Below are 143,244 nucleotides of genomic sequence, written 5' to 3' on the forward strand. Positions count from 1 at the left end.
TGACTAAATACTTTTTTCCCCCACTGTACATATGAGATGAGTAATGTAGGGTATGTAAACATTATTAAAGTTAAAGAGTTAAGTCCATTTATTAAAGTGGCCAGAGATTTGAGTCTGTATGTTGGCAGCAGCCTCTCTATGTTAGTGATGGCTGTTTAACAGTCTGACGGCCTTGAGATAGAAGCTGTATTTCAGTCTCTCGGTCCCAGCTTTGATGCACCTGTACTGACCTTGCCTTCTGGATGATAGCGGGGTGAACAGTCAGTGGCCCGGGTGGTTGTTGTCCTTGATGATATTTTTGGCCTTCCTGTGACATCGGGTGGAGTAAGTGTCCTGAAGGGCAAGTAGTTTGCCCCCGGTGATGCGTTGTGCAGACCGCACTACACTCTGGAGAGCCTTGTGGTTGAAGGCGGTGCAAACGTTTGTGAGTGTTTTACGTGACAAATTTCTTCAGCCTCCTGAGGTTGAAGAGAAGCTGTTGCGCCTTCTTCACCACGCTGTCTGTGTAGGTGGACCATTTCAGTTTTTCTGTGATGAGTATGCCGAAGAACTTAAAACTTTCCACCTTCTCCACTACTGTCCCGTCAATGTGGATTGGGGGGTGCTCCCTCTGCTGTTTCCTGAAGTCCACGATCATCTCCTTTGTTTTGTAGACATTGATTGAGAGGTCATGCCATGCCATTTTTGGGTGAACAGGGAGTACAGGAGAGGGCTGAGAACGTACCCTTGTGGGGCCCCAGTGTTGAGGATCAGCGGGGTGGAGACATTGCTTCCTACCTTCGCCACCTGGGGGCGGCCCATCAGAAAGTCCAGGACCCAGTTGCACAGGGCGGGGTCGAGACCAAGGAGCTTGGAGGGTACTATGGTTACGAACTTGGAGGGTACTATGGTGTTAAATGCTGAGCTGTAGTCAATGAACATCATTCTTACATAGGTATTCCTCTCATTCAGATTGGATAGGGCAGTGTGCAGTGTGATGGCGATTGCATCATCAGTGAACCTATTGGAGCTGTTAGCAAATTGGAGTGGGTCTATCAGGTAGGGTGGAGGTGATATGATGCTTGGCTAGTCTCTCAAAGCACTTCATGATGACACAAGTGAGTGCAATGGCGTGATTGTCATTTAGTTCAGTTACCTAAGCTGTCTTGGGAACAAGAACAATGGTGGCCATCTTGAAGCATATGGGCACAGGGATTGATTGAATATGTCCATAAACACACCAGCCAGCTGGTCTGCTTATGCTCTGGGGACGTGGCTAGGGATGCTGTCTGGGCCAGCAGCCTTGAGAGGGTTAACACGTTTAAATGTTTTACTCACGTTAGCCATGGAGAAGGAGAGCCCACAGGCTTATGTAGCGGGCCACGTCAGTGGAACTGTATTGTCCTCAATGCGAGCAAAGAAGTTGTTTAAATTGTCTGGGAGCAAGACGTCGATGTCCGCGACGGGGCTGGTTTTCTTTTTGTAATCCGTGATTGACTGTAGACCCTGTCACATACGTCTCGTGTTTGAGACGACTCTACTGTATTTTGTCTCTATACTGACGCTTTGCTTGTTTGATTGCCTTGCGGAGGGAAGAGCTGCACTGTTTGTATTTGGTCATGTTTCCAGTCACCTTGCCATGATTAAAAGCGGTGGTCTTCGCTTTCAGTTTTTGCACGAATGCTGCCATCAATCCACGGTTTCTGGTTAGGAAAGGTTTTAATAGTCACAGTGGGTACCACATCTCCGATGCACTTCGTAATAAACTTGCTCACCGAGTCAGCGTATACATCAATGTTATTGTCTGAGGCTATCCAGAACATATCACAGTCCACGTGATCAAAGCAATCTTGAAGAGTGGATTCACGATTGGTCAGACCAGCGTTGGATAGACCTGAGCACGGGCATTTCCTGTTTTAGTTTCTGTCTATAGGCTGGGACAACAAAATGGAGTCATGGTCAGATTTGCCAAAGGCAGAGCGGGGGAAAGCTTTGTATGCATCGCGGATGTTAGAGTAGCCATGATCCAGAATGCTACCAGCTCGTGTCGCGCATTCGATATGCTGATAGAATTTAGGAAGTCTTGTTCTCAGGTTAGCTTTGTTAAAATCCCCAGCTACAATAAATGCAGTCTCAGGATGTATGGTTTCCAGTTTACATAGAATCCAGTGAAGTTCTTTCAGAGCCGACGAGGTATCTACTTGGGGGGGATATACACGCCTGTGACTATAATCAAAGAGAATTCTCTTGGAAGATAACGCGGTCGGCATTTGATTGTAAGGAATTCTGGTACAGGTGAACAAAAGGACTTGAGTTCCTGTATGTTGTTGTGATTACATCATGAGTCGTTAATCATAAGGCATACACCCCTGCCCTTCTTTTTACCAGAGAGATATTTGTTTCTGTCAGTGCGATGCATGAAGAAACCAGGTGGCTGTACCGAATCTGACAACATAACCCGAGTGAGCCATATTTTCGTGAAACAGAGAACGTTACAATCTCTGATGTCTCTCTGGAAGGCAACTCGTGCTCTAATTTTGTCCACCTTGTTATCTAGAGATTGGACATTGGTGAGTAATATGCTCGGATCCGGTGGATGGTGTGCTTGCCTTCTGAGTCTGACCAGTAGGCTGCTCCGTCTACCTCTCCTGCAGCGACTGCATTGTTTTGGGGCGGCCTCTGGGATAAGATCCCATGTTCAGGGTGGAGGTTCGAACAAAGGATCCGCTTCGGGAAAGACGTATTCCTGGACGTAATGTTGGTAAGTTGGTAAGCTTTTATATCCAATTGTTCTTCCTGGCTGTATGTAATAACAGTTGAGATTTTCTGGGCTAACAATGTAAGAAATAATACATTAAAAAAACGAATAACTGCATAGTTTCCTAAGGACCTGAAGCGAGGCTACCATCTCTTTCGCCAACATCTTGCTACATTATAAGGTGTATAATGTGCGTGTTTGCGCGTGAGTGTGTGTGTGTGTGTGTGTGTGTGTGAGTGCGTACTTACACGTTGAAGAGGTTGAGTCCGATGCGGTAGAGTCGTTTGCGGTGTGTGTCAGTGGAGAGTGTGGGGGATCGGCAGGAGGCAGGGTTCTGGCATTGGTCTCTGGGCAGAGAGAGGACCAGGGCCTGGAGGGCCTCAGTGGTGGGGTCCCTGACTGACTGGGACCCTGGCTGGGATTGGGGGTGATGGGCCTGGGGGTATGTGGAATACTGGTGGTACTGGGGATAGGAGGACTGAGTGGTATACTGGTTAGACTGGGCCGAGGTGGAGGTAGAGGTGGAACTGAGTATCTCTGAGCCACTCTGCCCCCCCAACTCTCTCCCCTGCCCTGTCATAGTTGACTCCATCCTCAACCCTCCTCCCTTCAACAATTCCTCACTGGGAGGGGGGGCAGGGAACTCTTTCTCACCCCCCAGCTGGGAGGTTGTTGTTTCTCTCCCTACCCCTCCACCCCCCTCTCCCCCTCCCCCTTCCATTGAGGCTTGCCTGCTTCCTCCCGCCCCTGCCCCTGTGTTGCCGTGGGTAGTGGTGGTAGTGGAGGTGGTAGTTGTGGAGACAGTGTAGTTGTTGGTGTCGATGTGAACGGTGACATCTCTGAAGGCCATGAGCAGGGAGCTGGCACTGCGAGGCATGCAGGCACTCTGACCAGCCGCCCGAAACACCTCGGGGTCCATCAACAGCCCCCCTGTCCCCCCCTCAACCCCCTCCGACAGGCTCCACCCACGCAGGGCCTCGTCTATCGAATGGGCCAGCGAGCGTACCTGGAATAAGAATCATAATACTAGTTATAGGAAGACCTTAAAGCTGTATTATGGTGAAACACTAGGCTCACTGTAACGGCAAACTATTATGATGCTAGGCTATGCTAGTGTTACATAAAGCCCACCTGCTCTGAGAAGCAGTCCTCCAGCTGTGTGAGCGAGGGGCCAGGGCCCGTGGCAGGGGAGGCTGAGGGCGGCAGGGAGGTGGAGCGTGAGGGGGGTGGTGGGGGTGTTTTGGGGCGCAATGGTGGGCCCCCACTCTCTAACAGGAAGCTGTGTCGCTGGGTGGGGTTCTGGCCCCGGCTGGGGTTGGGCCGGCGCAGGGAAATGCGGCGTGGCAACTTGCTCTCTGACAAAGAGTTCCGGATCTTCTGGAAATTCTTACTGAGCTGGTACTGACGGAACGCTGTCTGAATACGACACGCAGCGCGCCGCGACGCCAGGTGACCACCGTACCTCAGCTCCAACTCCTCTATCTACAGACAGAGGGGGGAGAGAAGAGAGAGTAGAGAGAAAAATATTGTTGGCAAGCTTTTTGGGGGGAAATATTGTAGTCTTAACAGAACAATGCTAAAAGCCTCCGGTTGTTAAACTGGATGTTTCTCCAAATATAAAAGGAAAGTGGGACAATCTCTCCTCTCTGAAAACAGTACAACACCCTCTCACCAAACTCCAATACCTTTCTACCAGATACACCTATCACTACATCACTGTGTCTCAAACAGAAAGCAAACAGAAGACAAGTAATCCCCTTTTACTTCCTCTGAGGCTCAGATAAAGGGGGGGAGTGGAAGAGTGGGAAGGAGAAACAGAGAAGAAGGGGGAGAGGGAGAATAAGGACAGAGAGAGAAAGACACACACACAGCGTGGTCCATTTGGCACTTCTCTGTGCAATATAAAGACATATCCTGCAGTCAGCAGGAGCTATTAGCTGTTACCATGACAACCCATCATCCCCCATGTTCCTGTTACCCGTGAGATGGAAGGGCTGGTGTCCTCTCTTTCTTACTTTCTTCTCTCTCTGTCTGACTCTCTCTTTCACTCTCATCAAGAGTACAGCATCACATACACACAGAAACACAAACCCAGTTAATCACAACCCACCTGTATGCCTCTGCACACACACACACACACACACACACACACACACACACACACACACACACACACACACACACACACACACACACACACACACACACACACCTGTTTGGTCTTGTTCTCCAGGGCAAGTTCATAGTCGCTGGGTCCTTCTCTACGAGCCACACCTACTGACCCCTCTCCTTCCTGTCTGCTGGAGGAAGTCCCGCCCTCCAGACCCAACAGCTGCCCATCACTATGGAAACAACAACACTCACCTTCAACGCCTGGGATAACGTGTGTATGTGTGTATGTACTGTATGTGTGTGTGTGTTTTAACCTACTTGCTAAGTCTACCAGTTGTTATATAAGCCAGCTCTAAAACCACAGCTACTGTATAAAAGCAAAGACTGGTAATGTTTAAATAATGACTACATCACTAATGTTCCTCTCTGGTTCTACTATTCAGTTAACACTGCCTGTGCGTGTGTGTGTGTGTGTGTGTGTGTGTGTGTGTACGTGTCTCTCTCTTTCTCTATCTCCGTATGTGTGTGTGTGTATACTGTACGTGTCTCTTTCTTTCTCTATCTCCGTATGTGTGTGTGTGTGTACTGTACGTGTCTCTCTCTTTCTCTATCTCCGTATGTGTGTGTGTTTGTGTGTGTGTGTTTGCACGTGCTGGAGGCTACCTTTTATTAACACTCTATTAAAAACACCACCATACCCTCGCTGCAGTCTGCAAGCACAGGACTATTAAAGAACCAGTGCACTAGTTTTGTGAAAAAAATATTTTTAACAAAAATATACAGTATATATATATATATATTGTTTCATTCTTTTTTATTATTATTATTTTTCAGGGGGTGCTATGCGCTCCAGAGAACGAGTTTCCACTACTCCAGAGTCTAATGCTTGGCATTGCGAGCGGTGATCTTAGGCTGACGTTGCTTCCAGAAGCAGTTTGGATCTCAGTAGTGAGTGTTGCAACCGAGGACAGGCGATTTTAATGCACTATACGTGCTTCAGCACTCGGCCGTCCTGTTCTGTGAGCTCTACCACTTCGTGGCTGAGCTGTTGTTGCTCCTAGACGTTTCCACTTCACAATAACAGCACTTATAGTTGACCAGGGCAGCTCTAGCAGGGCAGAAATTTGACAAACTGACTTGTTGGAAAGGTGGCATCCTATGACGGTGCCACGTTGAAAGTCACTAAGCTTCTCAGTAAGGCCATTGTACTGCCAATGTTTGTCTATGGAGAATACATGGCTGTGTGTTCAATTTTATACACCTGTCAGTAACTGGTGTGGCTGAAATAGCCGAATCCACTAGTTTGTATATATAGTGTATATACAGTGCATTTGGGAAGTATTCAGACCCCTTCCCCTTTTCCACATTTTGTTACGTTACAGTCTTATTCTAAAATTGATTTTTTTTTTTTCCTCATCAATCTACGCACAATACCCCCCTAATGATGAAGCGAAAACAGTTTGTTAAGAAATTATTATTATTGATTTTTTTAACTACCTTATATGCAGTACATAAGTTTTCAGACCCTTTACTATGAGACTCGAAATTGAGCTTCGGTGCATCCTGTTTCCATGGATCATCATTGAGATGTTTCTACAACTGTGGTAAATTGTGTGGTAAATTCTATTTATTGGACATGACTTGGAATTGCACACACGTAAGGTCCCACAATTGACAGTGCATGTCAGAGCAAAAACTAAGCAAAAACCATGAGGTTGAAGGAATTGTCCGTAGAGCTCCGAGACAGGATTGTGTCAAGGCACAGATCTGGGGAAGGGTACCAAAAAATGTCTGCAGCATTGAAGGTCCCCAAGAATACAGTGGCCTCCATCATTCTTAAATGGAAGAAGTTTGGATCCACATAGGCTCTTTCTAGAGCTGGCCGCCTGGCCAAACTGAGCAATCGGGGGAGAAGGGCCTTGGTCAGGGAGGTGACCAAGAATCCAATGGTCACTCTGGCAGAGCTCCAGAGTTCCTCTGTAGAGATGGAAGAACCTTCCAGAAGGAAAACCATCTCTGCAGCACTCTACCAATCAGGCCTTTATGGTAGAGTGGCCAGACGGAAGACACTCCTCAGTAAAGGGCAAATATGACAGTCCGCTTGGAGTTTGTCAAAAGGCACCTAAAGGACTCTCAGACCATGGGAAACATGATTCTCTGGTGTGATGAAACCAAGATTGAACTCTTTGGCCTGAATGCCCAGCGTCACATCTGGAGGAAACCTGGCACCATCCCTACGGTGAAGCATGGTGATGGCATCATCTTTCCGTGGGGATATTGTTCAGTGGCGTGGACTGGGAGACTAGTCAGGGTTGAGGGAAAGATGAACGGAGAGATTCTTGATGAAAACCTACTCCAGAGCGCTCAAGACTGAGGTCAAAGGTTTTACCTTCCAACAGGACAACAACCCTAAGCACACAGCCAAGGCAACACAGAAGTGGCTTTGGGAAGTCTCTGAATGTCATTGAGTGGCCCAGCCAGAGCCCGGACTTGAACCCGATCGAACATCTCTGGAGATACCTGAAAATAGCTGAACAGCGACGCTCCCCATCCAACCTGACAGAGCTTGAGAGGATCTGCAGAGAAGAATTGGAGAAACTTTGCAAATACAGGTGTGCCAAGCTTTTAGCACCATACCCAAGAAGACTCAAGGCTGTAATCGCTGCCAAAGGTGCTTCAACAAAGTACTGAGTAAAGGGTTTGAATACCAACATTTCAAAAAAAAAAAACGTTTTTGCTTTGTCACTATGGGGTATTGTGAGTAGACTGATGAGGGGAAAAAACAATGTTATCAATTTTAGAATAAGGCTGTAACAAAATGTGGAAAAAGTCAAGGGGTCTGAATACTTTCCGAATGCACTGTATATAAACCCTGTTGCCGTTCATTTTGCTCAAACCGGACACCCTATTAGTTCTCTGAGATACATTGGGATAGAAAGGGTTAAGATGTCATGCAGGGGAGGGGACATTGGGAGGAAACTACTTCAAAGGAAATCTTTCTGGATCCACAGGGTCAACACACTGTCCCATATCTTGGCCTGAATGAGGAGTTTGATTTGAAACCTTTTCTATAGTTCTATGTCCAAACTGCTGTTTTTACCTGAAGGGAATATTGTTGTCACGCCCTGATCTGTTTCACCATTCTTTGTGATTGTCTCCACCCACCTCCAGGTGTAACCTGTTTTCCCCATTAGTCCCTAGGTATTTATTCCGTTGTTCCCTGTTTGTCTGTTGCCAGTTTGTCTTGTCTTGTCAAGTCAACCCGTGTGTTTTTCCATGCTCCTGCTTTTTCTTGTTTCTCTTTTGCTAGTCCTCCTGGTTTTGACCCTTGCCAGCCTTGACTCTGAACCCGCCTGCCTGGCCATACTGCCTGCCCTGACCTCGAGTCTGCCTGCCACTCTGTACCTCCTGGACTCTGACCTTGTTTATGATCTTTTGCCTGTCCACGACCATTCTATTGCCTGCCCCTTTGGATTATAATAAATATCAGACTCGAACCATCTGCCTCCCGTGTCTGCATCTGGGTCTCGCCCTGTGCCCTTATAATTGTGTATATACAGTACCAGTCAAAAGTTTGGACACACCGACTGATTCAAGGGTTTTTGTTTATTTTTACTATTTTCTACACTGTAGAATAATAGTGGAGACATCAAAACTATGAAAAAACACATATGGAATCATGTAGTAACCAAAAAAGTGTTAAACAAATGAAAATATATTTGATATTTGATATTCTTCAAAGTAGCCACCCTTTGCCTTGATGACAGCTTTGCACACTCTTGGCATTCTCTCAACCAGCTTAATGAGGAATGTTTTCTCACATATTCTGAGCACTTGTTGGCTGCTTTTCCTTCACTCTGCGGTCCAACACATCCCAAACCATCTCAGTTGGGTTTAGGTTGGGTGATTGTTGAGGCCAGGTCATCTGATGCAGCACTCCATCACTCTCCTTCTCGGTCAAATAGCCCTTACACAGCCTGGAGGTGTGTTTTTTGGTCATTGTCCTGTTGAAAAATAAATGTCCCACTAAGGGCAAACCAGATGGGATGGCGTATCGCTGCAGAATGCTGTGGTAGCCATGCTAGTTAAGTGTGCCTTGAATTGTAAATAAATCACTAACGGTGTCATTAGCAAAGCACCCCCACACCATCACACCTCCTCCTCCATGTTTCACGATGGGAATAATTTTGCACGCCCAATTTTTCAGTTTTTGATTTGTTAAAAAAGTTTGAAATATCCAATAAATGTCGTTCCACTTCATGATTGTGTCCCACTTGTTGTTGATTCTTCACAAAAAAATACAGTTTTATATCTTTATGTTTGAAGCCTGAAATGTGGCAAAAGGTCGCAAAGTTCAAGGGGGCTGAATACTTTCGCAAGGCACTGTATTTCGGGCTGCAATTTCTGAGGCAGGTAACTCTACTGAACTTATCCTCTGCAGCAGAGGTAACTCTTGTGGCGGTCCTCACGAGAGCCAGTTTCATCATACTGCTTGATGGTTTTTGTGACTGCACTTGAAGAAACTTTCAAAGTTCTTGAGATTTTCTTCATGTCTTAAAGTAATGATGAACTGTCATTCTCTTTGCTTATTTGAGCTGTTCCTGCCATAATACTTCTACCAAGTAGGGCTATCTTCCATATACCCCTCCCCTCACAACACAACTGATTGGCTCAAAAGCATTAAGAAGGAAATTAATTCCACAAATTAACTTTTAACAAGGCACACCTGTTAATTGAAATGCATTCCAGGTGACTACCTAATGAAGCTGGTTGAGGGAATGCCAAGAATGTGCAAAGCTGTCATCAAGGCAATGGGTGGCTACTTTGAAGAATCTCAAATATAAAATATATTTAGATTTGTTTAACACTTGTTTGGTTACTACATAATTCCATGTGTTATTTCATAGTTTTGATGTCTTCACTATTCACTACTTCACTACTATTCTACAATGTATAAAATAATAAAAATAAAGAAAAACCCTTGAGTGACTAGGTGTGTCCAAACCTTTGACTGGCACTGTATATAATTGTAAACATGTATCACATTCCTCATGTATGGTTCTATATTTTGATTGATTTAATGTTGATTCTGTGAACCTATATTGTTTTTTGACCTCCTGTTTCAGGATGTGAAGTCACTGAGCACTGCCCCAATATATAGGACCTTTCACCCACACCTGGAATATGAATGTCTGAAGAAGACCTATCCCACTGGGTACACACTGGTTGAACCAACATTGTTTCCACGTCATTTCAATTAAATTACGTTGACCCAGTGTCGAATAGACGTTGAATTGACGTACGTGCCCTGTGGGAAGGGTCGAAATACACACACACACACACACACACACACACACACACACTGGTTTCTCCGCCTCCTCTAATGTCACGGTGAAGGAGAAATGAACATCTGTCATCTCACATCACCATACAGACACCCACAGTCAGAGGACACACACACCTTTACAAACATACACAAACTCACTCACACATGAACATGAATATAACATGCAACCACAAGGCCAATACAGTCAGCTGTGGAATGATCAGTACATATTGAGCTATCTCTAAAGGTTATGTCTGCCTCTACACCTTTACCTCTATTTACCAACAGGCCCTTACACATCCTGAACTGTGGGTGAATACTTTGTGAATACTGTTTAGACTAACTTCCACTCAGAGAAACTCCCCTGTCTATCTGGACTTACAGGGGACACACACATGTGAACATGCTAAAACACACACACACACACACGCACACACACTTTGTACAGTCACAGTACAGTATGTGAGACTTATTTATACGGGTCACCATGTTAATGGGTGACGTCTTTGTAGGTATACTGTACATGTGTACATGTGTGTATGTGGATTTGAAACACTGTCTCTACTCCCACCTCAAAGACATCGAAGACATCACCTGTACATAGCCCACCTATAATTTAGCCCAAACAACTACCTCTTTCCCTACTGTATTTATTTTATTTTATTTATTTATTTTGCTCCTTTGCACCCCATTATTTTTATTTCTACTTTGCACATTCTTCCACTGCAAATCTACCATTCCAGTGTTTTACTTGCTATATTGTATTTACTTTGCCACCATGGCCTTTTTTTGCCTTCGTATACACATCGTATATAGACTTGTTTCTACTGTATTATTGACTGTATGTTTGTTTTACTCCATGTGTAACTCTGTGTCGTTGTATGTGTCGGACTGCTTAGCTTTATCTTGGCCAGGTCACAATTGTAAATGAGAACTTGTTCTCAACTAGCCTACCTGGTTAAATAAAGGTGAAATAAATAAAACATCATATGTAATGACAACATTGCCCTGCTCCCTCCAACCTCCTGAGGGCTACAGAGCTTTAGGTTGAATCAGTCACTGGTAGCACTTTCACTAGCACACACACACAGACATGTCCATGCACACACACACACACACACACACACACACACACACACACACACACACACACACACACACACACACAGACACGTCCACACACACACACACACACAGACACGTCCATGCACACACACACACACAGACACGTCCATGCACACACACAAACACAGACACGTCCATGCACACACACACACACAGACACGTCCATGCACACACACACACACAGACACGTCCACACACACACACACACACACAGACAGACATGTCCACACACACACACACACACACACACACAACACACACACACACACACACACACACACACACACACACACACACACACACACACACACACACACACACACACACACACACACACACACACACACAGACATGTCCATGCACACACACACACACACACACACACACACACACACACACACACACACACACACAGACACGTCCATGCACACACACAGACACAGACATGTCCATGCACACACACAGACACAGACATGTCCATGCACACACACAGACACAGACATGTCCATGCACACACACACACATACAGACATGTCCATGCACACACACACACACACACAGAGAGAGAACAGACATGTCCACACAATGACACACCCACACACACACACACACACATGTCCATGCACACACACACACACACACACACACACACACACACACACACACACACACACACAGACATGACCATGCACACACACATAGACACAGACATGTCCATGCACACACACACAGACATTTCCATGTACATGAACACACACACAGACATCTCCATGTACACACACACAGACATGTCCATGCACACACACACAGACATGTACACACACACACATGTCCATGCACACATTCACACACACACAAACATGACCATGCACACACACATAGACACAGACATGTCCATGCACACACACACAGACATTTCCATGTACACACACACAGACATCTCCATGTACACACACACACACACACACACACACACACACACACACACACACACACACACACACACACTGAAGGGAGTTCCATGGGGGCAAAATGACAGAGCCATTAGATAGCCCTGCTGAGAGAATCAGTAATGGCACTGCAGGATAGACTGGAGAGAGGGAAGATCAAAGGAGAGAGACACACACAGACAGACAGAGAAGGATAGAGAGAAAGCAAGAGAGAGAAAGCAAGAGAGGGAGAAAAAGAGAGCTAGAGAGAAAAAGAGAGAGAGAGTGAGAGTAAGAGTGAGAGAGAGAGTGAGTGAGAGAAAGAGAGAGAGAGTGAGAGAGAGAGAGAGAGAGAGAGAGAGAGAGAGAGAGAGAGAGAGAAAGAAAGAAAGAGTGAGAGATGTGAGAGAGAGAGAGAGAGAGAAAGAAAGAGTGAGAGATGTGAGAGAGAGAGAGAGAGAGAGAGATGTGAGAAAGAGCGAGAGGACAAGAGGGGGCAGATGGAAGGAAAAAATATATGGAAAAACAGACAGTCACAGAGGAAGAGGCAGAGAGAAAAACTATCTAGATGGAGTGTTTTCAGAGTGTGGAAGCAACAACCTTACCTGGAGGAGCCAGTGAGAGCAGCCTCTGGAGCCTCTGGAGCAGGACAACAGAACTGATGTAGTATTGTCTGACTCCTGTAGAGGGATAGAGGACAAAGAGAGGAGAGAGGGCAGAGGAGATAGGAGTGAGGGGAAAGGGGGAAAAGGAGGGGTATAGTGTGACTGTTTCTTTACTCTAAAACAGCCGAGTTGGCTCAAAACCAAATTCTCTCAACACACACACACACACGCACACACACACAAACCTTAAAACAACAGAAACAGAATTCAGCTATCGGACATATTTAACAAATACAGACAGATGGTTTTTCTCTCTCTCTCTCTCTCTCTCTCTCTCTCTCTCTGTCTCACACAAATACACATGCACACACACACATACACACACACACATTTGCAGTGTTTGCTTGTTGCCATGCCAAACATTGTCATAACAATGTCATGATATATGGCTTGAGAAAGATAGTCAGAAGAGTTAACTAGACCCAAGTCATCAGTGATGTGTTTTGGGGTCTGGGGTGTTTCAAGTCTCTCAACATTAGATTAGTTGTTGTGGTGATGTATGGAAACCTGAGCTGCCTCCCGAAGTTGACCTTCAACTGCCAGCCTTCTGCTGTCACGAGGAGACCAGTGTCCTGGCAAATGACTTGGGCTTTTCCCGAGCTCTGACAAATGTAATGTCCTGCTTTGAAGCATGCAAGCGTTTTTCATGAACTGTTTTAGGAAGAGTTCAATCCCAGCTGCTTACAAAAAAAACTTATAGGACCAGCAGGGACCTGGTAACAGTGGAATTCTCTGTCTGTCTCTATTAGCCATAGCAAGGTCACCTCTCTGTCTGTACAACACTAACACAAACACACATCTCAGCCATTACATCTCTAATACAGAGAGCAGATTAATATTTTAACATGACACATCTCCCTCTGCTCTCTCTCCTTCTCTCTGCTCTCTCACTCCATCTCTCTCTCTAACCTAGTCCCATTGCCCTAGCCTAGACTCTCATACGCATTATTAACAATCTAGGAGCGAGGGGTCAGAACACACAGTTACTCTTTTTCTCATGTCTCTCTCTCTCTTTCCCTCTTTCCCTCTTTCCCTCTCTCTCTCTCTCTCTATCTTCCCCTCTCTCTCTCTCTCTCTCTCTCTCTCTCTCTCCAGAGAGTAGGTGATTACAGTTCGCTCCATGGGCTAAGTGGGCCAGATACGTGTGGATCAGCTGGAGGAAGGAGGGGGAGAAATAGGGAGAGGAATGATACTCTCATCAATAGGCAGACCCATGTGCAGTCCCCCCAACACACACAGACACAGACACAGCCTATTTCAGCATGTACAGTATGTTATACAGTCTGCCGATCCCCCCGCAAAAAAAAGAGTGACAAAAAAATGACAGTTTGTGCACTGCGTAATGTGAGAAGAATATTGCCAGTCTTATGGATAGACGTAGTTGTTGAAGGGAGAGAGAAATATAAATATCTATATAAATAGATATTTTCTACTGTAGTTCCTGAATATCCTGTATGTCATAGCCTCTAGGTTTCCAAAGACAGACAGCTCTAATATCAGTAGGAGTCCACAGGTCCAGCCTGATGGAACTGTGGTTTTTCCTCACAGCCAAGCATCATCAATCTTGCATTTTATTCCTCTCTTCTCCCCTCCTCTGTTCCCTCTTTACTCTGTTCTTGTCCCCAGAGGGGGGGGGGCATCACACACACACACACGGATACATATTGAGACATACAGTACACTCCCACACACACACACAAGGGGTTTTGTTCAAATTGATACAGAACCATGGAGAGGGCTGCTACAGCTAGAACAGTAGAGCTGGCTGCATTTATTCTTAACAATTACAGTACAGCAGTTGTAGAGTTGTATTCAATCCAACTAGGCCTACGGTCTCATATTTAAAACTGACCCCTCAATCAGGTTTCAAAGCAGTGTTTCTTTGCCAAGAGTGCAGCATGCATTTGAGCCATATCCCTCCAAACAAACACACACACACACGCACACATGCACACATACACATGCACACACACACACCACACACACACACAGCTGTTTGTTATATAATCTCCCATGTTTTGGTCTATTTTGGCAAATAATCCGCTTCTGTAAATTCTCCACGTCACTCTCATGATGATCCTACCGTTGTAACAGCCAACTTCAGAGGGCTGGCAGGCTTATATTTTACAAACTGGACATTTTCGAGTTGCCACACACTTTATTTTGTTTGCGTTGATAAAGGCTATAGTAAACAGACTCACTCTGATTGCCTGGCGAGAGCCAGCGAGCGACAGAAAGTGGTAGGAGTGAGGGGAGCTAGGGGAACCAGGGGAACCAGTGTGTGGCAGCCCATGCTGGTCCTGCTGTCCTCCCCCTCGCCCAGGATGGCCTCGCCTTGCAAAGGGCTCAGTGACTGTGGCTGGGAATGGGCCGGTACCAGCTGCATGTCCTCCGGATTGGCGGGCTGAGGAGAGGACTTTTCTGGCTCAGCAGGATGAACCTCAGGCATGGGCTGGGCGGGCAGAGAACTGGTGTCTTGTGGGTACGGATGTTGATGCGGAGGATGATGACAATGAAGGCTCGGGTTGTGGTCTGGGTGATGATGGTGAGGTTGTACACCTCTTGCTTCACGCAGATTCCTGTTCTCCCCAAGCAGCTCATCCACGCGTAGGTCCAGTTCGTCAATGCGCAGGCGTTGTGTTTGGATGAGGCTCTGTTGGTTCTGAACAATAGTGGTCAGTTCTCTAAGGTACAGAACCGCCTGAACTGGGTTCTCTAGCAGGCTGGTCCCCTGCACAGCCATGACCATAGAGAGAGAAAGAGATAAGAGAAAGAAAAGGAGAAAGAGAAAGAGAGAGAGATGATCAAGGGTAGAGGAGAGGTAGCCTAAATTCCTTCTTCCTGCTAGAATAGATGAATGAGATGAGAGGTCTTCCTCCTCTCTTCTCCTTTGCTTTTTATTCTTCCATTAGTCTCTCCTTTTGTTTTACTCTTCTCTTCTGTTTTTAATCCTCTGTTATGTTTCTGAGATGATCGGTAGCGAAGAGACAGATAAATAGGCTACTCCGTTTCAAAATGGAAAGAGAGAGAGAGAGAGAGAGAGGGAGAGAGACATAGAAAAATAGATAATGATCTGATGTAAATATTCCTGTCTTCCCGTGATAAGAGATTCTCTCTCCTCTCTCCCTCGCAGACACTGATACAGCTCTGCTGACTGCTGCTGATGATGGAAGGATCCAGATGTGACCGGAGGAGGGGCGCAAGGCGAGTTGGGCAAGGGTGTGTGGCGTCATCACACATGAATGCACACACGCAAGCGCACACACAAGCCTAGTGTGTTTAACACTCTCCTCTCTGTATATCTGTAGTTATTTACTGTAGGCTTATTTCTGAATTATGTAACACATGCTCTGTCTGCGCACCATAGCCCATCACACACACAAGTACTCACGCACACACACAAACACACACTACCGCTCCGTAGCAATCACATCTGTAGCCATGAAATGCTTTGGAAGGCTGGTCATGGCTCTCATCAACACCATCATCCCAGAAACCCTGGACCCTCTCCAATTCGCATACTGCCCCAACAGATCCACCGATGACGCAATCTCTATTGCACTCCACACTGCCTTTTCCCACCTGGACAAAAGGAACACCTACGTGAGAATGCTGTTCATTGACTACAGCTCAGCGTTCAACACCATAGTGCCCTCAAAGCTCATCAGTAAACTAAGGACCCTTGGACTGAACACCTCCTTCTGCAACTGGATCCTGGACTTCCTGACGGCCCGCCCCAGGTGTTGAGGTGAGGCAACAACACATCCACCACGCTGACCATCAACACACGGGCCCCTCAAGGCTGCGAGCTCAGTCCCCTCCTGTACTCCCTGTTCACCCATGAATGCGTGACTACGCACGATTCCAACATCACCAATAAGTTTGCTGACAACACGACAGTGGTAGGCCTGATCATTGACGACAATGAGACAGTCTATGGAGAGGTCAGAGACCTGGCAGTGTGGTGCAAGGATAACAACCTCTCCCTCAACGTGGGCAAGAAAGGAGATTATCGTGGACTAGACTATAGGAAATGGAGGGCCAAACACACCCCCATTCACATGGACGAGGTTGTAGTGGAGCGGGTTGAGAGCTTCAAGTTCCTAGTCTCCACATCACTAGGGACCTATCATGGTCCAAACAGTATATCACTAGGGCCGAACTCCCTGCCATCCAGGACGTCAATACCAGGCGGTGTCAGATTGTCAAAGACTCCAGCCACCAAAGTAATAGACTGTTTGTTCTCTCTGCTACCTGTTTGTTCTCTCTGCTACCAGAGCGCCAAGTCTGGGACCCAAATGCACCTGAACAGCTTCTACCCAGAAGCTATCAGACTGCTAAACAGTTCATCAAATGGTTACCTGGACTATTTACATTGACCCCTTTATTATTTATTTATCTTCATTGTTTTGCACTGACTCCCTTACACTGGCTCTATGCACACTCATTAGACTCTACCCACACACATACTACACTAACACACACACACACTCCATATGCTCACACACACAAAACACACACCCACATGCATATTGACGCCACACACACAAACACTCAAACACTGACACACTTTCACACTGCACATATGACTGCACATACGCTGTTGCTACTCTGTTTGTTATATATCTTCCTTTCCTAGTCGCTTTTACCCCTACCCACATGTACATACTGTATTACCTCAATTACCTCAACTACCTCGTACCCCTGCACAATGGCTCGGTACTAGTACTCCTTCTATATAGTCTCATTATCATTTTTATTGTGTTACTATTTCCTTTTTTTTTAGCAAATATTTGTCTTGCTTTTTAACTCTACATTGTTGGGAGTGGGCTCGTATGTAAGCAATTCACTGTAAAGTTTACGCCTGTTGTATTCGGCGCATGTGACCAATAGAATTAGATTTGATTTGACACACACGCACACGCACACACACACAGACACACACACACACACACACACAGACACACACACACACACACACACACACACACACACACATACACACACACACACACACATACACACACACACACAGAGAGAGAGCTCTGTAGAAATCTGGTGGTCGACACCAGAACTACACTGGACTTTGTGCAAACTGGAAACCACATATCCTGAGGTCACATTTATTGTAGCTGGGGACTTAATTAAAGGAAATCTGAGGAAAACGCTCCAGAAATTCTATCAACACATGGCCTTTGCTACTCACGGCGAGAGTGTTCTTGGTCATCGCTATTCTCCATTCAGAGACGGCTACAATGCCCTCTCCCCACCCTTCCTTCTGGAAATCTGACCACGCCTCTATCCTGCTCCCCCTTATTGGCAGAAACTTAGGCAGGAAGAACCCGTGGTAAGGACTGTTCAACATAGGTCTGACCAATCTGAATCTATGCTTCAAGATTGTTTTGATCAGGCGGACTGGGATATGTTCCAGGTCGCCTCTGGGAATATTATCGAAGTATACACTGACTCGGTGACTGGGTTCATCAGTCCACTGGGTTCATTCTGGGTTCATACTGTGACGATTAGAAACCGTGGATTGATGGCAGCATTCGTGCAAAACTGAAAACGAGGACCATCACATTTAACCACGGCAAAGTGGCTAGGAACATGAACATGTACAATCAGACCAACTATGACCTCCGCAAGGCAATCAAAGTGGAAAAACTTTAGCATAGAGACAACGTGGAGTCACAATTCAACGGCTCAGACATGAGATGCGTGTGACAGGGACTACAGACTATCACAGATTATAAAGGGAAAGTCAGCCACATCGTGGACACCGACACCTCGTTTCTGGACAAGCTAAAAACCTTTGCCTGCTTCAAGGAAAACAACATTGGGCCACCGATGTGGGCCCCACCACTCACAAGGACGGTGTGCTCCCGATCTCTGTGGACGATGTGAGTAAAACATTTAAGCATGTTAACCCTCGCTAGGCTACTGACCCAGACTGCATCCCAAGCCGCGTCCTCAGAGCATGCGCAGACCAGCTGGCTGGAGTGTTTACCTACATATTCAATCTCTCACTATCCCAGTCTGTTGTCCCCACTTGCTTCAAAATGTCCACTATTGTTCCTGTACACAAGAAAGTGAAGGTAACTGAACTAAATTACTATCGCCCCGTAGGAGTTTAATTCTGTAATCATATGTGCTTTGAGAGGCTAGTTAAGGACCATTTCACCTCCATCTTACCTGACACCCTAGACCCACTACAATATGGATTGCGCCCCAACAGATCCACAGATTATGCAATCGCCATTGCACTGCACATTGCCCTATCCCACCTTTACAAGAGAAATACCTATGTAAGAATGCTGTTCAGCCTTCATCACCATAGTACCCTCCAAGCTCATCATTAAGCTCAGGACCCTGGGTCTGAACCTCTCCCTGTACAAAAGGGTCCTGGACTTGCTGAAGGGCCGACCTCAAGTGGTGAAGGTAGGCAACAACACCTCAGCCACGCTGATCCTCAAAATGGGGGCCCCACAGGGGTGCATGCTCAGTCCCTGTTCACCCATGACTGCGTGGCCATGCATGTCTCCAATCATCAAGTTTGCTGACGACACAACATTGTTAGGCCTGATTAACAACAATTACGAGACAGCCTACAGGAAGGAGGTGAGTTCCATGGCGGAATGGTCCCAGGAAAAAAACCTCTCCCTCAACAACAACAAAATGAAGAAGATGATCGTGAACTACAGCAGACAGCACAGTGCACACCCATATCCACATCAACGAGACGGCAGCGGAGAGGGTCAAAAGCTTCAAGTTTCTCTGCGTGCAAATCACTGATGACCTGAAACGCTCCCTTTACACAGACAGTAGGGTGAAGAAGGTGCAACAGTGCTTCTTCAACATCAGGAGGTTGAAGAAATATGTCTTGGCCCCTAAGACCCTCACCGACTTCTACAGATGCACCATTGAGAACATCCTGTCGGGCTGTATCACCGCCTGGTACAGCAATTGCACCGTCTGCAACCGCAAGGCTTTCCAGAGGATGGTGCAGTCAGCCCAACACATCATCGGGGGCCCACTGCCTGCCCTCCAGGACATCTACAGTGTCAAAGGAAGGCCAAGAAGTTCATGAAAGACCCCAGCCTGTTCACCTGCTACAATCTAGATGGTGGAGAAAGTACATGTGCATCAATGCTGGGACCGAGAGACTGATAAACCGATTCTATCTCCAGACCATCAGACTGTTAAACAGTCACCACTAGCCAGCCTCTGCCCTGAACATCAGACACTGTCACCAGCTGGCTACCATCCGGTACTCTACCCTAAACTTTAGAGACCGTTGCACTATGTACATAGAGTCATTGAACAATGGTCCCTTTAATAATGTTTACATATTGTTTTACTCACTTTATATGTATATACTGTATTCTAGTCATGGCTGCATTCGGAAAGTAATTCAGAACCCTTGACTTTTTCCACATTTTTTTATGTTATAGCCTTATTCTAAAATTAATTATTTGAATTGTTTTCCTCACCAATCTACACATAGTACTGCGTAATGACAAAGCAAAAACAGGTTTTTAGAAAATTTAGTAAAAGTATTACAAATAAAAAACTGAAATATCACATTTACATAAGTATTCAGAGCCCTGGTGCCAGGTTTCCACCAGATGTGACACTGGGCATTCAAGCCAAAGAGTTCAATCTTGGTTTCATCAGACCAGAGATTCTTGTTTCTCATGGTCTGAGACTCCTTTAGGTGCCTTTTGGCAAACTCCAAGCGGGTTGTAATGTGCCTTTTACTGAGGAGTGGCTTCCGTCTAGCCACTCTACCTTAAAGGCCTGATTGTTGGAGTGCTGCAGAGATGGCTGTCCTTCTGGAAGGTTCTCCCATCTCCACAGAGGAACTCTGGAGCTCTGTCAAAAAGGGTTCTTGGTCACCTCCCTGAACAAGGCCCTTCGCCCTCGATTGCTCAGTTTGGCCCGGGTGGCCAGCTCTACAAAGAATCTTGGTGGATTCAAACTTCTTCCATTTAAGAATGATGGAGGCCACTGTGTTCTTGTGGACCTTCAATGCTGCAGAAATGTTTTGGTACCCTTCCCCAGATCTGTCTTAACAAAATCCTGTCTCTGAGCTCTATGGACAATTGTTTCGACCTTGTGGCTTGGTTTTTGCTCTGACATGCACTGTACAACTGTTGGACCTTATATAGACAGGTGTGTTCCTTTCTAAATCATATCCAATTAATATAATTTAGCACAGCTGGACTCCAATCAAGTTGTAGAAACATCTCAAGGATGATCAATGGAAACAGGATGCACTTGAGCTCAATTTCGAGTCTCATATTAAAGGGTCTGAATACTTATGTAAATAAGGTATTTCTGTTTTTGCTTTGTCATTAGGGGGGTATTGTGTGTCGATTGATAAGGAAATTTAAAAAAAATCAATTTTAGAACAAGGCTGTAACATAACAAAATGTGGAAAAAGTCAAGGGGTCTGAATACTTTCTGAATGCACTGTAACTACTGCTATACACACCATTCACATACTGTCCATACTGTCTATACACACCATTCACATACTGTCCATACTGACCATACACACCATTCACATACTGTCCATACTGACTATACACACCATTCACATACTGTCCATACTGTCTATACACACCATTCACATACTGTCCATACTGTCGATACACACCATTCACATACTGTCCATACAGTCGACACACACCATTCACATACTGTCCATACTGTCTATACACACCATTCACATACTGTCCATACTGTCTATACACACCATTCACATACTGTCCATACTGTCTATACACACCATTCACATACTGTCCATACACACCATTCACATACTGTTCATACTGTCTATACACACCATTCACATACTGTCCATACTGTCTATACACACCATTCACATACTGTCCATACTGTCTATACACACCATTCACATACTGTCCATACTGTCTATACACATCATTCACATACTGTACATATACACTATTTATATTCCGGACTCAGGTCCGGAAGCTAATTTCCTGCAATTCTATCCATTTTGCAATGGAGTTTTGTACGGTGTATTTCTATACAATATATACTTGTGTATTCTCGAAATAGTTCCTTATAATGTTACTCATTCTAATGTTGCATTTTACACACTATTTTTATACACTATTTATACACACCACATATTTATTTATTTAGTGGATTCTTGACATAGCTCACTCTAATATATCTACTGCTGTACATATCATTCCTAGTCTATCTTGTGTAAATTCTGCCGGTGTAGATACGGTGTAGATACGTATAGATTGCATTTGGATTACTGTTACAGTGCTATTTGGGTTGTTCATTTGATTTGTTTGTGTACCTGTTTGACATTTTATTGACTGTTAGGAGCTCGCTGCATCTACTGTAACATCTACTAAACTGCGTACTTGACTAATAAACTTTGATTTGATTTGTGTGGTGGTTGTCTCAGTCTGCAGCTGTGTCTGTCTCTAGGTCATCATTGGTAGGCCTAATGGTTCACATAGGTCATCTGGACAAAATTGTCAAATAAAGGCTGAATGAAATCAAACTGGTGTTTTGATTCTGCGCTGTGTTGTTGCTATCGTAACCCATTACTGACTGTTGCCATGGTGATCCCCTACTGACTGTGCTGTTGCCAAAGGGCTGCTTGCTTACTGTCATCTACGTGTGTGTTTGACCGGTCTCCTATCCTGTTGGTAATGATAAATTATAATACTATTTGTTGTGTGTGTGTGTGTGTGTGTGTGTGTGTGTGTGTGTGTGTGTGTGTGTGTGTGTGTGTGTGTGTGTGTGTGTGTGTGTGTGTGTGTATACACATTTTACAATACTTGTGAGTACCAGAAGTCCTCACAAGAATAGAAGAATAGCAAACCAACTAAAATGCAGAGAACTGAGGACATTTTGCCGGTCCTCACTTGTAAAAAGGCTATTTTAGGCTTAGGGTTCAAATTAGGGTTAAGGTTAGAATTAGGGTTATTGTTAAGGTTAGAGGTTAGTGGTTAGGTTTAGGGTTAGGAATTAGGCTTATTATGCTTACATTTAGGGTTAGGGGTTAGGGTTAAGGTTAAGGTTATGGTTAGGATTGGGGTAAGAGTTAGGTTTAAGGTTAAGGTTTATTGTTGGGGTAGGGGAAGATAGGGGTATGGGAAGGTAGAATTTTGAATGGGAATCCAAAAAGTCTCGACATGTATAGTAAGACATAGTTTGTGTGTGTGTGTGTGTGTGTGTGTGTTGTGTGTGTGTGTGTGTGTGTGTGTGTGTGTGTTTGCGTGCATGTGTGCGTGCATGCGTGAGTGTGAGAGAGAGAGAGACAATATAACAGATGGTTTCCATGGTGCAGCAGTAGACAAGATGATGATATAACACACACACATACATACATACACACACACACACATGCCTATTCCCACACACAGTGATAGATGGATAGATCTCACATCCCATGTAGTAGATATGGCATGACTTGAACCTGTGACCTTGATTCTCTCAGTCCAATCTTAGCCATTACACCAAGAGGTTTGAACCTCTGGATGCTACATCAGTAATAGATAAAGTCAAACATCTGGGAACTTGTGCACAGGGATTAGAATTCTCAGCAACGAGCCATGGAGTAGTTGTGCTTATTCAAATCATTTAAATTAGAGCTTTTTCCGTCCTTCATTCCTTGACTGGGATCAGTGAATGTAGAACACAAAAACAATATGGTATAAGACATCTATGTTATATGTTATCTTAAATAATGTATGTGGCATGAAACATTAATATATATTTCTCTGGCACAGCCTCAATGTCTGTATTGTGAGTGAACTGTCCCTTTAAGGAACAGAACCTGTCACGCGGTATGACCATGCGGAAGTAGACAGTCTGACAGACAGAGTCGTCGTGTTTTAGCGGAAAGTAATAAACAACCAACTATTAGATAGATACCTGCGGCCGTGTACACACTACACGCTGTCAATGGTCAGGTAAGACCAATGAAACATATATTTACTTAATTATACTGTCGATAGTAAGATAGCTCAATGAGTAACGTTATTTGACTCCAGCTGAGAGTGTGCCAATCTCCCGAGCTGTCTGGGTCCACAACCCGGAGAGAGAGGGCTGTTGCCTGGGAGATGATGACTCCAGCACATCAGTGGCTGGGGCCACCGAGAGCTGGATGTAAAATGTTTACATGATCTCGCTGCACGGAAGATACACTAGCTTTATAGCTAGCTAGCTAACTGGACAGTACACAATGCTAACTTTGTTATATGGGACATCATTATAAGTATGAGTTGCTAAGGCTGTCACTTCCCAGGTTATTTATCTGTGTATGAGGTGACAGGTCCAGGAAGGACCAGAGCTGTCACGTCAGCTAAGGTTAAATGGTTAAATGGTAAACCCCATCACATGACAGTCAGCTGAGTCTGGGAGAAAGAATGAGAGAGACAGATGAAAGAGAGGTCACAAGCACCTGTAGGTGAAAAGTCAGAAAGGTTAGTTAGCTACTTACAGCATTCTGCTTTCAGAGTTCCGTTTGCAAGATCCCTTTGTCCCTCGGCAACCCCCTTTCTTTCTTTCACTCACTGTCTTTCTCCCTCTCTCTCTCTCTGTGTGTGTAGGATGAGTGTGAAGCAGTGTCTAGAGGGTCAGGTGTACTCTGTGCCTCTGATACAGTCAGACCTGAGGAGGGAGGAGGCTGTTCACCAGATAGCAGACACCCTGCTCTACCTAGAGACTATCTCTACTGACATCTTTACCAGGTACATACACACACAGACAGACAGACAGTCAGACAGACAGACAGTCAGACAGACAGACAGACAGTCAGACAGACAGACAGACAGACAGACAGACAGACACACTCCTCTATCTGTGTCTAAGTCATCCTAAAATAGCATGTTCTACATATGATGCCTGTTAGCTAAGATGCTCTTGGTTTATACATGACACACATTTAACTACTTTATCATCAGAACACACACACTCACATACTGTGACTTTCCCCTGGTGTGTGTAGAGTGTCTGAGAGTGTAGAGCGGAACCGCTGTCAGCTGCAGAGTGTGACAGATCGAATCAGGCTAGCCCAGGCCCGTGTCAACAAGATCAAAGGTAGCAAGAAGGCCACCAAGGTAACACACACTTCACACAGAGTTGTGACACATGTTCCCCTTCTAATCACTGTTCCCAATACATGCAGGTCTCTGAGAGTACAATACTTGAGTACTATGAGATTTAGATTTGTGTTTGTGTGTGTTGTGTGTGTGTGTGTGTGTGTGTGTGTGTGTGTGTGTGTAGGTGTTCTCCAGTGCTAAGTATCCAGCTCCAGAGCGTCTCCAGGATTACTCCTCCATCTTCAGTGGAGCCACAGACCCTGCCTCCCAGACACGCCCCCGATACCGCATACAGGCCAAACTACGACCCCTTGACGACAAGGCCCTGCAGGTAACACACATACACACAAATGTACAAAACTTTATTTGGATCTACTGTAAAACATTTCAGTACAAAGGACCTGCATTTTTCAGAGGTCTTGCAGATTGTAGGACTTTGGAAACAGAAAGCACTGGCTCCTCCACACTGCTAAACTAGTTTGTATATGCATAAAGCAAATGCAGTGTTTTAGCAGTATAGGTCTAGCTGTTTAGATACGTTTAGATATGTAATATGACCATACCTTTTTGTCTGTCATCCACGATATACAGTCTGCTTAGTCCACAGGGCTTTTACTGCTGCATTTACAGACGTGCCTGTTATGTACATTTCTTGTGTTACTTTTTGAATTATTTGATTTTTAAAATGTAATTTAATTTAGTCAATATTTTATTAACTCTATTTGTTGAACTGCATTGTTGGTTAAGGGCTTGTAAGTAAGCATTTCACAGTAAGGTTTACACCTGTTGTATTCGGCGCATGTGACCTGTTCTGACCTGGGGTCATGACATGAAAAGCCCTGACTAAAACTACCCACAGGAAACTACTCCCTACACCAGGGTTCCCCAACTTGCAGCCTGCGGGTCAAAACATATTTTGGGGGGGAGACTGAAAAACACTAGCAAATTAGCTCCAAGTCATTTTAACATTGAGTAGCACCCCCCACCCCTTTTGCCCTTCGTCGGGACATGGACTCTACAAGGTGTGGAAAGCATTCCACTGGGTTGCTGGCCCATGTTGACTCCAAGGCTTCCCACAGTTGTGTCAAGTTGGCTAGATGTCCTTTGGGTGGTGGACCATTCTTGATACACACAGGAAACTGTTGAGCATGAAAAATCCAGCAGCATTGCAGTTCTTTGTGTGTGTGTACCTTAGCTCAGCAGTGAAATTGTGCATTATTGATAGTGAACACCACTGAGTTCTCCCTCGCTGCCATAACCAAAACATTACAGAAACAGGAGTATTTTTTTGCTGTGTCTGAGAGAGAGGGAGAGAACGATTTGTGCACTTTCCTGGCTCAGAGATGTATTATTTATAAAACCTCAAGCACTGCAGAGAGAGAGAGAGATGAGAGAGCGAGTGAATGAGTGTGAGGGAGAGAGAAATAGACAGAGGATGATGACAAAAAGAGAAAGAGTGGGAGTTATTCATTCTGTTGAAGGTTTTGAATTTGTCTCTCTCTCTTTCTCTTACCTGCAAGGCTGTCTCTATTGGAAAGCTACTAGCTCTCATTTCGTACAAAAACAGAGATGGAAAGCAAAGCCAATTCATGATTACGTCTGGTGGCCATTTGTGTTGTCTACTGAAGGAGGTTCTTACTAGACTCATCCCATCTAATATCTGTCCTCTCTTGTTCTACACCCCTCTCTCTCTCTCTGTCCACCTCTAGGAGAAGTTGTGTTATTACCCGGTGTGTGTGAGCAGTAAGAAGCGTTCGGAGGATGAGACCGAAGAGGGGCTGGGCGGTCTGCCTCGAAACATATCCTCTGTCAGCTCCCTGCTGCTGTTCAATACTACAGAGAACCTGTTAGTACACACACACACACACACACACACACACACACGCACACACGCTAACTGGTCGTATATGTGTTTAGGTATAAGAAATATGTGTTCCTGGACCCCCTGGCGGGGGCGGTGACTAAAACACACACCACTCTGGAGACAGAGAAGCAAGAGAAACCATTTGACGCTCCCCTATCCATAACCAAGAGAGAACAGCTGGAGAGACAGGTACACACACTCACACCATACATACTGTATACACACTCTCACACTATTCTCGACATAACTGGAGGCCTGTGGCATTGCTGTCTTTGGACTATAATATTTTTTCAACGGGCCATACTAACAAGTTAAAGTGTGACTGTAAATTATTACACTTTATTTCTTCCTCCTGCTCTCATTCCCTCTCCATCTGTCCCTGTAGACAGCAGAGAGCTACTTCTATGTTCCAGACCTGGGTCAGGTCCCAGAGATAGACGTCCCCTCCTACCTACCAGACCTGCCAGGCATTGCTGACGACCTGTCCTACAGCCAAGACCTGGGGCCCGGCATCGCACCCTCTGGACCCACACACACCTTCCCTGAACTACCCTCCTTCTCTGGGGAGGACATGCCCGGTACACAGACTGTCTCTGTTGTGTGGATTATACAGAAGTTTCCATGGAAATCGGTCATATCAAATGAGGCAAATGTTTCTATTGGTTATGTTGATTTGTTTGTTTGTTTGTTACAGGTTCTCAATTCCAAGTTGCAGTCCCGCCTCCTCCCCCACCTCCCCCTCCCCCCACCACCAGAGCCCACACATATCCCCACCCCTCCCCCTGGTCTCCCCCTCCTCCACCTCCTCCCCCACCAGAGCCTGCAAATAGCCCTGCAGACACCAGCACAGGTAACACACACACAGTATACACACACACTATACACAAACACACTCTCCTTCTCTTGAAAAGTGTATTTACCTCCAGCTCCTGTAGTGGGCGCTCCCAGCGAGGTGGTTGAATCAAACAGCCGGGCCAGTCTACTAGAGTCCATACGCAACGCTGGAGGCATCGGAAAGGCCAAACTACGCAACGTCAAAGAACGCAAGATGGAGAAAAAAAAACAGAAGGAGCAGGAACAAGGTAAAGGAGAAGAGGGGAGGGAGAGGTGGATGAGTGTCTTGATTTCTCCTCTTGAATGACAAACGAGAGATTGCTCTTGAACCTGGTGACTCTTTGAGAACATTTTATAGTCCCAACAGAGCAATGATCACTACAGGCCTCCAGTTCTTTAAAGGGGAAATCAGCAGTTGCTACATCCATTTTTGGACTTATAAATGAATTATATGTACCCATTGATTCTTAGAGTCCAACTTATCAATGCCTCATGAGCATAGTTCAACTGTCATATCCCATCAGAACCCAAAATATAAGGTTGTTTTACTCCAATGTTTGTAAACCAAATAAATATAAACAAACACTGTATAATCTAAAAGAGTTAAAGCTATAATTTTGATATCATGGATTGAATTTGAGTGGGTACATTTCTCCGGCCCCATCCCTGCACGTTCTGCTGAAACAGTGGTGGGGAAAACGCTTTATTGTTTTAACTGCTGATTTAACTTACAGAGCATATTTGGGACATAGTGTGTGTGTGTGTGTGTGTGCAGACTCCAAACAACAGTTACCTAACTAGTCATAGAGAACAGCTCAGGGCTGCATGACCTTTAGATATATAAACATTACCTTCATTAAAGCACTAATTTAACTACACTCTTTTATCTGTAAGACTTTGCTGTGTGTGTGTGAGTGAGCAAGCTTGTGTGTTAGACCTTTGAGTGAGTCCACAGTCATTAGTGCTGGTTCAGTTGTTGCTGGACCACTCAAACATTTAACAGCGGGGTTCATCTGAACAGGAAATAAAGACTACTAGTTGTTCACTAGCTGAACTATTTATGTTGTGTGTAGCTACAGTAGATGTAACGGTTCTGGTCTCTCTCCACTGTACTAAAAACGCCATAGAAATGTAATATCATCTCTGCTTCACTGCATTGTGTTCCCTCTCTCAGTGGTAGCAGCAGCCAGTGGAGGAGACTTCATGTCAGATCTCTTCAATAAGTTGGCCATGCGAAGGAAAGGTGAGAACGCTCCTCCCCCATTCTTCTCTCATCTCTCTCTGGGTTATTTTCCCTCTGATAGTAGTGTAGTAGTATTTCTAGGTCTTGGTGATAGTAGAATTTGTGTTTCCCAGGTATCTCTGGTAAGGGTCCTGTAGGCGGGGACTCAGGGGAGGGCCCAGCTGGATCTGGCAGCGCATTCGCTAGGATGTCCGATGTAATCCCACCTCTTCCTGCCCCCCATCAGCCAACCACTGAAGACGAGGAAGACTGGGAGGCCTGAGACTAGCCAATCAGAACCAATGGAACTCTGAGCACATCTAGCTCTAAGCCAATCAAAGAAAAGAATACTGAGGAAGGAAACTAACGCTTGATACATTTAAAAAAAACCTTTATTTAACTAGGCAAGTCAGTTAAGAACAAATTCTTATTTACAACGACGGCCTACCCCAGGCCAATTATGCGCCGCCCTATGGGACTCCCAATCACGGTTGGATGTGATACAGCCTGGATTCGAACCAGGGACTGTAGTGACGCATCTCTTGCACCGAGATGCAGTGCCTTAGACCGGGATCCCTAAAAAACAAATGTGATGCTGTACTGTCTGTAGGGTTCCTTCAAGATCAGGGATGGGCAACTGTATGTATATATTTTTTGACTCAGTCAGGTTCTCAACTTACTGTTGAGTTATGTATTATATTATTCTAAAGGTGCAGTTTCGACATTTGGTTGTGCATCAGCAGTCACTCAATTAGCCCATGTCAGCTAAAATTATTTAGTCTAGTGGCCAGCTAACGTACCAATCTATCTAAACTTGTAGTAAGCATTGTTGAATTACAGACCCGGGTGGAGCCCATTGATCATCAGTTATCATATTAAAAACTGCAAACATTTGCCTCCACCCTATACGGGGGGAGCTTTGGGGGAGCAGCAGACCCACTGCGGCTGTTCGTGAGTTCCGTTTTTTGTGTGGCCCCCACAGCCCATCAAAGTTGCCCATCCCTGTTCCAGATGATACACAAATGTACTGATCCTTATTGAGAGAATACTGGACAAACAACTACAGGAGATAAGTCAGACCTCATCTCAGCATTATTAAGTATAATCAAGTAACACGTGAATATAATTACATAACTAACACCACACTAAAGCAGCACAACATTTCTATCAGAATGTTATGAACATCATTCAATAAAAAATATTTTGCATAAAATACTGGCAGTGGAGAGTTGACTGATCTGTACTGTTGGAGAGGTATGGGTGTAAAACATACAAAGAGCCTCAACCATCATGCTTTAACGAGTGTGTGCTTTAACATCCCTCGAGGAGAATCCAATCCTCCAGAGCGAGGATATCCGAGAGGTGAGGTACCTCTCTTCTGACCAGCGTTACACACCAGAACACCTGCTACCTCTTCCTCTCATAGCTGCTGCTGTTTCTTCTTCTCCATAAAGAACTGAGAAAGAGGAAAGAAGAAGTTGGGTCAGAGGGCCTGTGCTTTACAGACAGTGTGTGTGTGTATTATCCATTGCAGGTGTGTGTGTATTACCCGTCTCAGGCTGGCGAAGGCAGGGCCGAAGCTGGTGTGTGTGTGCGTGTGTGCTCTGATCCAGTCGGGGAGTTTGGCCAGCGTTGCAGGTCGGGAGTACCGTCGGTCACACAGAACGATACATGCATAGTCTTCACGGTGACGGATGGCTCTTCCTGTGGGGACAGGAAATGAGGTCATCCCCAGAAGATTGTTTGATTAGGGGTACAGAATGATTGATTAGGCCAGGGGTATACAACGTAGCTTGTAATACAGATAGATAGTCAATCTATAGTTAACTGGGAAGGTGTAGAAATATAGAGAGTACCTATGGATTGATTGACAGCCTTCATACAGAGGTTCTCTATCAGAGCCTGGCCTGGACTCCTCCCACCAGAGTGAGGCTGAAACAGAACAGAGTGGGAGTGTGCCTAAGCCATAGACTTAATGCAGGATGGACTGAGTTTTCCATTCATCTCTATGGCCCAGGTTCTGACCAGAGTTACGCGCGCATAAATGAAACGTAATTCCCTTTTTATTAGCTTTTCTCTCTATGCGTATTCTGACCTTGAACTTAAGCTTGAGAATAGCATGCTATTCACCCACGATTTGTTTGAGGTGGAGCTTGAATAAATGAAAGTGTCTACAGAAACACCGTATTCTGACCTCGACTTAATTCTCCAATTGTTCCAGCAGTGATACGCGTGAGGAAACCATGAATAAGGTCTAGTGAACCTACCAGTTCCCAGTGGAAAAAGAGTTGATGTATGACCTTTTAGAATGATTTGATTATATGCCCAGGCTTTTCTCAGTTTTATTTTACAATTTGTATCATGTTAAATATTAGCCACTATCGGGAGCCACCCACATACATGTATTTTTACTTCATTCCATTCACCTTTCTTTCCTCTGTCACATCGGTGTAGTTGTTCCTGAGGGTCGCTAGCATTAGTGGACCATATTAGGCAACGTTGTGCAATAATATGGGACATGTAGCCTATTTGAATCATTGTGCTATCTAACCTCCAAACGAGCTTCAATGCCATACAACACTCCTTCCGTGGCCTCCAACTGCTCTTAAACGCTTGTAAAACCAAATGCATGCTTTTCAACCGTTCGCTGCCTGCACCCGCACGCCCGACTAGCATCACCACCCTGGGTGGTTCCGACCTAGAATATGTGAACATCTATAAGTACCTAGGTGTCTGGCTAGACTGTAAACTCTCCTTCCAGACTCATATCAAACATCTCCAATCTAAAATCAAATCTAGAGTCGGCTTTCTATTCCGCAACAAAGCCTCCTTCACTCACGCAGCCAGTAAAACTGACTATCCTACCGATCCTCGACTTCGGCAATGTCATCTACAAAATAGCTTCCAATACTCTACTCGGCAAACTGGATGCAGGTTATCACAGTGCCATCCGTTTTGTTACTAAAGTAACTTATACCACCCACCACAGCGACCTGTATGCTCTAGTCGGCTGGCCCTCGCTACATATTCGTCGCCAGACCCACTGGCTCCAGGTCATCTACAAGTCCATGCTAGGTAAAGCTCCGCCTTATCTCAGTTCACTGGTCACGATGGCAACACCCACCCGTAGCACGCGCTCCAGCAGGTGTATCTCACTGATCATCCCTAAAGCCAACACCTCATTTGGCCGCCTTTCCTTCCAGTTCTGCTGCCTGTGACTGGAACGAATTGCAAAAATCGCTGAAGTTGGAGACTTTTATCTCCCTCACCAACTTCAAACATCTGCTATCTGAGCAGCTAACCGATCGCTGCAGCTGTACATAGACCATCGGTAAATAGCCCACCCAATTTACCTACCTCATCCCCATACTGTTTATATTTATTTACTTTTCTGCTCTTTTGCACACCAATATCTCTACCTGCACATGACCATCTGATCATTCATCACTCCAGTGTTAATCTGCAAAATTGTAATTATCCGCCTACCTCCTCATGCCTTTTTGCACACAATGTATATACTCTTTGTTTCTTTCTACTGTGTTATTGACTTGTTAATTGTTTACTCCATGTGTAACTCGTGTGTTGTTGTCTGTTCACACTGCTATGCTTTATCTTGGCCAGGTCGCAGTTGTAAATGAGAACTTGTTCTCAACTAGCCTACCTGGTTAAATAAAGGTGAGAAAAATAAATGGAAGTCAGACACACATAGCAGGTTAAACCTGGAGCCTGGTGCACGGTTCACCATGACTGGACCATTGTCATACAGTTCCATGATTAGTAAGGATTAGGGAATATTGATAGGATTATTGTTCAACCCCTATTATACACTTTTCCCCACCTTCCAAAATGTCATGGATTGAACTTTAATATGACAACTTCCAGGATGAATCAAACCAATTTTTTTATACACCAATATATAGTATTGTGTGTGTTAAGGCTCTCTAAACTGTTTTTATGATTCATACATACTTTCCTAACCCTAAAATGTGCCTAAATCTGCAAAATGTGAGTATTTTGTTATCTACCAGTTGGTGCTGAAATGGAGATGAATATGCATAGATGGCTTTCTTTAAATTGATCCCTATATTGTGAACCTGTTCTATGTATTTTATTTATTCTGTCGACAAAATTATAATTAAAAAGGTGCACCATGTTTAAAGGGATGGCTTAAGATAAATGTACTCAAAACCCCATTGAATGAAAACTCCTTGAGAAAATCAGTTAGCCAGCAAGTGAGAGGGTTTTCAGCAGTTGAATGAAATGTATTCAGAGTGCGCAACGTAGCCACACCTGCAGAGCACGTTACGTGACTGAATAAGGTAGGAAAGGCATTCATTGTGTAGGAAAGGCATAAATTCATAAGTTGGAATTGGCCCCTATGAGAAGGGTGAGAATGGTAAATGAATACCCGAAAATGTGTGTGCGCGTGTTTTCCGTCTCACCAGGTTCTTGTCCAGGTAAGCCATCTTCTCCTTTAACTCTGGAGACTTGATGTTTGGATATGGCATCCCTACCATCACAATACACCTACACACACATTTTATTAACATACAACAGGGGTCTGCATTTTAGTTTTGGGTCAATAAAGACTGATACCTGGTGATTTTACAGCTAAAATGAGTTTACTTTAGGAAATCTGTTTCCAAGTATTCCCATGAATAAAAAAAGGACATGCAGTGCATTCAGAAAGTGTTCAGACCCCTAGACTTTTTAAACATTTTGTTACGATACAGCCTTATTCTTAAATTTATTAAATTGTTTATTTTCTCAATCTAGTCACAATACCCCATAATAACAAAGCAAAAACAGGTTTAGAAATTTTTGCAAATAAAAAAATAAATCAAAACGATTTAAATACATTTACATAAGTATTCAGACCCTTTACTCTGTACTTTGTTGAAGCACCTTACAGTCTCGAGTCCCTGTCGCTACAAAACATCCCCACAGTATGATGCAACCACCACGCTTCATCTTAGGGATGGTGCCAGGTGTCCTCCAGACGTGACGCTTGGCAATCAGGCAAAAGAGTTCAATCTTGGTTTTATCAGACCAGAGAATCTTATTTCTCAAACTCCAAGCGGGCTGTCATTTGCCTTTTCTTGAGGAGTGTGTTCTGTCTGGCCACTCTACCATAAAGACCTGATTGGTGGAGTGCTGCAGAGATGTTTGTCCTTCTGGAAGGTTCTCCCATCTCCACAGAGGAACTCTGGAACTATGTATGAATGACCAACGGGTTCTTGATCACCTCCCTGACCAAGGCCCTTCTCCCCCGATTGCTCAGTTTGGCCGGGCGGCCAGCTCTATAAAAAGAGTCTTGGTGGTTCAAAACTTCTTCCATTTAAGAATGATGGAGGCCACTGTGTTCTTGGAAACCTTCAATGCTGCAGGAATGTTTTGGTACCCTTCCCCAGATCTGTGCCTCGAGTCTCATAGCAAAGGTCCTGAATACTTATGTAAATAAGGTATCTGTTTTACATTTGCAAAAATAAAAATAAAATAAACTTTTAGATTTGTCATTATGGGGTATTGTGTGTATATTGATGAGGGAAAACATTTATTTAAATCAATTTTAGAATAATGCTGTAACATAACAAAACGTGGAAAAAGTCAAGGGGTCTGAATACTTTACGAATGCACTGTATATGATCATGTAAATGTAATAAAGGTATGACATTATTGTTATTTTCAAATACAATGTCTCTTTGGGCTTAATTTGTACACTACAAATTGACCACAACTACTATAATTATGTTCCGCTGACCATCCGCTCTGACAACAATCGGCCAGCGGCTGAATCTAGTTACCGACCCCTGACATACACCGTCTTTATCCAAGAAACAAACAACCGATGCTTTCACAATGAGAGATCTGTAACACACACCTGCCTAGTTCGTCCGAGAAGTTGATACCCTCGCTCATCTTTCCCCCGACCACAGAGAACAGCAACGCTCCAGAGAGTGTACCCCCATCCACAGCACACCTCTGAGAGAGAGAGATAGTCATTCAACAAGCTTTCCAAAAAGCAATATCTTTATCTGATGTGTAAATCTCATAAAGGTGAGATGAGGTGTTTTGTAGTCATTTAAAGTGATGGTAATTTGTTTTGTGTCTCACCTGGATTGTGCGTGAGAACTCATTGAGCACCTTTTCCACCTGGTTGGCTTTCTTTGGCTCCTGGAAGATCTGAGAGAAACACACACTGAATATATGGACTTTCAAGAGAGAAACATATATACTTGATAGCAAGATGGTATGTGTACCTTCTTCTTGCTAGAGAGGCGTGCCAGAACTCCGCTGGCCTCCCAGTTGTCCAGAATCCTTCTGGAGTAATCGTAGGAAGGGAAGAAACACACCACGCCTCCCGGCACCACGTTACACAGGTTAGACAGCACGCGGCCAGTCTCCTCCATCTACACACACACAAACACATTACACTCCCCTCCGTCCGTTAGCATTAACATTGGCTTCTCAGAATGGCATAATGCCGTTTTAAAAGGTGTGTGTCTAACCATGTGTGGTGTGTCTCTGTTCTGGAAGGTGAACTCCAGCTCCTGACCAGACGGGCCACTGCACAGCACTATGGGCAGGATATTCTCTGGAGGAATCACATGACCTGCCAAACACACATACACACAGTCAGTTTGTCCAAACCAGGAGCTTCTCAGCTAGAACCAATTAGTATCTGTGTTCAATGAGAAATGACTTTATGGTTTATTATCACTATAACACTGACCTTTAACCTGCTCTCTTATTCTAGCTAACTACCCACAGTCCTCCCAGATCTATCTTAGGGTACTCACCACAGGAGAACTCTATGATGCGCTCCGCTCCAACACCAGCAGAGAACAACAGCTCCTGCTTAAAGTCAGACACCTAGACACAGACGCACAGAGTAGTCGTCTTGACTTTCATTTGCCTAGATCATCACAGGGGATGAAGATAAGAATGAGTACATGCGTGTGTTCTTACAGGCTGCATGGTTCCTCCAGCGATGATGACAGCTCTACAGTCCTTCAGCACCTGAGCAAAGTGGACCGCTGGGTTCAACAGGAGGAACTTCATACTACTCACCGCTACACTACCTGGAGAGAAAGAGGTAATAGAGAAACATTAGCATGTTGGGAGAAACTAGTTTCTGCTCAACAGAGAAGTTGGTGTGTGTGTGTGTGTACCTTGTGTGTGTAGCACCACACGTCCGTCAGTGTTGGCGTTGGTGAGAGCCATGAAGAAGCCCTCTACCTGCATCATAGGGGATGCTGCCAGCTCCCTGTCCTCTGCTGCTCCCTGCTGGCCTGGAGGTGACTCTACAGGAGAGAGAGAGAGGGGGACAGAGAGAGTGTCTCTGTTAGGCAGTCCTTGCACCTTAAACATGGTGGCAGTCTGTTTTTCGTACATCAGTTAGCTTGGTTCATCACAATACCGTCAACATTTTACAAGGTGACATTCCTAGTGTGTGTGTTTACCTGTGTCAGGCTGTTGGCTGCTCTGCAGTGTCTGTAGGTAGCGGTTCAGGCCTTCAGTCCGACGATTCTCTTTGTTGGCAGTCTGTGTCTGTGTGTGTGAGGTTTGTGTGTGTGATGTCACACCTGTACCTGCATACTTTTCTATGAAGCCACACAGCTAGAAAGAGAACAAACTTTAGAAAAACACACACACACACACACACACACACACACACACACACACACACACACACACACTTACCTTTCTGCTGATCATACTCTTCTCAAAGTATCGCTGTACCTTCATAGAGAGACAAAGAGGAAGAGAGGAAGCGAAGCAATTTGTCACCAATAACCATAGAATCCATCAATCCCTTCCCCAATTTCTGTGCCAATCGCAGTGTGTTGTGGTTGTGATCTAGTTGTGGTCGTGGTTACCTTGAAGAGGTTGATGTTGTCTATCTGAGCCTTGAACAGGAAGTTGTTGATGGTCAGCAGTTCGGTTGCTGGGAGACAAAGTGAGGGGAAGATCACTACACAGTGTGTGTTTTGTGTGTGTGTGTGCGCATGCGTGTGTTCTTACCTGCCTGAGTAGTCTGGCTGTGTGGATTCTGCCCCACCTTACCTAAAGACAATATAGATATAACATGGTTTTATATCTAATATGTTTTAAACTCCACTTAGCCTAAAAGAAGGCGTTCAGAGTACTGATAGAGCTATTACCATATACAGTGCATTTGGAAAGTGTTCAGACCCCTTCCCCTTTTCCACATTTTGTTACGTTACAGCCTTATTCTAAAATGGATTAAACAAGAAATATCCTCATCAATCTACACACAATACCCTATAATGACAAAGCGAACAGGTTTTTAGAAATGTTTGCAAATGTATTAAAAACAAAAAAAAACTTCTTTACATACAGTACCAGTCAAACGTTGACACACCTACTGATTCCATGGTTTTATTTTTTACTATTTTCTACATTGTAAAATAACAGTGAAGACATCAAAGCTATGAAAAAACACATCTGGAATCCTGTAGTAACCAAAAAAGTGTTAAACAAATCAAAATATATTTTATATTTGGGATTCTTTAAAGTAGCCACTCTTTGCACTCTTGGCATTCTCTCAACCAGCTTCCTGACACATCTCAACATCAACTGTTCAGAGGAGAATGCGTGAAATCAGGCCTTCATGGTCGAATTGCTGCAAAAAAACACTACTAAAAGAAACCAATAAGAAGAAGAGACTTACTTGGGCTAAGAAACATGAGCAATGGATATGAGCGGTGGAAATCTGTCCAAATTTGAGATTTTTGGTTGCAACTGCCATGTCTTTGTGAGACGCAGAGTAGGTGAACGGATGATCGCTGCATGTGTGGTTCCAACCGTGAGGCATGGAGGAAGAGGTATGATGATGCTGGTGACACTGTCTGATTTATTTAGAATGCAAGGCACACTTAACCAGCATGGCTAGCACAGCGTTCTGCAGCCATACGCCATCCCATCTGGTTCTGCAGCATTGAAGGTCCCAAAGAACACAGTGGCCTCCATCATTCTTAAATGGAAGAAGTTTTGAACCTAGAGCTGGCCACCCGGCCAAACTGAGGGGGAGAAGGGCCATGGTCAGGGAGGTGACTAAGAACCCGAAGCTCACGCTGACAGAGCTCGAGAGTTCCTCTGTGGAGATTGGAGTACCTTCCAGAAGGACAACCATCTCTGCAGCACTCCACCAATCAGGCCTTTATGGTAGAGTGGCCAGGCGGAAGCCACTCCTCAGTAAAAGGCACATGACAGCCCGCTTGGAGTTTGCCAAAAGGCACCTAAATGACTCTCAGACCATGGGAAACAAGATTATCTGGTCTGATGAAACCGAGATTGAAGTCTTTGGCCTGAATGCCAAGCATCACGTCTGGAGGAAACCTGGCACCATCTCTATGGTGAAGCATGGTGGTGGCAGCATCATGCTGTGGGGATGTTTTTTAGCAGCAGGGACTGGGAGACTAGTCAGGATCAAGGGAAAGATGAACAGAGCAAAGTAAAGAGAGATCCTTCATGAAAACCTGCTCCAGAGTGCTCAGGACTTCAGACTGGTGCAATGGTTCACTTTCCAACAGGACAACGACCCTAAGCACACAGCCAAGACAACGCAGGAGTGGCTTTGGGACAAGTCTCAGACTTGAACCCGATCCAACATCTCTGGAGAGACCTGAAAATAGCTGTGCAGTGACGCTCCCCATCCAACCTGACAGAGCTTGAGAGGATCTGCAATACTTATTTTCCACCATAATTTGCAAATAAATTCATTAAAAATCCTACAATGTGATTTTCTGGATTTTTTTTCTCATTTTGTCTGTCATAGTTGAAGTGTACCTATGATGAAAATTACAGGCCTCTCTCGTCTTTTTAAGTGGGAGAACTTGCACAATTGGTGGCTGACTAAATACTTTTTTGCCCCACTGTATGTAAATGTGATACTTCAGTTGTTTAAAAAAATAAATTTGCAAAACCTGTTTTTGCTTTGTCATTATGGTGTATTGTGTGTAGATTGATGAGGGGGAAAGAATCTACGTAATCAATTTTAGAATAAGGCTGTAACGTAACAAAATGTGGAAAAAGTGAAGGGGTCTGAATACCTTCCGAATGCACTGTATATAGGGATCTTGTTCTGGCTCTTTTTCACAGGGCACACATACACACACTTACCTCCCAGCACACGCACCAGCCTCTCCACCACAAAAAGGATCTGTTTAATGTACATCAGGTTCTTGGCCTTCAGTCGACTCCTGTTACACACACACACACAATCAGACACTGTGTGTGTGTGTGTGTGTGTGTGTGTGTGTGTGTGTGTGTGTGTGTGTTTACCTGTAGCGTTCAGAGTACTGTGCAAGCTGGGAGTGTGCACGGCATAGCTGGACACAGTATAAAACTTCATTAAACAATATAGACAGCAACAAATGTTATTCTACCACAGACACATCGACAAACTACAGTTCTTGTGTGTGTGTACCTGCGCTCCAGTTAGTTCTGAGCTGTGTATACAGGAGAGAACGTCACTGAGGTTGTGAGCCTCATCTATGATCAGCACCTAAACCAGTCAAATCAAACAGGTAAAACAGCTCAATACATTGTAGAATAGGTAGAGATAGCACAAGGGCGAAATCCACGGTGGACTTTAGAAAGCTAAAATATTCATGTTCAAAGGTGTGTGTTTTAAGCATGGTTAACCTGTCCTTTGAGCTGCACCCCCGATGCTCTCCTCGTCCCCTCATGAAGTACAGTCTGATAGGGCAGCACCACCAGCTATACACACACATACATCAAAGACCAGGGTCTCACAATGTAATACCATAATCATTTGAGGGAAAGGTGTGTGTGATGGTGTGTACCTGTGCGGGGGGTATAGCGAGGCGTGTAGCGTAGTAGGGACAGGAGCGTGTTTCTCTGGCCAGGCTGAGCAGCTGTTCTATGTCTCGTACCGCCCCCAACACTGTATCCCTCAGTGTCTGCAGCCCCTGAGCCCCTACGTACGGACACACCGCCTTAGATGCACCCCTCTTCCTCTTACCACCCTCCACTTCCTTCAGACGCTGGTCTGAGAGAGAATACAGGAGAGAAAGAGAGGACATCTTTGAGAAAAGAGAGCAATGCGACAGGCCTAGAGTTCTTTAAAAAGCATAGATTCCTCCTAAAATAAATGTATATGACTTTCCTTAACTGTAGTTGATTCACCAAGACAAGTTTTTGAATATGAATTCCCTTACTGAGATACCGAATAACCATATTTTGTTGAGTCAGCATTGCCATAATACCCCATACATTCTGGGAGCATATGTTCTCACCGTGTTTGTTCTTCTGCATTTCCATACAGCGGTCGTTGATACGTTGGACGCTTCCCAGCCGACGCACCTCCTCATTTACACACATATTCTACACAGACACAGCTTATTAATACACAGGATCTACAGGAATGGAAAGAATGTGTAAAGGCTGGTGTGTGTGTATGTGTACCTGTCGGGACCCCAGTGGGACCAGGCTGATGTCCTGGCTGAAGGGACTCTTCTGTACCTCATGGACAAACTGAGCCAGCTGGGAGTGTGTACGGCTGCAGTAGTAGATCTGATGAAACACACGCGCGAACACACACACACTAAGTGGTGTTGACCGAGGACAAAATTCTACATAAGAGAAATAACCTAAGAATCCCAAATATACCTTGGTGATGTGCTCCTCCACCAAGTCATCTTCATCATCATCATCACCACCACAGAACCTATCGAGTTGAGACAGGGGTGTCATTATGTTGTCAAATTAAAACACTCTATACTATTTTATTAAGCTACACTCAATTGTGGCCTAGTAATTGGGTTGTCCTTACTTGTTCTTGGTCTTTGATTCGTCATCGCTTTCATACTCAGCCACAATAAGCTCCTCCTCAGGGTTGTTTAGCTCCCCCTCCTGGGGGTCCTTACTTAGCTGCAGCAGCTTCACTGCCTCATCATCCTCACAGCTCTACATATACACACACGCACAACATTTAAGCTGTTACTGTATACAGCTATACTCTACTGAGTATTAGAATGTTATGCTCTACCTTTCTCTTCAGAGCGTATTTCAGCTGAGAGTTGTTTCTGATCATTTCCAGGTGTTCCTCCCTCTTCTTCCTCCGCAGCTCTTCATCCTGACACACACACACAAAGATACAGAAACACAAGAGTGATGCTAACATTCTGTAAACACATAAGTCACACCAAGCTACCTCAAAGACCCCCCCAACCTCCACACACATATATACACCACTACCTTCAGTTTAGACACAAAGTCCCGTTCTGCCTTCTTCTGCACAAAGTCAGTGATCCAGTCAGGCTCAGCAGAGGAGGATGTTGTGGTAGAGATGGAGAGAGATGTACCTCCATCCCCCTGCAGCAGTCTGTCTGCCTCCTGTCTCCTCTTTTCCTCATGGTCCCTCAGCCAGCTCAGAGCTCCACAGATCAGACTCAGAGACTTGCCCTGGAACAACAATATATTAATACACAGACTGAGACAGATAGACACACACGTTATTACATAGATATGAACACACACCGTTCCAGTAGGGCTCTCAAAGATGCCGACTTTGCCGTGCTCCAGTGCCCCATACAGGGCCTGCATGAACTGCTCCTGGATGGGGTATGGCTGGTAGGGGAAGGGGAAGTGGGGGGCACCAGCCTCTTCCATCACTGCTAATAATGCTCTTGCTGCCTGGGGGTTAGAACACTGACAAACTCAGTTGTAATTACCTGTACTATATAAACTCTTTCGAACGTGAAATGCACATTTAGAGCTAGCTAGCTACTTTTTTCGTAGCAGAACTGTTGTAAGCTGAGCATTATCATATCAAGGAGTTGAGAATTCTCAGTTAAACTAACGTTACCAGACTTTCTCAATGCCATACATGGTAACTGATGTGACACTACTTTGGGAGTACCCTGTTACCTATGGGTTTTAGATCAATGGTTTTAGATCGTCGTCTAACATTTTCCATCCTCCTCTGCTGGGACTGACTGGATCACTGACTTTGTGCAGAAGGCAGAACGGGACGTTGTGTCTAAGCTGAAGGTAGTGGAGTCTAACAGACATTTTACATTGTAACGTTATGTCTGGGACTGTCAGCCTTGGCAAATAATGATTATGCTATGGCTACATTGCATGGAGCATGCATTAGCTAGCTACTTCCTAGTCTGGTCAGTTGTCGATTATGTTAGTTCGAAACGATCGTGACACTTAACCGTTGAATAGTTAAAACAAGAAATACAAATACTCACAGGTATGGTTTTATTTTAGTTCAATGACTAGTTGGAGGCTGGCTGGATCTAGCAAATATGTTTTGACAGAGTTCGTGCATGTTCTACAAGCGCGCCAAGCGTTTCAGAAACGGACCAATGACACGCCGGTGAAATGAAACGTCAAGAGGGACGTGCCCGGGAGGCGTGGCGAGAGAGCGCTGAGCTGAGTGTCTGGGTTTTTATTTTAAAGATTTTGACCATATGAAAGATGGACGTAAAAAAACAATGCTCTTTCTCCCACCACAAAAAACGTTATTGTTATTTTAAAAATATATTCCTCGCTGTGTTTACTACTCAAGAAAGAAATGTGTGAGATAATGTACAGTATTTGTTTAGATGGCGATGAGTCACTTCACGACCGTCCCTTCCAAAGCCCGCCACCCCCCCTTGCAGCGTATCGAAAGTTCTCGGCCCTTCTTCCAGACGCTAGCAAGCCTAGACAACTGTCAGATGCTAGACAGAGAAACAAGCAAGCAACACAGCAAAGTGGACCTCTGGACTTACTAGCTAGCTAAGCAACTCAACGGCTCAATTTCAGTTTGGAGACTGGTGCACAGCGATTGACATCAGCGTAATTTGGCACTAAAAGTGCAAACCCAAAATATAGCTAACGAGAAAAGCTGATTCTTAAAGCCATCAAGCGCGTTAGCTTTGATTTGTGGCGCAGCTCTCCTGCAGAACCCTAGTTGGTAGCTAGCTCTAATCTAGGCAGTCAAAACCTGCAGTTGTGTGGTTTGCTAGTTAACGTCAGCTAGCTGAGAAGGAGAGGTTTGCAGAAATAAGTGCTCCAGGGCTATGACTGCGGAAGAGGTGACCAACGAAGGACAGAACATCCCATTACCAATGGAGGGAGAGGATATCACGCAGAAGAAAGATGGAGGGGTTTTAAAGGTAACTAACTAACTAGCGGTCGTCACTAGTTACCACGGCCACAAAGTCTTAAACCCCGCCCATTTCTAATATTTATCTTCTTAAAATGTGATTTTTAAACCTAACCATAACCCTAACTACACTGCCAACCTTACACCTAAACCTAACCTTAATTTAAGACAAAAAGCACATTTTTGTTGTCACGAATTTGTACGATATCGCCCATGTCGACTCTGCAGCTGTGCTAACTAGTGGAAACCCCCTAGCGAGCTAACAAGCTAGCGTTAGCATGCTCGCTATCTAGCCAATAGCAATTCATTGAATGGCATAACCAGCAACCTAGCAGGCTTGAATGAAGAAAAAAATGCACAAATATTTTGGTCAGTTGGCTACAGTAGGGTAATTTAGATTAGTGAGATTTTGCAGCGCAGTCCATGATCTATATGCAACATTTGGGGTTTGCTGCTGTAGTTATATCTGCGGGCTAAACTTAACTAACGTTAGCTAGCTGGCTGACGAGTTCCTCACATCGTGACGTCACCTCGAAAATGCTAGCTTCCTCACCAGCCCCATCTTCCCCCTGTAGTATCCAGGTGCAGGCCCGCAGCAGCCTGTGACTAAAACCATAATATGGCCAACTACTGGTTGTGGTTAACCCAGGGGAGAATGACTGCAACCCTCGCATTGAAGCCACGAAGTTCAATGCCGACCACGGTACTGCAGGCTGGACACATGACGTTTTTAATAATGCCCTTTTCTGATAAAAAATAGTTTATTTTTATTTAACCTTTATTTAACTAGGCAAGTCAGTTAAGAACAAATTCTTATATACAATGACGGCCTAGGAACAGTGGGTTAACTGCCTTGTTCAGGGGCAGAAGGACAGATTCTTGTCAGCTCAGGGATTCGATCTAGCAACCTTTCGGTTTCTGGCCCAACACCCAAACCACTAGGCTACCTGCTCCCCAGTTCATTGCATCTGCCATGGAGCCCAGTTTCACAATATTACCATATGTCCCAGCTGCTTGCAGTAGTTTTGGAGTAATCACGAAATAAACAGGCCATATTTTAGGGGATTTTTCAACCTTTGCCAGCAGCATACCACCCTGCATACCACTGCTGGCTTGCTTCTGAAGCTAAGCAGGGTTGGTCCTGGTCAGTTCCTGGATGGGAGACCAGATGCTGCTGGAAGTGGTGTTGGAGGGCCAGTAGGAGGCACTCTTTCCCCTGGTCTAAAAAAAAAATATCCCAATGCCCCAGGGCAGTGATTGGGGACACTGCCCTGTGTAGGGTGCCATCTTTCGGATGGGACGTTAAATGGGTGTCCTGACTCTCTGAGGTCATTAAAGATCCCATGGCACTTATCGTAAGAGTAGGGTGTTAACCCCGGTGTCCTGGCTAAATTCCCAATTTGGCCCTCAAACCATCATGGTCACCTAATAATCCCCAGTTTACAATTGGCTCATTAATCCCCCTCCTCTCCCCTGTAACTATTCCCCAGGTCGTTGCTGCAAATGAGAACATGTTCTCAGTCAACTTACCTGGTAAAATAACGGATAAATAAAAATAAATAAAATAAAAACCTGGCAGCTCCTATTACTTCATTCTATTGTGCACTGTGGCACCAACTCTCCTTCTGAAAGTTCTATTCCCAGTTTATTGTTCTATGTCACAATGGCTGCTTTGTTTATTGTTGTCAATGAGACCTGCCCACGTTTCTGGTAGTTAAAATGTAAACAACAACAAAAATTACTCATGGAACTTTGAGGTTGTCCCATTGTTTTACTGTAGGGAAATATAGGTATGTCTGTCTTTCGCCAAATATCTTGCAATATGTATATTTTCATTTTTGTCAAGTCGGACACCATTTAAACATTAGAACCTCCTCTTTCTAATTATGTAAGACAGCGTACTCCGCTGTCATCAAACACTAGCCCGGGAATACCTTTTGCCCTTGGAACGTTGAGCCTCTCCCTTTGTTTTCCTATGGAGAGGCATGCTGGTATATTTTGCCAAATATCTTCCAATGTGTATATTTTCATTTTTTCTTCTTCAAATTGGACACCATTTTAATAAGGATAATCTCTTTCTAATTACATAAGGTTGGGCAGTGTACTCTGCTGTCATCGATCGCTAGACCAGAAATAGTCAAAGTTGAATTTTTTTACTTACTTCCTCATTATGCAGACATAAGCACACTTGGCACCATTGAGGTGAGGACGTTTACTTTCTGCACAAGTTATTTTTCAGTTTCGTCCTAAGAGCAGATGGTGGTAGTAGTAAAATAAAAAGGGATCCATTTCTTTGTGCCTTTTAGGGGACAAGGAATTCCAAGCATCACTCCAGTCAGAAGAGGCTCTGCGACCGTTCGATTCCATTCAATTGCTATGGGCTCGTGCTAGTGTTCCAGCTTAGCCAACGTTCTTTTGCCATTTTAAAGCATTCTATTGTTCAGCCTACCATTACTACCATCATGATACCAATATTTTTTTATATTACATCAGATGTATGACCTTGAACCGATTTATATAAAAAATCTAATAAAATCTTACACAGGATGATAATAAAAAAAAAAATGCTTTAACCTTAATTTAACGAGGCAAGTCAGTTAAGAACAAATTCTTATTTTCAATGACGGCCTAGGAACAGTGGGTTAACTGCCTGTTCACGGGCAGAACGACAGATTCTTGTCAGCTCGGATTTGAACTCGCAACCTTCCGGTTACTAGTCCAACACTCTAACCACTAGGCTACCCTGGCGCCCCATTTAGTAGCTAATGGCAGCCTGCAGTACCCCGGTCAGCCTTGGACTTGAGATAAGGGGGCAGCACTGAGCTAGCTTGCAATGTCACTTCACGGAGTACCTCAAACTGCGCATTTTATGTCTTCATAGACAGGTTGGTTGTTTAAATACATCGCTATAGTTGTTGATTGGCTAGCGTGTGAGTTTTTGCTATATTAGCATAATGTGACATTCGTCAAAAAACCTCCAAACAGGATATGGTATCAAGAACAACATAAAACTATACTACAGTAAACATGTCATGCTCTCACGAATGATGCAATTCCCCCCTTGGGCCAATCAGTGTAATTTTATAAATAACCGAGTGGTGCAGTTGACAGTACATGTCAGAGCAAAAACCAAGCCATGAGGTCGAAGGAATTGTCAGTAGAGCTCTGAGACCGGATTGCGTCGAGGCACAGATCTGGGGAAGGGTACCAAAACCATTCTGCAGCTTTGAAGGGCCCCAAGAACACAGTGGCCTGAATCATTCTTAAATGGAAGAAGTTTAGAACCACCAAGACTCTTGCTAGGGCTGGCTGCCCGGCCAAACTGAGCAATCAGGGGAGAGGGCCTTGGTCAGGGAGGTGATCAAGAACCCAATGGTCACTCTGACAGAGCTCCAGAGTACCTCTGGAGATGGGATAACCTTCCAGAAGGACAACCAATTCTGCAGCACTCCACCAGTCAGGTCTTTATGGTAGAATAGCCAGACAGAAGCCACTCCTTGGTAAAAGGCACATGACAGCCTGCTTGGAGTTTGCCAAAAGGCACCTAAAGGACTCTCAGACCATGGGAAACAAGATTATCTGGTCTGATGAAGCAAAGATTGAGCTCTTTGGCCTGAATGCCAAGCGTCAAGTCTGGAGGAAACCTGGCACCATCTCTACGGTGAAGCATGGTGATGGCAGCATCATGCTGTGGGGATGTTGTTCAGCAACAGGGACTGGGAGACTCGTCAGGATCAAGGGAAAGAAGCAATAAAACTGGCCTTCTTTAGAGTAGTTGAGTATCTGAAGCATCAGCATTTGTGGGTTCGATTACAGGCTCAACATGGCCAGAAACAAAGACCTTTCTTCTGAAACTCGTCAGTTGTGCACCGGGGCCTCCCACTCTTCTCTCTCTTTTGGTAAGAGACAGTTTTTGCTGTTCTGTGAAGGGTGTAGTACACAGCGCTGTATGAGATCTTCAGTGTCTTGGCATTTTCTCACATGGAATAGCCTTCATTTCTCAGAATAAGAATATACTGATGCGTTTCAGAAGAATTGTCTTTGTTTTTTTGGCCATTTTGAGCCTGTAATTGAACCCACACATGCTGATGCTCCAGATACTCAACTAGTCTAAAGTAGCCCAGTTTTATTGCTTCTATAATCAGAACAACAGTTTTCAGCTGTGCTAACATAATTGAAAAGGTGTTTCCTAATGATCAATTAGCCTTTTAAAATGCTAAACTTGGATTAGCTAACACAACGTGCCATTGGAACACATGAGTGAAGGTTGCTGATAATGGGCCCCTGTACACCTATGTAGATATTCCATTAAAAAAATCTGCCGTTTCCAGCTACAATATTCATTTACAACATTAACAATGTTACACTAGAGGTCGACCGATTAATTGGAATGGCTGATTAATTGGGGCCAATTTCAAGTTTTCATAACAATCGGAAATCGTTATTTTTGGGTGCCGATTCCCGATTCTTTTTTTTATTTTAAAATATTTTTTTATATTTTTTTTATACCTTTTATTTAACTAGGCAAGTCAGTTAAGAACACATTCTTATTTTCAATGACTGCCTAGGAACTGTGGGTTAACTGCCTCGTTCAGGGGCAGAACGACAGATTTTCACCTTGTCAGCTCAGGGGTTCCACCATTGCACTCCACGGGTAGCCTGCCTGTTACACGAATGTAGTAGAAGCCAAGGTAAATTGCTAGCTACCATTAAACTTATCTTATAAAAAACAATAAATCGTTATAACTACTGATCCAGTTTAGCAGGCAATATTAACCAGGTGAAATTGTGTCATTTCTCTTGTGTTCATTGCACGCAGTCAGGGTATATGCAACAGTTTGGGCTGCCTGGCTCATTGCGAACTACATTGAAGGTTGTGCAATGTAACAAGAATATTTAGACTTAGGGATGCCACCCGTTAGATAAAATACCGAACGGTTCCGTATTTCACTGAAATAATAAACGTTTTTTTTTCTCGAAATTATAGTTTCCGGATTCGATCATATTAATGACCAAAGGCTCGTATTTCTGTGTGTTATAATTAAGTCTGATTTGATAGAGCAGTCTGACTGAGCAGCAGCAGGCCCGTAATAATTCATTCAAACAGCACTTTCGTGCGTTTTGCCAGCAGCTCTTTCCAAGCACAGCGCTGTTTATAACTTCAAGCCTATCAGCCTAATGGCTGGTGTAACCAATGTGAAATGGCTAGCTAGTTAGCTGGGTGTGCGCTAATACTGTTTCAAACGTCACTCGCTTTTAGATTTGGAGTAGTTATTCCCCTTGCGCTGCAAGGGCCGCGGCTTTTGTGGAGCGATGGGTAACGATGCTTCGAGTGTGGCTGTTGTCGATGTGTTCCTGGTTCGAGCCCAGGTAGGGGCGAGGAGGGGGACAGAAGCTATACTGTTACACTGGCAATAGTATAGTTCCTATAAGAACATCCAATAGTCAAAGGTGTATGAAATACAAATGGTATAGAGAGAAATAGTCCTATAAATACTATATTAACTACAACCTAAAACCTCTTACCTTGGAATATTGAAGTCTCATGTTAAAAGGAACCACCAACTTGTTCTCATGTTCTGAGCAAGGAACTTAAACGTTAGCTTTTTTACATGGCACATATTACTTTCTTCTCCAACACTTTGTTTTTGCATTGTTTAAACCAAATTATTTGAGGCTAAATTGATTTTATTGATGTTTTATATTAAGTTAAAATAAGTGTTAATTCAGTATTGTTGTAATTGTCATTATTACAAATAATAAAAATAAAAAAAGCGGCCAATTAATCGGTATCAGCTTTTTTGGTCCTCCAATAATCGGTATCGGCATTGAAAAATCATAATTGGTTGACCTCTAGTCTACACTGTATTTCTGATCAATTTGATGTTAACCTCTAGGTATGTGGGACGCTAGCGTCCCACCTGGCCAACATCCAGTGAGATTGCAGAGCGCCAAATTCAAATACAGAAATACTCATTATAATAATTCAGAAAAGATACAACTATTTTACATAGGTTTAAAGATGAACTTCTTGTGAATCCAACCACTGTGTCAGATTTCAAAAATGCTTTACGGCGAAAGCATACCTTACGATTATTTGAGAACATAGCCCAGCAGACAAATCATTACAAACAGTAACCAGCCAAGTAGAAGAGTTACACAAGTCAGAAATGGAGATAAAATTAATCACTTACCTTTGATGATCTTCATATGGTTGCACTCAGAAGACATTTATTTATTCAATAAATGTTCCTTTTGTTCAATAGTCTCTTTATATCCAAAAACCTCTGTTTTGTTTGCGTGTTTTCTTCAGTAATCCACAGGCTCAAACGCAGTCACAACAGGCAGACCAGGCAGAATTGACCAGCTATGAAACAAAATGGCAGAAATACTTTGAAAACAGCTACTGCAGCAATTATTTTACTATAAACGTATTCATACTTGACTTTTTATTCACAAATGTGATTTAAATGCTTGCACTGTGGAGCCCTGACCACCCGTGAGGAAAGGAATCTAGGAAAGAAAAGTTCACATGAACGTGGTAGGGATTAACCACTGCCATTAGATGGCGATAGTATTGGTTTTAGTGACAGGCTAGTTTCAGTCTCAGGCTGCTGTGGGGTTGCAGCTTGGTGCATCTCACTTCCCCATGTAATCAGAGATGTTATCATTGCTAGGTAGTTTGTACGGTCACTGAAATAGGTGTTTCTGCAGCTAACTATCAAATGTCTAGTCATCACTATTCAGACTTAGCAGTGATCTAGAAGTGTCGTAGTTTTTGCTAGAAGGTTCTGGCCTGGGTAAAAGCATTTCATAGTTTCTTGTTTGTCAGCAAACATATCTGGTTACCTGGACGTTTTCTAGAGCCTGCCATATTTGGGATACCCACAGCTGCTTGGAGGGGGGGAGGGTGGAGATTCTCATTCTGGTTTTGGTGACCTGATCCTTCCCAGCTAAATATCCTATATCTGCAGGCAGTGTGGCTGGTCAATGTTAACACTGAGAAGTGTGTGTGTGTGCGTGTGTGTGTGTGTGTGTGTGTGTGTGTGTGTGTGTGTGTGTGTGTGTGTGTGTGTGTGTGTGAGAGAGAGACTGTCAGTCATTCTGGCCCATGGTGTATTTCCCTAAAGGCAGACTTGCAGCACATGGTGTCTCAGACAGTTTCCACATCATCACACAAATAAATCACCCCTTGAACAGTTTGAGCCCACAACCAAGACCTAAACACAACAGCAGCCCAAAGTACTAGACTACATACATAAAAGTAAGCATGCACCTGTTAAGAAATTGACTGTCAGAACTGTTAGAGCTCTTAGAACCTCCATGGATTGATGAGGAATTTAAAAACTGTATGGTTGAAAGAGATTGGGCAAAAGGAGTGGCTAATAAGTCTGGCTGCACATCTGACTGGCTCACTTACTGCAAATTGAGACTTATGTGACAACTCAACAAAAAGAAGAAACTGTATTAAAGGTTGACCGATTTTAAACGGAATGGCCGATTAATTAGGGCCAATTTCAAGTTTTCATAACAATCGGAAATCTGTATTTTTGGACACCGATTTGGCCGATTTCTTTTTTAAGTTATTATTATTTTAAAATTATTATTATGGCAGAATGACAGATTTTTACCTTGTCAGCTCGGGGATTCAATCTTGCAACCTTACAGTTAACTAGTCCAACACTCTAACTACCTACCTTACATTGCACCTACCTTACCTTACATTGTAAGAAGCCACGGTAAGTTGCTAGCTAGCATTAAACTTCTCTTTAAAAAAACAATCAATCAATCATAATCACTAGTTAACTACACATGGTTGATGATATTACTAGTTTATCTAGTGTGTCCTGCGATGCATATAATCGATGCGGTGCGCATTCACAAAAAAGGACTGTCGTTGCTCCGTGTACCTAACCATAAACATCAATGCCTTTCTTAAAATCAATACACAAGTATATATTTTTAAACCTGCATATTTAGTTAATATTGCCTGCTAAAATTAATTTCTTTTAACTAGGGAAATGGTGTCACTTCTCTTGCAACAGAGTCAGGGTATATTCAGCAGTTTGGGCCGCCTGGCTCGTTGCGAACTGTGTGAAGACTATTTCTTCCTTAAGAAAGGCATTGATGTTTATGGTTAGGTACAGTCGTGCAACGATTGTGCTTTTTCCTCAAATGCGCTTTTGTTAAATCATCCCCCGTTTGGCGAAGTTGGCTGCCTTCGTTAAGATCAATACACAGAAGTATATATTTTTAAACCTGCATATTTAGCTAAAATAAATCCAGGTTAGGAGGCAGCACAGGTGCCAGGGAAAATTGTGTCACTTTAGGGTATATGCAACAGTTTGGGCCGCCTGGCTCGTTGCGAACTAATTTGCCATAATTTTATGTAATTATGACATAACATGTAACAGCAATATTTAGACTTATGGATGCCACCCGTTAGATAAAATACGTAACGGTTCCGTATTTCACTGAAAGAATAAACGTTTTGTGATGATGATAGATGATAGTTTCCAAATTCGACCATATTAATGACCTAAGGCTCGTATTTCTGTGTGTTATTATGTTATAATTAAGTCTATGATTTGATAGAGCAGACTGACTGAGCGATGGTAGACACCAGCAGGCTCGTAAGCATTCATTCAAACAGCACTTTCATGTGTTTTGCCAGCAGCTCTTCGCAATGCTTCAAGCATTGCGCTATTTATGACTTCAAGCCTATCAACTCGAGATTAGGCTGGTGTAACCGATGTGAAATGGCTAGCTAGTAAGCGGGGTGCGCGCTAATAGCGTTTCAAACGTCACTCGCTCTGAGACTTGGAGTAGTTGTTCCCCTTGCTCTGCATGGGTAACACTGCTTCGAGGGTGGCTGTTGTCGATGTGTTCCTGGTTCGAGCCCAGGTAGGAGCGAGGAGAGGGACGGAAGCTATACTGTTACACTGGCAATACTAAAGTGCCTATAAGAACATCCAACAGTCAAAGGTATATGAAATACAAATGGTATATAGAGAAATAGTCCTATAATTCCTATAATAACTACAACCTAAACCTTCTTACCTGGGAATATTGAAGACTCGTGTTAAGAGGAACCACCAGCTTTCATATGTTCTCATGTTCTGAGCAAGGAACTTAAACGTTAGCTTTTTTACATGGCACATATTGCACTTCTACTTTCTTCTCCAATAATTTGTTTTTGCATTATTTCAACCAAATTGAACATGTTTAATTATTTATTTGAGGCTAAATTGATTTTATTGATGTATTATATTAAGTTAAAATAAGTGTTCATTCAGTATTGTTGTAATTGTCATTATTACAAATAAATAAATAAAAATAGTCAGATTTAATCGGTATCAGCTTTTTTTTTGGTCCTTCAATAATCGGTATCGGCATTGAAAAATCATAATCGGTCGACCTCTAAACTGTATTATGAAGCCAAGATCAATGATATAAAGAATGATGGAAAAAAATGTAGGATTACTTTTAAATGAAGTTATGGGCAGAAAGATAAATTCAACTCTATCAGATGGAGTATTTATCACAACCATTTGATGTTGCCAATTATTTTAATGATTACTTCATTGGCAAAGTGGGCAAACTTGAGCAGGAAATGCCAACAATGAACAGTGAGCCATTTATATTCATGCATAAAAAAAAACATAATGAAAGAAAAGCATTGCAAGTTTTGAATTTTGTGAAGTTAGTGTGGGAGAGGTAGAAAAATAATTGTTAACGATCAATAATGACAAACCTCCTGGCATTGACTACTTAGATGGAAAGATACTGAGGATAGTAGTTGACTCTAGCCACTCCTATCTGTCATATCGGTAACCCTTGTTTGGGTCTGTGGGACCAATTTTCAATGTTTACTAAACCAAATGATACAATGAATCATTTTTTCAACCTGAGACTCATTGGCCTTTGCTCATTTTCTGTGAAGAACATGTGCAATAACACATTTTCATTGAGTGCACACTGTACCCCCCTACACGTTTATATTACATATGTGGGGAATAAGTGTGTGTGTTGGTGAAAACAAGTACAAAATTAAACAGAAAGGTTTGCTGTGTGCCTTCATTCTGTCTTCCTCCTCCCTGGGCCTGCTGTTTCAATATAGGCAGGGAGACAGACAGGTTCTTGGTGCTGTCTCCTGCTTTTCGCACACTCTTTACCTTTTGTAGTGTGTGAAACTACGCAATGTCTTGATGTAACCGGCACAATATTATTACAATAGATTATTTTGATACATTGTGGGAAAAAACTGATTTTTTTTACACTCTACCCCAGCCAGGTGCCAATTGGGGGAGGGACACAACAAATAAATAGCTTTGCATGTGTGGCTCCTTACCACAATCAATCAGTATGGCAAAAATAATCTCTGCTCAGAGGGAGAGAAGCTAGTGTGGAAGGAGCGTCTTCCACTTTGGAAGATGAAGAGCTCCCACCTCAGGCCTGTCTCATCTATTCAACCACTATCAATTGCTCTAAGTTTGCGACACATTCCCAGTGTCCTACGTGCCAAATAAAGGCAAAAAATGTGGTACTCATGAGTGCTACATAGGGATGGGAGAATCTGTGGCCAGGAACATCAAAAAACAGAAATCATAATGGATCACAATGCCACAAAAGGAGGAGTGGACAATTTAGACAAGCTGGTGGCTGACTACAACTGCAAAAGAAGAACCCTATGTTAGCCACTTGTGATGTTCTTAAACATTTTGGACATCTCGGCGTACAACACGTTTGTCATCTGGATGGCATTGAACCCAGATTGGGACAGAGAGAAGCTGCAGAGGAGACGGCTCTTTCTCGAGGATCTGGGCAAGGCATTATTAAGACCTCTAATCCCGAGGAGGCAACATCCCAAGGACCCCAGCTTCTGCAGCCATGGTGAGGAGGATTCAGGAAGATGCTGGTGCCCCATCCGCTCGACCCACAGAACCAAGAACTCCAATTGGTTAACTTCACAGTTCTTCATTGTAAAGGATTTTAACACTGTTTCCCATGTTCAATGAACCATAAACAATTAATGAACATGCACCTGTGGAACGATCGTTAAGACACCTACAGCTTAGACGATAGGTAATTTAAGGTCACAGTTATGAAAACTTAGGACACTAAAGAGGCCTTTCTACTGACTCCGAAAAACACCAAAAGAAAGATGCCCAGGGTCCCTGCTCATCTACATGAATGTGCCTTAGGCATGCTGCAAGGAGGCATGAGGACTGCAGATGTGGGCAGGACAATAAATTGCAATGTCCGTACTGTGAGACGCCTAAGACAGCGCTAAAGGGAGACAGGACGGACAGCTGATCGTCCTCGCAGTGGCAGACCACGTGTAACAACACCTGAATTGGTACATCCGAACATCAGACCTGCGGGACAGGTACAGGATGGCAACAGCAACAGCAACTGCCCGAGTTACACCAGGAACGCCCAATCCTTCCATCAGTGCTCAGACTGTCCGCAATAGGCTGAGAGAGGCTGGACTGAGGGCTTGTTGGCCTGTTGTCTGGTGAGGACCTGCCTTATATCACCTGCAACAACGTCGCCTATGGGCACAAACCCAGCGTCGCTGGACCAGATAGGACTGGCAAAAAGTGCTCTTCACTGACGAGTTGCGGTATTGTCTCACTAGGGGTGATGGTCAGATCCGCGTTTATCGTCGAAGGAATGAACGTTACACCAAGGCCTGTACTCTGTAGCGGGATCGATTTGGAGGTAGAGGGTCCATCATGGTCTGGGGCAGTGTGTCACAGCATCATCGGACTGAGCTTGTTGTCATTGCAGGCAATCTCAACGCTGTGCGTTACAGGGAAGACATCCTCTCTCATGTGGTACCCTTCCTGCAGGCTCATCCTGACATGACCCTCCAGCATGACAATGCCACCAGCCATACTGCTCGCTCTGCGTGATTTCCTGCAATACAGGAATGTCAGTGTTCTGCCATGGCCAGCGAAGAGCCTGGATCTCAATACCATTGAGCACGTCTGGAACCTGCTGGATCGGAGGGTGAGGGCTAGGGAACATGCAGGTGGAAGAGTGGGATAACATCTCCCAGCAAGAACTGGCAAATCTGGTGCAGTCCATGAGGAGGAGATGCACTGCAGTACTTAATGCAGCTGGTGGCCACACCAGACTGTTACTTTTGATTTTGCCCCCCCCCCCTGTTCAGGGACACATTATTTCATTTATTTTAGTCACATGCCTGTGGAACTTGTTCAGTTTGTCTGTTGAATGTTATGTTCCTACAAATATTTACACATTTAAAGTTTACTGAAAATAAACACAGTTGACAGTGAGTAAACATTTCTTTTTTGCTGAGTTTATATATGTGAGTGAGATGTTTGTAAAATTCCCGAACTAAGTGTTTTCATCATCCTAGATTGCAGCCGGTAGTAACAAGAAGATTCGCCCTCGTGTGTGTGTGGACCCAAGAAGGACAGAAAGACACGTGCATCAAGTGCAAGAAATACATTTGCAACACACACACAGTAAAACTCTGTCCCTCATGTGGTGTGTAGACCGGCCTTAATTTGTGTTCAATTGGGCTCATTTCTCATTCCCATAAAATACTGTATGTAAAATGTGTCCTTCCAGTTTGTTAAAAGCATTAAACATCAATAGTGATGAAAACCTTGTTTCATTTATATTTGTTCAAGATAAACATTATTTATTCCACCAATGTCTTGATTTGAGATTTTTGTTTTTTTGATAAAAAACAAACAAATAGCACTTTTTGTTGATAAATGTGAACTAGCAGAGGTCAATTGCAAATATGAATCATGCATGGTGTCTATATTGCTTGTAATTGATATAAGTCGACATCTAAGTGTTAAGTATTTTTATGTAAATTGATATGGCTGTATTGTTTTAAAAACCCAATGATGTTGTGGGTCCATCAGATGAACATTGGGTTACTAACAAAAACATGGAACAAAAACATGGAACACCGCACAAGGGTTAATCTGAGCCTAGAGGAAAGTATTTGTCCTCAGGCCTGGAGGGACGCAATAGTAAGCAGCCTTTAACTGGTTCTAACAGCAGACCTATATAAGCTTGCTGTCAGCTCTTAGAAAACTGTTGGAAAGAATGGTGTTTCACCAAATACAATGCTATTTCTAAACATGTACTGCACTGAGACAAATGACTGATGATTGGTTGAAAGAAATGGATAATAAGATTGTGGGAGCTGTACTGTTAGATTTCAGTGCAGCATTTGATATTATTGACCAAAACCTGTTGTTGAGAAAACAATGGTGTTATGGCTTTTCAACCTCTGCCATATCGTGGCTTCAGATATGTTGATCTAATAGAACTCAGAGGGTTTTCTTTAATGGAAGCTTTTCTAATATCAAACATGTAAAGTGTGGTGTACTGCAGGGCAGTTCTCTAGGCCCTCTACTTTTTTCTATTTTTTACCAAGGACCTGCCACTGGCATTAAACAAAATGTGTGTCCATGTATGTTGATGATTCAACCATATACGCATCAGCAACCACTGCTAATGAAGTCAATGAAACTCTTAAAGAGTTGGTCTGTTTTGGAATGGGTGGCCAGTAATAAACTGGTCCTGAACATCTCTAAAACTAAGCGCATTGTATTTGGTACAAATCATTCCTTAAGTGCTATACCTCAGCTGAATCTGGTAATGAATGGTGTGGCTGTTGAACAAGTTAAGGAGACTAAATTACTTGGCGTTTAGCTTTTCACAGTCCCCAAATCCAAAACAAATTCCAGAAAGCGTACAGTATTATATAGAGCCATTATTGCATGGAAATAAAGCAACACCTCACAGCACAATGCCTCTCCCCTATTTGACCTAGATAGTTTGTATGTATTGATATGTAGACTGTGTGCCTCTTTTACATACATTTTTTAAATTGATGAAGTTCTGTCCTTGAGCTGTTCTTGTCTATTTAATGTTCTATATTATGTTATGGTTTGTGTGGACCCCAGGAAGAGTAGCTGCTGCTTTTGCAACAGCTAATGGGGATCCTAATAAAATACCTAACACTACCACAGACAGACTATGCCATACACTGCTACAGCATAACTAACCTTCACTGTCGCTCTTTCCCTCTCTCCCTCTCCTACATCTGTAGTTGGTGAAGCAAGAAGGCACAGGGACAGAGCTGCCTATGACGGGGGACAAGGTGTTTGTTCACTATGTTGGCACGCTGCTGGATGGAACCCCATTTGACTCCAGTCGCGAACGAGGAGAGAAGTTCTCCTTTGAGCTGGGCAAAGGTGTGTGTGTGTGTGTGTGTGTGTGTGTGTGTGTGTGTGTGTGTGTGTGTGTGTGTGTGTGTGTGTGTGTTGAAGTACACGCCAGGTGATCAAAACATTTGATGTGTGTGTGCGTAGGTCAGGTAATCAAGGCGTGGGACCTGGGAGTGGCTACTATGAAAGTAGGAGAGATTAGCCAGCTGATCTGTAAACCAGAGTACGCCTATGGCACCGCCGGCAGCCCCCCGAAGATACCCCCCAATGCTACTCTTGTCTTCCAGGTAACCTGTCTGTCTGTGAGGGATTAAGTCTGTTTTAGGTAAACATTCGGTGGCAACATTGACGTGTGTGACTGAGTGCTTAAATTGATGTTTTGTGTGTGTGTGTGTGTTAGGTGGAGCTGTTTGAGTTTCGAGGGGAGGACATCACTGAGGGAGAGGATGGAGGAATTATCCGTCGCATCATCACTAAGGGAGCGGGATACTCCAAACCTAATGAAGGAGCTTCCGTAGAAGGTACACGCAAACATATCATCATCAGAAAGGAACAGGGATATTCCAAACTAAGACCTACTGTACAGGCTACAATCTCTCACACCTTTCTCGGTCTCTTTCCCCTGCAGTGTGCGTGGAGGGCAGCTGTGAGGGCAAGGTCTTTGACCAGAGGGAGCTGAAGTTTGAGTTGGGAGATGGAAAGAGTCTTGGTCTGCCAAGTGGGGTGGAGAAAGCCCTGACCGCCATGGAACAGGGAGAGGAGTCACTCTTCATCATCAAACCCAAGTAATATACACAAACACATTACAAACCTAGTCTACATACTATGTTGTTATTTTGAGAAATATACACTGCTCAAAAAAATTAAGGGACCACTAAAATAACACATCCTAGATCTGAATTAATGAAATATTCTTCTAAAATACTTTTTTCTTTACATAGTTAAATGTGCTGACAACAAAATCACACAAAAATTATCAATGGAAATCCAATTTATCAACCCATGGAGGTCTGGATTTGGAGTCACACTCAAAATTAAAGTGGAAAACCACACTATAGGCTGATCCAACTTTGATGTAATGTCCTTAAAACAAGTCAAAATGAGGCTCAGTAGTGTGTGGCCTCCACGTGCCTGTTTGACCTCCCTACAACGCCTGGGCATGCTCCTAATGAGGTGGCGGATGGTCTCCTGAGGGATCTCATCCCAGACCTGGACTAAAGCATCCTCCAACTCCTGGACAGTCTGTGGTGCAACGTGGTGTTGGTGGATGGAGCGAGACATGATGTCCCAGATGCGCTCAATTGGATTCAGGTCTGGGGAACGGGCGGGCCAGTCCATAGCATCAATGCCTTCCTCTTGCAGGAACTGCTGACACACTCCAGCCACATGAGGTCTAGCATTGTCTTGCATTAGGAGGAACCCAGGGCCAACCGCACCAGCATATGGTCTCACAAGGGGTCTGAGGATCTCATCTCGGGAAACCTAATGGCAGTCAGGCTACCTCTGGAGAGCACATGGAGGGCTGTGCGGCCCCCCCAAAGAAATGCCACCCCACACCATGACTGACCCACCGCCAAACCGGTCATGCTGGAGGATGTTGCAGGCAGCAGAATGTTCTCCACGGCGTCTCCAGACTGTCACGTCTGTCACATGTGCTCAGTGTGAACCTGCTTTCATCTGTGAAGAGCACAGGGCGCCAGTGGCGAATTTGCCAATCTTGGTGTTCTCTGGCAAATGCCAAACGTCCTGTACGGTGTTGGGCTGTAAGCACAACCCCCACCTGTGGACGTGGGGCCCTCATACCACCCTCATGGAGTTTGTTTCTGACCGTTTGAGCAGACACATGCACATTTGTGGCCTGCTGGAGGTCATTTTGCAGGGCTCTCCCCCTGCTCCTCCTTGCACAAAGGCGGAGGTAGCGGTCCTGCTGCTGGGTTGTTGCCCTCCTACGGCCTCCTCCACGTCTCCTGATGTACTGGCCTGTCTCCTGGTAGCGCCTCCATGCTCTGGACACTACCCTGACAGACACAGCAAACCTTCTTGCCACAGCTCGCATTGATGTGCCATCCTGGATGAGCTGCACTACATGAGCCACTTGTGTGGGTTGTAGACTCCGTCTCATGCTACCACAAGAGTGAAAGCACCGCCAGCATTCAAAAGTGACCAAAACATCAGCCAGGAAGCATAGGAACTGAGAAGTGGTCTGTGGTCACCACCTGCAGAACCACTCCTTTATTGGGGGTGTCTTGCTAATTGCCTATAATTTCCACCTGTTGTCTATTCCATTTGCACAACAGCATGTGAAATTTATTGTCAATCAGTGTTGCTTCCTCAGTGGACAGTTTGAATTCACAGAAGTGTGATTGACTTGGAGTTACATTGTGTTGTTTAAGTGTTCCCTTTATTTTTTTTGAGCAGTGTATAATGGTGTGTTCTCTGGGTATATTGGCTGAGTTGTGTGGCTGTGTATGTATGGATATCTAATTGTAGTGTGTGTCGATATGAATTTCTAAGTGTGTGTGTGTGTGTGTAGATATGGCTATGGAAACATAGGAAGCAGCAAGTACAGTATTCCTGGTGGAGCCACTCTGCAGTACAAACTCAAACTGACCACCTTCGAGAAGGTATGACCCCTCACCCTTTAGCAATATCAACCAGAGTGTCCTGTCCAGAGACATGCCTTAGGCATTTTATTCATGACATTTCCAAACTGTTTGCCTACTAAGTGTACCCCAGATGAGTCTGGTGTTTTGAGAGGTGATTTGCTGGCTGACTGAAGCATTTCCTGTTCCCCAGGCTAAGGAATCCTGGGAGATGAACTCAGCAGAGAAACTGGAGCAGAGCATCATCATTAAGGAGAAAGGAACACAGTACTTCAAGGTTTAGATTTTAGTCATTTAGCAGATCCAGAGAGACATACAGGAGCAATTAGGATTAAGTACCTTGCTCAAGGGCACATCGACAGGTTCTTAACCGCTAGGCTACCTGTGTGTGGGTGGAGAGAAGTAGCTTCAAGCAGCAGTGCAGTATAACTAGCCAGGTCACCCGCGATACAAGTCAGTATTAGACATCCAGCCTTGTCTGGGGATGTCGGGAGATGATGTGGAAACGCGCTGTTGCCTTTAAATAAGTTGAATTTTTGCTAGAGCGGTGGGGTTGGTGGATGGGTTTAAGCGTCTGCCTCTGGTGCAAAAGGTTGCATGTTTGAATCCAGCAGCGATGGAAAGTTGTTTTTTAGATTTTTGTTTTAAGCCTATCCCAAACCTTAACCCTTACCGTAGTCATTTGCAGTTAATGCCTAACTTTAAGATTTCGGAGATAACCTGAAACACTTTGAAATTTGATGTTTGAGAAACCTGGATGAATGTATAATTCTGAGGTGAGACTGTGTGAGCTTGTTTAGTATAATGTGTGTGTGTGTGTGTGTGTGTGTGTGTGTGTGTAGGAAGGGAAGCATCGCCAAGCGTCTGTCCAGTATAAGAGGATTGTGTCATGGCTGGAGAATGAATCAAGTTTGCCTGAGGGGGAGGACCAGAAAGCTAAAGCCCTGCGATTGGCTGCTCACCTCAACCTGGCCATGTGCTTCATCAAGCTTCAGGAACCAAGCTCTGCCTTCGACAACTGTGACAAGGTACACACAGACTCGATTAGGAGACACACACACCTGACTGTATCTGAACGTATCTGACTTCCTAAATATTCCACACCAAACCTATTCCCCCACTTACTTTTGGTTTCTGCTCTCTCTCGCGTGTGTACGAAGGCCCTGGAGCTAGACGAATCCAATGAAAAGGCTCTATTCCGGAGGGGGGAGGCGTTGTTTGCCATGAAGGAGTTTGATAGGGCGAGAGCAGACTTCCAGCGCGTCACCCAGCTTTATCCTAGCAACAAGGCCGCCAAGAGCCAGGTACTGTACTAGAATGGTCTTTATGTGTCTAAACTTTGTGTCTAGCCCCGTCTAAACTTCCCTCTCCTCTCATCTGGATGTCCATCTCTGCTTGCTCTTTGTCTGATCCGGGGCTCTCTGTCTGCCCTCCCAGGTGGCTCTGTGCCAGAAACAGATTAAGGAGCAGCATGAGAAGGACAAGAGGCTCTACGCCAACATGTTCCAGAAGTTCGCAGAGAGAGACGCCAAGGTGAGTCATACAGCCAACACACTACACATTTCCTGTAGCCACGCTACACTTCCCCTAGCTCCTACAGATTAAACTCTTCCCCTATCCCCAAGGTGAGTTGAGATTGAATACTGGAGAGCCATCAGAACAGATTAACCCATACTTAGCATCATATAAGAAAGCGTTCCACAGGGATGCTGGCCCATGTTGACTCCAATGCTTCCCACAGTTGTCAAGTTAGCTGGATGTCCTTTTGGGTGGTGGACCATTCTTGATACACACCAGAAACTGTTGAGTGTGAAAAACCCAGCAGCATTGCAGTTCTTGACACACTCAAACCAGTGTGCCTGGCAGCTACTGCCATACCCTTTTGAAAGGCACTTAAATCTTTTGTCTGGCCCATTGACACTCTGAATGGCACACATATACACATTCCATGTCTCAACTGTCTCAAGGCTTAAAAATCCTTCCTTAACCTGTCTCCTTCCCTAAATCTACACTGAAGTGGATTTAACAAGTGACATCAATAAGGGATCATAGCTTTCACCTGGGTGACCTATGTTATGGAAAGAGCATGTTCTTAATGTTTTGTATACTCAGTGTAAATTACTGTTTTAATGTCTCTCTCTTTGTTTCTGCTGTGATGAACAGAAGGAGGCTGACAAGGGGACGGAGAACGTAGGTGGGATGGATGTAGAGGAGAGTGGAGGACAGGAGTAATGACTACTGGAGAAAGATGTCAGACTGTGTCATGAAGACTTTTAAAACTTCAGACATTCGTGTTTATAAAGAGAGAATGTGTTTGTGATAAGTGTGTGTGTGTGTCCATGGCTCAACTGTATCCCCTGTGTGTGTGTGTGTGTGTGTGTGTGTGTGCGTGCTATCGTCATGGCAGCTAGCTGGCTGGGTGGGCCTTCTGTAGCTGACTGCACTCAGGAGGTGTGGCTAAAAGGAGTGCCCCCATCCCTCTGGTTAGCATGTAGCAGGCTGTCCCTCCCTCCACCACTCCCGCTACCCCCCTTTACTCATAGAGCTCTTTGCTTAATGGAGTTGGAAGCCCAGTACTGGGTGTGCGTATTTGTGTGTGTAAACCCCCCTTTCACCCAGCAAGATCTAATCCCCAAATCCCCTTCACTTCTCACCACCTTCCAAGGCCAACTGATCAACTCCTGGGGACTGCTTCATGTGTATGTGTGACAGTAGCAGCTCCCTCTCTAGCAGCAGTCATGCTAACTAAATGGTTGCTCTCTGCTTCTCAAACGCACTGTATGTTCTTACTCTGGGTTTATGATTTATCTTAATTGTTCTTCATGGGATGATGATTTACTTCACACCTAGAAGTGTGTGTGTGGAGCAGCTTAAGCCGCTTCTTCTGGTCAGACTGAACCAGTATCAAGCTCAGTCACATTACATATATAGTCTTACTGTAGTCTGTCTGCATTCCAAATGACACTCTATACCTTGTAGATCAGGGTTTCCCAAACGTGATCCTGGGGCCCCCAATGGGTGCACGTTTAGATTTTTCCCCAACACTACACAGCTGATTCAAAGAATCAAAGCTGGATGATGAGTTGGTTAATTGAATTATCTGTGTAGTGCTAGGGCGGGGGGCTGGGGACCGAGTTTGGGAGACCCTGTTGTAGATGACTCAATATGCCCTACTTTTTGACCAATGGTCAGAGGTGGCTACTAAAGTAGTGCACTATATAGGTAATTGGTGTCATTTGAGATGCAGACTTACTGTAATCTTATTCTTGCATACAGCATCTCCAGCAGTCCTGGCTCTAGGTTCAGCTAAACAAGGTCATGTGAAGCAGAGCAGCTAGGGAGTGAGATTGGTCAGGGTTTGGGGTGTCAACTGCATGCTGGTTGGTTGGGGGGGCGGTCTATCTGATTGGAGCATCACGATTGGTTCTCAGACTGAAGGCTCTAATGACTAATAAACAGAAATTACTCAAACTCTGGTCTGTGTCCTCATTTTTTGTACTTAGGTCACTGTATCTTTTGACCAATCGATTTTGTAGTATACAGTGGAAACAATAAAAGTAGTTTTTACAAGATTCAAATACAAACTAATTGGGTGAACCAAAAGCAATTCTCCCATTTCAGATGGCATCTACCGATTAATGTATGACAAGGAAATTCAAAGACAGTTCCTTGGGACGACCCTAAACCAACTCTTAACCGTTTAAATGGAAACTTCAGTGGGGTGACAAATTCGGGTCCCGCCATGCGGGACAAGCACAACAGTTGGGTTTCCTAAAGCTGGTTTGCAACATGGCAGTTTCAGCATGTTTGAAGGGTCTGGCCTCCTGTGTGTGATGTATTTTCTTTTTAAATCCTACAGATAGTAATGATCTGATTAACGGGGCGGCGGGTAGCCTAGTGGTTAGAGCGTTGGACTTGTATCTGAAAGGTTGCCATATTGAATCCCCAAGCTGACAAGGTAAATATCTGTCGTTCTGCCCCTGAACAAGGCAGTTAACCCACTGTTCTTAACTGACTTGCCTAGTTAAATAAAGGTTAAAAAAAACAAACATCTGGTATCATTTTCTCTTTAATCCAGAGCAGTGCTCCCCAACCCTCTTACTGTAGGTTTTTGCTCCAACTCTAATCTAGCACACCTGATTATAATAATTACCTGGTTGATAAGCTGAATCAGGTCAGTTACAACTGGGGTTGGAGAAAAACCTACAGGAGGGTAGCTCTCAAAGAACAGGGTTGGAAAGCCCTGATCCAGAGCCATATAAATCAGTTTACGTGGCCAATGCAGAGCTCAAACCTACCACCCTCTTCTGTAAACCAGCTATCTGATTTGTTGAAGTTATTGTTCTGTTAACTGTGGAAATGAACCCACCACAAACAGGAACTAGGCTAACTCAGTTCACTAGACATTTGTGTTCAGTTGGTGGTGGATCAGTAGTACTGACCATCAGCTGAACCTGTCTCTCCTTTCACCTGCATGGCTGCTTAGGTGGCCATGACATTATCATGTGGCTCTACTTCCTGTTTCCTTCACATACATCTGTGTCCTGGTTTCCATCTCATTGAATAGGTAAACATATGCAGGTCACATGCTGTGGCTGGAGATAAAGGAGGGAAAACAAGACCGGTGAAAGCAACATGATGGATGCGTAGCTTATATCAGATTTTTGCTTTCACCTGTAGTTCTTTGCTATCAATGTAAAAGAGGACAGGTTCCTACAGAATTAATTCAATATTGTAGCTACTTCAGTTACGGTTTTTATTTTCTATATGCTCTTATAACCTTGTATACAAAGACTTCTGTATGAAGACTTAAAGACGGCCTATTCAAGGCTAGAACGTTAGATTTCTCTCCCCATTGCAGGGTCACTGCTGGGTAACATACACACACTGGGTTACTGGGCGCCAAGGCAGGGCCATCCGCAGTGTCATCTTACAGACACTGACTCTTCTGATGAACACAGGCTGTCACACACTCTGACATAAGCTATTCAATCCCTAGCGATAGAGCTGCCAGCATAGTTTGACTATGACAACAAAACACTGAACAGGACCAGGGGTGATGCTTCCGGATACATTAACTTGACCATACAATAACTTCTCCACTGGCAGTGGTCGAAAAAATACCAAATGGTAATACTTGAGTAAAGATACCTTAATAGAAAATGACTCAACTGAAAGTCACCCAGTAAAATACTAAGTCAGTAAAAGTAAATGTAATTGCAAAAATATACCTACAGTGCCTTGCGAAAGTATTCGGCCCCCTTGAACTTTGCGACCTTTTGCCACATTTCAGGCTTCAAACATAAAGATATAAAACTGTATTTTTTTGTGAAGAATCAACAAGTGGGACACAATCATGAAGTGGAATGACATTTATTGGATATTTCAAACTTTTTTAACAAATCAAAACTGAAAAATTGGGCGTGCAAAATTATTCAGCCCCTTTACTTTCAGTGCAGCAATCTCTCTCCAGAAGTTCAGTGAGGATCTCTGAATGATCCAATGTTGACCTAAATGACTAATGATGATAAATACAATCCACCTGTGTGTAATCAAGTCTCCGTATAAATGCACCTGCACTGTGATAGTCTCAGAGGTCCGTTAAAAGCGCAGAGAGCATCATGAAGAACAAGGAACACACCAGGCAGGTCCGAGATACTGTTGTGAAGAAGTTTAAAGCCGGATTTGGATACAAAAAGATTTCCCAAGCTTTAAACATCCCAAGGAGCACTGTGCAAGCGATAATATTGAAACGGAAGGAGTATCAGACCACTGCAAATCTACCAAGACCTGGCCGTCCCTCTAAACTTTCAGCTCATACAAGGAGAAGACTGATCAGAGATGCAGCCAAGAGGCCCATGATCACTCTGGATGAACTGCAGAGATCTACAGCTGAGGTGGGAGACTCTGTCCATAGGACAACAATCAGTCGTATATTGCACAAATCTGGCCTTTATGGAAGAGGGGCAAGAAGAAAGCCATTCCTTAAAGATATCCATAAAGTGTAGTTTAAAGTTTGCCACAAGCCACCTGGGAGACACACCAAACATGTGGAAGAAGGTGATCTGGTCAGATGAAACCAAAATTGAACTTTTTGGCAACAATGCAAAATGTTATGTTTGGCGTAAAAGCAACACAGCTCATCACCCTCATCACCCATCCCCACTGTCAAACATGGTGGTGGCAGCATCATGGTTTGGGCCTGCTTTTCTTCAGCAGGGACAGGGAAGATGGTTAAAATTGATGGGAAGATGGATGGAGCCAAATACAGGATCATTCTGGAAGAAATACCTGAGACTGGGACGGAGATTTGTCTTCCAACAAGACAATGATCCAAAACATAAAGCAAAATCTACAATGGAATGGTTCAAAAATAAACATATCCAGGTGTTAGAATGGCCAAGTCAAAGTCCAGACCTGAATCCAATCGAGAATCTGTGGAAAGAACTGAAAACTGCTGTTCACAAATGCTCTCCATCCAACCTCACTGAGCTCGAGCTGTTTTGCAAGGAGGAATGGGAAAAAATGTCAGTCTCTCGATGTGCAAACCTGATAGAGACATCACCAAGCGACTTACAGCTGTAATCGCAGCAAAAGGTGGCGCTACAAAGTATTAACTTAAGGGGGCTGAATAATTTTGCACGCCCAATTTGTCAGTTTTTGATTTGTTACAGTTTGAAATATCCAATAAATGTCGTTCCACTTCATGATTGTGTCCCACTTGTTGTTGATTCTTCAAAAAAATACAGTTTTATATCTTTGTTTGAAGCCTGAAATGTGGCAAAAGGTCGCAAAGTTCAAGGGGGCCGAATACTTTCGCAAGGCACTGTAAGTATCAAAGTATAAGTCATGTCAAAGTGCTTATATTAAGCAAACCAGACAGCACAATTGTCTTTTTTTGTGTGATTTTACAGCTAGCCAGGGGCACTCTCCAACACTCAGACATCATTTACAAATGAAGCATTTGACTTTAATGAGTCCGCCAGATCAGTAGGGATGCCCAGTGATGTTCTCTTGATAAGTGCGTGAATTTCCGTGAGCAAGACTTTTAAACAGGTCAACAGACGGACTACCAGGATGTGTCCCTGAGCATGCAGACCAACTGGCAAGTGTCTTCACTGACAACCTGTCCCTGACCTTGTCCCTGACCAAGTCTGCAATGCTTACATGTTTCAAGCAGACCCCCATAGTCCCTGTGCCCAAAAAAGCGAAGGTAACCTGCCTAAATGACTACCGCCGTGTAGCATTCACGTCAGTAGCCATGAAGTGCTTTGAAAGGCTGGTCATGGATCACATCAACACCATCATCCCAGAAACCCTAGACCCACTCCAAGTCGCACACCGTCCCAACAGATCCACAGATGAAGCAATCTCAATTGCACTCCACACTGCCCTTTCCCATCTGGACCAAAGGAATAACTATGTGAGAATTTTGTTTATTGACTTCAGCTCAGCATTCACAATAGTGCCCACAAAGCTCATCACTACACCAAGGACCCTGGGACTAAACACCTACCTCTGCAACTGGATCATGGACTTCCTCATGGGCCCACCAGGCCTGGGCTCTAATGTTTACTTACCCTACATTACTCATCTCATATGTATATACTGTACGGTATACCATCTACTGCATCTTGCCATCTTGATGTAATTAAATGTATCACTAGCCACTTTAAACAATGCCACTTTATATAATGTTCTCATACCCTACATTACTCATCTCATATGTATATACCGTACGCTATACCATCTACTGCATTTTGCCATCTTGATGTAATGTATCACTAGCCACTTTAAACAATACCGTTTAATATTGTAATGAAACACCAGGGAGCAGGTCTCGAACCCTCGACCTTTTAGCCCGAGGTCCGGCGCGCTGTCGACTGTGCCGCAAAAGCATTACACTACTCTACTCCTTTCAAAGAACGTGTCGTCGCGCTAGTTTGCGACTCTACGTCTTACAGGAACGCGCTCACCGGCCAAGCACACGCACTGTCTTGGATGCAAGGTCCGATCACTTCTGACACCAATGTAATGAAACAGCAGGGAGCAGGTCTCGAACCCTCGACCTCGAGGTCCGGCGCGCTATTGACTGTGCCGCAAAAGCATGCTCGTGAGGCAGTCGATTTCCGCGTTTATAAACCCAGGGTCGTTACATTTTCCAAGCTCCCCATTGCCTTAATCTACACAGTTAAATTGTCCGACCCTAGTGCAGCTGTAAAGAAGTGGGTCGGATCTGCTGGCTACACATGGATACAACACTTGTTGATACATTAGCTAATTAGCATGTCATGTCAAGGTGACTTCCAGAAGGTGACCAATACTACAAGTTATTTCTACCTCGCCCATCGAAATACATTTTACTTTATTTGACAAGTTTTAACTAGCGCCATGCTATTGTTGCCAGCGTAAATTAGCTCGCTGGGAATGGTTTAGGACAACTGACTCAACCTAATCCATTCGTCTCAACTCTCAGCTGCGCGACACACGTCATCAATTTGGGCACCAAGCGTGTCCGTATAGCCTCTCCCAGATTTCTACCTGATTTTACTTTTCGTAGCAGGTTAGAAGAATTATGTTAAGGTTAGGAAAAGAGTTATGGTTACAAAAGCTGCATCCCATCTCTTCGAATCCTACAACCTGGGCCACTGGCTGCGATACGACGCGGGCGTGGCCACGTAACCCCACCCATAAATCTCTCTGAGCGGGTGCTTATGTGCTTGTTCTGTTTGCGCAGTGAAGCGAGAAGGGCACAGTAAACAGTGCGGGGTTGCTATGATTTTTTGTTTAGTTCGATATGTAGCTTTGTAGTAGTCAACCAACCCAACAGCCAGTCTCGACTCGATTAACAGGGGTAAATTCAACATAGCGCTCGAGTCAAAGCAAACTCAAAGCCGGAGCCTACCGGGTTATTTACGGGATGAAATAAGTCACCTCGCCACCATCGGGAGGTGGGAGTGTTGGGGTCGCCGTCCGTGTATCGCGAACGGGGTTGAGAGACTGACGGGCGGTCAGCCTGGTCCAACTTTGCCGAACGAACAAAGCCGCCAAATTCACTGACTGGGTCCCCGGGAACAAGCAGCAGAGAGATCAGTCAACATGGTCAAGTCTTTCTTCCCGCTGAAGAAACTGAGACGGAGTGGGAAACATATGCTGTTCTTAGTTCTGCTGATGTTGGGAGCTTTTGCTGTCTACCACGAGTTTGTTGCTACTAAGGCGTGGAGGAGCACCAAGAGCCGTGAGTAGGCTATCATGGATAGCTTTCTGAACCATTACTATGATGATCAAGTGTGTGTGTGTGTGTGTGTGTGTGTGTGTGTGTGTGTGTGTGTGGTTAATCAACTGTATTGCCAAATGAGTTAACTTGATAGTTTTTCACCAATTCTAGGGTATTTTATCAATGGTACATTCCATAGTGTCATTGAATGGTGGGCCTATTCTGCAAGGTGGAAAATAAACACTTACTCTCCACTGTAGTCAACAACTTTTTCAAATCCTGTGTTGTAAGGACTAAGAACTTTCTAGCCAACTTTAGAAAAATGTAAGGTGTGGCTGATGGGGCTGCTGACATGAGAGTTACAGGACTGTCCCATACTCTGCAGGTGATCTCACACACACTGCCTACACAACTAGACAACTCATCTGGGAGTTCCCTTTTCCCTTAGTTCTGAATGCTGATAATAGTGTAGTGCAGTCAGAGTCAACCATTCAACATAACTACAACAACACTGCACACACTGTGATGAAGTTGTTGAAACATCAATACTGGAAATATGACATGCAAACACAACCATACAAGTGTCCAGACACAGTATGTGGGACGTGTGTGTACATGTTGGTCTTTGTTGAGTGGCGCTTCTTTCCATTTGCCCTTGTACCTGCTATCACTAGTACACAAATGTGTTTGTAGCAGTGGTAGCCTCATACCTGGGGCTGGAGGGGGCAGAGCTTTGGAACGCTGCTGTCAATACAAACACACTCCTGTAAAGATGGCCCTCCTAACCCCATCCCCCCCTCTCTCACACACCCTCAAACGCACACTCCTTCCAGTTCTGGTTCAAGAGGTGTGTGTGCATTTGTAAAGGAGAGAAAATGAATAATACACCTCCTTCTGGACATAGAGACATACAGTTGAAGTTGGATGTTTACATACAATTTAGCCAAATACATTTCAATTCAGTTCACAGTCCCTGACTTTTAATCCTAGTAAATTGCCCTGTCTTAGATCAGTTAGGGTCACCACTTTATTTTAAGAATGTGAAATGTCAGAATAATAGGAGAGAGTGATTTATTTCAGCTTTTATTTCTTTCATCACATTCCCAGTGGGTCAGAAGTTTACATACACTCAATTAGTATTTGGTAGCATTGCCTTTAAATTGTTTAACTTGGGTCAAATGTTTCGGGTAACCTTCCACAAGCTTCCCCCAATAATTTGGGTGCATTTTGGCCCATTCCTCCTGACAGAGCTGGTGAAACTGAGTCAGGTTTGTAGGCCTCCTTGCACATGCTTTTTAAGTTCTGCCCATATTTTTATAGGATTGGGGCTACGGCTTTGTGAAGGCCACTCCAATATCTTGACTTTGTTGTCCTTAAGCCATTTTGCCACAACTTTGGAAGTATGCTTGGGGTCATTGTCCATTTGGAAGACCCATTTGCAACCAAGCTTTAACTTCCTGGCTGATGTCTTGAGATGTTGCTTCAATAATAGCCACATCATTTTCCTCCTCATGATGCCATCTATTTTGTGAATTTCACCAGTCCATCCTGCAGCAAAGCACCCCCACAACATGATGCTGCCACCCCCGTACTTCACGGTTGCAATGATTAACTTTGGCTTGCAAGCCTCCTCCAAACATAATGGTCATTATGGACAAACGACAGTTATATGTTTCATCAGACCAGAGGACATTTCTTCAAAAAGTATGATCTTTGTCCCCATGTGCAGTTGCAAACCGTAGTCTGGCTTTTTCATGGCAGTTTTGGAGCGGCCTTTCAGGTTATGTTGATATAGGACTCGTTTTACTGTGGATATAGATACTGGAGGAAACGGGTACAAAAGTATCTTCACAAGGTCCTTTACTGTTTTTCTGGGATTGGTGCGAAAAGTGCAAATCAAAGTACGTTCATCTCTAGGAGACAGAACGCGTCTCCTTCCTGAGCGGTATGACGGCTGCGTAGGCCCATGGTGTTTATACTTGCGTACTATTGTTTGTACAGATGAACGTGGTACCTTCAGGCGTTTGGAAATTGCTCGCAAGGATGAACCAGACTTGTGGAGATCTACAAAATTATTTTTCTGATGTCTTGGCTGATTTTCTTTTGATTTTCACATGTCAATCAGAGGCACTGAGTTTGAAGGTCGGCCTTGAAATACATCCACAGGTACACCTCCAATTGACTCAAATTATGTCAATTAGCCCATCAGAAGCTTCTAAAGCCATGACATAATTTTCTGGAATTTCCCAAGCTGTTTAAGGGCACTGTCAACTTAGGTTATGTAAACTTCTGACCCACTGGAATTGTGATACAGTGAAATAAGCTGTCTGTAAACAATTGTTGGAAAAAATTACTTGTCATGCACAAAGTAGATGTCCTAACCGACTTGCCAAAACTATGGTTTGTTAACAAGAAATTTGTGGAGTGGTTGAAAAACAACTTTTAATGACTCCAACTTAAGTGTATTAAACTTCTGACTTAAACTGTATCTCCATCACTAAGGGACAGCGATACACCAAGCCTCATAAAGGAGCTGCCTTAGAAGGTACACACAGTGCATTCCTGAGCCTCCTCACAATGGGGAGGTGGGACATCACCCTCTGAGTATGTGTGTCTGTATAGTGATGGGACAAATGTTGTATATCGGATGTTGGTTTATGTGCCCATACACCTAGGGAGAGGAGAGCGAGAGAGACATACAATCATGGGAAGAGGGAAAGGAGGAGGATATTATAGGAGGGGGTTGAGGTAGGGAGAGAGAGTACTGGTGCTCTGGAAGTCTGTCATTATCACACGGGTGGAGAGTAGCTCTCGAAAACCCTACTCCATGTGTTGGGTTTTCAGCAGTTAGTCACCCACATTTGGCTCCATGTGAACTACAATTCCCACGCTGTGTTTTAACATTTAGAAAAGTCTATATTCATTGTTTAAACCGGTTTTTGAAACATTTGCAGATATCTTTGATATCAGCGAGAAATCAAATAAAAAAGACAATTACTGTAGAAGTTTTGCACGGATCCACAAGCTGTGTGCCTCAAGTGGATTGACTACACTTCCTCCCCAGTTATGGCTTACACACAGGTGTCCGGTGCACGTTATATAGCTAAATAGCACAGGTGGCTGTCTACGTCTTCCGTAAACAAGCGATGTAACATGGAGATATATGGTTAGTGTTCCCACACAGCCATAAAAAGGTGTATAGTAATTTAACCTTAATTTATTGCTGATATGAAAAGATGCTGAATTTTTTTTAGAAACATAAGTAACGTAAGCGATGCATGTTAATGTATAGAACAAGCATCAAGGCTCTTCACAATGCAGGGCTACAATTTTGTTTCTGGTGTCCTTTGACAGCTCTTTGGTCTTGGCCATAGTGGAGTTTGGAGTGCCAGAAATCTTGTTTGTATGTGACCAAATACTTATTTTCCACCATAATTTGCAAATAAATTCATTAAAAATCCTACAATGTGATTTTCTGTATTTTTTTCTTCTCATATTGTCTGTCATAGTTGAAGTGTACCTATGATGAAAATTACAGGCCTCGTCTTTTTAAGTGTGAGAACTTGCACAATTGGTGGCTGACTAAATACTTTTTTGCCCCACTGTACACACAGGGTAGCCTAATTTTGTGGGTTTTTTTTGTACGTGCCTGGTTTGTGTCCAGAAGGCTGGTGTTCATTCCCAGACCTGATTCCTAGGCTTGAGCTCTCTTGAGCTCTCGAGCAGACAACCCTTATTGGAACATCAGCCATAGAGGGTTGTATTTGGAAGCGAGGAGTGTGTGTGTGTGCTTACCCTTTACACTCATACCTGTATAAGGGTTGATAAATGCAGATTTGGACTCTTAAGTGCCTAAATTGGAACATAATGGCTGTACAGTAACATGCTATACATGACCTCAAAGCTCTGGCTCTGTACTTCACAGTGCTGTTAGAGTTTTGACTGACAGCCATTCTGAACTTCCACTTGTCGTGCAACAATAAGTTGGTCCAATTCATCCCGGTATTTGTTTAACTTTTGCAAATTTTTTGTCTAAGTGAGAGAAATGCTGGACATTTAAGATGACTCGATGTACACTCAAACAAAATATAGAGCTGTGACATGTAAAGTGTTGCCCCCCCCCACACACACACCTACATCCTGATATTACCAGGTTCTGACTACTAGATGGTGCTGTTCCTGCTATTAGGTAAATTGTTTACTTACCTTGTCCATAGACTGTTTACAGGGTATGACAGCCACCCATGCTTTGGTTTTGTTTACCTGGCCACTGTTTCAGATGGTACATTTTTTTGCATTTGTTGCACAAATCCAATGCACGTCAGTGGTACCTAATTTTAGCACTTTCACGCTTCATATCCAAATCATCTTTAAATAACGTCATTGAGCTGCACACTTTTTAAAAAGTTACATTTTTATACTTCAGGATGATTTGAACATGAAGTGTGAAAATGCTGATATTGGTTCCATTAACTTGCATTGGATTTGTGCCACAAAGACTGCAAAGTCAGCATTTGAAACCAGCGGTTGGATCTGGGTCAGGGATACACCAGCTTGTTAGCCAGCTTGTCCAACGTTAATCCAACTCTCAGTAGTTCAAAGACATTCAAAGTTCCTTAATAGAAGCCACTCCCCTGTTGGTATATTTCTGTCGGCCAAATTCCGATAATGCATGTCATAACAACATGCCCTGAGCTTCAAGCCAGCCGTCGTCCTCCACTCTCGCTTTCTCCCCACCTGCAAAATTTCAGTCTTTCGTGCCCTACACTTGTCTGTCCAATGCATGTAAACAATAGCTTGCCCCCTCCATAGTAAGCTGCTCTATCCTCACTGATTTGGTGAAAAATAATTTGAAGTCGAGCTAAATGTTAACGTTTGATTTCAGAGGTTTAAAAAGGAACAATATACACTGAGTGTGCAAAACATGTACATTTATTTTTATTTCACCTTTATTTAATCAGTTAGGCAAGTTGAGAACAAGTTCTCATTTATAATTGTCACCTGGCCAAGATAAAGAAAAGCAGTTTGACACATACAACAACAGAGTTACACATGGAGTGAAACAAACATACAGTCAATAATACAGTAGAAACAAGTCTATATACGATGTGAGCAAATGAGGTGAGCTAAGGGAGGTAAAGACAACAAAAAAAAAAGGCCATGGTGGCGAAGTAAATACAATATAGCAAGTAAAACACTGGAATGGTAGATTTGAAGTGGAAGAATGTGCAAAGTAGAAAAAGATAATGGGGTGCAAAGGAGCTAAATAAAATAAAATAAATACAGTAGGGGAAGAGGTAGTTTGGGCTAAATTATAGATGGGCTATGTACAGGTGCAGTAATCTGTGAGATATATATATATATATATATAATCTACCTACCTACCTACTGGAGCGTGTGCTACAGGTGGGTGATGCAATGGTGACCAGCGAGCTAAGGGGGGACTTTACCTAGCAGGGTCTTGTAGATGACCTGGAGCCAGTGGGTTTGGCGACGAGTATGAAGCGAGGGCCAGCCAATGAGCGTACAGGTCGCAATGGTGGGTAGTATATGGGGCTTTGGTGACAAAACGGATGGCACTGTGATAGACTGCATCCAATTTGTTGAGTAGGAGGCTGTTTGGAGGCTGTTTTGTAAATGATATCGCCAAAGTCGAGGATTGGTAGGATGGTCAGTTTTACAAGGGTATGTTTGGCAGCATGAGTGAAGGATGCTTTGTTGTGAAATAGGAAGCCAATTCTAGATTTAACTTTGGATTGGAGATGTTTGATGTGGGTCTGGAAGGAGAGTTTACAGTCTAACCAGACACCTAGGTATTTGTAGTTGTCCGAGCCGTCCAGAGTAGTGATGTTGGGCAGGTGCAGGCACCGATCGGTTGAAGAGCAAGCATTTAGTTTTACTTGTATTTAAGAGCAATTGGAGGCCATGGAAGGAGAGTTGTATGGAATTGAAGCTTGCCTGGAGGGTTGTTAACAGTGTCCAAAGAAGGGCCAGAAGTATACAGAATGGTGTCGTGCTCTACATGCTCTTTCAATGACAGTCTGACCAGGTGATTTCAGTTGAAGGCTATGATCCCTTACTAATGTCACTTGTTAAATACACTTTGATCAGTGTAGATGAAGGGGAGGAGACAGGTTAAAGAAGGATTTTTAAGCCATGAGACAATTGAGACATGGATTGTGTATGTATGCAATTCAGAGGGTAAGACAAAATATTTAAGTGCCTTTGAACGTGCTGTGGTAGTAGGTGCCAGGTGCACCAGTTTGAGCGTGTTAAGAGTTGCAACGCTGCTGGGTATTTTATGCTCAACAGTTTCCCGTGTGTATCAAGTGTGATCCACCACCCAAAGGACATCTAGTCAACTTGATACAACTGTGGGAAGCATTGTAGTTAACATGGGCCAGCATCCTTGTGGAATGATTTCGACACCTAGTAGAGTCCATTTTCTGACGAATTGAGGCTGTTCTTAAATCAAATCAAAGTTTATTTGTCACGTGCGTCGAATACAACCGGTGTAAACCTTACAGTGAAATTCTTACTTACAGGCTCTAACCAATGGTGCCAAAAAAAAGGTGTGTGTGGGGAAGTAAAGAAATTAAACAACAGAAAGACATTTGAAAAAAGAGTAGCAAGGCTATATACAGACACCTGTTAGTCAGGCTTATTGAGGTAGTATGTACATGTAGGTATCGTTAAAGTGACTGTGCATATATGATGAACAGAATAGCAGAAGCATAAAAAGAGGGGTTGGCGAGTGGTGGGACACAATGCAGATAGCCCGGTTAGCCAATGTGCGGGAGCACTGGTTGGTCGGGCCAATTGAGGTAGTATGTACATGAATGTATAGATAAAGTGCAGCGTAAAAGAGGGGTTGGGGGGGGCACACAACGCAAATAGTCTTTCAAAGCACTTCATGGCTACGGATGTGAGTGCTACGGGTCTGTAGTCATCTTGGGCACAGGGACTATGGTGGTCTGCTTGAAACGTGTTGGTATTACAGACCCAATCAGGGACATGTTGAAAATGTCAGTGACGACACCTGCCAGTTGGTCAGCACACGTCCTGGTAATCCGTCTGGCCCCGCAGCCTTGTGTATGTTGACCTGTTTTTAAAGGTCTTACTCACGTCGGCTATGGAGAGCGTGATCACACAGTCATCCGGAACAGCTGATGCTCTCATGCATGCCTCAGTGTTGCTTGCCTCGAAGTGAGCATAGAAGTGATCTAGCTCGTCTGGTAGGCTCGTGTCACTGAGCAGCTCGCGGCTCTGCTTCCCTTTGTAGTCTGTAATAGTTTGCAAGCCCTGCCACATCCGACGAGCGTCGGAGTCGGTGTAGTATGATTCAATCTTAGCCCTGTATTGACGCTTTGCCTGTTTGATGGTTCGTCGTAGGGCATAGCGGGATGTCTTGTAAACTTCCGGGTTAGAGTCCCGCACCTTGAAAGTGTCAGCTCTACCCTTATTCCCACTGAGCTAGTTGCCTGTAATCCATAGCTTCTGGTTGAGGTATGTACGTACAGTCACTGTGGGGTCGACGTCCTCAATGCACTTATTAATAAAGCCAGTGACTGATGTGGTGTATTCCCCAATGTCATCGGAAGAATCCCGGAACATGTTCCAGTCTGTGATAGCAAAACAGTCCTGTAGTTTAGCATCTGCTTCATCTGACCACTTTTTTTATAGACCGAGTCACTGGTGCTTCCTGCTTTAATTTTTGCTTGTAAGCAGGAATCGGGAGGATAGTTGTGGTTGGATTTACCAAATGGAGGGCGAGGGAGAGCTTTGTACACGTGTCTGTGTGTGGAGTACAGGTGATCTAGAATTTTATTTTTTTCCTCTGGTTGCACATTTAACATGTTGATAGAGATTTGGTAGAACTGATTTAAGTTTCCCTGCATTAGTCTCCGGCCACTAGGGTGAGTGGTTTCCTGTTTGCTTATTTCCTTATACAGCTGACTGAGTGCGGTCTTAGTGCCAGCATATGTCTGTGGTGGTAAATAAACAGCCACGAAAAGTATAGCTGAGAACTCTCTCTAGGCAAGTAGTGTGGCCTGGAGTTTAATACTATACTAAAATTCAGGTGAGCAAAATCTAGAGACTTCCTTAGATTTCGTGCACCAGCTGTTGTTTACAAATATGCACAGCCCCCCCCTCGTATCTCCTGCCGGTGCAAAGTGTGTCCCGCTAGCTGAATATCCATGTCGTCATTCAGCCACGATTCCGTGAAACATAGGATATTGCAGTTTTTGATGTCCCGTTGGTAGGATATTCATGATCGTACCTTGGCTAGTTTATTGTCCAATGATTGCATGTTGGCGAGTAATATTGACGGTAAAGGCAGCTTTCCTTGTTGCCTTCTGCGGATCCGGACGAGGCATCCGGCTCTTCGTCCTCTGCGTCGCTTCCTTTTGCGAATAATTGGGATGTCTGCCCTGTGGGGTGTTTGGAGAATATCGTGTGAGTCCTGCTTGCTGCTGTTGAAGAAATCTTCATCTAATCTGAGGTGAGTGATCGCTCTCCTGAAATCCAGAAGCTCTTTTCTGCCGTAAGATACGGTTGCAGAAACATTATGTACAAAATATTTTACAAATATTGCGAAAAACCCCACATAATAGCACAATTGGTTAGGAGACCGTAAAACGGTGGCCATCTCCTCCGGCGCCATCTTGAGGGCAAAAGGGGGTGTGCAACTCAATCTTAGGAAGCTATCCTTAATGTTTTGTTCACTCAGTGTAAAAAGTTACTTTTGGGATTAGATCCGGTTCAGAACCCATGTTTCAAACAGTGGCCAACAAAACCAAATCATGGGTTGCTGTCATACCTTGTCCATAGACTGCTTCCAGGCTGAAACCAATAATGTAATTTTTTTGAACTATCCCGAGTGGCGCAGCTTTCTAAAACACTACATCTCAGTGAAATGGGCATCACTACAGTCCCTGGTTCAAATCCAGGCTGTATCACACCCGGCCGTGATTGGGTCCCATAGGGTGGCGCACAATTGGCCCAGCGTTGTCTGTTTGGCCGGGAAAGGCCACCATTGTAAATAATAATTTATTTTTTAATTGAGGGGGTGGCGAATATTCAAACTTGTTTAACCTAATAGAAGGAACACCACCATCTAGTGGTGAGAACCTGTTAATAACAGGATGTAGGATGGGACATAAGCCCAACTACCGAAATTACTTTTTTATTTCTGAACAGGGGAAGCAAAAACATCACCACATTCATTGGAAATACATTACATCGGATGAATTAACAATATCCCCCAAGCCGCAGCTCCATACTACTTGTCAGACACAGAGAACTGATACTACACTGAACAAAAATATAAACGCAACATGTAAAATGTTGGTGCCATGTTTCATGAGGTGAAATAAGATCCCAGAAATGTTCCATATGCACAAAAATTGCATTTCTCTTACATTCTTTGCACAAATTTGTTTACATCCCTGTTAGTGAGCATTTTTCTTTTTGCCAAGATAATCTATCCACCTGACGTGTGGCACATCAAGAAGCTGATTAAACAGCTTGATCATTACACAGGTGAAACTTTGTTGGGGACAAATTAAAGGCCGCTCTAAACTGTGCAGTTTTGTCACACAACACAATACCACAGATGTCTTAAGTTGAGGGAGTGTGCAATTGGCATGCTGAGTGCAGGAATGTCCACCAGAGCTGTTGTGAGAATTGAATGTTCATTTCTCTACCATAAGTTGCCTCCAATGTCGTTTTAGAGAATTTGGCAGTACGCCCAACCATGCCAGCCCAGGACCTCCACATCTGGCTTCTTCACGTTCGGAATCATCTGAGACCAGCCACCTGGACAGCTGATGAAACTGAGGAGTATTTGTCTGTAATAAAGCCCTTTTGTGGGGGAAAACTCACTCTAGAAGGCCAGCACCCTGGAGTCGCCGCTTCACTATTGACATTGAGACTGTTTCTGAAACTAGACATTCTAATGTACTTGTCCTCTTGCTCAGTTGTGCACCGGGGCCTTCCACTCTTTCTGTTCTGGTTAGAGACAGTTTGTGCTGTTCTGTGAAGGGTGTAGTACACAGCGCTGTATGAGATCTTCAGTGTCTTGGCATTTTCTCACATGGAATAGCCTTCATTTCTCAGAACAAGAATAGACTGTAGCAAACAAGTATCATGAAATGCATGCACCCAATCCATGGCTTTACCAAAAACAGGGTTTAGAATTGACAGTTCATGCAGCTTTAGTGTTCTGATCATGGAATTCCAAACGCGGCATGCCTCTACACCTACATTTAAATATCTACCCTGTCCACAGTGGGCATTTCCCCCGCGCTATATTCAAATTACTATGAATTTTACAAACGGTGGAATATGATAATTCAACGGATGGCAGTGGCTAACTAGATTCGTGTGCATGTGTCATTTCCTTTTTTATGAGCTGGTTGTGTGATAACGGATGATTTAACCATAGCACCTCTAGTAATTTAATAGGATCTCTGTTATCCCTAACAGTTCCATAATGGCGCAGCAGGTAGCCTAGGGGTTAGTGCATTGGGCCAGTAACTGAAAGGTTTCTGGTTCGATTACCCGAACCGACAAGGTGAAAGATATGTTTGTGCACTTGAGCAAGGCACTTGCCCCTGTAGCAAATTAGGGTTGCTGTACTAAATGATAGCCATCTGGAATAAATCCAAACCCCTCTGGAATGAATTGCAGTTTATGCATTTCCTGCTTTTAATTATGAAGGAAAATAGAAAGGATGTGATGCATCAGAAATTGTGTAATGGAATTACAGTCAACCTAAAATATTGTCATTTAATTATAATAGTTTTACGGGTTTTGTACCAATTTTCTGTCTAAATGGCCTCAACTCTATGTAAACAGACCATAAATGTCTTGTGTTTTCTTGGAAGCTGTGAATGCTATTATGATACAATATCAGTACTTGTTGCATTTACAACTAGTCTAAATCCTATCAACTGATTTCAGCAAGTTTGAATGGAATGTTGGCATATTGGCAGTTCATTTGAAAAAATATATGGAATCATTCCTCTAAAACTGGCTAGCTAACACATGTACAGTGCATTTGGAAAGTATTCAGACCCCTTTTTCCACATTTTGTAACTTTTTGGATTTAATAAAAAAAATCCTCTAATCTACACACAATAACCCATAATGGCCAAGTGAAAATGGGTTTAGAATGATATAAAAATCTATTACAAATAAACTTAAGTATTCAAATCAAATTTATTTGTCACATACACATGGTTAGCAGATGTTAATGCGAGTGTAGCGAAATGCTTGTGCTTCTAGTTCCAACAATGCAGTAATAACCAACGAGTAATCTAACCTAACAATTCCAAAACGACTATCTTATACACACACACACAAGTGTAAAGGGATAAAGAATATGTACACCACGTCTCGTTAATGTCTATTTAGACCCTTTGCTATGAGACTTGAAATTGAGCTCAGGTGCATCCTGTTTCCATTGATCAGGGTACCAAAAATGTCTGCAGCATTGAAGGTCCCCAAGAACACAGTGGCCGCCATCATTCTTAAATGGAAGAAGTTTAGAACCACCAAGATTCTTCCTAGAGCTGGCCGCCCGGCCAAACTGAGCGATTGGGGGAGAAGGGCATTGGTCATGGTGGTAACCCGATGGTCACCCTGAAAGTGCTCCAGAGTTCCTCTGTGGAGATGAGAACCTTCCAGAAGGACAACCATCACTGCAACACTCCACAAATCAGACCTTTATGGTAGAGTGGCCAGACGGAAGCCACTCCTCAGTAAAAGGCACATGACAGCCAGCTTGGAATTTACCAAAAGGCACCTAATGACTCTGACCATGAGAAACCAGATTCTCTGGTCTGATGACTCCAAGATTGAACTCTGGCCTGAATGCCAAGCGTCACGTCTGGAGGAAACCTGGCACCATCCCTACGGTGAAGCATGGTGGTGGCAGCATCATGCTGTGGGGATGTTTTTCAGAAGCGGGGACTGTGACACTATTCAGGATTGAGGCAAAGATGAACGGAGCAAAGTACAGAGGGATCCTTGATGAAAAACTGCTCCAGAGTGTTCAGGACCTCCGACTGGGGCAACGGTTCACCTTCCAACAGGACAATGACCCTAAGCACACAGCCAAGACAACTCAGGAGGGAATTCAGAACAAGTCTCTAAATGTCTCAATCGAAAATCTCTGCGGAGACCTGAAAATAGCTGTGCAGCGACACTCCCCATCCAACCTGACAGTGCTTGAAAGGATCTGCAGAGAAGAATGGGAGAAACACTCCAAATACAGGTGTGCCAAGCTTGTAGTGTCATACCCAAGAAGACTCGAGGCTGCAACTGCTGCCGGAGGTGCTTCAACAAAGTACCGAGTAAAGGATCTGAATACTTATGTAAATTATATATTTCTGTTTTTGATTCGTAATGCATTTGCTAAAATTTCAAAATCCGTTTTTGCTTTGTTGTGATGACAAATTTAAAAAATATATTTTAGAATAAGGCTGTAACGTAACAATGTGGAAAAAGTCCAGGTCTGAATACTTTCCGACTGCACTACACTGTAGATCAATTCTTCACATTCATTATTTTACACAATCTTATCACAGCACTGGCAAACCAAAGTTGACCAACTCCCTGACCAACATAAGAATGTTATGTCCATTCTTGTTTTCTAATTCTATGGGTTTAACATTTAACTAGACCCTAGAATTGTGTGTCTCTCCTTTCTAAAATCTCCCCCCCCCCCTCTCTCTCTCTCTCTCTCTCTCTCTCTCTGTGCAGGTTTCAGTCTTGCTAGTGAGGATAGCCTCGGGAGAATTCCTACCCAAGAGAGATTGGTAAGGATGGGGGGGAGACAGGGATAGTATGAAGAGGGTAAGAGCTTGTAGGAGACGGGTGTGTATGGGAAAGAATTTGTCACATACCAGTTATCACAAAATATAATTAGTTGCTTCATCTGTGCGTTTTCCAGTTTGGAGGTGATGCGAGTGAGGATTCAGAAGCCTGGCGTTCCAGCTACACCCCACAGCCCTGGAGGCCAGAGGTACGCTCTCTTATTCACATCACAGGAAGCATCCACAACCTGCCCAGGCTTGCTCACCCCCCCCTTGTGTGTGTATTTAGGCCCTAGTGTATAGTAGTAATCAGTGTTTGAGCAGAATCTAAGTAGGAGTCCTCATGTTTCTTTTATATCATGGTGTGCTGCTTTGCTGAGTTGGTATAATCTTATATAAAAGGCTTCACCACTTTAACGTAATGGCAAAATGTAGATTTACACATAAATAGACATACCCAAAAGTAACTGCTATTCATGTGTAATACATTGGTTCTGACATGCCAAAACTTGGTATATTTGGAAAGACATTTGAGGAAGAGTTCAGAATACACAAAATAACTTTTTTTATTATATGCTTTTTAAACATTTTATTTAGAAAGTAATCTTTCATTGACAAGCTATACGTGAATTATTGATGCCCAGAGCTGTAAACGCATCAGATGGCTTCCACAACATGTGAACAATTTCATGAAAAAATGGTATTGATAGACCTAACACCTAGAAATGGGCAGATGTTTTAGTATCTTGTCCGGTGTGGTCAGGGGACATTTCCAAGTGTCACTAAACTTCTCCAAAGTGGAATATGTCTGTAAATTAGATAATTCCAGTGCTATTACATATTTGCAATCGCCAAATGCTTTTTTTTTTCAGTCTCAAACACAATTTATACCATATCAACCTCACACATTGTGGTGATGTTATGGGGTATCCAGGGTACGTTCAAGTGTCCTTTCAACCTCTCCCAAGTGTCCGAATGTGGTAATTGCACTGTTTTTTTTTTTAGTAAACTGGATGGGCCGAAAAGTTATTGTTCACTTTAAAAACTGGCCACAACACCAACCTCTCTCAAACATTGTGGTGGTGTCGGAACATACAGGGGATATTTCGTTTTTTAAAATAAAACATCTCAGGTGCCTGAACGTTTAGCCTAGGCATAGCCAATGTATTGGTCCCACAAACAAAAACAAAATAAAAGCAACATATATACACTACCATTTAAAAGTTTAGGGTCACTTAGAAATGTCCTTGTTTTTGAAAGAAAAGCTTTTTTTTTTGTCCAGTAAATAACAAATTGATCAGAAATACAGTGTAGACATTGTAAATGACTATTGTAGCTGGAAAAGGCCTATATATATATATATTTATTTATTTATTTTTAAATATATAATATCGACCTAGGCGTACAGATGCCCATTATCAGCAATCATCACTCCTGTGTTCCAATGGCATGTTGTGTTAGCTAATCCAAGTTTATAATTTTAAAAGGCTAACTGATCATTAGAGAACCCTTTTGCAATTATGTTAGCACAGTTGAAAACTGTTCTGATTTAAAGAAGCAATAAAACTGGCCTTCTTTAGACTAGTTGAGTATCTGGAGCATCAGCATTAGTGTGTTCGATTACAGGCTCAAAATGGACAGAAACAACGACCTTTCTTCTGAAACTTGTCGGTCTATTCTTGTTCTGAGAAATGAAGGCTATTCCATGTGAGAAATTTCCAAGAAACTGAAGATCTTGTACAACGCTGTGGACTACTCCCTTCCCAGAACAGCTCTAACCAGAATAGAAAGAGTGGGAGGCCCCGGTGCACAACTGAGCAAGATGACAAGTACATAAGTGTCTAGTTTGAGAAACAGACGCCTCACAAGTCCCCAACTGGCAGCTTCATTAAATAGTACCCGCAAAACACCAGTCTCAATGTCAACAGTAACAACAGGCAGCCTACTGGTTATAGTGTTGGACTAGTTAACTGTACGGTTGCAAGATCGAATCCCCGAGCTGACGAGGTAAAAATCTGGCACTCTGCCCCTGAACAAGGCGGTTAACCCACTGTTCCAAGGCCGTCATTGAAAATAAGAATTTGTTCTTAACTGACTTGCCTAGTTAAATAAAGGTAAAATAAAAAACAGTGAAGAAGCAAATCCGGGATGCTGGCCTTCTAGGCAGAGTTGCAAATACAAAGCCATATCTGACTTGCCAATAAAAGATTAAGATGGACAAAAGAACAGACACTGGACAGAGTAACTCTGCCTAAAAGAATACACACAATAGGCTGACTGGGGAAGTAATTTCACACCGTCACAGTCCCACGATAAGCACTACAGCGCTAATATTCGCATGAACTCTTCACAGTTGTGTTCTGTGGGTGTCACCGAGTAGATTGATATCCCATTTCATTGCTTCAGATTCCAACCTTGTTTAACATGATCTAGTCTAAATATGGCATGAATCCACCAATTGTAACCATCTGCATCCATTTTACATGTATTTTGAAGGGAAACTGCAAATTACACTATTGTGACTAGCCTCACAACACAACCCGGTCGAGCATCACTAGCCAGATGAAGCTAACTGGCTGCTTATAACGTTAGCTTTGGGCAACAGTTAAGTAGCTGGCTAGCTATTTATTTTCATAAACAGGAGTTCAATTTCAATAGGTGAACAACAAGTGGCTACCTAGCTAATACTTACAAGGATTTCTAAATCATTGCTAAGAATAATGAAAATGACTGCACTTTCTACTGGTGATTGTTTTCAGGCTGGTTGTATTGGTGCTAGCTAGGTACCAAACTAAAGCTAGCTAGCTACCCCAGAAGTTGCGGTCAAACTAATAATGCTTTATTACCAATGTGGTATTGTAAACACATCGTTCGTTCCCGATGTTTGCAGACTTTGTACAGCTTTGACAGTACTACTGTATCTCTTTCACATTCACTCAAACGGTGTTCCATAGTATGTATGTCGTGAAGCTAATAGCAGTGACGCTATTACTGTGTAACTCCGGTAGGGTGACATCTGAACAACAGGGTGCTTGGTAACGTTAGTGTGTACCGGTGCTCGACCAGTTGCGAAAGCCAACTTCCTCCACGACAGAAAACCGTTGATTGTCAAGGGCATTGAATTCATTATCTTGCCGTTAATGGATTTCGCCTTTGAGTTGTCTCTCTGAAATGTTCTTACTCTTTCAAATGACCGATGGACTTGTTGACTGCTCGAGCCACACAGCAGACATTGTGGGTTAGGAATGCTGTGTTGCACGTGTAGTGCAACATTTAACATGGCGTCATTACGTCATGTACCTACGTTATATAGGTATGCACGTCAGCTTTTACATTTTTTCACATGCCGATGTTGGCATTTTTAGCTAATATCGGCTGATTCCGAAATGTTCAGAGGGAACTGGGAGAGAGGGGTTTGACCTTTTTTTTTTTGTTTTGGCCATCTGCTTTTGGAGAATTAAATCATTTACTGTGTCAATGTCCACAACGTCTTGTACCATTTCCTGGTCTTGTGGAGGACCGTGGAGGACCTGGTAGGAGCCTATCAGATAGGATGACACCCCCATGCTTGCATTGTAGTCCTTCACAGGAATGGGGTTTATTTCTTCCTTTTTCTCCCTCCTTGAGACAAGGTTGTTATTGAATGCCTTATGCTGTGTGGTGAGTTACTTCCCTGGTGTCCTTCCATTTCACAAAAAGCACCTTGTTAGTCCTGATCCAACGTATGGTCCCCCTCTCCGCTGTCTTTGTCATGTTTACCTTGGTCTTGGGGAAATCGATGCTGTTAGAACCAATGGTAACACAAGCGCTTATTTTCTTTTTCAAGAGGTCTATGAAAAGTGGATGTAGAACCATCAGATGTGGTGATTGACATATCAGTGGGGGGTGAAGACCTTGACCTGCAGGGGTGCTTGCTGGGGTGAGGGGTGGCTCTCAAACCTCATCAAAATCCTCTGCATCCTTCACTCTGTGGTTAATTAATATAAGGATATATTGTTGTAAGACAGACGTAATTACAGTGGACTAAATTTACAAAACGACATTGGAAAGTTAAACACCAAGCCTAAACTTTCTGTAAATTTTTATTCACTCAAATATATGAATACACATTAGCTAGCCCATGTCAGCTAAATAAATGACAGTGATACGTTTTCATTTTACAAGGACTGAATGCTAAATTAAGTCTACTGAGCTTGCTAGGACATAACAGATCAATTGGCACTGGGGTGTGAAGTGAGAAACTCAGACTTTTAGCCCAACAATGGCAGGAGAGTTTCACAGCCTCCCCCACCCAAATGCCTTTTGAAGCCCCCTCCATCTGTGCAGAGGTTATTACAATACAGTACCCCTGGATTCATCACTATTTTGAACTGATATGCAGCCAGTAATTGTAAATTACCTCAATAAGAAACAGTACTGTTGCTTTGATCACATCAGAAAATATCCTCCTCGCAATCTCCAGAATACAACAGCCACAGGACAACTTTATTTGGACGTCGTAAAGAACCATTCGCCGAAACTGAAGAGATGACTTACAACCTCCTTTTCAAAATGAGACTTGCTAACTAGCTGGGATTTTCTACAAAGAATCTGCCTCCTGAAAAAAGCTTCTCCCAAGGACGTGTGACACCTACTCTCATTGCCTGATGCACTCCTACTTGGATTCCACCTGGAAATCTGTTCACTATCTGTCCTGGGCTGTTCCCCCCCCCCTCCCCCCTCAAGCTTTTGCTTGCCTCCAGCACACACACACTGTTGTGGCAAGTGACTCTGAACTTACACTGGCTAGCCCCAAGTTGTTGTTTTCTTTCTTGTGCTTTATGCTATTTACCTCATGACCCCTGCATGCTTTGACTATGAACTTGCCTGTTTACCCGACACGGACTCTTTTGCCTCCCGTCCTATTCTAACCACCTCCTGCCGGCTTTGTATTTGATGTTACCTGATGAACTTGTTGTACAATATGATCTTGTTGCCATCTAATGCAAATTCAAATGTCATAAATCAACACTGCAGAGCTCTCCCTGTCCTCGGCCGTGCCCTGATTGTATTATTGCTGGTGATATCTGAAAATGTGCCCATACACCCTGGCCCATCTACTGTTGCTAGCCCCATCTGCTTCAAAGCATGGATTTTCTGCATGTTAACACTAGAAGCCTATTGCCTAAAATATATCAATTGAAGGTTTGGGTTCATAGCTCCAATGCAGATGTGTTGGTCATTACTGAGACGTAGTTAAGGAAGAGAGTTTTGAAAACTGATGTTAACCTTTCTGGATATTTTTTTGGGGGGGCAAGATAGATCTTCCAAAGGCGGGGGAGTGGCAATCTTTGCCAAGGAAAATCTTCAGTGCTTGATTGTCTCCACGAAGTCTGTCCCCAAACAATTAAAATTTCTGGTTTTAAGCATTAAACTTTCAAATAGCTCTTTGTTGACTGTTGCTGGGTGCTATTGTCCACCATCAGCACCGGCCTGTACCCTAAATGCCCCTAGCGCTCTCCTGGTCCCTTCCACTAAGTCTGCAATTGTCCAGCTATGTGACCTAAACGGGCATGCTGAAACCACCTGACCAAGTCCTAAAGCAATGGGACTCCCTAAATATTTCTGAGATTACCAATCCCACAAGTTATGACTCCAAACACCCAGACAAGGCTTCTCTACTTGATGTTATCCTCACAAATAATCCTGATAGGCATCAGCTTTTTTTCCTGTAATGACCTTCGTGATCACTGTTTTACAGCCTGTGTTTGTAAAGGCTGCTCAGTGAAATGACCTCTCCTGCTTTGTCAGACGCTTGCTAAAAAAACTTTAATGAGCAAGCCTTCCTTCATGACCTGGCCTCTGTAAATTGGTATAGAATCAGCTTGATCCCCTCTGTCGGAGACTCTTGGACCTTCTTTTTTGATATTTTCAGTGTTATTGTTAACAAACACACGCCCCTAAAGAAAATGAGAATTAAAAACCTGTTCTGTCCCTGATATGACCATGATCTGGCAGTTACTCCACCTCAAGAACTCCATCTGGTGAAAGGCTTGGCACATTCATACTCAGGCTGACTGGCTCTCGTTCAGGCAAATGAGAAGTGCCCCCCCCAAAGTTTCTCCCTGCAGGCAGTCAGAGTCCGAGGTGCTGAAGGGGCTCCTTATACTTACCCAATACATCGTTTGGTTTCAAGTTGTGTGTCTCTGTATTAGCATATGCTAACAGCTTCAGCTGAAATGCACCCAAAATGACTTCTGGTCCCGCACACTTGCGCATCAAAACTTCAAAATTACATATTATATGTCGACTAAACTGGTCAAACTAAGTGCAGAATCGAGCTTTAGGATGTTTTAATCATGTAAAACAAAGAACAGCGCGAACAGACAAACCGACATCAATTGGTGTTTCATGGAAAAAGAGTGCGCTCCAATTCAGACCTGCGCAATAGAGTGCATGTATTTTCGCGTGACCCGAACGTTTTAGCCCGCCAAAGGACGAGGGCGCGCGAGATTCTCACAAAGAACGCATCATTTGAAAGCAGACATCGCGCTGAACACATGTTCCTGGATCCGTAGCTGGTTGGGAAGGGTAGGGGCGATGACGTCAAAGTTGTCCCAACTTTTCTGTTGCCAAGAGGGTGTTTGGGAGAATGGCTGCCCTGAGAGTTCTGCTTTACATACAGACATAATTTAAACGGTTTTAGAAACTTGAGAGTGTTTTCTATTCAATAATAATTATTATATGCATATATTATACATTTTTGACAAAAAAAAATTCTGTTTACTATGGGCACGCACTTCATCCAAAGGGGGCAGTATTCAGCCCGATCACCAAGAGGTTTTAAGTTAAACTTGACCCTTTTTCTCTAAGGCTTGGTGATGATAGGTTGCTGCCCCTGTCTCTCCTCTCTGGGGAGGTTCCCATTGCTTGGAAGTCAGCCACTGTGTGTCCTTTATTTAAAGGGGAGATCAAATGGATCCTAACTGTTATAGGCCAATTTCTATTTTTCCCTGTTTATCAAAAGTGTAGGAAAAGCTTGTCAATAATCAACTGACTGGCTTTCTTGGGTTCTATAATATTCTCTCAGGTATGCAGTTTGGTTTCTGCTCAGGCTATGGATGTGCCACTGCAACCTTAGGTCCTTAATGTCACTATTGCCCTTGATTCTAAGCAATGTTGTGCTGTTATTTTTATTGACTTGGCCAAAGCTTTTGATACTTTTGACCTTTTTGTTTTTGTGAGAGTATTGGTGTCTTTGGCCTGGTTTTCAAACTAGCTTCCTCAATGAGTGCAGTGTATAAAATCAGAACATCTGCGGTCTCAACCACTGCCTGTCACCAAGGGAGTAACCCAAGGCTCCATCCTAGGCCCCACGTGCTTCTCAATTTTACACCAACAACATAGCTCAGCAGTAGGAAGCTCGTTCATCCATTTTACATGCAGATGATTGTCTTATACTCAGCTGGCCCCTCTCTGGGTTTGTGTTAAACGCTCTACACCAATCTTTCTTAGTATCCAACAAGCTTTCTCTGCCCTTAACCTTGTTCTGAACACCTCCAAAACAAAGGTCATGTGGTTTGGTAAGAAGAATGCCCCTCTCCCCACCGGTGTGATTACTTCCTCTGAGTGTTTAGCTTCAGGTAGTCACCTCGTACAAGTACTTGGGATTATGGCTAGACGGTACACTGCCCTTCTCTCAGCATATACCAAAGCTGCATGCTAAAGTTAAATCTAGACTTGGTTTCCTCTACGGTAATCGCTCCCCTTTCACCCCAGCTGCCAGAATAACCCTGACTCAAATGACCATCCTGCCATGCTAGATTACGGAGGCATAATTTATAGATCGGCAAGTAAGGGTGTTCTCGAATGGCTAGCTGTTTCTTTACCATTCGGCCATGACATTTGCCACAAATGCTCCTTATAGGACACATCACTGCACTCTATACTCCTCTGTATACCTGTCGCAAGACCCACTGGTTGATGCTTATTTATAAAACCCTCTAAGGCGTCATTCCCCACTATCTGAGATGACTACTGCAGCCCTCATCCTCCACATACAACACCCGTTCTGCCAGTCCCATTCTGTTAAAGGTCCGAGAAGCGCACATCCCTGGGTCGCTCCTCTTTTCAGTTCGCTGCAGCTAGCGACTGGAACAAGCTGCAAAAAATATTCCGACTGGACTTTAATTTTTTTTTTTTGTCTCCGTCTCTTCATTGGGACTCAATCATGGACACTCTTACTGACAGTTGTGGCTGCTTCACGTGATGTGTTGTCTCTACCTTATTGCTCTTTGCTGTTGTCTGTGCCCAATAATGTTTGTACCATGTTTTGTGCTGCTACCATGTTGTGTTGCTGCCATGCTATGTTGTGTTCTTAGGTCTCTATGTTGTGGTGTGTTCTATTTTTTTTATTTTACATTTTTGTGTCCTTTTGGTAGGCTGTCATTGTAAATAAGAATTTGTTCTTTACTAACTTGTCTAGTTAAATAAAATACAATTTGACATGGCAAAATGTATTAAATTGCAAGAAAATTAGCTGTAACTGCAAAATATTCTTGCAAAATTCTCTCCACCAATGAGCGGTGTGAACAGTGCTTGTGCGATAGGGGGTGCGTGGGATGTTCCCCAATGCTGGAAGGGGGGCCCTGAGTGAAAACGTTTGGGAGCACCTGCTATCGACTACTTTCATTAAATTATTGGTAGTTCAATTTAAAAATAATTTGTCCATTTTGTCCACCAGTCTCAAGTGTGACTCTCCAAAATAAGGTTTTAATGACACAAAATAAAAGGAACTCGTTCACAAGGAGGCTTCAACCTCCCGTTTTACTTTCATCTTATTGGAAGGCATTGTTTTTTAGTCTTACCCAAGTTTTACAGTATTTTATTATCTAGCCATTGGATATTCTTAATTTGCTTTTCACCCATTAGACCTATTATTTTGAGATGTATATCATTTGGGCGCATTACATATTCCTCAGCCATACAAGGAGTCTAGAAAACATTAGCAACACCTTCCTAATATCGATTAGAACCCCCTTTTGCCATCATAACAGCCTTAATTTGTCTGGGCATGGACTACAACGTGTCATGCATTCCTCAGGGATCCTGGCCAATGTTCACTCCAATGCTTCTCACAGTTAAGTTGGCTGGGTGTCCTTTGGGTGGTGGATCATACTTGATATACACACTGAAAACTGAGCGTGACAACCCGGCAGCGTTGCAGTTCATGACACACTTAAACCAGTGCACCTGGCAGCTACTACCATACCTTGTTAAAAGGCACATTTACCCTCAATGGTACACAATCCATGTCTCAAGGATTAAAAATCCTTCTTTAACCGGTCTCCTCCCCTTCATCTACACTGATTTGAAGTGGATTTAACATCAAGGGATCATAGCTTTCACCTGGATTCAACTGGTAAGTTTGTCATGAAATGGAGGAACTAACAATAGATGGAATTCAATAAAAATGGTACCATAGAGACACAGAGAAAGTTGGCATAAAAATAAATGGAGGAACTTATTCCAGAAAGATCAAGTGTAATATATTATAAAAAATAAAGCAAACTGGCTGGAATATGGGGATTTAAAAAAAATCTTCAAATGTAGAAATGCTCCCCAAAATAATTAACAGTAACTTGTTACAAATGACTTTTTTATTTCACCTTTTATTTAACCAGGTAGGCTAGTTGAGAACAAGTTCTCATTTGCAACTGCGACCTGGCCAAGATAAAGCATAGCAGTGTGAACAGACAACACAGAGTTACACATGGAGTAAACAATTAACAAGTCAATAACACAGTAGAAAAAATAGTCTATATACATTGTGTGCAAAAGGCATGAGGACGTAGGCGAATAATTACAATTTTGCAGATTAACACTGGAGTGATGAATGATCAGATGGTCATGTACAGGTAGAGATATTGGTGTGCAAAAGAGCAGAAAAGTAAATAAATAACAGTATGGGGAGGAGGTAGGTCAAATTGGGTGAGCTATTTAGACTATAGACTAATAGACTATGTACAGCTGCGGCGATCAGTTAGCTGCTCAGATAGCAGATGTTTGAAGTTGGTGAGGGAGATAAGTCTCCAACTTCAGTGATTTTTGCAATTCGTTCCAGTCACAGGCAGCAGAGAACTGGAAGGAAAGGTGGCCAAATGAGGTGTTGGCTTTAGGGAAGATCAGTGAGATGCACGTGCAACGGGTGGGTGTTGCCATTGTGACCAGTGAACTGAGATAAGGCGGAGCTTTACCTAGCATGGACTTGTAGATGACCTGGAGCCAGTGGGTCTGGCGACGAGTATGTAGCGAGGGCCAGCCGACTAGAGCATACAGGTCGCAGGGGTGGGTGGTATAAGGTGCTTTAGTAACAAAACGGATGGCACTGTGATAAACTGCATCCAGTTTGCTGAGTAGGGTGTTGGAAGCTATTTTGTAGATGACATCGCTGAAGTCGAGGATCGGTAGGATAGTCAGTTTTACTAGGGTAAGTTTGGCGGCGTGAGTGAAGGAGGCTTTGTTGCGGAATAGAAAGCCGGCTTTAGATTTGATTTTAGATTGGAGATGTTTGATATGAGTCTGGAAGGAGAGTTTACAGTCTAGCCAGACACCTAGGTACTTATAGATGTCCACACATTCTAGGTCGGAACCATCCAGGGTGGTGATGCTAGTCGGGCGTGCGCGTGCAGGCAGCGAACGGTTGAAAAGCATGCATTTTGTTTTACTAGCGTTTTAAGAGCAGTTGGAGGCCACGGAAGGAGTGTTGTATGGCGTTGAAGCTCGTTTGGAGGTTAGATAGCACAGTGTCCAAGGATGGGCCGGAAGTATACAGAATGGTGTCGTCTGCGTGGATCAGGGAATCGCCCACAGCAAGAGCAACATCATTGATATATACAGAGGAGTCGTCCCGAGAATTGAACCTTGTGGCACCCCCATAGAGACTGCCAGACTATTTTGAAAGGGGAAGCAAAGTTCTTGAAGCATATGTTTTCGTTTGTCTCTTCAGTCTCCACTAACTGATGTTAATTGTAAGAATGATTTTTCTTCTATTTATCGTGTAAAATGAAGAGCTGTACAGAAAGACTGACGTGAAGGGCCACATTACAGAAGAGGAACTTCTTGATACAGTTAAATCCTTTAAGTCCGGACAAACTCCAGGGCCGGACGGCATACCTGTTGAGGTATATCAAACCTTTTTTAACCACTCCTATAAAATTGGTTGACTATCAGATAGGCAGCAAGAAGGTCTGATTTCACTATTACTGAAACAGAACCAAGGTGGTAAATAGAATGATCGAGTCCACCTAAAAAATAACTGGAGAACCCTTACACTTCAGCGTTGTGATGCAATAATTCTAGCAAAATGCATAGACTTGAAGGTATTGTCCAATATTATTCATCCTAATCAGACACTTTTCTTTAAGACAAGTACCGGAAACAATACAACATGAAAAATGTGGTAAACCAAATCTGTTATTCATAGCTGATTTTTGAAAAGTCCTTGAGTTTATATATAAATGCCTGGACTATTTTAATTTTGGAGAATCTCTTATACTGTACTATGGGTTAAAGTTATTATACCGACCCCCGGTTGTGAAATAGTAAATAATGGCTACTTCTCAGAAAGTATTAAATTGTCAAGAGGAGTAAAACAGGGTTGTCCACTAGCTAACATTTCATTGGCCATAATAAAATGCCACTATTAAAATCAGATCCAACAATAATATCAAGGGGCTAGAAATACAGGGCTTGGCCTCCCGAGTGGCACAGTAGTCTAAGCCACTGCATCGCATCTAGCTGTGCCGCTAGAGATCCTGGTTTGAGTCCAGGCTCTGTCACGAAGTCCGGGTTAGGGGAGCGTTTGGCCGGCAGGGATGTTGCTGTCCCGGTGCACACTAGCGACTCCTGTGGTGGGCCGGGCGCAGTGCACGCTGACACAGTAGCCAGGTGCACAAAAACAAAACATATTAATGAGATCATAAATGGGTCACACATGCAGCTAACAAATATACTGAACAAAAATATAAATGCAACATCCAACAATATTCAAAGATTTTACTGCGTTACAGTTCATATAAGGAAATCAGTCAATTGAAATAAATTAATTGGGCCCTAATCTATGGATTTCACATGACTAGGAATACCGATATGCATGAGTTGGTCATAGATACCTTTTTTAAAAAAGGTAGGGGTGTGGATCAGAACCAGTCAGTATCTTGTGTTACTGTCTGCCATCATGCAGTGTGACACATCTCCTTCACATAGAGTTGATCAGGCTGTTGATTGTGCCCTGTGGAATGTTGTTCCACTCTTCTTCAATGGCTGTGCGAAGTTGCTGGATATTGACGGGAACTGGAACACCCTGTCGTACTCGTCGATCCAGAATTTCCACAACATGCTCAACCTGTGACATGTCTGGTGAGTATGCAGGCCATGGAAGAACTGGGACATTTTCAGCTTCCAGGAAATGTGTACAGATCCTTGCGACATGGGGCCGTTTTATTATCATGCTGAAACATGAGGCGATGGCGGCAGATGAATGGCACGGTATCTTTGTGCATTCAAATTATTGTCGATAAAATTCAATTGTGTGTGTTGTCCGTAGCTTATGCTTGCCCATACCATAATCCCACCGCCACCATGGGCACTCTGTTTACACCATTGAAATCAGCAAACCGCTCGCCCACACAATGCTATAAAGGTGGTCAGCGGTTGTGAGGCCGGTTCTCTAAATTGACGGCTTATGGTAGAGAAATTACCATTCAGTTCTCTGGCAACAACTCTGGTGGACGTTCCTGCAGTCAGCAATCCAATTGCACACTCCCTCAAATCTTGAGATATCTATGGCATTGTGTTGTGACAAAACTGCACATTTTTTAGAGTGGCCTTTTATTGTTTCCTACATGAGGTGCTGTTTAATCAGCTTTGTGATATGCCACATCTGTCCTGTGGATGGATTGGCTAAGGAGGAATGCTCACTAATAGGGATGTAAACAAATGTGTGCACAATTTGAGAGAAATTATCTTTTTGTGTGTATGGAACATGTCTGTGAATCTTTTATTTTAGCTCAACACTTTGCATGTTGAGTTTTTAGATTTTTTTTCACTGTATATGGAAATGTCTGATCTATCAAATTATAATTAACTGATTGCAGCAATAGTGCAAAAATGGAGGCAAGTGGGAGAATGTAAGGATCTCGTCTGTCGGCCCTGCATTGAAGACATTGGTTAAAGCAAATTGTGATTGATAAATAAATAAAAGTATATCAGCTTAATTTAAGGACCAAAAAATGGACAGGTTGCTGAAGTAGTTGGGAAGAAATGTTCGATGTGCCGCTTCCATGGCACAGTTTATGAACTGATGCACAAAACCAAGTTTTGCAATTTCAATTATTATGCAAAATTCTTGCAACCAATAGAATGTTATGCATATGGGGATACAACCATCCCAGCTCTGCAGATTTTGCTGCGAAGACAGACTAATTAGATCACTTCTTTTGGTACTGCCTATATGTAGCTTGTTTCTGGTCGCAGGTTCAGGAATGGCAAAAAAAAAAACCTGGAGCTAATATATCAAATAGCATTGCTGGGTGACTTCAAGCCATAGTCAATCTATCAATAACAATACTCTTAGTAAAAATGCTAATTTTTTATTTAGAGTCTGTAGAAACTATGAGAATGGAAAGGTTCAGAACTTTTGAAACAGCACCGTTAACATACATTGCAATTAGATATCAAAACTGTTTTCAGAGATCGATGGGAAGACTTGAGGGGAGCTGAAGGATGGGATTTAAAAAGACACTAATAAATAGTGTCTGTGAAACGTATGTAAGCTGGAAGTAGAAGCCTAAGTGTTGTTGTCCATTAGTTTACTCCAATTAGGGGGAGGGGTGGTAGGGTTTGGGGAAATGATAATAAAGAAAATGTATACTTTAAAAACAATATTTTTCAAATGTTTTTTACCCTCAGTTACCCAAATGTAAAACTAGTAACTATTGTTTGACCTACTCCTTACAGATTTTTCAAGCCAATCACAATCGTGCAGTTTGTCAGACAACTCAAAGAGCTTCACATTAAAAATAGACGAGCATTGTGCTATGTCAGAGAAATGTCACATATCAACACGGCTGTCTTCTCAGCCTTATCTATCTTATTTTTCTACCAAAAGCTCCAGCCATTTGCCCGGCTGGCCGTTCACATGCCGTCCTTCCTTTCTTCATTTTGTCACGTGTTTTAGCAACTTTGTTAGACTTTGGTAGAGTAAGTTCAAATATAATTTTATCCTACATTTGTGAGAGACTAGGGGTGTTTAGTTTCCATCTGTGTAATAAATCATGGCCACATTGGGACTAGTTGTCACCAAGCTAAGCGACTGCAGCCACCAAGCTAATGACCAATCATTAGCTTCTCTGCTGTTAGCTGAAGACAGCTCCTCCTTAGAGGCTTTGGATCTGACCTGCTTAATTCTCTCACACACACACACACTCTATCACACAGTTCAGATAACTGGGGTGGCAGGTAGCCTAGTGGTTAGACCGTTGGGCCAGTAACCGCAAGGTTGCTAGATCGAGTCCCCGAGCCAGGTAAAAATCTGTCGTTCTGCCCCTGAACAAGGCAGGGGCCTACTGTTCCTAGGCCGTCGTTGTAAATAAGAATTTGTTCTTAACTGACTTGCCTAGTTAAATAAAGAATAAATAAAACTGTCTTACAGGTGTTGTGTGTGTGATGGAGAGAGGGGGTGTTATTATGGGATCAAACTGTCATGTGTTCCCCCCCCCCCAGTATAAGGGACGGGCTAATCTCCATACCTTTGAGGACTGGTGTGGCAGCTCTACAGCTCAGCTTCGCATGAACCTGCATTACCCTCTTTACCCACATGTGAGTCACACAGTTCCCGAGCCAACATATACACATGACATGTCATAGCTCAACTGAAGACTACACCCATTCCTCTCTTGGTCTCTCCTCTAGTCCAGAACCACAGTAAAGAAGTTGGCTGTTTCTCCCAGGTGGATGAACTACGGCCTCAGGATTTTTGGCTATCTCCACCCCTATACCGACGGTATTTTTTTACATTTTGGCTATCTGTTCCAAAGTTTTCCCAGATATACAGTACCAGTTAAAGGTTTGGACACACCTACTCATTCCAGGTTTTTTCAAATTTAATTTGTACTATTTTCCACGTTGTAGAATAATAATGAATACATCAAAACTATGAAATAACACACATGGAATCATGTAGTAACCAAAAAAGTGTTCTTCAAACAAATTCTTCAATGTGGCCACCCTTTGCCTTGATGACTGCTTTGCACACTCTTGGCATTCTCTCAACCAGCTTCATGAGGTAGTCACCTGGAATGCATTTCAATTAACAGGTGTGGGACCTGGAAGTGTGGTGCCAGGAATATAACCTCTCACCCAATGTAAAAAAACAAACAAAGGAGATGATCGTGGACTTCAGGAAACAGGGCCCCCTATCCACATCGACGGGACCGCAGTGGATAAGGTGGAACGCTTCAAGTTCCTCTGTGTACATATCACTGAAAAGGTCCACCCACACAGACAGTGTGGTGAAGGTACAGCAGTGCCTCTTCAACATCAGGAGGCTGAAGAAATTTGGCTTGGCACCAAAAACCCTGGTATGGCAACTGCACCGCCCGCAACCACAGGGCTTTCCAGAGGATGGCGCGGTCTGCCCAACATATCACCGGGGACAAACTACCTGCCCTCCAGTCCACCTACAGCACCCGTTGTCACAGGAAGGCCAAAAAGATAATCAAGGACAACCACCACCCGAGCCATTGCCTGTTCACCTCGCTATCATCGAGAAGGCGAGGTCAGTTCAGGTGCATCAAAGCTGGGACCTAGAGAGAGAAGCTATTTTTCAAGGCCATCAGACTGTTAAATAGCCATCACTAGCACATTAGATGCTGCTGCCCCATATAAACTCAGCAAAAAAAGAAACTGCCCTTTTCAGGATCCTGTCTTTCATGCACCTGTGCATGTTCATTAATTGTTTATGGTTCATTGACCAAGCATGGGAAAGTGTTTAAACCCTTACAATGAAGATCTGTGAAGTTATTTAGATTTTTACGAATTTTCTTTGAAAGACAGGATCCTGAAAAGGGCTGTTTCTTTTTTTGCTGAGTTTATATGGGGGTCATTAAGACACGAACAGCTTACAGACAATAGGCAATTAAGGTCACAGTTCTGAAAACTTAGGACACTAAAGAGGCCTTTCTACTGACTCTGGAAAAACACAACAACAACTGCCCGAGTTACACCAGGAATGCCAAATCCCTCCATCAGTGCTCAGACTGTCCGCAATAGGCTGAGAGATGCTGGACTGTAGGCCTGTTGTAAGGCAGGTCCTCACCAGACTTCACTGGCAACAACATTGCCTATGGGCACAAACCCACTGTTGCTGAACCAGACGGGACTGGCAAAAAGTGCTCTTCACTGACGAGTTGCAGTTTTGTCTCACCAGGGGTGATTGTCGGATTCGCGTTTATCGTCGAAGGAATGTCACAGTATCATCGGACTGAGCTTGTTGTCATTGCAGGCAATCTCAACGCTGTGCGTTTATAGGGAAGACATCCTCCTCCATCGTGGTACCCTTCCTGCAGGCTCATCCTGACATGACCCTCCAGCATGACAATGACACCAGCCATACTGCTCGTTCTGTGTGTGATTTCCTGCAAGACAGGAATGTCAGTGTTCTGCCACAGCCAGCGAAGAGCCCAGATCTCAATCCTATTGAGCATGTCTGGGACCTGTTGGATTGGAGGGTGAGGGTTAGGGCCATTCCCCCCCCCAGAAATGTCTGGGAACTTGCAGGTGCCTTGGTGGAAGAGTGGGGTAACATCTCCCAGCAAGAACTGACAAATCTGGTGATTTGAGGAGGAGATGCACTGACGTACTTAATGCAGCTGGAGGCCACACCAGATACTGACTGTTACTTTTTATTTTGACCCCCCCCTTGTTGCCAGTGAGAGGACGTTTCTTTTTTTGCTGAGTTTACATAGACTTGGAATCCCTGGCTACTTTTCACTGGCTACTTTAATGTTGACATTTTTTGCGTTACTCGTCTCGTGTATTTACTGTTCTATTCTACTGTATTTAAGTGTATGCCGGTCTGACATTGCTCACCCAATATTTATATTCTTAATTCCTTTACTTTAGATGTGTGTATTGTTGTGAAATTGTTAGATATTACTGTTAGACATTACTGCACTGTTAGAGCTAGAAATAGAAGCATTTCACTACGTCCAAAATAATATCTGCTAAACACGTATGTGACAAATAAAATTAGATTTTAAAAGTTAATTTGTGTAATTTCTTTTCTCAATTTGTTTGCGCCAATCAGTTGTTGTGACAAGGTAGGGGTGGTATACGGAAGTTAGCCATATTTGGTGAAAGAACAAGTCCATATTATGGCAAGAACAGCTCAAATAAGCAAAGAGAAACAACAGTCCATCATTGACTGACCTTCATGTCTTAAAGTCATCTGGAGAATTTCAAGAACTTTGAAAGTTGTGCTGTCACAAAAACCATCAAGCACTACGATGAAACTGGCTTTCATGAAGACCGCCACAGCAAAGGAAGACCCAGAGTTACCTCAGTTGCAGAGGATAAGTTCAGTTACCAGCCTCAGAAATTGCAGCCCAAATAAATGATTCACAGAGTTCAAGTAACAGACACATCTCAACATCAACTGTTCAGAGGAGACTGTGTGAATCAGGCTTTCATGGTCGATTTGCTGCAAAAACAACACTACTAAAGGACACCAATAAGAAGAAGAGACTTGCTTGGGCCAAGAAACATGAGCAATGGACATTAGACTGGTGAAAATCTGTCCTTTGGTCTGGTGTGTCCACATTTGAGATTTTTGGTTCCAAACGCTGTGTCTTTGTGAGACGCAGAGTAGGTGTACGGATGATCTCCGCATGTGTGGTCCCCCCCGTGAAGCATGGAGCAGGACGTGTGATGGTGTGGGAGTGCTTTGCTGGTGACACGGTTTGATTTATTTAGAATTCAAGGCACACTTAACCAGCATGGGTACCAAAGCATTCTGCTGCGATATGCCCATCCCATCTGGTTTGCACTATAATTTGATTTTCAAAAGGACGATATGCATATGTGGGAACTCCTTCAAGACTGTTAGTTGTCATCAAGGCAAAGTGTGGCTACTTTGAAGAATCTAAAATGGAAAATATATTTTGATTTAATACTTTTTTTTGGTTAATACATGATTCCATATGTGTTATTTCATAGTTTTGATGTCTTCACTATTCTACAAAGTACAACATTTTAAAAATAAAGAAAAATCCTTGAATGAGTAGGTGTCAACTTTTAACTGGTACTGTATGTGATCGTATACAAATGTAAGCAAGGTTTGAAATGCTTGTTTTAGTTAAATATTATGTATGTTTGGGCTTCTTGCAGTCAATTCGCAGTCTACAAATGAGTTATTTGTAATTATGTTCCGTGACCCTGACCATCCACTCAAGACAAAATTGTCCCAAGGCTGAATGTAGTTGTTGATCTCTGAAGTAAAGTATCTAAGTTGGGTGGATAGTAACACCAAGGCTTTTGACGACTGTGTTTTGGTGCAGTAAGACAGCCATTCAATTATACGATCAGTTCTGACAACTTTACATGCCACAGGGTGACTGAACCACAGGGGTCCAAACACTGAACCCAGAGGAACACCTAATTCAAATAATTATCTGACTAGATTTGCCATCTCTGTGTGTCTGTTTGTTCCAGGTGAGTTTGTGTTTGCGGTGAGCTCTGATGATAACTCTGAGTTCTGGCTGAGCCGGGATAACTCTCCACTCAACCTGCAGCTACTGGCCTGGATTGGCAAGGTGGGCTCTGAGGGTGTTTGTCAGTTTGGACCGAAGATGGCTACAGTGACTGTAATGATAGTGTTTATTTGGGGTTCTGGCAGCTCTCTGACTGTGTGTGGTGTTTTGCAGACTGGCATGGAGTGGACTGCTCCTGGTGAGTTTGGGAAGTATGCCAGTCAGACATCCAGACCGGTTTGGTGAGTCAGCTAAACACTGTGTGGGTGTGTATGAGTGAAGGCTATGATTTCCGGAAGTTTGTCGGGAAGCAAAATTGTGTATGAATCTATTTGTTTCAAGTGAATAACTGAAAACATATCCAAACACAGGACTGAGAGTTATTTTTAGCAGAGGTTGTTTTTCTTCTTGTGGTGGCTTGGAGCTATGTTACTGAGCCAGGATGAACACACACACACACACACACACATTCAGAAATGTACACAAACACACCTTTTGAGGTGTGTGTGTGTGTGTGTGTGTGTGTGTGTGTGTGTGTGTACAATGATGAATGGTGCAGGGAGACATGGGTTTGATCCTGACAAAAGAAGCTGTCACAACTACCATAATGAAGCATTGACCACAGGCTAGAGAGGGGTAGAGTAGAAAGAGGGAGGGGGACAGGGGGAGAGAGGTTAAAGGAGGTGATAGAGGGAGGGAGGTGATAGTCAGGTATTGGCAGGAGAGGGGGAGGTAGCTATGGAAGGGGGAGGAAGAAAGGCATTCACAGTTAAGGGGCATGACATGACAGGCATCTACAACTGCCTATCAGAAACTAGCATACAGTAACTGTTTTGTGTGTTCTGCAGGCTGTCAGTTCAAAGGAGGTACTTCTTTGAGATAGTCCATAAACAGAACGACAGAGGAACAGACCACATAGAGGTGGCGGTGAGTTTCCCCTCTTCTCTACACTTTCCGTGTGTGTGTGTGTGTGTGTGTGGTAGTATTAAGTGTGTGTATTTGTTTTGACACAGTGGCAGCTGAACCAGGAGGGTCTAAGGTTTACAGTCATCAGCTCCAAGTACATATCCCTCTACAGCAGTGAGTAACACACACACGTGCACACACACTCTAGCTATTCAATGTTACTAACAAATTTTAACTACCTAACTGTTATTTCAGACATGTATTTCAGATGTTTGTGTGTGTGTGTGTACAGATGAGTCTGCTCTGAGGATGAGTGACATCACTCATGTACCCCAAACGGCTGCTAGTCACACCCGCTCGCCTAGCAACCAGCCCGACAACCAGCTGAGCAACCAGCCTGCAGCCGACATGCTGAGAGTCGACCCACGCGACACCCTATACCAGAGTAAGACCACACACACACACACACACACACACACACACACACACACACAACACTAGAGTCACTAGAATGAACAAATAACTCTGTGTGTAGTCCCTGCCTTAGACAGTAGGTTCCTACAAGGCGTGCTACCTGACTGCTCCTATAAACCCAGCTACATCATCAAAGGTTTCCCTCTGCTGCGATACCAAGGCCTGCAATTTGTAAGTACCATAAATATTCCACCTCGAATCCCTATAACTAAGAGAAATGAGCGTGTTATTACCATGTTTGTGTGTCTCCAGGTCCATATGTCCTACATCTATCCCAATGACTACACACGGCTCACACACATGGAGACAGACAACACCTGCTTCTACCACGACAGTCCCCTATACCTGGACAGGTGAGGAGGGGAGGGAGAGAGGCCGGGCGAGGGAAAGGGAGAGTGTTTCTATTTGTTACCTCTCTATCTATGACTCTGGTCGAAGAAGCGGCTTAACCTGTATGAGGTCGTTACCATTACCAACCAGCAGAGGGCAGGGTGCAATCACTGAGGTTATGGATAATGTCGTCAGAGAGATGATAACATTCCCTCTCAAACCCCCCCCCCCCACATCACCACTCTCTAGGTATGGGTTTTCCAGGTACATGAGGCTGGATGAGCCAGAGGGGCAGGAGGGAGAGGGCCGGGCCAGAGGTAGAGGTAGGAGACACACATTTTTCTTTGGTTAAAAAGTACACTGCTCAAAAAAATAAAGGGAACACTTAAACAACACAATGTTACTCCAAGTCAATCACACTTCTGTGAAATCAAACTGTCCACTTAGGAAGCAACACGGATTGGCAATAAATTTCACATGCTGTTGTGCAAATGGAATAGACAACAGGTGGAAACTATAGGCAATTAGCAAGACACCCCCAATAAAGGAGTGGTTCTGCAGGTGTTGACCACAGACCACTTCTCAGTTCCTATGCTTCCTGGCTGATGTTTTGGTCACTTTTGAATGCTGGCGGTGCTTTCACTCTAGTGGTAGCATGAGACAGAGTCTACAACCCACACAAGTGGCTCAGGTAGTGCAGCTCATCCAGGATGGCACATCAATGCGAGCTGTGGCATTGCTGTGTCTGTCAGCGTAGTGTCCAGAGCATGGAGGCGCTACCAGGAGACAGGCCAGTACATCAGGAGACGTGGAGGAGGCCGTAGGAGGGCAACAACCCAGCAGCAGGACCGCTACCTCCGCCTTTGTGCAAGGAGGGGTAGGATGAGCACTGCCAGAGCCCTGCAAAATGACCTCCAGCAGGCCACAAATGTGCATGTGTCTGCTCAAACGGTCAGAAACAGACTCCATGAGGGTGGTATGAGGGCCCGACGTCCACAGGTGGGGGTTGTGCTTACAGCCCAACACCGTGCAGGACGTTTGGCATTTGCCAGAGAACACCAAGATTGGCAAATTCGCCACTGGCGCCCTGTGCTCTTCACAGATGAAAGCAGGTTCACACTGAGCACGTGACAGACGTGACAGAGTCTGGAGACGCCGTGAGGAACGTTCTGCTGCCTGCAACATCCTCCAGCATGACCGGTTTGGCGCTGGGTCAGTCATGGTGTGGGGTGGCATTTCTTTGGGGGGCCGCACAGCCCTCCATGTGCTCGCCAGAGGTAGCCTGACTGCCATTAGGTACCGAGATGAGATCCTCAGACCCCTTGTGAGACCATATGCTGGTGCAGTTGGCCCTGGGTTCCTCCTAATGCAAGACAATGCTAGACCTCATGTGGCTGGAGTGTGTCAGCAGTTCCTGCAAGAGGAAGGCATTGATGCTATGGACTTGCCCGCCCGTTCCCCAGACCTGAATCCAATTGAGCACATCTGGGACATCATGTCTCGCTCCATCCACCAACGCCACGTTGCACCACAGACTGTCCAGGAGTTGGCGGATGCTTTAGTCCAGGTCTGGGAGGAGATCCCTCAGGAGACCATCCGCCACCTCATCAGGAGCATGCCCAGGCGTTGTAGGGAGGTCATACAGGCACGTGGAGGCCACACACACTACTGAGCCTCATTTTGACTTGTTTTAAGGACATTACATCAAAGTTGGATCAGTCTGTAGTGTGGTTTTCCACTTTAATTTTGAGTTACTCCAAATCCAGACGTCCATGGGTTGATAAATTAGATTTCCATTGATAATTTTTGTGATTTTGTTTTCAGCACATTCAACTATGTAAAGAAAAAAGTATTTAATAAGAATATTTCATTAATTCAGATCTAGGATGTGTTATTTTAGTGTTCCCTTTATTTTTTTGAGCAGTGTATATGAACTGTCGCAGGTCGGCCTTGGTTTTATTTTAACACTTCTCTGTCTGCGTGTTGTTTGGTAGTTGATGGCATCTTGAGGAGGAGAAAGGCGGTCCCAGAGGAGAGGTTAGATGGCGAGGCTCCTCCAAATGTGGGAGGGGCTAGTAAGAAAGACCCCGCCCCTCCTGACTATGGAGACGACAATGACGATTACGCTCAGAGACGACGACGTAAACTCTTCTCCCTGCCACAGGCTGACAGGGCACCTACACACACAAACATGTCTGATACTCTCACGTATAAGAAGAGGAGAGAAACAAATGCAGCAGCTGTAGTAGAGCAACGAGCTGTAGTCCAGACCAGAGCAACAGAACAGGATGGGTTGGGGATCCCCCCTGGTCCTGGGTCACATACATCACTACAGACTATACCAGCAGAACAGCTGAGAGTAGCAGAAAGACCAGCAGACAGACCAGCAGAACAGCTCAGACCTGTGAAGTCCAGAGCAGGGGAACAGAAACCAGGAGGGATGCCAGCAGACAACGAAGATATGGGACCAGTAGCCCGAAAACAAACCAGACCAAGAGGGAGACCAGCAGAACAGAACTCAGCCGGGTTAAAGATTTTACCTGCACCACAAAAACTAGACCAGAACCTGCCAGTAGAGGGAGACGGACCAGAAGTTCGGCTTCCCCAGCTGCAAGGGAGGCACCGGCGTGTTCAACAGCCTGGGCCGAGGGGTTGGGGTAACGCAACACCCAATCCCTTGAAGCACCTCCCACCTCCCACTGTCTCTAATTGGTCCTTCAGGGTCGGTCGACGGCGGGGACTTGTTAACCGTACACTAGAGCTGTGGTCAGCGGTTACCAAACAGTCGACCACACGACTGCCTGAGGTTAAACCACCGCTAATTAAGTCGGACCACAAAGCAACTGTGACTAGGAAGAGAGTCCAGGTCCTAGAGACAGATATCATCCTCCGAGCACAACCACAGATAAAGTCACGACCGCAACCTGACTATGACAACACACTCCACGGGGATCTGCCCCCTGGTGTGGTCAGTGGGATGGACCGTCTGGTTGAAGGGGTTGACAGAGGGGGAGGTGGTGAGAGAGGGGGGGAGGAGGTGGGTGTGAGTGAGTCTTTATGGGGTCTTGAGGGAGACTCTGAAGAGGTGGAGGGCTTGTCTTATGACTCCACCCCTCGACCAGTGTTTGACCCTGAGGTGAACTGGGCTCAGACATTCCAGGTAACCCCTTTAGACCTCCAAGCGATGCGCTCTGATTGGATAGACCTCCGCTGTAACGTGTCTGGTAACCTGCTGCTCCGCCCTAGAGACGCTCTGCCTGTCATCAAGGCCTTCATGGACAAACTCAACCACAGACACCATGGGTCAGTTTGTGTGTGTGTGTGTGTGTGTGTGTGTGTGTGTGTGTTTGTGTGTGTGTGTACAGTATATGTGGAAGTGTGAGTGTGTTAAACCTGTCCCTCCCTCCCTCCTTAGGCGTTTCAGCCTGGTGCGTGTGCTGAACGTTGAGAGGAGAGTGGATGGAGCTCAGGGCAGCAGGTACTTCCTGGAGCTGGAGCTGAGGGATGTGAATGGCCAACACCTTCGCCTGTCACACTACATCTATACTCTGATTCGCCACAGACGATCTCGCCCCCGGGGAGTCCCGCCGCTTCGCCCTGCCCCTGAGATGTTGCTTTGCAACCCTGTTGGTTTTCACTGGAACCCAACTGCCACTGTCCACTTCATCGTACCAGGTACGCACAAACACACACCCTACTGCTACTCTCCTGCTGTTGTAGGGCGATATATTGCTTTATTCTTGTGGGTGTCTATCTGTGTGTGTCAGTAAAGAACCAGGCCCGCTGGGTGCAGCAGCTGATCGTTGACATGGAGGGTCTGTACCAGACCACTGGAGACCCCAACTTCAACCTCATCATCACCGACTACAACAGCACTGACATGGACATAGAGGCAGCACTAAAGGCATCCACCCTGCACAGGTACGCAGTGTGTGGCATTTCATTGAGCAATAAATTATAAAAATGGTATGTAAACAAATCATCTGAAAGCCTCCCGTAGACTACATGTGCACATTCCGCCACTCTAAAATAATTCCAGCATTAATGTTGAGGTGTTGTCCACTGCTGTCTCGGTCTTGGACATTCATCTATGCCTTGATAAAATTTCTAATTTTTCTCGTCACAGATATGAAACCACACTGCATTTTGGAGCATATACCACCCATTTTCTAGTCCATTTGCTAATTTTTCATATGGCTGAGATGCGGCAATAATAAATGATGGTGTAAAATCCTACCATGTTGGCATCGTTGCTTAAATTATTGTGATAAGCGAATGATTGAACCTTGCGGCTTACTTTCACCCCTGATAACTTGCCTCTGTGTACCAGGTACCAATACTTGAAGCTGAGTGGGAACTTTGAGCGTTCCGCTGGTCTACAGGCCGGCATCGACCTCATCACTGTGAGTGAGACATGATCAGTGACATCATCACTGTGACATACAGTGGGTGTGTCCTGTTTTGTGTTCCATACATCAACTGAGTTTCATGAAATAGGCATAAATATTCTCTTTTCCTCCCCAGAATGAGCACAGTATAGTGTTTCTGTGTGACCTCCACATCCACTTCCCCCCCTCCATCATTGACTCAGTCAGGAAACACTGTGTGGAGGGACACATGGCCTTCGCTCCTATCGTCATGAGACTGGACTGTGGGGCTACGCCCAGGGAGCCCAGAGGTACACACACACAAGCACGTGCACACACACACACGCACACACACACACGTCTCACACGTCTTTTTGTTTGTGTTCCAGGTTACTGGGAGGTGAATGGGTTTGGTCTGCTGGGGATCTATAAGTCTGACTTGGATGCTGCAGGAGGCATGAACACACATGACTTCACTGACCGCTGGGGAGGAGAGGACTGGGAGCTGCTGGACAGGTTTGTGTTTGTCTGTCTATGGTTGTTTGGTGCATGTTTGTGTGTGTTCTGTTGCTCATGCCTGCTCTGTCAATCTGATCATTAATAGGAATTCTGTTGCTCTCCCCTGCTCTGTGTCAGGATTCTGCAGTCGGGCCTGGAGGTGGAGCGTATCTACATGAGGAACTTCCTACATCACTACCACTCTAAACGTGGCATGTGGAACAGACGCACCCAACGCAGTGGCACGTAACCCACAACAACACAGCCAAAACGTTCAGCGATGCAGCCGTACCCACGACGACTCATCCGTGGGTGCAAGGAAACTGCCACACTTTAACGTCCCCATTCCTCGTATCAGCCATTTACAGCTGTCGACTGGTTAACGAGAGGGCAGGACAGAGGGGATTCCTGACACCATTGGGTGATATCCCCTGTCACTCAAAAGGTTTGAGGGTGTGGTGATGATGGAACTCAACATAGTACTGATTGCCCTGGAAAAAGACACTACTGAAAACTAGAGCAGAGGTACTCAAATCTGAACATGTAGGTCCGCAGTACTGCTGGTTGACCAGAGAGTCACTCACCTAGTGTCCCAGGTCTGAATCACAGGTTGATGTTTCTTGTCATGATTCTTGCCCTGGAGGCAGAACTGAGCTGTTTCTGCAAGATGGGCCAGCTGCCAAGTCAAAATTGTCTATCTTAAAAATTCACGATTTTTGGTCTTAATTTAAGGTTTGGGTTAGCAGTGTGGTTGGGGTTGCAAAACAGATTTTATGACCACTGCTAAGCTGTTCCAGGGAAAGACTAATGACAATAAATAACAACCTGCGTCTGAATCAGTCCCCAGTCCCGAATCAGACCTCAACAACTGGATTTGAGAAAAGGTGGACAAAACACTACTGGGTACTCTATTTAAACATGTTACTACTGGTTTACTCTATTTTAACAACACACTACTGAGGATCCTGTTCTAAGGAGATACTGTTGTAGTAAAAATGTAAACCTTTTCCACACAGTGTGGATATTTTCCTTTGGCTAGACAATGACAGATGTCTTTGGTAGCATGAAGAGACTAATAAGAAAACTGGGAGCAGTGATGACCTGCTCTGGTCACTGGTACTGATGAACTAGTCTGGACAATCCTGGGCTGCCGAACCAAAGACAGAGACGATACACACAATTTTAAACGTCATGGATCATACAGCATTTGTATGTAATCAGGGTCCAGCTTATTTATTGACAATGACAAAATGCAACAATGTTACTGTATCACTGTGATTTGTATTTTGTTTGGTTTAAAACATTGTTTTATTCATAGAATGAATTAAGATGTGAAAAGGGGGATCACTTCTGATTCAGGGAATGTTACTGTACTGGATGGGGATATTTCCTTTATTATGCAATGTGCATTATGAAGCCTGCTGTATTCATAAGTGCCTGCTCCATAGCTCTGCTACTGTAGAGCTCTACTACATATTACTGACTCTTGGGTGTCACATTGTGCCTATTGCATGTATCCTTCGGGAGCGCTGTTTATGTAATTTTCTATGAATTATACTTAAGAGGATCCCGCACCAAACCCCTTGTGCAAGTTAACAATTTTTTAAATGTTACTCCGTGCCTTCTCTACAGCTCCGGCGAAGCTGGGGGTTCAGTTGACACAAAACTAGAAAACTTTTGAAATGGGGAAATACTACCTGAACTTGTCAGTTAAAACCCCCATGTAGTCTTTTACATTAGATTTATAAATCATCACTGTATGTCTAATAAATCACTGTTTATTTCATGAAAATAACTCCAAATATATTTTTATAATTTATTTCCATGGGCCTCCTTTTGCCATTGAAATGCTTTGTCTCATCATTTGGACGTGTTGATACAAATGTTAATATATTTACATACACAGCCCTAATTTCCCGAATTGGATCGTCTAAACTCTAGTGGAGAGCCTACTCCACTTACCCCTTCAAAGTAGGAGGATGCATATGCAAATTATCGATGGCTGGTCATTGGTCAGAATAATCAGATTGATGTCATGATCTGGCCCAAAAAAAACACCCACCAGAACAGGCTTGAATTTCCAGGCATTTTTTTTTCAAACAGCTTACACAAAAAGGGCGTTATCAAAATGTTCACAATTTCAGTGTTATTTCGACCGCCGTGTGAAAATAAAAAAACAACTGGAAATCATGTTTTTGACGGCCGCTTTAAAAATGCTACATTTTGTGTTTCATTTCACAATGTGATTGGGAGTATCACAATACCTTGTGTATCTGACCTTTTTGTTACTGATGTCAGACTCATGGCAGCTGTTTCTACCTTCTGTCTTGTGTCTACACTCCCTTTCTGTTTTGCTGTACATTCCAGTCTTGGGAGCTCTAACGGTCTGCCATGCTGTAAAAACAATTTATTTTCAAACAAAAGAGTAGAGCCCTAGGAAAATGAGCATCATACATTTGTAACAATAATTAAGATATTACTTATCAATCCCCTAAAACAAAGATGAACACAATTAATTAAAAATGAAAAGCTGAAATGTCTTGAATCAATAGGTATTCAACTCTCTTTGTTATGGCAAGCCTAAATAATTTCAGGAGTAAAAATTCACATGGTAAGTCGCATGGACTCACACTATGTGCAATAATAGTTTTTGACCATTTTTTTTATGACTACCTCATTCGTTCAGTATGTTAAAGCAGCACAAGTAGCACTCAGTCTAGCACAGAGTCTCCTCATGAGACCCATGAGATGGCGCACAAATTGGCCCTGCGTCGTCTGGGTTAGGGGAGGGTTTGGCCGGCCGGGATGTCCTTGTCCCATCGTGCTCTATCGACTCCAGGTGTACGGTGTTTCCTCCGACACACAGGTGTGGCTGGCTTCCGGGTTAAGCGGGCATTGCGTCAAGAAGCAGTGTGGCTTGGCGGGGCCGTATTTCGGTGGACGCATGGCTCTCGACCGTCGCCTCTCCTGAGTCCGTACGGAAGTTGCAGCGATGGGGCAAGACTAACTACCAATTGGATACCACGAATTTGGGGAGAAAAAGGGCTAAAAATCAGTCTGAATCAGTACCAGAACCACGCAGGGCCCCTAAACAGGGGACTTTACATCAGAGCTTTTAACCTGTCCAGATGGTGACTGCATCTAGGGTATTGCACAAGGTTAAATTGAGTTCCTCAGTTAGGTGGTTAACTGATTTTTGTACTCTGATGTCCTTGGGCAGGCGGAGGGAGTCTGGAAGGGCATCTAGGAATCTTTGGGTTGTCCGAGAATTTATAGTATGACTTTTGATGATCCTTGGTTGTGGTCTGAGCAGATTATTTGCATATGTGTTTTTTCATAGTTTTGATATCTTCACTATTCGTTATTCTACAAAGTAAAATGAGCAGGTGTGTCCACATTTTTTACCGGTACTGCATATTAATAGAAGTCTGGTAAAGCTGAGGATCTCCGGGACTGCTATGAACTTTATGCTCTGTGGTCTGATTTCAGGCCTGCGAAACCTGCAGGTGTTGGACCTCTCTAACCAGGTCCTACAGACTGCAGGGTTTTGGCATTTTGAGTGTGAACACAACCCTATATTCCCAGGGCTCAAAGAAGTCATCCTGAGAAAAAACAGGTTTACAAATCTCCATGCTATCGCCAACCACACCCATCAGATTAAGTGTCTTGAGTTACTGGACTTGAGCCCCAACAGAATTGAGTTAAAGGAGAATCCTTCTTGGCCCTCTCATCTCAAACACCTGTCTTTGAGTGGAAACCATTTAGGTAAAGTCTTAACTTATCACAGACAGGGATAGTCTCATTCACAATGTATTCCTGCTTCTGACGAACCTGAGCGGTCTCTCTCTTAGTTCAAACAAATTCACGAGACAGCCTCAACCTTTACTTACCATCCTTGGAAGAGCTACACCTGGACCACAGCAACATCAACTCCTTCCACCAAGAGTAATTTATAGGACCCTTTTACCTGCGACTGTGAGTTGTACTGGTTTATGACCAGTTTTGACAAAACGTCAGCTGCTGTTTTTCATCTGCCAAGCCATCTACTTTAGTTTTAGCAATAAATAGAGTTTACAGTTTGTGGTCCTAATTTTTTTATCCAACGTGATGTTGTATTACGTTTCTTTGAAGTTTGGTGGCACAAAATTGCAAAAAAACTATTCTGAGTGAGCAAGTATTTTTTTAAATCTGTATATATACAGACATCGAACGAGTGAGCCAACACACACACACACACACACACACCTGTGTTCCACCTCTGGTGGCCTCTGTTTTTGCATGCCTGAGGTGTTTCTGATTCTCAACCTTCGCCTGTCATTCCGAGGTCATTCAGTGATGTTATGCTGAGGTCGCCTGTGATGTGTCTGAGGCGTTTGTCAGAGTGGAATGAATTCTTGGAAGGAACAGAGGCTAAGTATATCCTGGGTCAGAGGTTAACACTGTGCCTCTGCCTTTACACTGTCAGGATGTCTGAAGACAAGGTCATCCCATTCCACACACACTGATACATGCTGTCAGCTGCCTGCATGGTGGTATGCAGAGTACATTCATCACTGTCAAATTTATATTGAAATTGTCAATTCATAAAATAGAAAATGAAGCATCTAATTGTTTTGTTGACTCATGAGACGCCACAGGGGTAACCGTGTAACTCTACTATGTTCAGTATACAGTATACTATAATAGTGGTGCTACAGCATGTTGTGCAACTGGTTGTCAAACATTCATACATACAACCTTCGGTTTTTGAATTACAGTGATTTTTAATATGTTTTTGTGGTTATGTCATTTCCTTTGGCTATGTTACTACAGACAAGTCAGTATGTGTAGGCTAAGTCAACACAATTACTATTTACAAGTTTCTGACTTTTTACAAATAACATTGGGCAGTTTTGTATATTCACATTCCTTAAACTTGATTTTAAAAAAAAGATACTACTTGAGAGAACATTGGTTAGACTAAATACAGTAGTGATTTGATAGACACTTTTGTAGCTACGCTATAACCTGCAGCAGGCAACATGAGCTCTACAGCAGTAATACCTTTGACACGGAGACTCAGAAGTGTGAAGTGTGGTGTCTTAAAGCCCTGGTTTAGGACCTGAGTTGTGCACCTTTAGTTCAGTCATTGACACAGGTTTTCCCAGTCCCTCTCACTATCTCCACTCTCTCTCTTCTCTTTACAACATTTTTTTTTATCCCTCAGTGTCATGGAAGTCTGTGTCCCCACCCCCATGTGGTGAGGAACCACCTTATTGGCCACCGCCAGCATCGAACATCTTCTTCCTGCCCTCCATGCCAGACATGGCCTCCACGTTCTTCCTCCAGTCTCCCACTTCCAGGTTGCCCTCCTGTCGGGGGCAAACAAGACCACATCAGACCAGAAATAACCGCATCAAACCAGTCCTAGCTGGCCCGAATCAATTCATCAGGCTTATTGTTAGATCCCGGTTTTGCTGTCTGTATTCTGTCTGTCGTTTCATGTTTGCTCACCTTCTCCTGTTTGATGTCCTCTTTCTTAACAGACTTGAGGTTGGATCTGAGGTCCATATGTTCTTTGTGTTTGGTGCCCAGCAGTGCTCTCATCATCTCTTCTGCTGATACTCTGACCTTCCTCAGAGCTGGCTTCTTAAACTTACCCCCCATGTCCATCACCTTCAGCTTCAACTCGTGGATCTGCAGTGGGGGGAGGGATCAGATGACTGCTATTTGTTGTACATGGTCCCTGACATTAAACTAATAAAATGATGATCAATTAGATGGATGATTTGATGTTTGTTTAAATAAGTGTGAAGGTGTGTAGTACTGTAGGTGGTTTCGTGGTTTCATACGTCTTTGCCGTTCTTGTAGACCTTGGCCTCACAGTCATAGCGCTCCTCATCCACTTGGTCAATCCTGGTATGGAGCTGCTTACACAGTTTCTACAACACATACACACAGTATACATTTAACCCTTATTTTGTACTTTTATTTTATTTTGTACTTTTGCCCTTTTTTTCTCCCCAATTTCATGATATCCAATTGGTAGGTACAGTCTTGTCCCATCGCTGCAACTCCACTACGGACTCGGGAGACGCGCATGTCAAGAGCCATGCGACCTCTGATAAACGACCCTGCCAAGCCGCACTGCCTCTTGACACACTGCTTAACCCGGAAGCCAGCCGCACCAGCTGGCGACCAAAGTCAGCTTGCAGGCATCCGGCCCGCCACAAAGAGTTGCTTGTGTGTGATGGGACAAGAAAGTCCCGTCCGGCCAAACCCTCCCCTAACCCGGACGACACTGAGCCGATTGTATGCCACCTCATGGGTCTCCCAGTCACGGCCAGCTATGACACAGTCTAGGATCAAACCCGGGTCTGTAGTGACGCCTTAAGCACTGCGATGCAGCGCCTTAGACCGCTGCGCCACTCAGGAGGTAGCCCTTATTTCTAATGGTAAAGTACCTCTGTAGTTCTTCATGCTCCTCCCAGATTTGCTGTAGTGTCTGTCACTCACCTGCAGCTCCTCCAAGGACAGGCCAGACACCTGCAGGGGCGGGAGCTGCTCCCCCAGGTAGCGAACCTTCTCCTCCTCTCTGGCTTGTTTCTCTGCCTCCAGCTCCTCTAATGCACGTGACAATAGGAGGATCTGGTGGAGGTAGACAAACGGAGGTTGGAGAGGTAGTGTGTGTGTCTGTGTGTCTGTTACTCTATCAGCTGTTTTGGGCAGCTTGACGGTGTGGAGGAGATGGTGCTTTTGTGTGCATGTGTTTGCGTCCATGCTTGCTACCTTCAGTGACACCTTGCGGGAGGATGAGATCTTGGACTTGGGCTGAAAATAAAACCAATAAATTATATTTAAATAAGTGTTTAATTGAGGGTGTGACATTCTGTTCCAAGGTCCTAGATTTGGGCCACATCTGTGTAAAGCCAGTGTGGAAGTTTGCTTGTTTCAAAACAGTTGGAATATGTGGTATTGCTCCTTAAATAGATCTGCCTTTTTGGTTCCAGGTATAACTTTTTTTGGTTCAAGATAGAACTCTTTTGGGTTCCATGTAGAACCCTCTTGAAAGGGTTCTACATGGAACCCAAAGGGGTTCTACCTGGAACCAAAAGGGTTGTACCTGGATCCAAAAGGGGTTCTCCTATAGGGAAAGCCAAAGAACCCTTTCTGGTTCGAAATAGCACCTTTTTTTCCTAAGACTGTAATACTGTATATACAAACCTAACCCACATAACTCTACAACACAAACTCTACCCCACAAATCCCTACCCCAATAATCCCTACCCCACACAGACCTACCCCACACAGACTTACCCCACACGGGCCTACCTCACAAGTCCCTACCCCATGCATTTTTACCCCACACAGCCCTACCCCTCAAAAGCCTACCCCACACAACCCTACCCCACACATTCCTACAGTCCTACCCAGTGCTCGAGGTGGACTGAAATAGGTGCCAGTATTCATTTTGGGTGCCGGTACTCTTTATATTTAGGTTCCGGTACGCATTATATTTGAGCGCAATGGCCCTACCCCACACATTCCTACAGCCATACCCCACACAGGTCTATCCCAGAGCCATAAACATAGAGAGATTGGGGATGTCGGTTTCAACTCAAAAGCACATGAAGACACATTTACACAGCATTACATAATTCAGCAGCAGCCATTTTGCTTCTTCCTGGGCAATAGTGGCCTAGCAGTTCACATATTATTTTATTAAGTTAACTACACAAAGCTAGCTAACTGAACTGCAAAAATGATAATGCAAATACTTGTTAAGACTGGATTAATATAATGTTCAGAGGCAGCAACATGGCATCCAGCTCTAAAATTAGCCAAAGTCTCTCTGACTGGCGTACCCCACTCAGTCCTACCCACACCTGTCATACCTTTCCCTGAAAATAAAACAAGAGAGGTAAAACAAGAGAGGAGAGTTAACATTGATATTGATAACACCTGTAGATGTGTTGGGAGCGCTTTGTGTGTTGTGTTGGTAGCAGAGTTCCAGACACATTTCCATTGTAACAGATGGACAATTATTACATTAGATCTACCTTGGTGTGTTCGACCTTTGGAGCCATTGGCATGGGAGCATTCTGAGGACACACACACAGTCAGTACACATATCAAAACATTTCATTTTGATTTACTTCAAAAGAGTTCAAAGAAAAACTTACATCACTGCAATGGCCATTTAGAGTTTAAGGAGGGAGAGAGAGAAAGCCAGACAGACAGACAGACATATGAATGCATGGACTTCACTCACTTCTGAACAAAGCATTCATTTCAATATGACAAATGAGCTATTTAGGATAAATAAACACTGCCTATGTAACAACATTCTAAAAAGTAGTACTTACTCATCAGCCATTGTTGAACCTTTGAGAGAGAGCAGTCTGTTTTGTATCAGAGACGTAGAGTCAGAGACATCCCTGAAAAACTATAGTTGAGGCATAAACCCCTCATGGTATGAGGATGATAAATTAACATTAACTAGCTACCAATCAGTGCAATACATTACCAAATCAATAATAAGACAGTTTGATTGATAATAATCACTAAATCCTCTACTGATGTTCCCTTACCTGTTTTGCACTGTTAGGTGCTCTCTTTGTTGAAAGCTTTTGGACTGAAGGCTTTGTGCAAGCATGTAGGCATCGGCTGGTATATATAGTACACACACACCAGACAATGGTATTGGCTGCCTGTGTGAAGCATGCCATCCCTCCTGTGACCCGGTGACACTGCTGTAAATCAATCAGTCCATCATGCGGGATCAACTGGAAATCTCGGACAGTTAACTCATGTTACAGATTCCCACAGCCTGACAAGATTATAACCCAAACAGCACACAAGACACAGCTCTATCACTGTATTCAGTTAAGTTACTGTAATGATCTGGTGTGATCGAGCTGTGCTGTTTGAGTGAGTGTATGTGTTTGAGAGAGAGGTACACTCTTTAAAAAAAAAAAAGGTTCCAAAGGTTTTTTTTGCCTAGGAGAACCCTTTTTTGGTTCCACATAGAACCCTCTGTGGAAAGGGTCCTACATTTTTATTTATTTAACTAGGCAAGTCAGTTTAGAACAAATTCTATTTACAATGATGGCCTACCAGGGAACAGTGGGTTAACTGTCTTGTTCAGGGGGAGAATGACAGATGTGTACCTTGTCAGCCAGGGGATTTGATCCAGCAACCTTTCGGTTACTGGCCCAACACTCTAACCCCTACATGGAACTCAAGAGGGTTCTTCAAAGGGTTATCCTATGAGGACAGCTGAAGAACATTTCAAGGTTCCAGACAGCACCTTTTATTTGTGAATATAGGGAGAATTTCAATTGCATACTCCTCACGTCCTCTCTCTACTCGCCTCCATCTCAAAACCCATTGGATGAGAAAGCCAGAGGTCCCTTCCCTCTAACTTTCTCCTCCAACAGGTTTTGAGAAGGAGGCGAGGAGAGGGGACGCAAGGAGAGTGCAATTGAGATTCTCCCATAGTCTACTGTTAGAGCCTGGGGTATGTTATATTAAGTCAACAGCAGATGTTCCACTGTGTTCTATTTATTCAGTAACCTTTCTGCTGCTATCTCTGTCCTCAACACAATGCTGCGGCCCGTTCCTCTATCTGTCTCCCAACCAGTCGCTGCCTCACCATAGATCATTCACAGGTGACAGACTCACCACAGCCCTGTGCTATACCCAGCCTCAGTGTTCTCATAACCCTGTACACTAACCTAACCCAGCCTTCTCTCATAGCACTGTATCCCAGCCCAAACTAACCCAGTTACAGCCCAGCCCCAACTCCCAAGCTCCAGACCCCTCCTCAGCCCCAGTCTAGCCCTGCCCAATCTCCAGTGCTTAGACTAACAGCTTGTCTTGCATGTGTCTGTGCTCAGAAATCGTAATTAATGACTACTCTGACACCACCATAATGTGGCCAACCCATTGATTTATGCTTTTTATGGCATCCACTGTGTTTACTGTTTAGAGTCACAAATAAAGGCGTTCTCCACGAAGGGCATGCAATGGCAGTTGGGTCTGCAACAGGAGGGCCAGTTGAAGCAGAGGGGTGTTAACCCCTACACCATTCGGCAGTACCACTCATTCCTGACTAGCCAGACTCAGCAGGTTAGCATTAATGCATTATTCACACTGTACACCAATGAATGAGCCAGCAGTCATCCTGATAATTACATTGTATAGTTTTCAGATGATACTGCCATTCTTGGTCTATTGTATTAGGAGGCTGATACTAGTGTACAGGTCAGAGATTCAAAGGTTTGTCAAGTGGTGTGATGAGCACAATTTCATCCTTCATGTAAAGAAAACAAAAGAGATGGTGTTTGACCCCATATCTGTCGGTGACCACACACCCCTGTGGTTGTCCACAATGCTAACATAGCATAGGTTAGTTCATACAAGTAGCTAGGTGTACACATGCTTCAAGAGGGCCACCATTGTTCCTGTTCCCAAGAAAGCTAAGGTAACTGAGCTAAACGACTACCGCCCCGTAGCACTCACATCCGTCATCATGAAGTGCTTTGAGAGACTAGTCAAGGACCATATCACCTCCACCCTACCTGACACCCTTGACCCACTCCAATTTGCTTACCGCCCAAATAGGTCCACAGACGATGCAATCTCAACCACACTGCACACTGCCCTAACCCATCTGGACAAGAGGAATACCTATGTGAGAATGCTGTTCATCGACTACAGCTCGGCATTCAACACCATAGTACCCTCCAAGCTCGTCATCAAGCTCGAGACCCTGGGCCTCGACCCCGCCCTGTGCAACTGGGTACTGGACTTCCTGACGGGCCGCCCCCAGGTGGTGAGGGTAGGCAACAACATCTCCTCCCCGCTGATCCTCAACACTGGGGCCCCACAAGGGTGCGTTCTGAGCCCTCTCCTGTACTCCCTGTTCACCCACGACTGCGTGGCCACGCACGCCTCCAACTCAATCATCAAGTTTGCGGACGACACAACAGTGGTAGGCTTGATTACCAACAACAACGAGACGGCCTACAGGGAGGAGGTGAGGGCCCTCGGAGTGTGGTGTCAGGAAAATAACCTCACACTCAACGTCAACAAAACTAAGGAGATGATTGTGGACTTCAGGAAACAGCAGAGGGAACACCCCCATCCACATCGATGGAACAGTAGTGGAGAGGGTAGCAAGTTTTAAGTTCCTCGGCATACACATCACAGACAAACTGAATTGGTCCACTCACACAGACAGCATTGTGAGGAAGGCGCAGCAGCGCCTCTTCAACCTCAGGAGGCTGAAGAAATTTGGCTTGTCACCAAAAGCACTCACAAACTTCTAGATGCACAATCGAGAGCATCCTGGCGGGCTGTATCACCGCCTGGTATGGCAACTGCACCGCCCTCAACCGTAAGGCTCTCCAGAGGGTAGTGAGGTCTGCACAACGCATCACCGGGGGCAAACTACCTGCCCTCCAGGACACCTACACCACCCGATGCTACAGGAAGGCCATAAAGATCATCAAGGACATCAACCACCCGAGCCACTACCTGTTCACCCCGCTGTCATCCAGAAGGCGAGGTCAGTACAGGTGCATCAAAGCTGGGACCGAGAGACTGAAAAACAGCTTCTATCTCAAGGCCATCAGACTGTTAAACAGCCACCACTAACATTGAGTGGCTACTGCCAACACACTGTCAATGACACTGACTCTACTCCAGCCACTTTAATCATGGGAATTGATGGGAAATGATGTAAATATATCACTAGCCACTTTAAACAATGCTACCTTATATAATGTTACTTACCCTACATTGTTCATCTCATATGCATACGTTGATACTGTACTCTATATCGACTGCATCCTTATGTAATACATGTATCACTAGCCACTTTAACTATGCCACTTGGTTTACATACTTATCTCATATGTATATACTGTACTCGATATCATCTACTGTATCTTGCCTATGCTGCTCTGTACCATCACTCATTCATATATCCTTATGTACATATTCTTTATCCCCTTACACTGTGTATAAGACAGTAGTTTTTTTTGGAATTGTTAGTTAGATTACTTGCTCGTTATTACTGCATTGTCGGAACTAGAAGCACAAGCATTTCGCTACACTCGCATTAACATCTGCTAACCATGTGTATGTGACAAATAAAAATTTGATTTGATTTGATATGGACAATGTGCTTAGCTAGAAGGTCCAAGTAGAGAGTGTCGGAGTCCAACAAAGCCTCTTTCCTACATAGTCTCAGGTTTTTGGAGTTGACCAGAAAATAATGCTCCTTTTCTATCATGCGGTTATAGAGAATATCCTGAGATATGGGATCACAGTTTATTTTGGCAATTTATCAGTCCAACTGAAATCTCAAATTGCATGCCTGACACAAACTGCCACGAAGGTCATGGTTGTGAAGCAACAGCCATCCCTGCAGACAATTTTTGAAAAGACCATTACCAGACAAGCGCGGAAAATGATTTGTACTTCATTCCATGTATAAGCGCCTCCCCTCAGGCAGACACTATAGGCTCCCTACATGTAAGCTTCATTCCTATGTCTATTAAATACCTAAACAACAAGATGTGAAGCTGAGCTGTGTTAGTACGCCATCACCCTCAGCTGGGTCGGGAGAACTCCGATGCCTCCGGTTTTCAGGGGCAGTGGTAAGAGTGCCTGTGATGCAAGGGAAATGTGCAATATGTATTATGTGACTATGAGATGTGTACAATGTGTATGACAGGGGTAATGTGAAATGTATATATTATGTTAAGTGTGTAATGACCAGGGTCTATTTTTGTATACAGCAGTCTATTCTCTGTATCCTAACTGCTATCCATCCCTAGGAGTGGGGGTTAGGAGAGGAAGGAGAGTTTGAAATGGAAATGAGCTTGGCCACTCAGCCTGCCATGTAACCTTGATAGCGACCATTTGGGTCTTTGGCAGAGAGGAGAAAAAAGGTTCCAAGGATGCTATGGATATCTGTGTGCTCGGAGATTAAAATATCAGCTTATCCCCTCACACACCCCCGGGGACAAACTAACCAGGTGTCAAGAAGAAGGCTTTATCATTTAATTCAGACAAATCTACCTAGCAAACAGCATGGACACACACACAGTCTTGTATAAATTGGGACACACAATTCAGTCCGATTCAAAATCCTATTTTCCCTACCCACTAACCCTTACCCTAAACCTAACCTTAACCCAAACCATAAAACCGAAGCTAAACCTAACCCTAATTCTAACACTAATTCTAACCTTAACCGTAAACCCCTTAGAAATAGCATTTGACCTCCCCTGTTGGTTAAATTGCTATTTGTTTACTATTCTTGTGGGGACTTATGGTCCCCACAAGTATAGTTAAACACGTCCACATGTGCACACTTACAGCCACACACACACTCCATCTCTCCCTCATTGTGGATCATTTTGAAGGGCATAAGTAATATGGCAAAAACTGACGCATATGTATCTATTTTTAGTGCATATTACATCTACTGTTATATTAATACTGTACACACTTCACCTCCTTGTGTATGGGACAGGCCCAACCGGCCGCAAGATGGCGCTATTATTCATTTTATGTTGTTTTCTGACTAATGAGACCAGCCGGTAAAAAACTTCTGGCCCCCATGGACCGGTTTGTACATGAAACATCCTCCATTCAGGGTGCACAGGCGTTGATTTACTCAACTCATATGTGGAAAAAAAATCGTGTTTTTGTTTTTTGGATTTTCGGACAACTTCTGGATGTTGTACACCTCTTGCGCTTGTTGTTTACCCCTGGTTGAACATGGTGGGCAACATCAGCAAGTAACGTTAGCCACTCTAGTATGGTGGTTGAAAATGTTGTTTTATTAAGACAGTGTGCATATGTCCCCCGTTTTTTTCACCAACAAACCATTAAATCGAGCTAAGGAGGTTACGCACACAAGTGCAGCCTGAGTGGAGGATGTTTTACTTACGATCCGGTCCATTTGTGACAACCTGGGCGGCAGGGTAGCCTAGTGGTTAGAGCGTTGGATTAGTTACCGAAAGGTTGCAAGTTCATATCCCCGAGCTGACAATGTACTAATCTGTCGTTCTGCCCCCGAACAAGGCAGTTCCGCCGTCATTGAAAATAAGAATTTGTTTTTAACTGACTTGCCTGGTTAAATAGTAAAGCGTAAAGTAAGATTACAAACGACGTAAATGGAATAACAGCGACATCATGCGGTCAGTTGGGCTAAGTATGAGAAAGCCTAACGTGAAGATGAAGCCGGTGTTACAGTTTTACATCTCGTGAACAAGATTTAGTCACCACCTTTCCACCAGAAGAGAAGACAGCGCTGGCTAGCATTTTCCATTCGTTGAGCTGGCCGGGGATGCTAACCGCAATGTGTGTACAGTGAATTTGAATTAGCTTTTTTTTTTTTAAAGCAGTCAATGGCCATAAGCGTAGTTATAGTAAATATTAGCCACATCTACCGGGCTTTTGAGAGAAGATCTCGTCATGTTTAGTAGAGATGCGGAGGTCTTGCGCGCGGGCTGCCAACAAAGTCCGTCTGAAAAAACGCTGCTGTTTCCCCAGCTCTCTCGTTTGACATAGTCCGGGTAAGGACACTCAATGACGTCTAATAACAGCCAGTTTGTTATACTGTTTGTAACATGGATTTCATTATGTTGTGTGGCGACCCGGTCGCACAGAAATACAGGGGGTAACGTTATGCATGCATGTCAGTCAACTGCTATGCAGTAACGCCAAGCTAAGCTAACTGTGGCTGTTGCAATAAGCTCTCAATTAGTTAACTGGCTGATTAACAGAATCAGTAGTTGGCTAACTAAGTCTGTCATCCAAGTAACCTAGTTATATAAACCAGTTAGCTAACTTATCTTACATATTACAGTAACACAAGTAATAAGGTAGAACGACCACTGTATTAGCTATAGCCAGAATATGTTGCTTTGCTGGTACATGTCAATCTCTGTATGTCAACTGTCACCAACATATGTTGCCTGACCATGTCAGGACCAAGCAGGACCAAGCAGGACCAGCATCAGTCTTCTACTACTCAGTAGCCACAACTGCAGTGTGACCTTAGATCTGGTAGCACATGAATTAATTCATCTTTATTTAACCAGGTAAGTTGACTGAGAACACATTCTCATTTACAGCAACGACCTGGGGAATAGTTACAGGGGAGATGAATGAGACTATTGTAAGCTGGGGATGATTAGGTAACCGTATGAGGGCCAGATTGGGAATTTAGCCAGGACACCAGGGTTAACACCCCTACTCTTACAATAAGTGCCATGGGATCTTTAGTGACCACAGAGAGTCAGGACACCCGTTTGAAGTCCCTTCCGAAAGATGGCACCTAACACAGGGCAATGGCCCAATCACTGCCCTAGGGATATTTTTTTAGACCAGAGGAAAGGGTGCTTCCTACTGGCCCTCCAAACACCACTTCCAGCAGCATCTGGTCTCCCATCCAGGACCAACCCTGCTTAGCTTCAAATGCAAGCCAGCAGTGGGATGCAGGGTGGTATGCTGCTGGCCAGGTTTTATCATGATCTGGTGAATACAGGTAAAATACACAATATTGCTATTGTAGTAATGCAATTATTTACCTGTAATTCTTTGATCCGAAGGTGATGACAAAGCTGAATCATGCCGGGTAAATTGAAAGCTAAGATTGTGGCGGGGCGTCACTTACCAGTCATGGACCGAGCCAGCGACCTCACTGATGCCTTTGTAGAGGTGAGCATGGTCCATTCTAAGTTTACCCTGAAAAAAACATCAGGTCAACGTAATCTTACAACCCCTTCAACACATATACTTCGTTACAGTGATGCAGTACTAGCCTTGTGGTGTTCTTCATTGATGTTGTCTTACAGGTCAAATTTGGCAACACAACTTTCAAAACGGATGTCTACCCCAAGTCCCTTAACCCACAGTGGAACTCAGAGTGGTTCAAATTTGAGGTAAAATGTGTGAATATGACTTCTTGACTTATTTCTCTGTGAAGGAAGGTGTTTGTGAATGGCATAGGATTTACAGGGTGAAGAAGCTGCAGCAGGGTTCTCCACAAAGAATGTAAGAGGGGCGCTTCGCCGCTTTGTGGGCTGGCTGCACCACAATGTAAAAAAACAACTATATTTGCCATTTTTGCTCTAGATTGCAGGAAATGTCAGTTACATGTGTTAAAACATGCTAAAATCTTTGCGCCCCTCCGGGCATCCCCCGGCCATACTCAGCAGCACCACCTTGTTAAAAAATCCTGGGGCGAACCCAGTAGAGTCAACATGATTGTCCTGTATTATTGTTTCCCCAACTTTGTCCCCCCTCCTCTAGGTGGATGATGAGGATTTGCAGGATGAGCCGTTACAGATCACAGTGTTGGACCATGACACTTACAGTGCCAACGACGCAATAGGGAAGGTCTACATTGACATCGACCCTCTGCTGTCCAGCGAGGCTGCTACCGTCATCTCTGGATGGTTTCCCATCTACGACACTATACACGGTGCGTTTCTTATAGATACTGAACAAAAATATCAACGCAACATAAAATAATTTCAAAGATTTTACTGAGTTAAACATCCTTTAAGGAAATCAGTCAATTTAAATGAATGAATTAGGCTCTAATCTATGGATTTCACTTGACTGGGAATACAGATATACATTTGTTGGTCGCAGATACCTTAAAGAAAATGGGCCTCACCATGGGCCTCAGGATCTCATCATGGTATCTCTGCATTCAAATAGCCATTGATAAAATGCACTTGTGTTCACTGTCCGTAGCTTATGCCTGCCTATACCATAACCCCACCACCACAATGGGGTACTCTGTTCACAACGTTGACATCAGCAAACAGCTCGTCTATGTGACTCCATACACGTGGTCTGCGGTTGTGAGGCTGGTTGGACATGCAACCAAATTCTCAAAAACAACATTGCTGCGGCTTATGGTAGAGAAATTAACATTCTCTGGCAACATCTCTGGTGGACATGCCTGCAGTCAACATTCCAATTGTGTGCTCCCTCAACTTGAGCTGTGTGGCATTGTGTTGTGTGACAAAACTGCACATTTTAGAGTGGCCTTTTATTGTACCCACCACAATGTGCACCTGTGTAATGATCATGCTGTTTAATCAGCTTCTTGATATGCCACACCTGTCAGGTGGATGGATTATCTTGGCAAAGGAGAAATGCTCACTAACAGGGGTGTAAACAAATTTGCACAACATTTGAGAGAAATATGCTTTTTGTGCATCTGGAAAATTTCTGGGATCTTTTATTTCAGCTCATGAAACTTAAGACCAACACTTTACATGTTGTGTTTTATATTTTTCTTCAGTGTAATCCCCATCTACCACACCATACACAGTCAGTTATATACTTCCACTATCTATGACACAAGTTATATACTTACCCATCAACAGTGCATGGCCACAGTGGTATTTTTCAGATACATAACCAGGCCTCTAAAGAAATACACAGTGTTCTCTGTGTAACAGCCTGTAAATGCATGTTGTTCCTCTGCTGTAAAAACACTGCCTTACTAAAAGCTGTTATTTAACGGTATCTATCTAGTAATGATGATGTAGCGCCTGTCTTCCTGGTTTGAGAGGGGAGAGGAGTGTGCTTGTGAAGAGTTGGGGTTTCTATTAGAGATCGACCGATTCTGATTTTTCAATGCCAATACCGATTATTGGAGGACCAGAAAAGCCGATATCGATTAATTGGCCGATTTTTTTTTTTTTTTTTAACACAAAAATGACTTTATGTTTATTTTTTTATTACATTTGTAATAATGACAATTACAACAATACTGAATTAACACTTATTTTAACTTAATATAAAACATCAATAAAATCAATTTAGCCTCAAATAAATAATGAAACATGTTCAATTTGGTTTAAATAATGCAAAAACAAAGTGTTGGAAAATAAAGTCATATGTGCCATGTAAAAATGTGTGCCATGTAAAAAAAAAAGCTAACGTTTAAGTTCCTTGATCAGAACATGAGAACATGTGAAAGTTGGTGGTTCCTTTTAACATGAGACTTCAATATTCCAAGGTAAGAGGTATTAGGTTATAGTTAATATAGTATTTATAGGATTTCTCTCTATACCATTTATATTTCAAATACCTTTGACTATTGGATGTTCTTATAGGCACTATAGTATTGCCAGTGTAACAGTATAGCTTCCGTCCCCCTCCTCGCCCCTACCTGGGCTCGAACCAGGAACACATCGACAACAGCCACACTCGAAGCATCGTTACCCATCACTCCACAAAAGCCGCGGCCCTTGCAGCGCAAGGGGAATAACTACTCCAAATCTAAAAGCGAGACGTTTGAAACAGTATTAGCGCACACCCAGCTAAATAGCTAGCCATTTCACATTGGTTACACCAGCCATTAGGCTGATAGGCTTGAAGTCATAAACAGCGCTGTGCTTGTGAAGAGCTGCTGGCAAAACGCACGAAAGTGCTGTTTGAATGAATTATTACAGGCCTGCTGCTGCTCAGTCAGACTGCTCTATCAAATCAGACTTAATTATAACATGATAACACAGAAATACGAGCCTTTGGTCATTAATATGATCGAATCAGGAAACTATCATTTCGAAAACAAAACGTTTATTATTTCAGTGAAATACGGAACCGTTCAGTATTTTATCTAACGGGTGGCATCGCTAAGTCTAAATATTCTTGTTACATTGCACTACCTTCAATGTATGTCATAATTACATAAAATTCTGGCAAATTAGTTTGCAATGAGCCAGGCAGCCCAAACTGTTGCATATACCCTGACTCTGCGTGCAATGAACACAAGAGAAATTACACAATTTCACCTGGTTAATATTGCCTGCTAAACTGGATTAGTAGTTATAACTAGTGATTAGGATTGATTGTTTTTTATAAGATAAGTTTAATGCTAGCTAGCAATTTACCTTGGCTTCTACTGCATTCGTGTAACAGGCAGGCTACTCGTGGAGTGCAATGGTTAAAGCGTTGGACTAGTTAACTGTGCGGTTGCAAGATTGGAACCCCTGAGCTGACAAGGTGAAAATCTGTCATTCTGCCCCTGAACAAGGCAGTTAACCCACAGTTCCAATGCAGTCATTGAAAATAAGAATGTGTTCTTAACTGACTTGCCTAGTTAAATAAAAGGTATAAATAAAAGTTTTTATTTTATTTTTAATATTCGGAAATCGGTGCCCAAAAATACAGATTTCTGATTGTTATGGAAACTTGAAATCGGCCCTAATTAATCAGCCATTCCGATTAATCGGCCGACCTCTAGTTTCTATGGTTCGGTGGTGTTTTTGTCTGGTAGTAATGTTTCTGTTCATTCTGTCCTCTCCTACAGGTATCAGAGGGGAGATTAATGTTCTGGTAAAGGTGGACCTCTTCAACGACCTAAACCGCTTCAGACAGTCCTCCTGTGGTGTCAAGTTCTTCTGCAGTGAGTCCTGGTTCCCTATGGGGATGTACTATAGTAGAGAGATCTAGTCACAAGAAATGGCTGATGATGATAATGAATGATGATAAGGTGTTTATGCGTGTGTTAGCAACATCCATCCCGAGGTGTTACCGCGCGGCGCTGGTCCATGGTTTTGTTGAGGAGCTGGTGGTGAACGAGGACCCGGAGTACCAGTGGATTGACCGCATCAGAACCCCCAGGGCTTCTAATGAGGCCCGCCAGCGACTCATCTCCCTCATGTCTGGTACATAACCCAGCTATCTAATTTCTCTACTGTGTGTGTGTGTGTGTGTGTGTGTGTGTGTGTATAATATATAGTGTATATACAGTGGGGCAAAAACAGTATTTAGTCAGCCACCAATTGTGCAAGTTCTCCCACTTAAAAAGATGAGAGGCCTGTAATTTTCATCATAGGTACACTTCAACTATGACAGACAAAATGAGAAAAAAAATCCAGAAAATCACATTGTAGGAATTTTAATGCATTTATTTGCAAATTATGGTAGAAAGTAAGTATTCAATATATCCACATTTTTCTTCCACGTGATGCCATCTATTTTGTGAACTGCACCTGTCCCTCCTGCAGCAAAGCACCCCCACAACATTACGCTGCCACCCCCGTGCTTAACCGTTGGGATGGTGTTCTTCAGCTTGTAAGCGTCCCCCTTTATCCTCCAAACATAACGATGGTCATTATGGCCAAACAGTTCTGTTTTTGTTTCATCAGACCAGAGGACATTTCTCCAAAAAGTATGATCTTTGTCGCCATGTGCAGTTGCAAACTGTAGTCTGTCTTTTTTATGGCGGTTTTGGAGCAGTGGCCTCTTCCTTGCTGAGCGGCCTTTCAGGTTATGTCGATATAGGACTCGTTTTACTGTGGATATAGATACTTTTGTACCTGTTTCCTCCAGCATCTTCACAAGGTCCTTTGCTGCTCTTCTTGGATTGATTTGCACTGTTCACACCAAAGAGCGTTCATCTTTAGGAGACAGAACGTGTCTCCTTCCTGAGCGGTATGACGATTGCGTGGACCCATGGTGTTTATAGTTGCGTACTATTGTTTGTACAGATGAACGTGGTACCTTCAGGCGTTTGGAAATTGCTCCCAAGGATGAACCAGACTTGTGGAGGTCTACAATTGTTTTTCTGAGTTCTTTGCTGATTTCTTTTGATTTCCCATGATGTCAAGCAAAGAGGCACTGAGTTTTAAGGGAGGCCTTTAAATACATCCACAGGTACACCTCCAATTGACTCAAATTATGTAAATTAGCCTAACACAAGCTTCTAAAGCAATGACATCATTTTCTGGAATTTTCCAACCTGTTTAAAGGCACAGTCAACTCGGTGTATGTAATCATCTGACCCACTGGAATTGTGAGACAGATTATTTCACTTATAATTAATTCACTGTCTAAACAATTGTTGGAAAAATTACTTGTGTCATGCACAAAGTAGATGTCCTAATCGACTTGCCAAAACTATAGTTAATTAACAAGAAACATGTGGAGTGATTGAAAAACATGTTTTAATGACTCCAACATAAGTGTATGCAAACTTCTGACTTCAACTGTATATATATTACACTATAGAAGTATTCTATAGTATTAGAGTATATTACATCAGAACTCTCAGGGCTTCTAATAAGGCGTGTGTGTGTAGGTGAGCTGCAGAGGAAGATCGGTCTGAAGGTGTTGGAGATGGGTGGTAATGCGGTGGTGGGCTACCTGCAATGCTTTGATCTGGAGGGAGAGTCGGGTCTGGTGGTCCGAGCCATCGGCACCGCCTGCACTCTGGACAAACTCATCCCTGGGACTGCTTCCAACACCATCACACACACCAACACACACCCCAACACCGCCCCGGCATCCAATGCCTGCAACTCCCCCTCTAAGGAAATCAAAGAGTGAGTATTGAACGAATGCATGAGCATGGTGTGTGTGAGAGAGAGCAAGAGAGTGTATGTGTTTGTGCCCTGCCTTTGGACTAACTCCTGTGTGTGTGTCTCAGTATTTCTGCCTTTCTCTACATTTGTGACCAGATTTCTCTGAGGGCTTATGTCAAATTGACATGATCTTATTGTATGATTGTATTTGTCACATGCTTAGTATACACTTGCTTACTTGCGGGTAAATACAAAAAAAATGCAGCGTTAAAGATAACAAATAAATACACAGTCAATAACAAATAAAAATACAGTGTGTAATTGTGTGGTGTCAGTATGCATATGTGTGTGCATGTTATGTATGTGTGTTGGGGTGTCAGTGTAAGGATGTGTGTGGGTAGAGACCAGTGTGTGCATAGTCAGTGCAAAAAAAGGTTCAATGCATGTAGTCCGGGTAGCCATTTGATTAGCCATTTAGCATTCTTGTTTAGAAGTCTTATGGCTTGGGGTTAGAAGCTGTTCAGGGTCTTGTTAACACCGCCTGGTATAGAGGTTCTGGATGGCAGGAAGCTCGGCCCCAGTGATGTACTGGGCCAAACACACTACACTCTGTACCGCCTTAGGGTCGGATGCCAAGCAGTTGCCATACCAAGCAGTGATGCATCTAGCCAACATGCTCTTGATGGTGCAGCTGTATAACTTTTTCAGGATCTGGACCAATGCCAAATCTTCTCAGCGTCCTGAGGGGGAAGAGGCATTGTCGTGCCCTCTTCACGACTGTGTCGGTGTGTTTGGACCATGATAGATCCTTAGTAGCGTGGACACCGAAGTACTTGAAACTCTTGACACACTCCACTATAGCCTCGTCGATGTGCATGGGGAGTGATTGGCCCTTTCCTGTAGTACATAATCAGCTCCTTTGTCTTACTCACATTGAAGGAGAGGTTGTTGTCCTGGCACCACACTGCCAGGCTTCTGACCTACCTATAGGCTGTCTCATCGTTGTCGGTGATCAGTCTTACCACTGCCATGTCGTTGACAAACTTAATGATGGTGTTGGAGTCGTGAGCAGCTACGCAGTTGTGAGTGAACAGGGAGTACAGGAGGTAACTAAGCACATACCCCTGAGGATCCCTGTGTTGAGGGTCAGTGTGGCGGATGTGTTGTTGCCTACCCTCATGAAGCCCAGGATCCAGTTGCAGGGGGAGGTGTTCAGTCCCAGTGACCTTAGCTTAGTGATGAGCTTCGAGGGCACTATGGTGTTGAACGCTGAGCTGTAGTCAATGAACAGCATTTTCACATAGGTGTTCCTTTTGGCCAAGTGGGAAAGGGCAGTGTGGAGTGCAATAGAGAGTGCGTCATCTGTAGTGGCGGTATGTGATGTGGGTCCAGACTGGGTCAGGGAGAAGTTGAACATTTCAGTGAAGACGCTTGCCATCTGGTCAGCGCATGCTCTGAGTATGCGTCCTGGTAATCCACCTTTTGAGTGTTAACTTGTTTAAAGGTCTTACTCACATTGGCTACGGTAGCATGATTACACAGTTGTCCGGAACAGCTGGTGCTCTCAAGCATGGTTCAGTATTGCTTAACTCGAAACAAGCATAGAAGGCATTTAGATTGTCTGGTATGCTCGTGTCACTGGGCAGCTAGTGGGTGAGTTTCCCTTTGTAATCCGTGGTAGTTTGCCAGCCGTGCCACATCCGACGAGTGTCAGAGCTGGTGTGGTAGGGTTAGATCTTAGTCCTGTATTGATGTTTTTCCTCATTTGTGGTTCGTAGGAGGGCGTACCGGGATTTATAAAAAGCATCTTGGTTAGTTTCCCACTCCCTGAAAGTGGGAGCTCTAGCCTTTAGCTCAGTGTGGATGTTACCTGTAATACATGGCTTCTGGTTAGGATACGTACATGCGTACGGTTACTGTGGGGACGACGTCGTTGATGCACTTATTAATGAAGCCGGTGACTGATGTGGTAAACTCCTCAATGCCATCCGGTGAACCCCGGAACATATCCCGGAATGGCTAGCCAGGAAAGATCTTGTCTTTCTCCCTATATAGCTCAGTGTTTTCTCCTTCGCTAAACTAGATTAATGAGTTTACATTTGTCATATTTACAGATCCCACACAAGTTTGTAATTAAGGCACATGAACGTTCACATGTTCAAGAAGGCATTTCTGTCCCCCAAAAAATGTATATGTATTTTTTCCAACAGCCCTACTGTGAAGTAGGAACTAGCGTCCTGTCACACTTGGTGTGTGTGTGTTATATCATGTGACAAAGCTATAGTATATGCCATATTTGAGATATGCACATGGACACACAGCCCCCTTCCCCTGTGTCTGTCTTTTTGTCTGTTTCTAATGGCTCTACTCTTTGCATTTGCATGTTAGTGCTGCACTCTCTCTCATTTGACTGTGTGTGTGTCTGAGGGCTGTGCATGAGCTTGTTCCTGCTAGTATGGTCGGAGGAAGGTGGGGTAGATGAATGGAGAGAGAAAAGAAGGTAGGGTGGGTGCCGGTGCAAGCATTTTCTTTAGCTGCAGCATGTGGTGTTTATAATGCAAAAGGAGGGGGTAGACAACCTCTCTTTATTTTTTATTGTCTTTTCTTGTGCTCTATTTTTCTTTGCTGCAATGTTGTGGTGTGTTGTGTTTCTCTTCTTCTCTGCCTCTGCTGCACATGGATTGGCTCTTCTCTTGCTGTATGCGTTTGGATTGGTCCACTGTCCGTCTCTACATGGTGATTGATTCAGGTCTCCTCTGGCCCACGGATGTCGCTCCAGCCACAACAGCCCTGTCCACTCAGCCTGCAGCTCTCAGAGACTGTCCCACTCCCAGAACTTCTCTGTCTCTGTCCCTACTCTGGTCTTTACTGGTACGGTCAGAGAAAAATAGCGAGAGGGAGGGAGGGAGAGCAGGAAGGCTCTTCCCTGAGAGGGAGGGAGTCCCAGAATCTGTGTTCCTACTTGGGTCTTCACTCGTACATAGAAAGGGAGCGATTATAAAAGAGAAATAAGGAGACAGACATAGAAGAGCGAGGTAAACTGAGGGAAAGGGGAGAGCCAGAGCATGAGACAGAGAAACTAATGGATAGCCATCGGTGAGATAGTTACCACTCTCTCTCCCCCCCAAAAAAATCAACCTCCGAGCCCATTCTTCCTTGCCATTGGATGAGATTGTGACATCACCAGCCCCAAACACTTCCTCTTCTTGTGTCCCCCGCAGCCAATCATAGAGCCCATGCCCAAGCAGATCCATCCCTTCCGCCTGTCCTAATTTTGCCTGATTCTATGTAGTTTTTCCCCAAATTCCATTCTGCTCACAAAAACAACATTGGATGTTCTAAGTCCACAAAAATGTTTACACCACAACAGGAGACCACGTTTGAGGCCTGGGAAAAATGAAACATTTAAAAGTTGTGTGTAGTTACCTTTTAATGCAAGTGCAAACCAGAAAGAGACCGTTGTTTGGTGAATGGTGTTTCTGTAGTGCTCATGTGATTGCAGGGTTTGCAAAACAAATGGCCACTGGATTGATTTAAATGATCATGATATCATTCTGTCTGGTAGGCATAGGCTACTTTTGTAGTTAACATTTAATTGAAAAGGTTTTTGGGAAAGTCTTTCCATCTCTACCAGAAGATTGTTATCATTAGCTTCATCGCCAACGGCTACACAAAGTGTAGACATGCATGCGCACTGCACACATACACAGAGACGTGCATTCCTGTGCCGTTTCAGAAGGTTTCTGGGAAATACGAATCACTGATGCATTTCATTGATGTCTTATGATTAACTTGGACAAATTAATGCATTTTCTAGTACCGTAAATTCAATAAATGTTTGAATATTCATTATATTCCGTTTTAATGTCTGGATTCTGAGATCTTGTCCAATGCAGATTTTTTTAGGGCCCCAAGCATCTGACTTAGTCCAGTTCAATCAACTATATTTGTCTCCATGGGCAGTCACCCTGGAGTCTGTTGGCCTCAATTCCTTTTCAATTCAGTTGATGTTGGAAGGGAATTTAAATTCCAATTCAAGAAACTACTCATCCCTTTAGTGTTGTGTTGGGTTGGCCCATGTTGTGTTGTGTGTTTCTGCCATGCTTTCTTCCTGAGTTCTATATATCTGTGTGTGCTTCTGTTTACGCTTCATGTGCTTGGCTTTTTAGTTCTGCAGCCCAGTCATTTGCACTCCACATACCTCTCTCACACATACATACACACACACACGGTGAGGTGACTGATGTGCGTGTGTGTGTTCTCCTGGCAGGCCCGTGTTCAGTGAGGACCCAACCCACCCCCTCTCTGTCCCTCCCACCCCTCTCAGAATACTTCCCCCCTCCTCCTCTCCTCCTCCCTTCTCTCCATCCAAGCCATGCAGTCGCCAGTCCTCCTCCTCAGACACAGACCTCAGTCTGACGCCCAAGATGGGTAAGACCCCACCACCCTCCTCACCCTTCCTCACACTCTCTGTCTGCTCCTTTCCTCACCCCCCACTCTGAACCTGACTGTGTTTAATTTTTCCATCCCATTTCCTTGTTTAATTGATATATTTCAAGTCATTGTGTTAGAAACACACACACACAGCAGCTGTGGACCATAGATTTCTGGTGTTGACCACGTAATAACCCGCACACCCCTAGGGCATGACATGGTTCCCCCTACTGGTGGAAATACACCCTAGGAACCCCCCTTTCTTCCTCTCTTCTCTACTCCCTTCTTCCTAAAGGATTTGTATTTTCCTTCCTTATGTTTTCCTGTCAGGTTTAAGATCTGGTGACTTTCCTCCGCTGTCCCTTTCTTCTCTGCTTTTCTTGATGTCTTGTTTTTTGGCTCTCCTCTCCCCACCTGCCTCTGTCGCTCTCTTCTCTTCCTCTCCTGTCACTCTCGCTTTCCTCACCTTTTTCTCTGCCCCACAGTGACCTCCTCCCAAGAGAGGTTTGTCTCCCGTCCCAGTTCCCCTGCCCTCTCCTCCTCTGACTCCCTGCCCCTTCCTCCCTCTGGGCCAATCCTGTGCAGCCTTGTGTCTGCCCCCCAAGCCAACACCCTGCCCCCTCTCCCCTCTGTCCAATCAGAGGGGTATGTGTTGAGAGAGAGTATCATTCAGTGAAGAGCTGATGGCAGCTTTTGGTAGGAAAGTCATGAAACAGTCCTGACAACACTCTTTTCATAACACTATAACAGCTTGCAGGAGTCACAAAGCCAAACAACATCCTGTATAACACCTGTTACACTTAAAGTTAAATAGCCATTTATTATAGTCTCAGGTAGGGCACAGAGTGCAAAATTTGTGAATGTCTAAAACACCTTTTACAAACTCCCTCTATAACCACACCTTAGAAACCTCTATAACCACCCCTTAGAAACCTCTATAACAACCGTATAGAATGCGTTCGGAAAGTATTCAGACCCCTTCCTTTTTTTCACATTTTATTACGTTACTGCCTTATTCTAAAATTGATTAAATAAATGTTTTGCATCATCAATCTACACACAATACCCAATAATGACAAAGCAATAACAGGTTTTTTGACATTTTTGTAAAGAAAGAAATACCTTATTTACATAAGTATTCAGACCCTTGCTATGAGACTTAAAATTGAGCTCCGGTGTATCCTGTTTCCATTGATCATTCTTGATGTTTCTACAACTTGATTGGAGTCCACCTGTGGTAAATTCAATTGATTAGACATGATTTAGAAAGGCACACACCTGTCTATATTATGTCCCACAGTTGACAGTGCATGTCAGAGCAAAAACCAATCCGTGCGGTTGAAGGAATTGTCCGTATAACTACGTGACAGGATTGTGTCGAGGCACCGCTCTGGGGAAGAGTACCAACACGTTTCTGCAGCATTGAAGGTCCCCAAGAACACAGTGGCCTCCAACATTCTTAAATGGAAGAAGTTTGGAACCACCAAGTCTCGTCCTAGAGCTGAGCAATCGGGGGAGAAGGGCATTGGTCAGGGAGGTGATCAAGATCCCGATGGTCACTCTGACAGAGCTCCAGAGTTTCTATTTGGAGATGGTTGTCCTTCTGGAATGTTCTCCCATCTCTGCAGCACTCCACCAATCATACCTTTATGGTAGCGTGGCCAGACAGAAGCCACTCCTCAGTAAAAGGCAGTTGACAGCCCACTTGGAGTTTTCCAAAAAGCACCAAAAGGACTCTCAGACCATGAGAAACAAGATTCTCTGATCTGATGAAACTAAGATTGAATACTTTGGCCTGAATGCCAAGTGTCACATCTGAAGGAAACCTGGCACCAATCCTACGGTGAAGCATGGTGGTGGCAGCATCATGCTTTGGGGATGTTTTTCTTCGGCAGGGACCTAGAGACTAGTCAGCATTGAAGGCAAAATTAAATGTAGCAAAGAGGGATGAGGTTGGGTGGAAAAAGGACTTGGAGTGAGAAATATATTTTTTGTCATGGGCAAAGAAACTCAGAATGGGTGATTATACTAATTAATACAAATGTTGATCCGATTGTGCAAACAGATCATCAAGGAAGATGTGGGACAAATAATGACGATTCCCACTTCTTCTTCAAAATATCTATTGTTTACAAGCTACGAATGAATATATTATTATGGTGGGAGATTATATTACGGTTTTAAGTACACTACCGTTCAAAAGTTTGGGGTCAATTAGAAATGTTCTTGTTTTTGAAAGGAAAAGCATGATTTTTTTGTCCATTAAAATAACATAAAATTGATCATAAATACAGTGTAGACATTGTTCCTCTGTCCAGTGTCTGTGTTCTTTTAGCCATCTTAATCTTTTATTTTTATTGGCCAGTCTGAGATATAACTTTTTCTTTGCAACTCTGCCTAGAAGGCCAGCATCCCGGAGTCGCCTCTTCACTGTTGACGTAGAGACTGGTGTTTTTCGGGTACTATTTAATGCAGCTGTCAGTTGAGGACTTGTGAGGCGTCTGTTTCTCCAGCTAGATACTCTAATGTACTTGTCCTCTTGCTCTGTTGTGCACCGGGGCCTCCCACTCTTTCTATTCTGGTTAGAGCCAGTTTTAGCTGTTCTGTGAAGGGTGTAGTACACAGCGTTGTACAAGATCATTCGTTTCTTGGAAATGTATTGCATGGAATAGCCTTCCTTTCTCAGAACAAGATTAGACTGACAAGTTTCAGAAGAAAGGTTGTTTTTTTCCATTTTGAGCCTGTAATCGAACACACAACTGCTGATGCTCCAGATACTCATCTAAAGAAGGCCAGTTGTATTGCTTCTTTAATCAGAACAACAGTTTTCAGCTGTGCTAACATAATTGCAAAAGGGTTCTCTAATGATCAATTAGCCTTTTAAAATGCTAAACTTGGATTAGCTAACACAATGTGCCATTGGAACACAGGAGTGATGGTTGCTGATAATGGGCATCTGTACACCTATCTCGATATTCCATTAAATATCAGCCGTTTCCAGCTACAGTACTCATTTACAACATTAACAACGTCTGCACTGTATTTATGATCAATTTGATGGACAAAAAAAAGTCATTTTATTTCAAAAACATTTCTAAGTGACCCCAAACTTTTGAACGGTAGTGTACCTTTATTTAACTAGGCAAGTCAGTATAAGAACAAATTCTTATTTTCAATGACTGCCTTGGAACAGTGGGTTAACTGCCTGTTCAGGGGCAGAATGACAGATTTGTACCTTGTCAGCTCGGGGATTTGAACTTGCAACCTTCCGGTTACTAGTCCAACGCTCTAACCACTAGGCTACCCTGGCACCCCGTACCTCAATGGATTGTAAAGAAAATCGCACTACAAGCTATCGCACTCAAGCACTTAAGGAGATAACGAAGATCATGGATACATTAGAACTAGTGGGTATATGGAGGCTGAAAAACCCTGATCTTGTGAGATCTACATGGAGGAGGCTTAAGCTAGCCGTCTTAATTACTTCCTAGTCTCATTCTTGCTGGCATCAAAAGTATTAATAGGAGATCAAATACGATCGGACCACCATCTAATTGGCCTCCTTATAACTCTTACAAAATTTTCACGTAGACAGGGATATTGTAAATTTAATCAAAACCTATTGGTTGACATTTTGTTCTTAACTAAGGCATAATAATTCATAATTTACTTTTCTGCTCATCATAGGTACAGCAGATCCCCTTATTGTATGGGACACTTTTAAATGTACTTTTAGAGGCCCTTCAATACAATACTCATTAAATCAAAAGTAATTTAAGTTGAAAGAGATTAGACTAATAAAGGAAATAGAGGAAGTAACAGCGCAGGTAGATGGTAATGGAAACTGTACTATGGAGGCACAAAATAAGTTAGAGGAAAAACAAAAAGACATGGAAGTACTTATTAAAGAACGATCAAGTGTAATTTATTACAAAAAATAAAGCGAATTGGATGGAAAATGTTAAAATGCACACTTTTTATTATATCTTCAACCGAAGCTACCAAAAATAATTTACAGAAACTCGTTACAAATGGAGTCATTCATCCATGATTCACCAAATTATATTTTGAAAGAGGAAGCAAAATATTTTAAGCATGTTATCTTTTCAGTCTCCTCCATTTCCACTGAATGATGTCAACTGTAAGGATTTATTTCCTAATAATAATAATAATGTAAAATGTACAAGACCTGTATGAAGGCCAAGTTACAGAAGAGGAACTTTTTGAGGCAATAAAATATTTTCAGTCTGGAAAAACACCAGGGCTTGATGGTATGCCAGTAGAGGTATATCATACCTTTTTTGATATTTTAATTAGAGACTGTCAGGTACTCAACAAGAAGGTTTGATTTAATTACTACTAAAACAGGACCCTGGTGGTAGGTATAAAGATACAGTCCATTTAAATAATCTAGAGGCCTCTTACACTTCAGTGTTGTGGTGAAATGCATAGCACATAAAATAAAAAAGGTTTTACCTGGTGTTCATCCTAATCCTGCATTTTGTCTTACATGATATATTGGAGATACTATATGACAATTACTTGAAACAATTGAACATTATGAAACATCAAGATACCAGTCCTGGTCTTCATAGAAGATTTTGGAAAGGCGTTTGATAAAGTAGGACTAGAATTGATAAGTGCCTGGATTACTTTAATTTGAGTGAATCTCTTATACAATGAGTTAAAGTTATGTACAGAAACCCCAGATGTAAAATAGTAAATATTGGTATTGATCTTTTAAGAGGAGTTAAACAAGGCTGTCCGTTGTCTCCATATCTATTTATTATGGCCATTGAAATGCTAGCTATTAAAATTAGATCCAACAAGAACATTAACGGTTAGATTTTCTGGGGATTAAAAGAAAAGTGTCAATGTATGCTGATCCCTGCACAGTCTCATTGAAGATCTTGATGACTTTTCTAGCCTCTCTGGACTAAAACTTAATTATGACAAGTGTGCAATATTAGGTATTGGATCGTTTAAAGAAAGTGTTTACACTACCTCGTAGTTTACCAATAAACTGGGTGGTCAAGTAGCTATACTTGGTATTCACATCTCAAAAGATATAAATTCACTTACCAAAATCAATTTCAATAGAAAGTTGTCTATTCATGAAGTCTGAAGCTTACATACACCTTAGCCAAATACATTTAAACTCAGTTTTTCACAATTCCTGACATTTAATCTTAGTAAAAATGTCCTGTCTTATTTCAGTTAGGATCACCACTTTATTTTAAGAATGTGAAATGTCAGAATAATAGTAGAAAGAATGATTTATTTGTACTTTTATTTCTTAAATCACATTCCCAGTGGGTCAGAAGTTTACATACACTCAATTAGTATTTGGTAGCATTGCCTTTAAATTGTTTAACTTGGGGTCAAACGTTTCGGGTAGCCTTTCACAAGCTTCCCACAATAGGTTGGGTGAATTTTGAGTCAGGTTTGTAGGCCTCCTTGCTCGCACATGCTTTTTCAGTTCTGCCCACACATTTTCTATAGGATTGAGGTCAGGGCTTTGTCATGGCCATTCCAATACCTTGACTTTGTTGTCCTTAAGCCATTTTGCCACAACTTTGATTGATTTGCACTTTTCGTATCAAAGTATGTTCATCTCTAGGAGACAGAACGCGTCTCCTTACTGAGCGGTGTGACGGCTGCGTGGTCCCATGGTGTTTATAGTTGCATACTATTATTTGTACAGATGAACGTGGTACTTTCAGGCGTTTGGAAATTGCTCCCAAGGATGAACCAGACTTGTGGAGGTCTGCAATTTTTTTCTGAGGTCTTGGCTGATTTTCTTTTGATTTTCACATGATGTCAAGCAAAGAGGCACTGAGTTTGAAGGTAGGACTTGAAATACATCCACAGGTACACCTCCAATTAACTCAAATTATGTCAGAAGCTTCTAAAGCCATGACAACCTTTTCTGGAATTTTCCAAGCTGTTTAAAGGCACAGCACACTTAGTGTATGTAAACTTCTGACCCACTAGAATTGTAATACAGTAAAATAATATGTCTAAACAATTGTTGGGAAAATTACTTGTCATTCACCAAGTAGATGTCCTAACCGACTTGCCAAAACTATAGTTTGTTAACAAGAGATTTGTGGAGTGGTTGAAAAACTCGTTTTAATGACTCCAACCTAAGTGATTGTAAACTTCCGACTTCAACTGTACTTAATACTCCAGATGACTAGTTTTTAAAATTATATGAGCAAAAAATATTTAAATTCAATTTTTTTTTGGAATGATAATTCAGACAAAATTAAACATGCCTATTTATGTAATGAATATGAGTTTGGGGAGCTAAAACTATTACATATTAAAGGTTTAAACCTCTCACTAAAAGCTTCACTCATACATAAGTTTTAGTTAAATCTAAATCGGTTCTCCAGTAGATTATTAAGAAAGGCTAATCCATTGTTCAAAAATTGCCTTTTTTTTTCCTTAATATTTTTTAAATTGAATTTATTTCACCTTTATTTAACCAGGTAGGCCAGTTGAGAACAAGTTCTCATTTACAATTGCGACCTGGCCAAGATAAAGCATAGCAGTGTGAACAGACAACACAGAGTTACACATAGAGTAAACAATTAGATTACAACTTCTCATTAATGACTGATTGAAAATTACATTTTTGTTTTAGGTATAGCCCTTTCTTGAACAGGCCATGCAATGCTGGTTACAATTTCTGTTTTATCCTCCAGAGAAGATAGAACAAATGTTATGGTTAAACTAAAATATACTGATTTAATAAAAATATACATTCTTTATGGATAATAAACATAATACCTTTATTTATTTTTAATGATATTATGAATAGAAACGGAGGACTCATGTCACATATGCAGCTATCGAAAATCTATTGGAATATCGGCTAAATCCAAATTTACAACCAGCTGATTACAGCATTACCACAAAAATGGAGGAGAAAAGGGAGAACGTAGGGAATTTTTTTCCTGACATATATTAAAGACACAAATTGGCTGAAAGGAATTGGCATAAATAGAAAAATATACCAGATTAATTTGAGGGCAATTTGGGATGATATTTTCGATGTACCGATTCCATGACACATGGTTTATGAACTGGTACAAAAAAACAACAGTTGATTTTTCAATTAAAATTATTTTATAACATTTTTGCCACCAACAGAATACTATATATGTAGATTTTGCTGTGGTATCTGAATACTTATGTAAATGTGATATCAGTTTATTTTTAATTTTTAATACATTTGCAAACATTTCTCAACACCTGTTTTTGCTTTGTCATTGCGGGGTAGTGTGATGAGGGTAAAAAAAAAAGTTTTAATCCATTATAGAATAAGGTCAAGGGGTCTTAATACTTTCTGAAAGCAATATATTTGCACACGTTTTCCAAACCAGCTTAGCCCTACTTGACCATACCCCACTTAGCCTTGGGTAAACTGTCCATCCCTGCTGGTATCTGGGCCTCATACTGACTGCCTTGGAGTGACCACCTTCCCCTGTCCATTTTTCCACCTCAATGTGTGGTTTAAGGCATGTCCAGATCCCAACACTGTTTTATGAGTCTATAAGGTGGCATAGTCTGCAGCCTCCCAGGCCAGGCCAGTGGCAGGTAGAGTAGTGTACAGAGGGGATAATAAAGCTATTTGGACTCTATCCTCACAGGTAGATCTATGGGAATGTTGTCATTAACAAATATGTGGTAATTACAATGTACACTGAACAAAAATATAAATGCAACAATTTATTTTATTTACCCCCTTTTTTTCTCCCCAATTTCGTGTTATCCAATTGTTTTTAGTAGCTACTATCTTGTCTCATCGCTACAACTCCCGTACGGGCTCGGGAGAGACGAAGGTTGAAAGTCATGCGTCCTCTGATACACAACCCAATCAAGCCACACTGCTTCTTAACACAGCGCGCATCAAACCCGGAAGCCAGCCGCACCAATGTGTCGGAGGAAACACCGTGCACCTGGCAACCTTGGTTAGCGTGCACTGCGCCCGACCCGCCGGTGCGCGATGAGACAAGGATATCCCTACCGGCCAAACCCTCCCTAACCCGGACGACGCTATGCCAATTGTGCGTTGCCCCACGGACCTCCCGGTCGCGGCCGGTTACGACAGAGCCTGTGTGCGAACCCAGAGTCTCTGGTGGCACAGCTGCCCTTAACCACTGCGCCACCCAGGAGGCCATAAATGCAACAATTTCAAAGATTTTACTGAGTTACAGTTCATCTGAGGAAATCAGTCAATTTAAATAAATAAATTAATTGGATTAATCTATGGATTTCACATGACTGGGAATATAGATACCTTTAAAAAAAATAGGGGAGTGGATCAGAAAACCTGTCCGTATTTGGTGTGATCATCCCAAACATGCTCAATGGATGGGTGACATGTCTCGTGAGTATGCAGGCCATGGAAGAACTGGGACTTTTTCAGCTTCCAGGAATTGTGTACAGATCCTTGTGACATTGGGCGTGCATTATCATGCTGAAACGAGGTAATGACGGTGGATGAATGGCACGACAATGGGCCTCCAGATCTTATCACGGTATCTCTGTGCATTCAAATTGACATCGATAAAATGTAATTGTGTTCATTGTCCATAGCTTATGCCTGCCCATACCATAACTCCACCGCCACCATGGGGCACTCTGTTCACATTGACATCAGCAAAATGCTCCGGCCACACAACGCCATACACGCTGTCTGATACAGTTGAACCCGGGATTCATCCGTGAAGAGCAAACTTCTCCAGCGTGCCAGTGGCCATAGAAGGTGAGCATACTGAAGTCAGTTATGACGCCAAGACCCTGGTGAGGACAATGAGCACACAGATGAGCTTCCCTGTGGCAGAAATTCTTTGTTTGCACAAACCCACAGTTTCATCAGCTCATCATCATCCGGGTGGCTGGTTTCAGATGATCCTGCAGGTGAAGAAGCAGAATGTGGAGGTCCTGGGATGGTGTGGTTTTGAGGCCGGTTAGACGTATTGCCAAATTCTTTAAAACAACATTGGAGGCTTGTGGTAGAGAAATTATCTGGCAACAGCTCTGTTGGACATTCCTGCAGTCAGCATGCCAATTGCACACTCCCTCAACTTATGGCATTGTTTGACAAAACTGCACATTGTAGTGGCCTTTTATTGTCCCTAGCATGAGGTGCACCTGTGTAATGATCATGCTGTTAAATCAGCTTCTTGATATGCCATACCTGTCAGGTGGATGCATTATCTTGGCAAAGGAGAAATGCTCACTAACAGGAATGTACACAAATGTGTACACAGAATTTGAGAGAAATAAGCTTTTTGTGCATATGGAACATTTCTGGGATCTTTTATTTCAGCGTATAAAACATGGGACCAACACTTAGCATGTTGCATTCATATTTTTGTAGATCTTAGCCGAGAAGTCTAAGGGATACGATTAATATGGGATTTGCATGGTTGTCGTGGCGTTCCGGCTCACACAAGCCAAGGCCTGGCAAGGGTACTTACTTATTTCCTATGGTTTTTGAGGAATGCCTGCGGTCTGTAATGAAGCGATGTGATTGGTGAAGTGTTGTTCTCTAATCCTATCAGGGATGGGGAGTGGGATCAGCGTTGGGAAAGAGGCAGGGCCTCTGAAGACCCTCCTCCGGCAGCAGGCCCAATCAGCATTGGAACAGAGGGTACGCGCACACACCGCACACACCGTACGGCATTGTGCTGTGTGAAAGGGTAAATGTGAAGTGTGAGGTTGAAGTATGATTATGTAAGAGTGAATGTTCTCTTTCTCCATGTTCTTGACCACTCCTTCCTCTCAGGGAGCCTCATCCTCTGGTATATTTGTAAACACCAGGGTATGTCCGTCTTTCACACACACTCACTGTTCTGGATGCTTCTATCAAACCTGTCTTACCTGTCTGGGTTCTGCTCATGGGTTCTACTCTTGAGTTCAAATCAAATCAAATGTATTTATATAGCCCTTCGTACATCAGCTGATATCTCAAAGTGCTGTACAGAAACCCAGCCTAAAACCCCAAACAGCAAGCAATGCAGGTGTAGAAGCACGGTGGCTAGGAAAAACTCCTTAGAAAGGCCAAAACCTAGGAAGAAACAGAGGAACCAGGCTATGTGGGGTGGCCAGTCCTCTTCTGGCTGTGCCGGGTGGAGATTATAACAGAACATGGCCAAGATGTTCAAA

The 143,244-nt window shown here is 43.7% G+C and overlaps 7 protein-coding genes across 29 annotated transcripts in view; 4 read left to right on the forward strand and 3 right to left on the reverse strand.

Annotated features, from left to right (window-relative positions):
• LOC112218975 (IQ motif and SEC7 domain-containing protein 3) overlaps positions 1–16,060 on the reverse strand; it is a 36,956-nt gene extending 20,896 nt beyond the window's left edge. The window contains exons 1-5 of the mRNA XM_042302020.1: positions 15,096–16,060; positions 12,835–12,909; positions 4,950–5,079; positions 3,869–4,219; positions 2,986–3,743 (exon numbers count right to left, since the gene is read on the reverse strand). Of these exons, the coding sequence (XP_042157954.1) occupies positions 2,986–3,743; positions 3,869–4,219; positions 4,950–5,079; positions 12,835–12,909; positions 15,096–15,643 (1,862 nt within the window). The 5' untranslated portion in view covers positions 15,644–16,060. The remainder of the gene's footprint in view (positions 1–2,985; positions 3,744–3,868; positions 4,220–4,949; positions 5,080–12,834; positions 12,910–15,095) is intronic.
• A 7,653-nt stretch (positions 16,061–23,713) lies between these two features.
• On the forward strand, positions 23,714–29,252 carry wash1 (WAS protein family homolog 1). Of its 3 annotated transcripts, none has more exons than XM_024379574.2 (11): positions 23,714–23,861; positions 24,501–24,641; positions 24,899–25,010; positions 25,177–25,323; positions 26,702–26,838; positions 26,910–27,045; positions 27,242–27,434; positions 27,551–27,706; positions 27,783–27,938; positions 28,865–28,933; positions 29,047–29,252. In XM_024379574.2, exons 1-11 carry the CDS (start codon positions 23,854–23,856, stop codon positions 29,193–29,195), a joined length of 1,404 nt encoding a protein of 467 aa, XP_024235342.2. In that variant the 5' UTR covers positions 23,714–23,853; the 3' UTR covers positions 29,196–29,252. The 3 variants fall into 3 exon arrangements, with proteins under 3 accessions (XP_024235342.2, XP_024235343.2, XP_042157510.1); XM_024379575.2 differs by having other exon boundaries at positions 27,792–27,938; XM_042301576.1 differs by lacking the exon at positions 24,501–24,641 and having other exon boundaries at positions 23,739–23,861.
• Positions 29,253–29,657: 405 nt separating this feature from the next.
• On the reverse strand, positions 29,658–42,330 carry ddx11 (DEAD/H (Asp-Glu-Ala-Asp/His) box helicase 11). Of its 5 annotated transcripts, none has more exons than XM_024379578.2 (28): positions 42,160–42,330; positions 41,441–41,596; positions 41,159–41,365; positions 40,950–41,036; positions 40,734–40,867; positions 40,571–40,628; positions 40,367–40,474; positions 40,198–40,285; positions 39,745–39,950; positions 39,584–39,658; positions 39,366–39,443; positions 39,221–39,267; positions 39,059–39,138; positions 36,938–36,979; positions 36,793–36,860; positions 36,617–36,655; positions 36,376–36,532; positions 36,085–36,216; positions 35,882–35,994; positions 35,713–35,785; positions 35,422–35,525; positions 35,173–35,322; positions 35,027–35,095; positions 34,794–34,894; positions 33,355–33,439; positions 30,769–30,844; positions 30,462–30,616; positions 29,658–30,368 (listed from the first exon to the last, which is right to left on the reverse strand). In XM_024379578.2, the coding sequence occupies exons 2-28, from the start codon at positions 41,570–41,572 to the stop codon at positions 30,333–30,335; spliced, it is 2,700 nt and encodes an 899-aa protein (XP_024235346.1). In that variant the 5' UTR covers positions 41,573–41,596; positions 42,160–42,330; the 3' UTR covers positions 29,658–30,332. The 5 variants fall into 5 exon arrangements, with proteins under 5 accessions (XP_024235346.1, XP_024235347.1, XP_024235344.1 ...); XM_024379579.2 differs by having other exon boundaries at positions 36,617–36,649; positions 41,156–41,365; XM_024379576.2 differs by having other exon boundaries at positions 41,156–41,365.
• A 294-nt stretch (positions 42,331–42,624) lies between these two features.
• On the forward strand, positions 42,625–63,360 carry fkbp4 (FKBP prolyl isomerase 4). The gene is made up of 11 exons (XM_042301577.1): positions 42,625–43,071; positions 57,169–57,313; positions 57,431–57,573; positions 57,687–57,807; positions 57,915–58,071; positions 59,820–59,910; positions 60,083–60,166; positions 60,732–60,917; positions 61,050–61,193; positions 61,327–61,422; positions 62,053–63,360. Exons 1-11 carry the CDS (start codon positions 42,976–42,978, stop codon positions 62,119–62,121), a joined length of 1,332 nt encoding a protein of 443 aa, XP_042157511.1. The 5' UTR covers positions 42,625–42,975; the 3' UTR covers positions 62,122–63,360.
• Positions 63,361–68,598: 5,238 nt separating this feature from the next.
• On the forward strand, positions 68,599–109,109 carry b4galnt3b (beta-1,4-N-acetyl-galactosaminyl transferase 3b). 2 transcript variants are annotated; one of them, XM_042301578.1, is made up of 20 exons: positions 68,599–69,127; positions 81,875–81,930; positions 82,065–82,136; positions 96,691–96,786; positions 96,880–96,970; positions 100,678–100,778; positions 100,890–100,957; positions 101,564–101,642; positions 101,729–101,795; positions 101,914–102,066; positions 102,157–102,266; positions 102,348–102,448; positions 102,675–102,748; positions 104,420–105,728; positions 105,841–106,100; positions 106,193–106,346; positions 106,756–106,828; positions 106,950–107,103; positions 107,182–107,308; positions 107,429–109,109. In XM_042301578.1, exons 1-20 carry the CDS (start codon positions 68,989–68,991, stop codon positions 107,538–107,540), a joined length of 3,396 nt encoding a protein of 1,131 aa, XP_042157512.1. In that variant the 5' UTR covers positions 68,599–68,988; the 3' UTR covers positions 107,541–109,109. The 2 variants fall into 2 exon arrangements, with proteins under 2 accessions (XP_042157512.1, XP_042157513.1); XM_042301579.1 differs by lacking the exons at positions 68,599–69,127; positions 96,691–96,786; positions 96,880–96,970.
• A 3,346-nt stretch (positions 109,110–112,455) lies between these two features.
• On the reverse strand, positions 112,456–116,065 carry tnni1c (troponin I, skeletal, slow c). Of its 8 annotated transcripts, none has more exons than XM_024379587.2 (10): positions 115,861–116,065; positions 115,636–115,736; positions 115,453–115,456; positions 115,330–115,371; positions 115,165–115,170; positions 114,059–114,100; positions 113,786–113,917; positions 113,122–113,211; positions 112,784–112,966; positions 112,456–112,641 (listed from the first exon to the last, which is right to left on the reverse strand). In XM_024379587.2, exons 2-10 carry the CDS (start codon positions 115,644–115,646, stop codon positions 112,543–112,545), a joined length of 609 nt encoding a protein of 202 aa, XP_024235355.1. In that variant the 5' UTR covers positions 115,647–115,736; positions 115,861–116,065; the 3' UTR covers positions 112,456–112,542. The 8 variants fall into 8 exon arrangements, with proteins under 8 accessions (XP_024235355.1, XP_024235353.1, XP_024235351.2 ...); XM_024379585.2 differs by having other exon boundaries at positions 115,636–115,707; positions 115,861–116,064; XM_024379583.2 differs by having other exon boundaries at positions 115,636–115,715; positions 115,861–116,064.
• Positions 116,066–121,357: 5,292 nt separating this feature from the next.
• Positions 121,358–143,244, forward strand: part of c2cd5 (C2 calcium dependent domain containing 5) — a 79,565-nt gene continuing 57,678 nt past the window's right edge. For 3 of the 9 annotated variants that reach the window (XM_024379591.2, XM_024379597.2, XM_024379598.2), the window contains exons 1-10: positions 121,359–121,866; positions 122,282–122,394; positions 122,905–123,013; positions 123,151–123,237; positions 123,608–123,779; positions 126,633–126,728; positions 126,835–126,990; positions 128,406–128,649; positions 132,899–133,059; positions 142,641–142,729. In XM_024379591.2, coding sequence (XP_024235359.1) covers positions 122,924–123,013; positions 123,151–123,237; positions 123,608–123,779; positions 126,633–126,728; positions 126,835–126,990; positions 128,406–128,649; positions 132,899–133,059; positions 142,641–142,729 — 1,095 coding nt within the window. In that variant the 5' untranslated portion in view covers positions 121,359–121,866; positions 122,282–122,394; positions 122,905–122,923. Of the gene's footprint in view, positions 121,867–122,281; positions 122,395–122,904; positions 123,014–123,150; positions 123,238–123,607; positions 123,780–126,632; positions 126,729–126,834; positions 126,991–128,405; positions 128,650–131,377; positions 131,500–132,898; positions 133,060–142,640; positions 142,730–143,244 lie in introns of all 9 variants that reach the window. The other 6 variants (XR_002948641.2, XM_024379593.2, XM_024379594.2 and 3 more) reach the window with 5 other exon arrangements.

Source organism: Oncorhynchus tshawytscha, linkage group LG19 (genome assembly GCF_018296145.1).
Source record: "Oncorhynchus tshawytscha isolate Ot180627B linkage group LG19, Otsh_v2.0, whole genome shotgun sequence".
NCBI classification, from domain to species: Eukaryota; Metazoa; Chordata; class Actinopteri; order Salmoniformes; family Salmonidae; genus Oncorhynchus; species Oncorhynchus tshawytscha.

What these genes read in the sequence shown, in the direction of transcription:
- wash1 (XM_024379574.2), top strand. An exon ending in TTGACGACAAGGCCCTGCAG is followed by an intron (nt 25,324 to 26,701) that starts GTAACACACATA and finishes GTCCACCTCTAG; the next exon opens with GAGAAGTTGTGTTATTACCC. An exon ending in CTCTGGGGAGGACATGCCCG is followed by an intron (nt 27,435 to 27,550) that starts GTACACAGACTG and finishes TGTTTGTTACAG; the next exon opens with GTTCTCAATTCCAAGTTGCA.
- ddx11 (XM_024379576.2), bottom strand. Translation starts at nt 41,572, where the DNA reads ATGGAAGAGGCTGGTGCCCCCCACTTCCCCTTCCCCTACCAGCCATAC. An exon ending in AATGCAGAAGAACAAACACG is followed by an intron (nt 39,951 to 40,197) that starts GTGAGAACATAT and finishes ATTCTCTCTCAG; the next exon opens with ACCAGCGTCTGAAGGAAGTG. An exon ending in AGAGTATGATCAGCAGAAAG is followed by an intron (nt 36,533 to 36,616) that starts GTAAGTGTGTGT and finishes TTCTCTTTCTAG; the next exon opens with CTGTGTGGCTTCATAGAAAA.
- fkbp4 (XM_042301577.1), top strand. Translation starts at nt 42,976, where the DNA reads ATGACTGCGGAAGAGGTGACCAACGAAGGACAGAACATCCCATTACCA. An exon ending in TGAAGGAGCTTCCGTAGAAG is followed by an intron (nt 57,808 to 57,914) that starts GTACACGCAAAC and finishes TTTCCCCTGCAG; the next exon opens with TGTGCGTGGAGGGCAGCTGT. An exon ending in AACTGACCACCTTCGAGAAG is followed by an intron (nt 59,911 to 60,082) that starts GTATGACCCCTC and finishes CCTGTTCCCCAG; the next exon opens with GCTAAGGAATCCTGGGAGAT.
- b4galnt3b (XM_042301578.1), top strand. Translation starts at nt 68,989, where the DNA reads ATGGTCAAGTCTTTCTTCCCGCTGAAGAAACTGAGACGGAGTGGGAAA. An exon ending in CACAGCCCTGGAGGCCAGAG is followed by an intron (nt 82,137 to 96,690) that starts GTACGCTCTCTT and finishes CCCCCCCCCCAG; the next exon opens with TATAAGGGACGGGCTAATCT. An exon ending in TGTCCACTTCATCGTACCAG is followed by an intron (nt 106,101 to 106,192) that starts GTACGCACAAAC and finishes TGTGTGTGTCAG; the next exon opens with TAAAGAACCAGGCCCGCTGG.
- tnni1c (XM_024379583.2), bottom strand. Translation starts at nt 115,998, where the DNA reads ATGGCATGCTTCACACAGGCAGCCAATACCATTGTCTGGTGTGTGTGT. An exon ending in TCTACAAGAACGGCAAAGAC is followed by an intron (nt 112,967 to 113,121) that starts GTATGAAACCAC and finishes CCCCCACTGCAG; the next exon opens with ATCCACGAGTTGAAGCTGAA. An exon ending in AGGACATCAAACAGGAGAAG is followed by an intron (nt 112,642 to 112,783) that starts GTGAGCAAACAT and finishes TGCCCCCGACAG; the next exon opens with GAGGGCAACCTGGAAGTGGG.